This window comes from Delphinus delphis, chromosome 16 (genome assembly GCF_949987515.2).
Source record: "Delphinus delphis chromosome 16, mDelDel1.2, whole genome shotgun sequence".
NCBI lineage: Eukaryota > Metazoa > Chordata > Mammalia > Artiodactyla > Delphinidae > Delphinus > Delphinus delphis.
The window spans coordinates 62,669,941-62,800,489 of NC_082698.1; the positions used below are offsets into that span (position 1 = coordinate 62,669,941).

A 130,549-nucleotide genomic window follows, 5' to 3' on the forward strand; every position below is an offset into this window, starting at 1 on the left:
TGCTCATTAAACACGGAAGCCACAGGTCAGCTGTCTCTCGCAGCGCGGGCCGGCTCTGCCTGCAGCCCCGTTCAGACTGCAGGTTCCGTCCTACCCCGGGCCTCACCAGAAAGCCAGTCACACAGACATTTGAGGAAAAACTTGTCCCGGGAGGAGCCAGTTCTCTTCTCCCAGAAACACCGCCTCCTTTCTCCTACTTCCGGTATTTCCCCTCAGGCCATTTCAACTTCCTCTTTCTTGTTTGCTGAGCAAATTCACCTCAGCTGCAGCACCTACATTCTGTCTTAAATTCCCAAGTCCCCCTCTGCCCGGCTCAGAGAAAACAAAAGGCCTTCCACTAGCAAAATGCCATTTTCTGTTACAAACATGTGTTGACTGAAATGTGGTTTTTTTCCTTTTCTGTGGGGCATCAGAATCGCTCTGTGTGGGAAACAAGACGAGGAGGATACTTCTTGCTTCACTCACGAGGAGACACAGTCTCGGAGTGTGCGCCCAAAGTCACACAGCCCTTCAGGGTCCGCGCAGGAACTCGGACCCGGGGCTGGTTTCCACCTCCTGCTCAGCCTCCTCAAGCTTCCCTCCAAACCCTGGAGCAATGCTGGCTGCCTCTCTGCCCCAGCAAATTCCCTGAGATTTCACGAGGACTGCAGAGAAAGCAGGCTGGTCTGACTTCTGGAGGGTCAAGTAGGGGCTGGGGAAAAACACCATGAGTTTAGGCTGCTAAACAGTAGTTAGTTCTAGTGCATCATAAATGCCATAGGAACCTGCATTTAAAGTCAGCTGGGGGGGCTTCCCTGGTGGCGCAGTGGTTAAGAATCTGCCTGCCAGTGCAGGGGACGTGGGTTCGAGCCCTGGTCTGGGAAGACCCCACATGCCGTGGAGCAACTAAGCCCGTGTGCCACAACTACTGAGCCTGTGCTCTAGAGCCCATGAGCCACAACCACTGAAGCCCGTGTGCCCAGAGCCTGTGCTCCGCAACAAGAGAAGCCACCACGATGAGAAGCCCAAGTATCACAACGAAGAGTAGCTAGCTCCTGCTCGCCGCAACTAGAGAAAAGCCCGCGCGCAGCAACGAAGACCCAACGCAGCCAAAGATAAATTTAAAAAAAATTTTTTTAATAAATAAATAAAGTCAGCTGGGGTGGAGGGAGTTATGGAATTCTTCTAGTAAAGGATCTCATCTTCCTCTAATTTTATTCTCTTGTGAAGCCAAAACAACTGTCCCCAGAACATCCTCCAATTCAATACCGCTTATACTTTTTTTTTTTTTGGCTGCGCTGCATGGCTTGTGGGCTCTTAATTCCCCAACCAGGGATTGAACCGGGCCACAGCAGTGAAAGTGCAGAGTCCTAACCACTGGACCACCAGAGAATTCCCCTGCTTATACATTTTTTTTAACATGACCCACAACTGTAGTTTACGTTACAGCCCAATGTACACAGAAAACACAAAACTGAGCAAAAGTTGCATGAAACAAACTCACCCTTGCCGCAGGATGCGTTCTTGTATTTTCTATACTGTCCCTTTTAACACTAGTCATAACCCACTGTTTGAAATCACTAATTCAAACTCTTGACAAAATGCCTCCAGAGAAGCCCTACCAGGCCTGTTTTAGCAAACAGGTAAGTCGCACCTGGATTTATAACATTTGTTTGTACAGAGTGTACCCAGGTATTAAGCAAAAGCCAAACCATTATAAACTGGGCTCAAGTGAATCCTGAGATTGCCTTGATTGAGCAGTGATTGCACATCGCTTACCCCCTCCCCCTGCCTGCCACCCACTCTCTGCGTGACATAACCCGGAAGCCAGGAAGGAGTACCTGAGGCCATAACCCGGAAGCCAGGAAGGAGTACCTGAGGCCGCAGGGAGACCCTACATCTCCAAGGGCAAGAGCAGGTTTGGGGCTCCACCCTCCTGAGCTACAGCTGAAGGGCCAGAGGTGGGAGAAGGGGCACAGCCTCCTTTCGGCACCAGGTAGAAGGGACTTTCTGGTTCCCAGAGGTGACCTGCCCCCACCCCCGTGGAACCCTAACTCTTCTCAGGGAGGGGCTGCTTCTGCCTGCAGGCCGTGTGTGGTCCTGGGGGCCTGCGCCGCCCAGCTGACCACCACGGAGTGGGGGGCAGCACTGGTGGACTGATGGGTTCCAGGTGGCCAGCGAGCCTCCAGGGATGCCTAGAGTGGAGAGAGGCGAAGGAGTGACTGTTTGCCAGACCTTTCCTTCGCCAAAGGCCCAGGAGAGCATAAACTGCTGTGTCTTCCAGCGCTTACTGGCTTGGTCCCTGTTCTAAACATGTCAACAGCCTGGCCTCTATGGGGACCAAGGGGGAAAAAATATGAGGAAGGAAAGAAAAATCACACCTATTTAAAAGGACTCAGTAACATACGGGAGGAAGCCCTAGGTGAGCGCGTTTAAGTAGAAGTAGCAAGAAAGAGAGGACTTCAAATAAAGAAAAATTGGTTATGGGAAGATGCAGTTGGAGGACACACAAAAAAATTCCTGCTAACTAAAAAATATGACTTTCTTTTTTTGTTGTTTCTTTTGGCCGCGCTGCGCAGCTTGCGGGATCCTAGTTCCCGACCAGGGATTGAACCCGGGCCCTCGGCAGTGAGAGGGCACAGTCCTAACCACTGGACCGCCAGGGAATTCCCTAAAAAGTATGACTTTCCAATATAACAATTTAATAGAGACAGTCAGGGATGGGAATTGAGTCTGGAAGACAAAGGGAGAGAAGTACCTCACAATTCAGAGCAAAAAACACAAAGACGTGGAAATCAGAAGAAAAAGATAAGAGATGTGGAGGCCAGATCCAGGATGAAGAAATGTAGCAGAAGCCACTGGCTGACTAGCTGAACCCCGTGCCCAACCTCCTCCTCCCTCCTCTGACTCCACTATGGAGGCTGGACACTTACTACCAGCTTCCCTTGCTATATGACACTGTTCCAGCCCATGAGACATAAGCATCCAGAAACACTTTCGTCTTTTCTGATATAAAATGCATATGCAATTAGTGCCGCACTTTTTTCTCCTTTCTTCCTAACTTGACTGCAAACACAGTGCCTGGAGCTGCGGCAACCGTCCTGTGACCACAAGAGAGAGGCCAAGAGAATTGAGGAGATACCAGCCCAAACCCTGATGTTGTCAAACGACAGAACCCAAGCCAGCAGCTGCCTACCCAGTGCCTTGTGAAGTGAGGAAAATAAGCAACTATTTATTCAAGTCATTCTTTATTCAAATGTTCTGCTACTTATACCTGAAAACATTCTTACATAATATGAAAATAGAGAAATTATAGAAGAAAAGTTCCCGGTGAAGAAAAACTTGTGCTTTCAAACTGAAAGGACTCACTGAGTACCATATTTAAAACTGATACTCTTTTATACACAGGGTATAAATTGGCAAATTCCTGAATTCCATAGAGAAAAGAGAAAAAGCTACAATCTTCCAGCAGAGAGAATAGGTTCCTTAAAAGAGTATCAAGCAGGGCTTCCCTGGTGGCGCAGTGGTTGGGAGTCCGCCTGCCGATGCAGGGGACACGGGTTTGTGCCCCGGTCCGGGAAGATCCCACATGCCGCAGAGCGGCTGGGCCCGTGAGCCATGGCCACTGAGCCTGCACGTCCGGAGCCTGTGCTCCACAATGAGAGAGGCCGCAACAGTGAGAGGCCCGCGTACCGCAAAAAAAAAAAAGAGTATCAAGCAAACATTAGATTCTTCATTTTTAGCTCTTGAATCTAGACCACAGAAAAGCAACATCGGTAGATGATTGAGAGGAAATAACCATAATCTATGATCAGCTTTAAATATGGGGTATTTTCCATAGTCTCAAGGTCCCTCAGGAATTATTAGCTATGGCTTGGGCATTTCAAACAGAAAACAGGAAAACACTGGCTTTAAGAGTATTAAGAACAAACATCTTTATATCTACATCCACATTTAAAGAGAAAATGCTTTTCTTTATGCTTCAAACACTGTAAACAGATAAACTGCAAAAATAAAAACCTGGGGCAATATTCAAAATCATAAGATTAATAAAACTTGCCTCTCATGTTGTTGTGAGGATTGGTTCCATTAATGTTTCCACTCAGTGAGGAAGGAGGTGGCGATAGGGAGGGAAGGCACACATTTGCAAAAGCAATAACAACACAGAGTGGTTAAGTGTCGAGGGGAGGAGCAGTTGCTTAGATCTGTCTGTTCCAGGAAGGCTTCCAGGAGGCAGCAATGTTAAAGAGAGGCCTGCCAGGGACTTCCCTGGTGGCACAGTGGATAAGACTCTGTGCTCCCAATGCAGGGGGCCTGTTTCGATCCCTGGTCAGGGAACCAGATCCCACATGCATGCCGCTACTGAGAGTTCACATGCCACAACTAAGGAGCTGGTGAGCCACAACTAAGGAGCCCGCCTGCCACAACTAAGGACCCACGGGCTGCAACTAAGGAGCCAGCGAGCTGCAACTAAGGAGCCCGCCTGCCACAACTAAGACTCAGTGCAACCAAATAAATTTTAAAAAAAGAAAGAGAGACCTGCCAGATTAAGTGGAAGCTGCCCAAGTGAAAGTGTGTGGAAGAGGGTCTCGGAACAAGGGAAGAGTAGTTCCCAAACTTGTCTGCAAACTGGAACCACCTGGGGATTTCTAAAAAGCACTGATGGGGCTTCCCTGGTGGTGCAGTGGTTGAGAGTCCGCCTGCCGATGCAGGGGATACGGGTTCGTGCCCTGGTCCAGGAAGATCCCACATGCCGCGGAGCGGCTGGGCCCGTGAGCCATGGCTGCTGAGCCTGGGCGTCCAGAGCCTGTGCTCCACAACGGGAGAGGCCACAGCGGTGAGAGGCCCGCGTACCGCAAAAAAATAAAAAATAAATAAAATAAAAAGCACTGATGCCTGCCTCCCACCCCCATACCTCCTGCTTAATTGGTCTGAGGTGTGACGTGGCATCAGGCGTTTTCAAAGCTCCCCAGGTGATTCTAACGTGCAGCAAAGTTTGGGAACCACAAGACTTGAGGCAAGAGCCTATGGCTCTCAGTAGATTGAACAGGGAATTGGAGGGGGGAGGACAAACAGTGGGAATGGAGAGAAGTGGATGGGTTAAGATTTAGGATGTAGAATGGATGGGAGTAGGTGATAGTGGGGAGAGAGCGAGGGCAGAAGTTGCTGATGGTGATGCCCCGGTTTCAGGCTTGGGGATCTGGGTGGATGTGGTCAGTTTTCTGAGATGCAGAACACAGCAGGAGAAAGGAGTGTTGCGGGAGACGTGCTGATTAGAGATTATGCACACTTATTACAAGGAGGTTTGGCTCAATAAATCTTAACCCTGGCCATGGTTATCGTTATCATCCTCATCAATCATCATTTGAGACTGAGAGGCTGCTTGAAGCCCTTGTGCTCACAAGGATTAAAGCAATGATGTTGTCCTCAGTGTCGTCATCTGTGTATTACAGACACTCAGGCAGCAGTTGACACACGTGCAGGGGACGGACCCAGGACCTCGGCCCAGGTAGGAACGGGGGTGGAGGCCAAAGATCAGAGATGATCTCCCTTAGTCTCAGGCCAGGATCTCCAGTGATCCCCACGCTCAGTCCAACCTGAATGAGGGTGTCCTTTGGATGAGCTGCTGTTTCTGCAAAGTGCTCACGTCATGGAGGGAGCCCTGAGGAAACAGCACTGCATGGGGAATTTGGAGGCTGGAGCTCCAGACACAGCTCTGTTAGTACTGGCTGTCTGACGTGGAGTGAGTGCCTCACCTGGGCATCAGTGTCCTTATCAGGACTAGGTGCCCCGGAGGGCTAAGACTGTATCTGTGTTGATGACCACAACAGTGGCCAAGACTGACATTCTCTGCCCTCCAAGGAAGAGACAAGGGGCAGCTCCCGTGTCCTCCAGAAAAGCTTCCATGTGCCAGTGAGGAGTAGAGAGCAAGTATCCAGGGAGGCTTCCAGGAGGAGGCAGCATTCCATCCGGGCCCTAAAAGGATTCATACATAGTGTCTGTGGCAAGACACCCCACCCTTGGAACATTCAGTACAAATTTGTCATCTCAGAGAAGCCCTGTGGTAGGAGAAGAAAGTGTGTGGGCTCTGGAGTCAGACAGATCAGGCTTTGACTGTTGGCTCCCCCAACTGCATGACCTTGGGCAAGTTCTTTAACTCTTCTGAGCATATATTCCCATGTGTGAAATGGGGATATAATGAAATAACAACAGCAAACTCTTATTTAGCCCTATGTGCCAGGTACTGGCACAAAAACAGTCCCATGAGATAGGACAACTAGTCCCACTTGACAAATGAGGAAGATGAGGCATGAAGAGGTTATATAACTTGTTCAATCACCAGGCACATGGGCACGTGTGTGGTGCACAGCTACTGCTGTGACCACAGAGATGATAGTTGATGGACTGCACTGGAACAGGTGAGCTCATTGGCAGAGCTCAGTCTCCTGGGCAGGCCAGTGTCCAGAAGAGAATTTCAAGAGATAGAAAGTGACATTCTCCAGCAAGCATTAAGAGCAACGCATGATTTGTGACCACATCATGATACCCCATGGTCCCTGGGACTTCCTGAATATGGTACCACCTGGGTAAGGAAAAGGCAAGGGCTCTTAGAACTGGCTTCTTCCCACCAGCCCCAGTGAGTCCCACAGTGCCAAAACCCAGTTGCGTCCTGAAGAAGGAAGACACTTCCTCTCCCAACTTCCCATGTAGCTAAGGGTGGTCATGTGACCTTGTTCTGGCCAATAAGATATAAGGGACATCTACTGGGAGGGTCCTGGGAAAGATTTCCCTCCCTGACAAAAGAGAAAGCCCTGGAAGGGGAGTTCTTTTCCTTCCTGCTCCCTTCCTGGGATGGGAATGCAGTCACATAAGGACATGATATTTGGAGCTGTTGCAGCCATCTTGAAGCCATGAGGTAAAGGCCAAGAAAAATCAATATTCCCAAAGAGCTTTGAAACCATGAGCTGTTTAGCATGGAATCACTGACCTCCAGACTTCTGGTTATGTGAGAAAAATAAGCCCCCATTTGTTTAAGTCACTGTTGCTTATAGCAAAAAGTATTCCTAATATTACACCCAAGTTGTTTCACTGTATTCATTCACTTACTTAATCAGCAAATACCCTTGAGCATATACAATGTGCCCATCACAATGGAGGGAAGGGAAGATATGGCCATAATCAAGACAGACATGATTCCTGGCCTCATGAAGTTCTTAGCTTAGCAGAGAAAACCCACTCTGAACAGATGTGATGGGTCAGGGTGTTAACAAGAAGGAAAGCACAGAAATACTACTGGAGTATAGAACAAAGGCAGTTAACCTGAGTGAGCACCAAGGAAGTTCTTGAAGGATACTGTATTATGAAGGGTTAAGTGCTATAATAGAGCCCAACATGCAGTGCCTTAGATAAGAAAGAAGTTTGTTTTCTTTTCTTTTCCTTTTTCATGTAACAGCCCTGGGCTCTGCCAGCCAGAAGACAGGGCTGCCCTCTCTGGATTCAAGATGGCAGGTCCTGTTGTTGCCATTTTCCAGGCAGTGGGAAGAGGAGAGTGGAAGTGAAAGGCAACCAGCTCCCTCTTTAAAGATGAGACCTTCAGAATGACCATCCTTAAAAAGTCTACAAATGCTGGAGAGGGTATGAAGAAAAGGGAACCCTCCTACACTGTGGGAATGTAAGTTGGTGTGGCCACTATGGAAAACAGTATGCGGGTTTCTCAGAAAACTAAAAGTAGAATTACCATATGATGCAGCAATCCCACTCCTGGGCATATATCCAGACAAAACTATAATTCAAAAAGATACATGCACCCCTATGTTCATAGTAGCACTATTCACAATAGCCAAGACATGGAAACAAGCTAAATGTCCATCTACAGATGAATGTGGCTTCCCGGGTGGCGCAGTGGTTAAGAATCCGCCTGCCAAAGCAGGGGACACGGGTTTGAGCCCTGATCTGGGAAGGTCCCACATGCCGTGGAGCAATTAAGCCCCTAGGCCACAACTACTGACCCTGTGTTCTAGAGCCCACAAGCCACGACTACTGAATCCCGCACACCTAGAGACTGTGCTCCGCAGCAAGAGAAGCCACCACAATGAGAAGCCCGCGCACCACAACAAAGAGTAGCCCCCGCTCGCTGCAACTAGAGAAAGCCCGCTCACAGCAATGAAGACCCAACGCAGCCAAAAATAAATAAATAAATAAACAAATAAATTTTTAAAAACTAGCAAAAAAACGAAAAGAACCCCAGATGAATGGATAAAGAAGATGCGGTACATATATACAATGGAATACTGCTCAGCCATAAAGAAGAACGAAATAATGCCATTTGCAGCAACATGGATGCAACTAGAGATTATCTTACTAAGTGAAGTCAGAAAGAGAAAGACAAATACCATATGATGTCACTTATATGTGAAATCTAAAATATGACACAAATTAACCTATCTATGAAACAGAAACAGAATCAGGGACATACAGAATAGACTGGTGGTTGCCAAGGGGGAGAGGAGTGGGAAAGGGATGGATTGGGAGTTTTGAATTAGCAGATGCAAATTGGTATATATGGAATGGATAAACAACAAGGTTCCTACTGTATAGCACAGGGAACTATATTCAATATCCTGTGATAAACCATAATGTAAAAGAATATGAAAAAGAATGTATATATATATGTATAACTGAGTCACTTTGCTGTACAGCAGTAATTAACACAACATTGTAACTCAACTATACTTTTTTTTTTTTTTTTTTAGCGGTACGCGGACCTCTCACTGTTGTGGCCTCTCCCGTTGCGGAGCACAGGCTCCGGACGCGCAGGCTCAGTGGCCATGGCTCATGGGCCCAGCCGCTCCGCGGCATGTGGGATCTTCCCGGACCGGGGCACGAACCCGTGTCCCCTGCATCGGCAGGCGGACTCTCAACCACTGCGCCACCAGGGAAGCCCTCAACTATACTTTAATTTAAAATAAATTAAAAAAAAAAACGAGACCTCGAAGCTGTCCGTATACACATATAAATCGCTCCTGCCCACATCCTATGGGCCAGATCTTAATCATGTGACCACACCTGGGTTGGAAGGGAGGCTTGGAAAGGTAGTCCTTAGCTGGGCAGCCGGGTGACAGGTAACATCTGGGGAGGTTCTACTGCTAAAAGAAACAAGGGGAAAGTGGTCCTGAGGGAGAGTTAGCGGTCACACCTGGTAAAGGAATAGGGCTATTTTTCTCTTAACCCAGAGAGCAATGGGAAGTCATTGAAGGGTTTCAAGCAGGAAATGCATGGTAGATTTGTGTTTTTAAAAGATCATATGGTGGCAGAGGATGGAGTGGAGGGGGACAGATAATACAGGAGGTAGTGAGTTCTCTCTGCTATTCCAGGACCCGGCTCCCCAACTTGGCTGGGAACTTCATGAAGGTAGAGACATGACATTTTCTCCTAACTCTGGGCTGACCATCAGACCACCTGCCCAGCCGAGAGACCCGCTGCAGGGCCCAAGACTCAGCCCTTTCAGAAGCGCTGACCCTTTGTCACCCCCCATTTCCTTACCTCATCCCCCCTTTCCTCGCCACAGCACTTGCTGCCGCATTTGCCAGCACCTGGGGCAGACACCAAGTCCCCTCTGCCTGCAACACCCAGGCTGCCTCTGGGATGACCCCAGTCATGCAACCAGCAAGCGGGTGTTAGGGTGTCCCCTCCTAGGGCAAGCCGCACCCAGTTCCTCCTCTGCCTGCCATAAATGGGCAGATTTTGCAGAAGCCTGATGTTGAGAAACGAACCCGTTTTGTGTTAAGAGCTTCTGAGCTCTGTGTACACCAGGACTACAGCAGATGTAAACACTCGCGGCCTCTCTTCTCCAGCTAGATAAACTTCAGGCTTTCAGAGGGAGGCACTGCCCCAGCACACTCACAGTGTTTAAAAAAGGTGTCAGCTGCAGCCCATGCTCTTGGCAGACGGCAACTCTCCCTCTCCCAGCTGAAGTCCCAGACTCTGGGCCAGCGGGTGGAGGGCCCAGAGCCCATCTGCTAAAGGGGCCAGCCTGGGACCCTCTAGTCTGTGGACAAGGCGGAGGGGGGGGGGGCTATCTGTGAGAAATAAATCCTGGAATGCTGCGGAGACCCTAACATCCTCCAAAAGCTCTGCCCAACCTACATGGACATGTTCTTTTAGTTTAAGCTTTAGATTCTGTGAAAATAAGAATGCTACTCCCATCATCCCTGACAGGGTGATGTTTTCAACTTTATTCATTATTTGTTATTCATTTATTCATCTGGCATTTATTGAGCACCTACTGTGTGCCATGTACCAGGCTTTATACTGCCCTGCCCACTCAAAGTTCCCTAAAATCCCACCATTAGTGCCAGTGCCATCAGTATAAGGCTTTCAGATATATATATTAGATACAGATAGATGATATATGTTATATATATAATTTATCATCCCTCACCCCTGAGTCATATTTTAAATTTTATTCATCAACATTTTGATTCAATCAACATTTATAGTGCACCTGATATACTGACTACTCTCCTAGACACCAGACATAAATAAGACACAATCCAGGTCCTGAGGAGCTCCCTGCCTGTGTGACAGGGAAGTAACCGGGAGGGGGGTTTGATGGGCCTCAAGCGAGCAGAGGCAGACAGGCCAGTGCAGGACGAGGGAAGCCCTCAGGAAGCGGCCCCCCTCCAGGGCCAGAGGACCCAGGGCAAGCCTTCCCCTCTCAGGGGCTCCCCCTCTCTTCTCCAAATGAGGAACTAGATCAGGGCTCCTGAGTCTCTGAATTTCATAGACCAATGAAATATCATAAACCTAATTGAAGGAACCACACAGCTCACCAGAATGTTATTCCACTGAGTAAGAAATGTTAGAGAAAAAGAAAAACCAGGAACACAGCTACCATCTGCCGTCACCATTATTTCATGACAGGAAGGACACTTTAACCCAAAGAGCAAGAAGGGCATAGTCTCAGAATGAAGGCTGAGCCTTCCAACGGGATTCACTCCCCGGAATAAAAAGCTCAGTGCGTTGTCCTCACCCTCATTTTGCCCACAGCCCTGTGAACTTCGTGGTGACTGGATGACCCACAGCTGCATGTGGCCCGCCGAAGCCAGGACCAAGGGCCCAAGCCCAGCCAGAGACACCGTCAGGCGACTTCCAAAGGCATCTCTGGGACACTGCTGAGGGGCACCCAGGCCACAACGCTTCCCGGAGCCCCTTTTCCCTCCCTTCCCTCATCCCTGCAGCAGCTCCCACCTTCTTCTCCTCCAAACTCCCTGAAACACAGATCACTTCCGACTCTGGTCTTCAGGATGCTCGCTTCAAGACCACAATAGCACAAACCATGACGGTAACTCTAACAGGCCATTCTAGCTCAGAGTGAGTCAACCCGGGGCTGTCCAAGGCCGCTGTCTCACCATCACCGCTCAACTTCCCCTTCCGCCCACACCTGCTTCTTTCCCCTCCCTTCGCCAGGGGTTGATCCCATGCGCTCCTTAATAAACATCCTGCACTCTAAAGTCTGAACCAGAGTCATCTCCCAAGGGTACCCAACCTGCGCCATCACCTCAGCCCAGCCAGCCAGAACCCACGGGCGGCCTTCCCCTCCACTTCCCGGCGGAGGGAACTTCCCCCATACATGCTCGAGGAGCAAACTGGAGTCTTGACGCGTCCACAGGAGCTAAAGGAATTTAGAATGTTTTTCTGTTTTGACAAAGAGCAGCCTTCAAGGACATTGTTTAGCGATGAACTCAGCAGGCCAGCTCTGAGCGGCAAGGCTGATTGGTAAACCCTTTGTCCGGGGCGGGGCGGCCCCCACACTCGCCTTCCACGAGGCCACAAGCACATAGTTGGAAAGCCGCGCGAGCACATGATTTAAGGGGGAAATAAAACTCTTGGATTCCACAGCTCCAAAACATAATCCTCACATACACAGTGGAGGTGGCGGGACGCTGGGGGGAGGAAGAAAGGGTGCTATTTGGGGCTTCTCGGGCAGGTGACACAGTCTTGGGTGTCCCAGCCCTGCACTGGGCTTGCACCTGAAACTCAACAAATTCTGGCTGCCTGGAGTAGGAGGCAGAACCGCAAACAGAGAAGACTGCCCTGCGGTGACGTCCTTATTTCTATACATTCTACCTCCAAAACCCTGGTCAGTGGAGCATGAGACAAACAAGCCCCAAAGTTGAGTGGCTACCGCTGCTACCAAAAGGCATCAAAGGCAGAGGCCCTTCAGCAAAGGGCAGACATCCAAACAGAGGCTGGTGGCCCGATCCAGACAAGGAACAGGCCTCTGCCCCACGGCCTGGCCAGGGCTGGAGCCAGTTGTGTCTGAAGCTGACTCTGGGCGAGGCGAGGCCCGGGGCCCCACGGTACACATACCCACGGGAGGAGCAGGGGCCCCTGCAAGCAGCCCCTCCTCAAGGAACGGGGCTGGCTTCCCAGGAGACCAAGCACACACTTAGCCCAGCAGCCCAGCAGGGCCACCAATGCTGGTGACTGAGAAGCCCTCCTTGGCTTTAACGAGGGACACGCCCTGCCCTTCTGAGCCTGCCCGGCACGGGGCCCGTGCACAGGTGCACGAGTGTGTGTGTGCTTACACACGTCTGTCACACACACAATCACTCAGACACAGCATTGCAGCTTCAGGCACCACCCGACACACATGCACACAGTCAATGACCAAGAGTAGAGTCTGTGGGCAGCCCCTCGGGGTTTTCTGGAGCTCACAGAAGAGGCAGCGAGCCCTGCCCTTGTCCTTGCCCTTTGAGACAGTGGTTCTCAAAGTGAGGTCCCTGGACCAGCAGCACCAGAATCACCTGAGAACGTGTTAGAAATGCTTTGCGTCCTGCCTCGGCCAGCAGAGCCCTGAGCTGTCTGGGGGCCTCCCGCAGGGCTACAACTCCTTGACATGTTTTTTTTACCTGCCAGCTCCTGTGCTAAATAGACTTTACGTACGTTGTCTCATTAAAACTCACCAATATCTTGTGAGACGGGCACCGTACTGTTCCTATTGTTTTCAGATGGGAAAGTCGAAGCTGGGAAAGGTGAACAGACTTGCCTGGAGTCCTGGGGCTCCCAAGCCCGTGCCCCTAATCACATCCTAGATGCCGCTGAATGTAAACACCCTACCAAGGGCTGTGCCCCGCGTGCCTGGCCCCGCCGCTGCCACCTCCCATTTCCCCTGGGTCTCTCCCTGCCTCAGCAGCCAGTCCTAAATCTTCCCTCAAGATACAAGGCCGGGCCCTCCACGCAGGGGTGGGACGAAGGGCAGAAGGCAGCCCTACCTCGTGAGCAGAAAACACCTCCGCCAAGGCCCTCACCACCCAGCACGCCCCGCCCGGAGAGCAGCAGGGCGGCAACCACGGGCTGGCAGCCCTGCCTGCACCCCAACGCCTGGAGAGAGAGCCTGCTGTGCAGTTGACCTATGGAATCCAAAGACGGCTGCTGTGTGTGCGTCTGATCCAGAATGTTCCCTGAATTGCATTAGGAGGGACCTGGGTTTGAGTCCTGGCTTTATCACCAACTTACTGTGTGACCTGGGCTGGTCCCCTCTTGGAATCTGTTTTTCCATTTCTGCAGTGAAGGGGTTGACTGATGATCTATAAGGATGTTTCTTGCTCTGAAAGCATGTCTTGGATTCTAGATGTCCACACGACATTGGAGAAGTCTGGCCAGGACATGGAAGTGTAAAATGCCAACGGCTCTGGACCCGGCTCTCTGCTCAGCCTAACTCATCTCTGCTTGAGACTTGGGAGTGGCCCCCAGCTCCCCAGATGTGCCTGGCTTTGCACAGGAGTGCTTCCCTCGCTCCCCCATACTCATGCACCAAAAAGGATTTGTCTTCTACAGCATATCCGGCAGGGCACCAGGGCCTGGAAGGAGCCAAGGAGCTAGACTGTTGTCCCAGACCCAGAGGCAGCCATGGGAGCCTGTGCCATGGTGACTGACACCAACATCTCATCCGGCCTTGAGAGCAACACCATGGGCATCACAGCCTACTCCATGCCTGGCTGGCATCTGGCATTGTGGGCAGCAGCCTACCTGGCCCCGGTGCTGGTGGCTGTGATGGGCAAGGCTGCGGTTATCTGGATAATCCTGGCCCGTTGGAGGATGCGCACGGTCACCAACTACTTCACTGTCGACACGGCCCTGGCCGACCTCTGCACGGCCGCCTTCAGTGCCACCTTCAACTTCGTCTACGCCAGCCACAACATCTGGTACTTTGGCCGTGCCTTCTGCTACTTCCAGAACCTCTTCCCCATCACAGCCATGTTTGTCAGCATCTACTCCATGACCACCATCGCCGCCGACAGGCAAGAGGGGGCAGCTGCGGGGAGTCGGCTCGCTTTTCTGGGTTCACACAGGGCTGGTAACTTGCCCACAGTCACACAGCAAGTTAAGGGTAGAACCCAGTGAATTAGTTGCCTCCTAACCTGATCATGATCCTAAACTATGCATCTGGAAGACAGGGGACTGTGGAACCGAAGCAAATAAGGTTCAGGTTAGACACAAGGAAGAACTTTGCACTAGACGGCTGTTCAAGGCTACAGGGGAAGACCAACGGTGTTTTAGGGACCTTCTGAAGTGTTCTTCTCTGGAGTTGATCTTTGTTTTACTGAAAGGAAATTGCTTATATTGTCATCCTATTCCTAGATATATTATATGAGGGGAAATTTCAACACTGCACGCAGTTACTATATAATTAAGATGGGGCCAGTTACTTCCCTGATGCTGCTCTCTGGGGCTGCAGACTGTGACGTTCTGACGGGGATGGGGTGGGGGCAGGAGGGGTGGAGGAGTGATCAGTCGGCAGATCTGAAAGTCCCCTAAGACTTTCTTTTCATTCACTCAGGTATTTGGGGCACTGTTTCAGGCACTGGGGAATAAACACCAGTGGGAAAAGAGTCCCAGAATCATGGTCTCATGGAACTTCCATTTTAAAGGCTGGGTGGAGGGTGGGTAGTACGGACTGTAGAGGGCAGGGTGGGAGCCAGGAGACCAGGCAGGAGGACACTGAATAATAACCCAGGTGAGGAAGGATGGTGGCTCAGGTCAGGATGGTAATAATGGTGATTCGTCTATTCATTTCTTCATTCATTCTTATGTTCAATGCCTACTATGTACAGATACTGTTCTGGGCACTGGGGGAAGAAACAGACAAAGATGCCTGCCCTAGTGAGAATTTAAATAATAAACACAAGACTAAATAAATGATATGTTGTATTTTGAGGTCATGAGTGCTATGGAAAAATATCAGGAAGGGCATCCGAGGCACTAGGGTATGTGTGCTGGGGTAGGGCAGGTCGTAGTGTTAGATGGGCGTTAGGATCAGCTCTATTGTGAGAGTGGGATTTGAGCTGCGTCCTATCGTTCTGGCCTGGTCTCAGGGTTCAGATTAATCCCAGGGAGGGAGGCCCGGGGGTCACCTAGGACCAAAGCCGTCTCGGTGTATGTAGAGCAGTTCCTCCACGGCAGAAAGCTGGTGGGCAGCTGCTTTGGGCTTCGTGCAGGAGACCGTTGGGCTCTGTTAAGGTTTCTGAACAGAAGACAGGCTGTGTGGCTGGGGAACTCGGCAGGGCTGAGCTTCAGGACAAGGCCCCAGATGGACTGCCGGTGTGGCCACACCGCCCTCTTGTGGCCATCGAGAGCACATCCGCGCTCAGAGGGAGGCCATGTGGTGGAACGGGGTGGGGTGGGCTGGCGTGTAGGGTGCTAGTGTCCCACATGGCTGTGGGAGAGCACCAGCCCAGCTGGCTCTCTGCAGGTGGTCAGCCAGGGTGCAGGGAATGGGACTAGCAAATCTGGGCTGGTCTGACGGGAGGGCACCCACCACTCACACCGCCCTCTGCTCACAGGTACATGGCCATCGTCCACCCCTTCCAGCCACGGCTCTCGGTCCCCAGCACCAGAGCAGTAATTGCTGGCATCTGGCCGGTGGCCCCGGCCCTCGCCTTCCCCCACTGCTTCTACTGCCCATCACCATGGACCGGGGTACCACCAAGTGCGTGGTGGCCTGGCCCGAAGACAGCGGCGGCAAGATGCACCTTTTGTAAGGCCTGGGGGTGGGGGAGCATGGTGTGTGTGTGCACGCATGCATGCACATATGTGAACGTACACATGTGCAGTGTGTATGCGTGGGTGTGCACATGCGTCTGTGCGTGAACTGGGGATTATGTGAGTACAGTATCAACTAAAAGTAGCACTTACTATATGTCAGGTTTGGTCTAAGTACTTTACATATATGAACCCATTGGATCCTCCTAACAATATGGGTATGTATGTATTATTATTCCCATTTTTCAGATGAGGAAACTGAGGCACTAAAAAAAAACTAAGTAATGTGCCTAAGACCACACAGCTAGTAAGTGGTAAATCGAAGATTTAAATCCAGGCAGTCCTGCTTCAGAGCCCAATCTCCTCACCACTCTTACTTAAATAAGGGACATGTCAGGGTACCGAGACAGAAAGAAAGGGCAGGTGCCAGAGCCTGGGATGTTTTCAGGAGGAGCCTGGAGTGGACTTGACCTGAGGCAGGCACCGTGGGCTGGGGGATGGGGGAGAAAACAGAACTCAGGCGTGGTGCAGCTGCTGTGTGACACTGGGTAAGTCCTTTCCCTTTCTGGGAGTCAGTTTGCCCAGTTCTCACAGCGGGTGTGGCTTTGTCATCCCCAAGCACCGCGGGGGGGGGGGGGGCGGGGGTTGGTAGTAGAGGATAAAGAATTGGTTGAGGTTCTGGAGACAGTAGTTGGAGTCCTGCGCTGTCCCCTGCTGGCCGAGGACCCTTTGTAGTCACTTAACCTCTCTGACCCTTTGGCTCCTTCTCTCTTAAAGGGGATTAGTAAGAGAACCTTGCTCAGGGGTTGTTGCGAACACAGAAGAGAAAATGTACCTGACGCAACTTAGCACGGTGCCTGGCACAGAACCGGCGCCCAGGAGGTGGTAGTTTAAACGGGGAACAAACGAAAACAAACCTGGCAGATTTAGTCCAAGAAAAGCCCAGCTGCCCCAAGCCTGAGGATGTGCACGCTCTGAGCCCAGAGCCGCCAGAGCACAGCGACAGCTCAACTCCCTCTCCCGCCTCCTTTAACACTCCTCCCCCAACGCCCGCCCCTACCTGGTCTCCTCCCGTCCCGAGCACCAGACAGAAGAGCGCCACGCTGCGGCCTTCGGGGAAGGCGCCATTCCTCTGAGAAGGCTGTTCCTGGCAACTGCTGAGTTTCCCGGGAAACTGCTGCCCTGCGTCTCTGCCCTCGTTCCGTAGCCCACGCTCTCAGGATTCACGGCTCCAGGGGCGGAGTCTACGTAGGGACCCGCCCCCCTTCTTGGCTTTGGGAAGGGGCGGAGAGCAGAACATTTCCTGACTGGCCACTGCGGGGCGGTGTTTCTCCACCTTAACAGTGAGCTTTTCTCTCTGAGGTGCGGACCAGTAAGAATTTAGGGTACCAACCACCACCTTTCTGGGGATGGTGATTTCCGACTCTGCTCCAGGCAACAGGGGAAAACAGGAGGGCAGAGGTGGGCTAGGAAGGCTATACTTTGGTGCTACTTCGAATTCTGAGAGGATTTGGGGGAAAGCCTGGTTTCTCGTGTGTAAGAATATACTATTTGTTCTTGGGTTGGGGAGCTTCTGAGATTTAGACTGGGGGCTCCATCCGTACAGGCTCACATCCTGTGTGTGTAGGAATCTAGGAAAATGCACATGCGCTCCCCAAATCAAAATACAAAAAAGGCAGTCCAGGCTATGAGATTCTGGCAGGCCCTGGAAGATGGTTCCCAAAGCTCCTTGGCACTCCCTTTTGTGTGGGAACCTAGCCCAGAGTGAATTCCTATCCTGAACCGACCCACGAAAGAATGAGGCAACAGAAAGGCGTCGCTCATACTTGGGAAGGATGGTAGAGATTAACTCCTTGTTTTACAAATGGGGAAACAGACTGAGGGAGAGATCTGACTTGCCCAAGGTCATGCTTTAAATTAGAGGCTAGGCAAGAACCCAGTTCTTCCGACTCCACAGGGCTGACCCTCAGTGGAAGGCAAATCATTTGTGTGTTAAGTCCGTATAGAGCTGTTTCACAGGACACAGACTTCCTGTGCCCCTATGAGCCTCATTTTCCCGCTCTGGGTGCTGAGACAGGTGACCCCGCTGATCCTCAAGGTCTATCTATCTCAGACACTCTGCGACGTCACAATGAAGGTAAGGTACAAGGGCCTGGCACCTGGCTGCTGCTCTGCCCTCACCTGCTCCACAGTAGGACAGATGATGATCGGGGAGTCTAGGAGCCCCCAAACCTTTTGTAATTAGCATGCTTGCCAAAAGAGTAAGCAAGCCGAATTCTAAACTCGGGCTTTAGGGAAGACATTTGCTGGAGCCATCTACTCCCCTCCCTCCAGGTGTCAGTACCTCTTGAAAGGAACCCAGCAAGGCTGGCACACGGGGAGGAAAGGAGGGTCTTGGGTACACCTCTGTTCTCCTAGAAAAAGGTCACATGACAGGGCCAGGGGTCTTGGGTCCATTCACCGGATGCTCCTGCTTGGGCCTTGTCAGAGAGAGGCTACAGCATCGCTCAGAAACCAGAATGGGCAGCACGCATCTTTCCAAAAGGAAATGAGAAGGTCTCAACACAGCCCCGGGTGTCCTCCACGGGGACTGGATAAGCGCCATCAATGGTGCTCCGGGCCACTTGCTCACAGGTGGTGTGAAAGAGTATCTGCAGATGTGAGCCATGTTCCCAACCAAATGCGCACAGTCAGGAAGAGATGCTCCACTAGCACGTACAGTGTGGCCTGTCTCCACTGCCCCTTCCCTGCTAGGGATGTTGGTGCAGGATAGAACCATATCAACTCTAGGAAATCTACCTAGACAGACAGATGCAGATATAGAAGATACACATAATCTATCTAATACATATGTGCATATACATATACACATATATTACATGATTCTGGAAGAAATATTCCAAACCATTAACATTGGTGGGGGTGAGATACATAATTTTACTTCCTCCTTTGTGCTTAACGGCATTTTAAATTTTAAACAAATGTATTACTTGGTTAATTTTTTCGTTCCTATTTATTTCCTTGTTTGGTAACTTGTCTGTCACTTGGAAGGACTCAGAGCTAACACAGGTGTCCCTTTTGCAGCAGGGGAAACTCTCATTGGGCACATGTGCTAGCCAGTCTGCCCTTCTTTTTTTTTTTTACTTTTTTTTTTTTTTTCAAACCAAGCCCTTGGGAGGTGGCCCAGGGTAGCCCGCCAGGGACAGCTCAGGGGCGTCAGCAAGGTCCTGGGGATTGAGTGCTGGCGGATGCTGGAGTCGCCCCCAGGTCGCCCCGTGCCCAGTCCCTTGACTCTCCTTCCAGGTACCACCTCGAGGTGATCGCCCTCATTTACTTCCTGCCTCTCGTGGTGATGTTCGTCGCCTACAGTGTCATCGGTCTCACGCTCTGGAGACGCACTGTCCCAGGGTACGAGGTGCATGGCGCCAACTTGCGCCACCTGCAGGCCGAGAAGGTGAACTCCGGGAGCGGGGCCGGAAGTTTGGCCCCGCCTCGGGATCAGCCATTCCGGGCACGTCCCCTAGAGGGCGCCGCGGAGGATAGACTCCACCTGTAACTTGCCCTTGTCCCAAGTCCCTGGCCAGAACATTCACTCCTTCTTCCCGGGCGGGCGGACTTGCTTTGGTCTTTGGGCTGTGGCAGACACAGATTGCAGGGAGAGGGAGACCTCGGAACCCGTAGCAGGCATGGTCTCCTCTAAGGATGTGGTTAGGAACGAGAGCTCATCCACTCTCCAGGGAGGGGAGCTGCTCTGCTCTAAGGGGGATCCAAGACGCCTTTTAGAGGAGGTGGCCACCGAGCTGGGCTTTGAGGAGTGAGGACTTCAAAGGAAAGACAGCAGTGTGAACAGAGAGAGCAGCCTGAGCAAAAGCCCCGAGGTGGAAGGCCCAGGAGTGTCTGGGTAGCAGAAGCTCTACCGGCCTGAGCCTGTGGAGGTAGACAGGGCCTGCTTACTGAGGGCTTCTCAGGCTGGCATGAGACGTGCCTCGTGCTTCCCCTCGGGAAAACTGGGGCTTGGGGCTTCCAGGCTGAGGAGTGACCTGAGTCTCTCCTGGACCAGTTTGTGAAGACCATGGTGCTGGTGGTGGTGACATTTGCCATCTGCTGGCTGCCCTACCACCTCTACTTCATCCTGGGCGGCTTCCAGGAGGACATCTACTGCCACAAGTTCATCCAGCAGGTCTACCTGGCGCTCTTCTGGATGGCCATGAGCTCCACCATGTACAATCCCATCACTTATTGCTGCCTCAACCACAAGTGAGCCCTCACCCCAACCCCTCTCATCCTGGCCCCATCTGGACTCCCCTGCACAGCTCGAGCCTGTGCCTGTCCATCCCCGCCACCATGGGATTACCATCCTCCCAGGGAGCCCCCAGCACAGTCCTCCCTCGGGTCCAGGCCTAGCTCGCGCCCCACCTCCTCCCCAAAGCTTTGCCCCGTTGCCCAGGCCACAGCTCTCACGTTGGCCTGCCCCTGCTCTTTCTTCTGGGGGCTGCATCTGGGACAAGGAGAAGAACGGAGGGAGGAACAGAGAGATGGAGGGAGGGGAGAGAGGGAGAAGGACAGCAGAGAGGGCGGAAGGAAGGAGCCAGGTAAAGGAGGGAGGGACTGATGGTTTTAACAGCTTCCTACACTGAGGAAGAACTGAGGACTGTCCCTGGGCGAGGAGAACAGCGCCAACCGCAGCAGAACGAAGCACCCAACCTGAGGCCCGGGGCCAAGACTAGAGGGGGAGCAGGTTGCTCCCTGGAAGATCACAGAAGGGGCTTTCAGGGCAGCTAGGAAGTGACCTTGGCAGACACTGCCAGAAAGGAAGGAGCCAAGTTCTCACTTCCCCCCAACCCTTGTAGTTCTAGAGAAGTGTAGTCCCAGAGAGGGGCTGGCATTTGCTCAGGGGCACTTGCACAGGTGAGGAGGTGCTGGGCCAGGCAGGAGCCCCAGCCCAGGAGTCCTGCTTGCAGAGCAAGTCGTTCAGCCTCTCAGAAAGCCTTGACGGTGGAGCCAGGTAAGAGGAGATCAGAGGTGGACACTCAGTCCTGGCCTTAACGAGGCAATGATGTGGGTGAGGTTGGCCCTGGGCATCTTTTATCACCTCCCTGCCCACATGTCCACACCACTCATAATGCCGTAGGATCTTTGTTGCTCAGACATCCCACCCGGGGCAGGCCAGAAGGAAGTAAGAGACTGTACTTTTTTTTTTTTTTTTTTTTTGACTATTTAATGGCTGCCAGAACCCTCCATTTGTCTCCTGAGAGGCAAATATATAATGGGAGGGAGGTGTTATCCCCATTTTACAGATGAGGAAACTGAGCCTCCAAAAGGAAGACTCTCCTAAACTCATAAAGCAGGAATTCCATGTGTCTCCAAGGCCTGTAATCTCATCCCCGCATCACACATTTCTCTTGCATGCGGTTGTAGGAGTGCGAACTTGGAGACAGGGACTGTCACATCAGGGAGGGGGCTCCCAGCCTTCTGTGCCTGTGCACTGGTCACTCTCCCGCTACCCAAAGACACAGTCCCTGGGAGTCTGAACACCCCAGGGCTTTACAACTTCTGAATCATTCAGTATTTGATGACAATAGCTCTGAAGACTGGTGTTCCTGGCGGAATTTTCATTCTTCCGCAAAACGTTCACCAGTGGCTCTGTGTGCCCAGCACTGTTCCAGGCCCCTTGGGACACCCTGGGGAACAAAAACAGTGATCACTATCCTCGGGGAGCTGACCCTCTAGTGGGGAGGTGGAGGTAGACAATAAGCAAATGTAATGAGTAAATATACATTGTGTATTAGGTGATACATCCTATAGAAAAAAGAAAAAGTAGAGCTGGGTAAGAGAGGACAGGAGGCGCCGGGGGAAGTAATGGGCATCAGGGTTGTGATTTTACGGGATGGTCAGGGTAGGCTTTACTGAGGGGTCTTTTGAGCAGACTTGAGGACTGAGTGGGCCCTGTAGGTGTCTGGACAAGAATTCCAGGCAGAGGGAACAGCCAAAGCAAGGGCCCTGCGGTCAAGGTAAGGACCTGGGCTGGTTCTCTGACATGAGGAGCCCTGCAGTGTTCTGAGCGGGGGAAACACATGCTCTGATTCCCTTTGAAAAGAATCAGTCTTGCAGCTGTGTTGGAACTGGACCACAGAGGGGCAAGGTGGGGGAGGCAGGGAGATGGTTAGGCAGGTGCAATAAGCCAGGCGAGAGATGGTGGGTTTAGACATGTGACAAGTGGTCAGAGTCCGGAGATCGCTAAGGTAGAGCCAACAGAATTTGATGGGGAGGGAGTCAAGGATGACCCCAGGTGTCTGGCCTGAACTAGTGGAAGGACAGAGTGGTTGGTTGTCAGGAACTGAGACGAGGACGACTAGGGGGGTGTGGGGGGAAAAGGGTGGGGAGCTCGGGTTGGGACATGCTGAGTGTGGGCAGAGGCCATGAAGCTCCCATAATAAAGGCATTTATTGGGCTGCACCACGGAACCTTCAGAGCTACAGCGGGAGGAACCAAAATCGGGCCTGCTCTTCTGAAACTCGGAACCCTGCATCTCCGGGAACAGACCATATAGTTCTTTCCCTCCCTCCGCATCACACAGGGTCTCATCTGTTTCCGCCGGCTCTTTCTCACTTCTTCCAGTCACTCTTTGCTTCCTCTGATCTCCAATTTACAGGTGGACCCTCTTTGCTAGCTTGGGGAAAGTTGTCTATTTTTTAAGCAAATGTACTAAAACTTGGTAGTTCCATGTGTATATTTTCTTTCAAAGCATCCGTATTCTACCCAACATCGCCAAAGCCCCAAGTTTTTAAGACTCCTCTTTGCATACTCCCTTAGAAGTCAGTTAACAAGTCGAACAAGAAAATCTGTTGTCTTTATGACCGAACTTGGTTTATTTTTGTTTGTTTGTAATAACAAACGGTCTCATTCGGCTCACTTCAGTCCTTGGACTTAGCTCCAGATTACTTCTGGTTGTTTCCCAAAACCAAATCCACTAAAGAACGTGTCTCCCCAGAGACCCTGAGCTCTTAGGAGCGAGGCAGCGACTTTTCTCTGGAGGAGAGATCGGCTGCTGGAGGTGGGAGCAGCCACAGGACAGTTCCCATAACTGCCGCCCTCGCTCCGTTGCTCAAGATGACCCTCCATCCCCCAGGTTTCGCTCTGGATTCCGGCCTGCTTACCGTTGCTACCCACGGGTCACGCCAACTGAGGAGGACAAGACTGAGCTGACTCACACCTCATCCCTTTCCACAAGGGTCAACAGGTGTCACACTAAAGAGACTTTGTTCATGGCTGGGGATGTGGCCCCCTCTGGGGCTGCCAATGGGCAGGCTGGAAGTCTGCAAGCTGAAGGGTCTGCTGACCCCTGAACCCTTGTGCCTGGCTGCAGGGGGAGGCTTAGCACCCTGGAGAAGTAGCCAGAGAGACTCTCTACATCAGAGAGTTTGGCCCATGCCTCACCCTTCAGTACATCAATGGAAAAACAAGATGGGGCCAGGAACTCTGCAGTGGGTGCTGACTCTCCCAGCCGCCCCTCTGACAGTGCTTCAGGGCATCCAATAAGTCAAAGAAGACAGTGTGAGCTAACATTTATCTAATCCGGGAGTTGCAAGCTCGAATGCCTCCCTGGGGCATACAACATGAGTAAACCGAATCCAGTATAAAAGAAAAACTGTAGATATAATGATAAAAGGTAAGTGACTTCCTTCCGGTGTTGGGGCAAAGGAAGGGTGGGGACTGTGGCAAACTGGAGAGCACAGTAATGCAAAGGGGACGACAGCCGATCAGCTCTGGACAGATGCTGCCACGTGGCTGGGAGCCCAGTGTTGCCAGATCCTCCAAACCTTTCGAGAGAAGCCAGAAATCCAAACCTGTGAAACTTCCAGGTTTGTTCAATTGAGCTCCCGTTTTTATAAATGTTGCATAAACCAAACAAAACACACCCATCGGCAGCACCCAACCATGACACTGACCTATTCTTAGGCTAAAGACACATGGAAAGAAGCTTCTTGTTTTGCAAAGCCCCTAACCTGTGAGCCAATCCAGGGCTTCTCTGCCTTAGCATCTAAGAACCCAGATCCACCCTAGTGTAGACGGTGGTTAAAAGGAGCCTCAGGGGGCTTCCCTGGTGGCGCAGCGGTTGAGAATCTGCCTGCCAATGCAGGGGACACGGGTTCGAGCCCTGGTCTGGGAAGATCCCACATGCCGCGGAGCAACTAGGCCCGTGAGCTACAACTACTGAGCCTGCGTGTCTGGAGCCTGTGCTCCGCAACGAGAGGCCGCGACAGTGAGAGGCCCGCGCACCACGATGAAGAGTGGCCCCCGCTTGCCACAACTAGAGAAAGCCCTCGCACAGAAACGAAGACCCAACACAGCCAAAAAAATTAATTAATTAATTTTAAAAAAGGAGCCTCCGCTGGGTGGCCTCAGACAAGTCACAACGACCTTCAGCTCCTTTCCCTTTCAATGGCAAAACTACCTCACAGGGATGCTGTGAGGACGATGGGAGTGATGCCTATAAACTGGCAGGCCCAACACAGGTTAAGTGCTTCATAAACAGCAGCTGGGACTTTTATTACCACCAGGCAGCCGTTTGACCTGAATTCCGCAAGTCAGCAACACAGCCTTCACCCTTACTTCTGCTCAAGGAGGTGGCAGGCAGAGAACACCCACCGTCCCATCTCCCAGAAAGCTCCAGGCCCAGCCCAGTCCACACCTCACCCTGCTTGCTGACTCACCCTTCCCACCTCACGGCCCCTCCAGAAGCATCACGTAACACTGTAAGTGCACACCTGGACTTCAATGTTATCTGTGTTCTCCACAAGATCACTGTGTCATAGGCACCGGCAGTGACAAATAACGGGACTCTGGTCTCACCACACCAAGGGAGCATGCAGTCAGTCCTGGGAAAAGCCACCAGAGGTGTGGTCATGGCCTGGGAGACTCACATCGCACCTCAATCACACGGTACCAGAATGGGGACTGATGTGGGGTCCACAGACAGGCTGGGGGAGAACCCCAAACGGCAGCCACAGAGTGGAAGAGCACCTCAAGACTGCGGTGGGGCAGGGATGACAGGGTCAGACAAAGGCCCACAGAAGGGGTTCGTCTATGATGGGGGTTGGGGAGAGGACAGCAACCCTGCTACCCTGGGCTGCTGCAAGGCCTCATCTGCTCAGGGAAGGGGATCTCTTCATCCATCGTCCTGGAGTTGGCAGAGAGGGTCATGAGGGCAGGACCCACGCTAGCACAGCAGGAGGGAGGGCCAGTGTTGCCCTGTCCTCTCATGGGGCTTCCAACAGCCCCCGCAAGCCAAGCTGACTTTTCCTTTGTTCCAACTACAAGTGAGGAAGCCAGGCTATTGGAAGACGGGGGCCTTCCATCCCTTTACCTTCTGAGAGGTGTCGAGGCGGGGGCTGCAGGAGTCCCTCCCTGCGGTAGGCCCCCGGGGCTGGAGCAGGGAAGTGGAAGGGCAGGTGCTAGAAGAAGGGGATAGGCTACTTCTTGACCCTCTGCAGGGAGAGTACAGAAGTCCTCAAGCCAAAAGAAGGCTGCACGCTGAAGAACACAGCCTTCATTTCAAACTCTGCCCTGACCCAGAAGGCCACGAGACCCCCCAGGGTTTGGTTTCTGCCACATCCCCTGATGTCCTCCCCACTCCCCAACCATTAAGCGTCACTCGGGTCTTTGAATTGGTACAAAGTTTACTAGGTCATACAACATGGCTCACAAAAGCGATGGGAAATTCCAATGAGCGTACTGTTTCTTGATTGGTTCGTTTTACCCAAACGGAGACAAGACACTTTCCCGCAGGACTGCCCACCTCCCCTCCCCGAGACAGACAGGATGCAAGACTGTCACAATGTGGCTAGGACCAGTTCCACGGACACACAGTTCAGTGGCATTGACACGCCCTGATGGGACACCAGACAGCGATGGGTGCGGGGCCGGGAGGAAGCGGCAGCTGATGCACCCGTGGGAGGAGTCCCGGCAGTGTCTGCTGGTGAAAATACATTGCACACGGGGGACACATCCCCAAGGACGGGCTGCGGAGGCCCATAAGGCCTGTCAGATGGTGTGACTTTTCATTTTGAGCCAATAAATAACTGTTGGACTAATGCATAAGTTAGAAACGGACGCCACTAAACTTCACATGTGGGGAACGTACGACCAGGTTGAAGTCAAATCATGCAAAGTGGCAGGGCAGGTGAGGAGGGATCTGGAGGTCAGGGAGATTACCAACAGCACACACTCTATTTTGTACCCTACGTTACGCGCCATTACTTGGCTTCTGTTTTCCTCCCCGCGGTGGTGCTGGCGGGCTTTGGTGCCGGCGTCTCCCAGCACAGCTCGCTGGGCAGAACAGGGGGGCGCTGCTTGAAGAGAGAAGTGCTGGAAGGGCAGCAGGCTGGGGGGTCCAGGACTCTTAGCTGCTCGTTTCTTGCCGGAGCCGAACGCCCACTGCCGTGATGAGGGCGGCTCCCTTGCCGCTACCGTCTTCGGATAAGAGGAAGGACACGTTACACTTTGGTGACAGTTCCTTCACGGTTTGGTGCATGATTCTGGAGAAACTAAAAAGGACAAAAGTAGAGAAGGGTAGGTAGAGGAATATGAGGAGAGACGCCGGACCCACCTGAAGACGCTGAAGCACCCTAACAATGAGGAGGGAAGCGAGCTGGGAGGGGCTGCTTGGAAGCAGCTGCGGCTTATTGAGAACATCTGGGAGAAAGTGGGTTTACAGCCAGTCCTGTTACAATTTGCAGCAGGGAGGCCGGAGAATCCGAAACCAGCTGCTCTGTACACCTTCTGAGGGCTAAGGCATGAGTAACACACCCAGACGGCTCCCATCCTCAAAGCCTGAGGCTCCGACGGGACCGAAAACCAAGAAGGGGTGCTGGGACCTGGGTGTGGACCACTGAGGTGGGCCAAGCTGGTCCGGCACTGGGTCAGCTCAGCAGGCTGCATGGAAACGAACGTCACCCACCCCCAGCTGCAGTCCTCTGAGAGGACTCCACCCCCAACCCAGCACCTGAAGCTAAGAGAGGGAGCCCCCCCACCCCCATGAACTATAATCTGTAAATGAGAGGTGACTCTGGGTTCTTGCATTTTGTGCTGAAAATGCGATAGCGCCAGGCCGCGGATGCTCAGGGCAGTGGCGCCCCTAGAGGAAATACTGACTGCCCTTTGCTGAATTCCTCCTAGGTGTCCCACACTTTATACATGTGATGTCCGGCCTGCCGGTGGTCATTTTCCCATGAAGAGGAGACTGGGCAGAGATGAAGCCACTGAGCACAGCTCCTACACGGTGGTACCAAGATTAAAACCAAGCATGTCCACGTGCGGCTCCAAAGCCTAGCTCTAAACCACAGGGACAACGAGGACAGCTATGAAGGTGGAGAGACAGAGGTTGGGGTGGAGCCCAACAGATGCTTTCATCCCAAGCCACGGCCATGACGCAGGCAGGCAACGCCTACACTGAGTTGGGTGAGGTTGCTTTTAAGTGGAGTGAGCGGCCCAGTTTACTGGGGACGGTCCCAGTGTGATTATTAGTAGCACCCTCTTGATTGGCAAAAGTACCTCCATTTCGACAATAATATGGTCGCTCTATTCATAAGAGCCAAGCTTTGGGATGTGTGGTAGATCAAAGAGCAGATGGGCTCACTTCTCCTCCTCCAGCATATGGGGTGCTGGACACCCGACCAAAACGTCAGGGAGGTCACATCCCACCCGCCTCCCTGCTACAAAGCCCAGGGCCAAAACCGCTCCTGCCTTCCAAGGCTCTTGACAAACTGATTTAGCAGGTGGACAAGACAGTGGGCCCCTTCCCCTTTCCTTCACTCCCTCTTCCCGCTTACCAAACACAGCCTCCCGGCCAGGCTGATGGGTAAGTGGACACCCACCCTTACCTCCTTTCCTGCTCCCCACCTGGATGAGAGAGGCCCAGGAGGAGGGGAAAGCAGGAAATGCCAGGCCACAGGTGTGAGCTGGCCAAGTGAAGCTGCTTCTCCACCTCCCCAGGCATCCCAGGTAAATTTCAGAGCAGCTCATTTCCTCGTCCCAGACAAGCCCCACCCTGACCACACAGCCTGCAGGTTGGCTGTGTCCTGGTGAGGAATTTTCCTGGTGGGAATCACATCCTGATGTCCCATAGCCATAAAGGGGCCTTGCCTGCCCAGGAAGCTCTGCCCATCCCCACCGGAAGCCCCACTCACTGCGGATGAAGCTTGTAGAGCGTCCCGTCCACGCCCACAGTCACGTTGAGGTGGTCCAGCCCCCTGTTCTCACGGATCTTGTCCACCACGGCAGCCATGCCCGCGCCACACAGCTGTGCGGCCCTCTTGGACACTACCCCGCACACGGTCTTCACAAGGATGCTGTCGTCGCATGTGCTGTTCAGGCCAAGCTGCTGGAGGATGGCCCGGACCTGCAGCAGCGCTAATCGGTCACTGAGGGGGACAAAAGCCAGGAGGCTGGATGAAGCAGGACCCACGAGAGCAGCACAGAAGCCACCGACTCCAAAGGAGCCGGCCCCAAATCACTGCACTTATCCATGAAAAGGGTCGTGGGGTTTTCTCTCCCCTTGAAAATAACATTTACTTGTCTATGTTTTTTAATGATCCCCAAAGTATTACATGTTAAGTTGTAGAAAAACTAGCAAATCTAGAAAAATAAAAATTGGAAAATTAAAACCATCTACAATCCCAACACTGGGGAAAATACTATTAACGTTTAAATATATTTCCTTCCAATCTATTTTTCTTGGATATCATTAAACAATGTCTTTGTCCTGATATGTGAATAGGCTTGTTCTTTATTTATTTTAAAATTTTTGTTTTATATTGCAGTGTAGTTGATTAACAATGTTGCAGGCTTGTCCTTTATATATGGTTTTCTTTCTTGCTGTTTTTCATGCTTCATACATCTGAGCAAGTTCCCACCTCCTTATCTGAGACCAAGATTGGTAAAAGCTGCCATAGTAGTCTATTCTGGGGATGACCATAATTTATTTAGCCAGTCTAGAGAAATTTAAGTTGTTTGCAATTTTCTGCTAATATAAAGTAACACTCTGATGCTGTTCCTGTTGGTGCAAGTCAGATTTTCCCCTTAGGATACATTTCTCGGTCAAAGGGTTTTTGATACATATTGCCAAGTGCCTTTCTGAAAGTTATATCAATTTACTGTCTCTAACAGAGTATTTGGCCTTACTTGTCCCCAGTGGAAAGGGGCTTCCCTGGTGGCACAGTGGTTAAGAATCCGCCTGCCAATGCAGGCGACACGGGTTCGAGCCCTGGTCAGGGAAGATCCCACATGCCGCGGAGCAACTAAGCCCATGCGCCACAACAACTGAGCCTGCGCTCTAGAGCCCGCGAGCCACTACTGAGCCCACGTGCCACGACTACTGAAGCCCACACACCTAGAGCCCGTCCTCCGCAACAAGAGAAGCCACTGCAACGAGAAGCCCGCGCACCACAATGAGGAGTAGCCCCCGCTCGCCTCAACTAGAGAAAGCCCGTGCACAGCAACGAAGACCCAACACAGCCAAAAATAAAAATAAATAAAAGAAGTAAATTTTTCTTTTTTTTTGTATGTACGTGGGCCTCTCACTGCTGTGGCCTCTCCCGTTGCGGAGCACAGGCTCCAGATGCACAGGCTCAGCGGCCATGGCTCACGGGCCCAGCCGCTCCACGGCATGTGGGATCTTCCCAGACCGGGGCACGAACCTGTGTCCCCTGCATCAGCAGGCAGACTCTCAACCACTGCACCACCAGGGAAGCCCAATAAATTTTTTTAAAAATTAAAAACACTGGACAATTTGGTAAGAATGGCATCACACTGGTTTAATCTGTGCTCCTCTCTATTAGTGAGGATTACTGTTTTTGTTTTTGTTTACTGGCCATATGAACTACCTTATACCAAAACTCTTTGTTCTCCTGAGATATTTGTCTCCTCATTAAACTGAAAGAGTTGACAATGACTGATGATGAACACAACAGCAGTGGTAAGAACAGTCAGCCTTTTCTGAGGACTTACTATGTGACACGTGCTTTACATACATCACCTTATTCCTCCTCCTAACAGCCAACTGATCCATGTATGATTATTCCCATTTTAAAGATGCGGAAATTGAAGCTCGGAGAGATCGAGTAACTCACCCAAAGCTCACAGCCAATGGGGTAGAGCAGGTGTCAAGACCAGACCTGCCAAAGCTCTTGCCCACCATGCCATGCTCTGCATCTTGCATATATAATGCAAATGTTTTCCTTAGTTTTCTGTTTGTCTTTTAAGCTTGATGACTGATTTTGTTTTTATCTTATAGAATTATGCAGCTAAATTTGGCATTTTTTTATGATCTCTTCCTTTGCTATTACACTTGAAAGGACCTTCCCCAGCACTTCACACCCATCAGGATAGCTATTATTAAAAGAAAAACAAAAACAGAAGAGAATAAGTGTTGGCGAAGATGTGGAGAAGTCGGAGCCCTTGTATATACTGTTGGTGGGATGTTAAAATGGTACAGCCACTGTGGAAAACAGGATGGCAGTTCCTCCAAATAAATAAATAAGTAAAATAATTATGTGATTCAGCAATTCCACTTTTGGGTATACATCCCAAAGAATTGAAAGCAGGGACTCGATTGTGTATTTGTACACTCATGTTCACAACAGCATTATTCACAACAGACAACAGGTGGAAGCAACCCAAGTGTCCACGGATGGATGAATGGATAAACAAAATGTAGTGTATACATACAGAGAATTATTCAGCCTTAAAAAGCAAGGAAATTCTGACACATGCTACAACATGGATGCACCTTGGAGACATTATGCTAAGTGCAATAAGCCAGATGTGAAAGGACAAATGCTGTATGATTCCACTTACATGAAGTCACTAGAGGAGTCAAATTCATAGACACAGAAGGTAGAAAGGTGGTTGCCAGGGGCTGGGGGGAGGCAGGAAATGGGGAGTTAGTGTTTAACGGGGACAAAATTTCAGTTCGGGATGATGAAAAAGTTCTAGAGATGGATGGTGACGATGGCTGAACAACAATGTGAATGTACTTAATGCCACTGAACTGCCCACTTCCAAAATGGTAACGATGGTAAATTTAATGTTATATATTATCTACCACAATAAAAGAATGTTAACAAGAAATATTCACTGGGGCTTCCCTGGTAGCGAAGTGGTTGAGAGTCCGCCTGCCGATGCAGGGGACACGGGTTCATGCCCCGGTCCGGGAGGATCCTACATGCTGCAGGGCGGCTGGGTCCATGAGCCATGGCCGCTGGGCCTGCACGTCTGGAGCCTGTGCTCCGCAACGGGAGAGGCCACAGCAGTGAGAGGCCCACATACCGCCAAAAAAAAAAAAAAAGAAAAGAAATATTCACTGATATTTTCTTCTCATTCTTCTCTGGCTCCTATTTTCCACACTTGGCCCCTGGGTGAACTTAGAATGAGGAGAGAAAGCAGTGGGGAGCTTGGTTCCCTATCATGGTGACCCCCCCGCTGCAGCTGTGAAATGCCATCACTCCACGTGCCCAAGTCCTCCAGGGTCAGTGCCGCAGGGCCCCTGTCTGCAGCTAGCACTTCACCGCGTGGGTTCTGGTGGGCAGTGAGCTCTACCTGAAGGTTACAGACACAGGCCTCGGCGAAAGCGAGGGGCAGACCCGAGCCGAGCCAGTGTCAGTGCTGCTATCGTGACCATTCTAAAATGAAGGTGGCTTTTGCTGAGCACTTTTCCACCTCTTCTCACAGCTCACTGTGGGAGATGGCAAAGGCACAGATGAAATGTTCACTCTACATGAGAAAAACAGGAGGAAGACAGAAGCAGCTCGCTGGGGGGCACGGTGGGCGGTGAGCTATGCATCCTAGGCTGCCTTTCAGAGGAAAAGAGGGTGAGGCCAGACCAGGGGTGCTTAGCTCTTCTGGACTCAATGGTCCTTCAATACAAATATATGTGATGCACCTTTCCTATCCTGGAATGTAACCTACTTACACACAGGATGATTTCAAACAAATCAATATAATGCCCTAACATACAGGATGAATAAAAGGAAATGATTTATAGTAAAATTATGGAACTTCAAAATGCAACCGCTCAGGGCCTACTACTCCAGAGGAAGAACAAAACCCTCCCAAATGGCCAAAATGTCCCCTGTGTTGCCTACTGCCCCCATCACGGCCCCCTGGCCAGGTCCACCTCTAATAGGGAAGGCCCTGCCCACTCACCTCTCGATCTGAGAGAGATACTTGGTCTGAAAGATGCCCCGAGTCTTCAGCGGCTCAGAGATCTGCCCTCGGAAGAGGAATCCCCTCTTGGTGAAATCTATCAAGATGTTGCGGACGATTTCACCCAGGTACATACCGCTGATCATCTTCTCATACCTGGAACGAGAGGAGCGGACTGGGTGTCTATATGAAGCCTGCGGTCTCACAGTAACCCCGGGCGCCTTACTGTGCCTCATCGGCGTCACCGACCCGTGCACCCAGCCCTGTGCTCCCTGGCAGACGCAGAGCGTGAGACCGGGAAGGACTGAGGAATCCCCAACCCTCCTAGGATCAGACGCAAAAGTACCAGCACTCTGCCTCACTGCTGGACCATCCTCTTCCTCACCTGACTCCCTGCCTTTGCCTGGCGAAACCCCACTCCAGCTCTCAGCTCTCAACTTGCCCAGCACGGCTCCAAGAGGTCTGTCCTCCCCCTGCCTATCTCAGCTCCCATGCACCCTCCCTTCTTCACAGCACACACAGGTCCTCCGCCCCTTGGCACTCCTGCAGCGAAAGCCTCGAGGGGACAGAGAATGTGTGTCTTGCTCAGCTTTGAGTCCCAGGGCCCAGCACAGCTCAGCGTTGCTCTCAGTCAGGTGCTCAATCAATACCTGTAGAACCAGCAAATGGCTTAAAGGAACAAGACAACACAGGGAAAGTTCCCACTAGATTTTTGGAAGGTTTTGCCAAAACCCAGAGTGCTGGTCAAGTACCCACAGAGTGATAAAGCCACACAGGCTGGAGGACCCAGGTGGCCACCACACCCCTGAGGGTCACCTGTTCGTGGGGGCTTTTAATTCCTGTCCTCTCCATGCTCAGGAGCCTCAAGAAATGGCATGGGCTTTAAATGCTTCCATGCACACACCCCATCCCAGTGTCCCCAAGCTGGCACGACTCCACTGGAATGTGGATACTCCAGAAGACTTCGGGTGGTCCACAGGAAAAACACGAACTAGAACTCCTATCATCAGTTCCCATCTAGTCCTTTTCATTCCATCAAGGAGACATCTCCTTGGTGTTGATAAGTTTGATGCTGATATGGCTCTAACCACTTCCAACCTCTACTGAGCTCCCTTATAACAAAGGGGGTCTTCCTGTAGAGCTGTTGGTAGGCACAGTAGCTAGGATTGAAATAACGCTGTTCTACACTATATCCATTTTATGGTAATATTGGTTTTCCTCCCTCATTAAATGTAAGAATACAAGCTGATTTAAAGAAAAACATTAAGCATAGGTGGTATCTGGAAAAGACAAAAATCTTGAGGTCAGCTGCAGAATCACCTATGTTTGGGAGGTATTACCCCCAGCTCTTCATTCTGCTCCTGGGGGCACGGCTTAGACCACCTCGTCTTGGCTACGGCAGAGGATGGCCTGATCCCTGGGAGCTTGAGACAAGGGGTCATTTGTCTCTATGCTGGGAAGGGTGGACACTGCCATCTTGGGGAGGGCCCCTGACACCCGAGCTGCAAAGATCCAATCAGCCACTAGGTGGTGCAGGAGGTCTGCCGTGGGAAAAGGAGGAATTGGTGGGTGGCGGGCCTCTGCCTCACCAGTGATGGGGAGCCCCCCACTCCCACTGGCGACGTCCTAATTTCCCTTGCCCTTTAACAACTGCAGGTCAAATGTGTCCTGCTAAACAAGGCAAAAACCTGCTGACCAACAGATTTCTATTAGCCTGATGGGGAAGAAACAGAGAGCAATGAGAAGGCCAGAATGTTGCAGGATAAACACGGTCACTGAGAGGAGTGGTGTGGCCACTGCTACCCTGTCCCCAGAGGCACCTGCACAGAACATCAACCCTGGGCCATCTTGTACCATGTGCTGCCACCACCCTCCACCCCTAAGTTCTCTGCTCTCCTTGGGCCAAAAGCCAAGGTCAAGAGTGAACCTGAGGGACCACAGTCTCCAGGCTTTGTGCAAACCCCACTCCTAGAAACTTCTTCCGTTGTAACAGGCAGAATGCCCTCCCATCCCGTCTCCTCCACCAGGTGGGATTACCTTTGCTTCCCAGCGTTTAGAGAATATTCATCCACCAGTTTGTCATAGATCGTTCTGATGTCATCCAGACACCCGTTGTCCCCAAAGGCACCCCACTCCATGTTGATACACATTTGGCCCTCGTTTCCTGCTAGCGTCTCGACGTTTTTCATTTCTTCCATGTAGCAGGCATTGCTGCCCGTCCCTGGAATACATGAGGAGAGAATGAATGGCCACACCACCATGCTTAGTGGGTAGGGGGATTGCAGATAGACGTGGGGCCTGGGGCTCCACAGAGAGGGGCACACGTTTGAGATGAACAAAGTAATAGCTTCACTTTCCCAATGTCTTCCAGGAAAAATCTCAAAATATAAAGGCAAAATCAGAGTTAAAACTGCCCAGAGCATTTGATTAACTTACTTTATACTAAGACATCAACACCGAGAGCCTCGTGTGTTTACCTGTCCACGCAGGGCTCTGTTTATTTTAATACAAGATGGTCTTACAACAAAGGGATGTATTTTCAATGGTAGAAGTTCAGGCAGCATTCAGACTGGAAGGATATTTCTCTATTTCTCTTTCCTTCTCTCTGCACATATACACACACACACATATACTGCATTTATATGTATATACACACATACATATAAAATATTACATGGAGGGGTTGTCTACTATCCCACCATGCATGTCCACTTATCTTTTCTTATCAAACTTGGCCGTGGACTCTGCCTGAATGAACTCTCCTGTGTGTTCCAAAATGAGGCCCACAGTTAGTTCAGGGAAGGACAGTGTCCTGAGCATCTCAACGGTGCCCTTCTAAAGCAATGGCTCCTCACCATTTTGGTATCACAGATCTCTTTGAGATTCTGATGATTCTCCTGAGAAAAGGGATGTTTCCCTGAGTGCACCCCTACACTGTATACACACAAATAGACAAACGGCTTCCAGGGGACCAGGAGCCTCTGATCTCCATCCCTGACCTCCCCAGGGCAGGGCTAGTCAGACTGTGGCCCCCCAAGGACTAGGGCTGGACCACAAACTGTTTGCTGTTCTCGACTAGGAGTAGTTAGGTACAGATGCTGAGAGGAAGCGTTCTAAAACTTTCACAGCAGATTTAACAGCCAGACATCCAAACTTGTGGTCACTGGCCTCGTCTCAGTCAATGGACTGGAAATTTAAAAACCAGTCAACTAACCAAGGAGTCTCTCACACAGATACTTTAACATACACCTGAATCCCCTGAGGAGCTGTTAAGATGGATTTTCTGATTCAGGAGGTCTGGGGTGAGGCCTAAGACCTTGCATTTCTAACACACTCGCAGGTGGCCAGGGATTACACTTGCAGCCGCAAGGCCCTCGAGCACCGTGGACACACCCTGGGTGGGAGACAGAGGTCGATGGATTTTCAACATCCTTAAGGGACACAAGGACACCTCTACCAGCTAGACAAGTGGGCTCTGGCTGTTTTATGCCCTTTAAAGGAACTTAAGTAGAATTCACAGATGCTTCTGACTGTGTAACTGTAAGCAGATAGGGTAGGGGGTCTCCAGAGAAAGACAAACAGGCATGACTCTCTTGATATAAGAGGAGCCATTTTGGCCTAAACCATTTTGTGGTCTAAGCCTGGCCACAATGCTTGCTCTTGAACAGGTCTCAGTAATAATGATTTGAAGGGAACGAAAGGACCAACTGTTACCAGGCATGAGAAGTAACAATAGCAAAGATCATAAATCAGTTGTAAAGACTCCTAGCTCTGTTTCAGTGGTAAAGATTAGCCTGAAGCACTTTCTTGAGCTGTTTTGCAGAATTTAAACCCCCGCTGGGCACTCAACCACCAGATCAAGTGTAACCTAAGGGATGGTGATGTTGACCTTTCCTGACCCTCGTGACTTAAATCAACTGAAGCCTGGACTCTGTCAACCTCTGCCCCAATTCTATACTGAATTCTCCTCTGCCCAAGCCCCTTCATGAATATGCACGTACCCTTAGCTTAAAACTTCCCCAATTTTTCTGTTTGAGGAGACGCTGCTTTGGGAAAGATCCCCAGTGTTCTCTTGCTGCAAGTAATAAATCCTTCCTTCTGATCTTTGGTTTGGTTGTGTCCTTGGGCTCGACACCCACCAAGAAGCCAACCCAGTTTTCGGGTAACATAACTGGATTATTTTTGTTTTCTCGACTCCCTTTCACCCAAAGTGTAAAACTGAGGGAAGAGGAGCCCCAGAAGTGGAAGGGATGCAAAGAAAGCCAAAACGTGTAAATTATACTTCTTGCTCATGGGCGTTCTGAGCAGAGATCAACTGATGACAGAGGGAAAGAGTGACTTTGAAGGCAGCGGGAGAACCCCCTACCCCCACCCCCCACCTCCGGACCCCCGGCATTTGCGGGCCTGACCTCTGGCCAGGAAGGTGAGGTCAGGCCCAAGCAGAGAAAGTGCTGTGTCACTCTAGCTTTGCATTTCACACCTAAGCCCATTCATAAGCAGAAGGAAGGGAGGGGCCGGGTGGAGAAAGAAAGCTTTGCAAAAGAAAGGAAGAAACAAAGAGCCCCAAAGCCAGGCCCCAAACGACATTTACCTGGGGCTGCTCCCTAGCTTTTTAAAATTTCTACAGGAGCCAAAAGTGGTTTAACAAATGAAAAGGGCTTCCTGGCACCAGGAAGGCAGCCTGCTGGGGCCCTCGCCCAATCTCCCAGGTCCAAGCAGCAGGCTGCTTGCTGACTCTCTCCGCCCAGGGATGCTCTGCAGGTGTTAGCTAAGAAACCGGGCCTTTTCCCAGCATCCCTGACATTAGGAACAGCATCAGTTAGGCAAATGTTTTTCTTGGAGCCTAAAATCAAGATGCTTCTGGAATCTTGTGCTCTCAAGGCCCAGACCCCTACTGTGCTTGGATTATAAGGGAACAACCTGCAAAGCCAGATAATCCCTCTGCCTCTAACCGAGCAGGACCCTATGGGGCCTTCCCGGGACAGACCCCTCTCCCATATCCTCTACTTTAGCTCCTCTCTGAAGTACCTAGATAATAGTGTCTGATGCACATTCCCTAAGTTGTTTTACTGATGCTAAAACCCCCACCAAATGGAAGATATTAGCTACTTGATGACCTTGAGAACATAGCCCCAGGCCTGCTGGAGCCTAAGGACTGTTAATGTTAACCCGTGACACCGTCCTGTTACCTCACCATCAACCAATCAGAGAATTGTGCAGGAGCTGATCACAGACCCTGAGACGCCCCTCCCTCACCTGGCCTTTAAAAAGGCTGTGCTGGGGGCTTCCCTGGTGGCGCAGCGGTTGAGAATCTGCCTGCTAATTCGAGCCCTGGTCTGGGAGGATCCCACATGCCGCGCAGCGACTAAGCCCGTGCGCCACAACTACTGAGCCTGCGCGTCCGGAGCCTGTGCCTCGCGACAAGAGAGGCCGCGATAGTGAGAGGCCCGCGCACCGTGATGAAGAGTGGCCCCCGCTCAACGCAACTAGAGGAAGCCCTCGCACAGAAACGAAGACCCAGCACAGCCAAAATAAAAATAAATAAAAAGGCCGTGCTGAACTGTATGGAGGAGTTCGGGCTTCCTGAGCGTTGGCTGTCCTGGACTCCTTGTATGGCGCCTCACAATAAACGCTGCCCTTTCAGTCCTGTGCCTCTTTGTCTATCCCCGCTCCCCCCAGCAAAAAACCAAAAACATAACAAAACATAAAAAATGCTGCACTCTTCCTTCACCACAACCCAGTGTCAGTAGATTGGCTTTACTGTGCACAGGTGAGCAGACCCAGGTTTTGGCTCAGTAATATGCCTCCCACTTCAGCAGCTGGGATCATTGGTGCTAAAGGCTAAATGGCGCCCAGACTGCCCTCGGGCCCTTCTCCACAGTCAGGAGAAGAGGAGGCTTGCTTTCTTCCCAGCCACAGGCCCCGGCCCCGCAACACCTGCCCGGGTCCCTCCCTACAAGCCCTGCTGACGAGGCCAGCTCCAAGCACTCCCACCCTGTCCGCCGGGGGGGCCGGGGCCGTGTGAGCCACCTGGGGGCAGCACTCCTGGAGAGCTCCGTTCCTGCTGACAATCTGCTTACAGTCAACTGGAAGCCTCGTGGGCTGGGTGTTGGGAGGGGAAACCCCTGGACAGCCCTGCAGCCTCAGGCCATGATGAAACTCTGGAGGTGGGTTAAGGGGACAGTGCTGACAGATATACTGTCTCACACCGAGGGCTGAACTGTTGGCTCAGGGCCCCACAGAACAGGAAAACCCAGCCTACCCTGCCCCAGAAAAAGACCTTCCAGGACACCCACCTACGATGAGTCCAACCTCGCAGGTGGGCTCCTCATAAGCACAGGTCATCATGGTGCCCACCGTGTCATTGACCACAGCCACCACGTCCAAGTCAAATTCCTTTGGAAAGAAAGAGACACAGGTTTAGCTTTAGGGGAGGGACAGCGCTGCCCGGCTTGAGTTCTGCAGGGTCACTCTGCTGCACTGCAGTCAGAAAGCTGCTGGTGCGTCATCTGAAATAGTTTCCTTACCAGCCTGTGAAAGGTAATGAAATGCTTCTTCACTAAACATCTACTATTACTGATGTATCTGACGCTTGAGCTCTGAAGAAAGGAAGTATTCTACCCATTTCACAGATGGCCATGAGTCCTAGAGCGGCAGCCCAGTGGGCACTGCGGAATGGAGAAGAGACAAGGGACAGTGGCCAAGTAACTCTTTCTCTTGGCAGGTTAAAGTATTATAGCCTTTCAGAGGGCAAAATGGAAGTACCAAATCTATGTCTCAGAATCTGTTCTTCGGAGACAAGCATACAGGTGCACAAAGGCACATCCAAGGGTATCTGCGTGACTTATGCGAGCCAGAAGGAGAAACAACCCAAATCTAGATCAAAAGGGGCATGTAAGGCCTGGTTCGGGCAAACTCTGGAATTCTGCACAGCCAAGAAAGTGAATGAGGCTGGCCTCTAGGTAGTGACACGAAAGACTCCTATTTCATAGCAAGTGAAAAAAGCCAGCTGTAATATAGTATACACGGTATGACTCCCATTTTTTAAATGTGTGTACGTTGGTATATGCATGGAAAGTACCTTGGAAGAACAATGAGATTAAGAGTTGTGAAATGGGCAAAAAGAGGGCATCAGGTTTCTTTTCAAAGAAATATTAGCTGTCGTCTAGCACCCTCTTCCAGGAACAATCGATCCCTCTTCCAACCCATACATTTCAGCCTCCCTGACTGCTTGTGTATATTAATTAATCTGCTCTTCTGAACTGGAGACACTTGAACGGACCTTTTTTTTTTTTAACTTCTGATTCCCTCATTAATTAATGAGTTAAATAAAAACTTCGGAATTTTTCATTTTATATTTTGTCAGTCAATGTCCTCCAGCCAAAGACCACCAGAAACATACCCACAGTGGAAAAACCTGGACTTCCTGACTGGTTGGTTGCAACACAGGCAAACACATCCCATGGTGCGTGCCAGAAAGTACTAGAAAGCACAGTTATAGGATCTGAGCCTGTGCTGGTGGTTTTAGGGAGGGTTCTAAGAAGTGGGGTTTTGCTCAGGACTGGATGCTGGCAGGAAGCAGGGCCATCTCTGAGCACGTGCCAAGTTCTGCCATGATGACGCAGCGCTTCCTGCTCATTTGATTCCATCGCGGTCGCAAGGGGGCTGTGATGACGGCTGTGCTCTGCGGCAGTGCCCGGCTGTGCCCCCCTGCCAGGGGCTGCTTTTCCCTTTTTCAAGCTGGAGGAGAGCCATGATTTTACATTCCTTAAACTATCCTTTAATAACACAAAACTGTTCTGCTCTCTTTTATTGCCATCAGTTGGGGAAACCTTAATACCCTTGTCACAGGGTTCTGTATCGTATGAATTCTTTATATTTTTATTTTTGCGGTACGCGGGCCTCTCACTGTTGTGGCCTCTTCCGTTGCGGAGCACAGGCTCTGGACGCGCATGCTCAGCGGCCATGGCTCACGGGCCCAGCCGCTCTGCGGCATGTGGGATTCTCCCGGACCGGGGCACGAACCCGTGTCCCCTGCATCGGCAGGCAGACTCTCAACCACTGCGCCACCAGGGAAGCCCACGAAAGATTTTTAAAAACATCCTTTTAATAGTTACCTCTCTCCTTTTTACCGCATCCCTCAGTAAGGTCGCTACATCCTGCCCCACGCAATCAGTTGCCTTAAAACCTTTCGTCCAGGTGATCAAGATTCCCTGCAATAGGAAGGGTAGTGGGAGAGTCCTGTGTCATTAATCCTTCTAGGCAGAATACAAAATTCCACCCCCTCCTTCCGGAGTAAACACCTGCTAAGAATTTATAGTGAGACGATGCTGGAACATCTTAAGCATAAACCAATAAAATACAAAGAGTCCTCCGCAGGCCTGCCCCCTCTCACTGTCCTCACAGTGGTCTGGTCTGTAATCCCCACTTCACAGATGGAGAAACTGAGGCATAGAAAGTTAATGGTGCTGCCCGTGGTATAACCAACTAGCTCCTCTGAAGAACAGTCTGCCAAAAACATAAGTGGAGAAATGCAAATTTTTAGGAACACTGTTACTACCTAAAGTAAACTTTAGGTTTGATTGGAGTGTAGTGTATACACTTGCTGGGTGTGTCCTCACTATGATGACGGCATAAGTGAACGGCTTGTTAAAACCACCAGACCTTTTCAAAACTGCAAAACCAAGTTTACATGGATCCACCCGTTGAGATCTGAAGGAGTTATTAAGAGGGAAAAAGACCCGAGTCAGCACCGTGTCTGGATTAACTGGCTTCTAGAGGCAGGTGGCCCTGCCCGGCTTGCCAAGTGCTGCCAATCATGTGCCTCAAACCCTGGCCTAAGGTCCCGTGTGATGTGATGCCAACATCGGGGCCTGCTCCCTGGCCATACCTCTACCTGTGAAAACACAGAGAATGGGTCTCGCCTGCATGATTCTGCACAACCGCTCCCTTCCACACAGAACGTCCCCCCGGGCCTGCCAACACCCCTAAGCATGGTGCCGGTGTTGTTGGAGTAGGCTGAGATGCTCCACTAGACTGGCGGCTTCCTGAGGGCAGGAACTGTGTGGCCAGCTCGTGGTCCTCAGCAGGTGCTCAAGCCCTGACCTTGAGCCCTGGTTCATTCCATTTATTGAATAAACAGTTATTAAGCATCTTCTCTGATAGCACACTGTGCTAGGGCCTGTGGGGAACACAGGTCCTCGGCTCAAGGAGCATACAACGTCGCAGAAAAGAGAGACACCAAAGATCACTAAAAACTGTGTAAGAAGTGCTATAACCAGGCAACATGAGAGGAAACAGGGAACACTCACGAGGGTGAGATTCTTTTTGCCTGGAGGACCAGAAGGCTTCCCAGAAGAGGTGAATTCTTTAAATGATAAGATAAAAGAAGAGTAGAGTCTTAAGATGTGCTGGAGGGTGTGGCGTAAGACCTGGGTCAACCCACTGTGACAGCTAAACTGTCCCAGAATCGAGGGAGGACACAGAGGCTGGAGGAGGCTTCAAGAGCTGACCCACACTGGCCAAGGGACAGTCAGCACCGCCCGGTGTCTGATGCCTGGAAAAAGGAGACTCACCGCATCCAAGCTCGTCTGCTTGCAGGGAAACGAAAACGTGAAGCCCAGAGGCATTCTGGGGCCCTTGATGCCCATGTAGTCCAGGAAGTCAGAGATGCAAGAAACGATGTGGTCAAACAGCTTTAGGAGAAAGGAAGGGCTTACTCATGTATCCTCTAGTTTCACACCTTCAGTGCATACATACAAGTACACACACATACCCACCCGCCCCCGACACATGCAGAGCAAGCCCCCCTCCCTAGTATCTTCCCAGCCCCTGAGCATCCTAAGCCCAGCATGGCTGAATGTACCTGATGCTTTCGGGCCACACAGACACAACTGCACAGCAGCATGTATCACATGCAGGTTCTGGGGCCCGATGCCACCGGCCAGGTCTGTGACGCACATATGCCACGGCGGTATAAAAGCAAACCTGTCTCACCTCTTCCCCGGTGCCCTGCATGATTTCCGTGGGAATGGCGTAGATCTTGTTGTGCATTTCCACTGTTCTCTTTTTCCCACTACGAATTTTCACCAGCAAGACGCGGAAATTCGTTCCTCCAAGATCCAGGGCCAGGAAGTCACCGTGCTCTGTTGTGGTCAAGAACATAAAGAAGGTCAAGAAGAGTTAGTATTGCCTCCTGGCAGCCAGTAGCCCCAAGACGTCAGACTTTCAAGGGAGGAGGCCGCATATTAAATATAGGGGAGAAGCTGTTAAGTCTTCCCTCAGCACACAGCCCAGGCTCAGAGAGGGTGGGCACCAACTCATGACCACCGCAGCCTCTGAGCCACGCTAGAAGGACAAAAGGCCCCATAGATGAAGCACCTGTCACAGTAAACAAATAGATGTTACCAGGCTACTAAAAAGCTTGGCAACAATGACCTGATGTTAGGGAACCTCATATAAAAGTTAATAATATATGTCAATGTGTAGAGTGTTGCAAAAATGGCCACCGTCATTCCTCCCTGTACGCAGGCTTCTTTGCAAAGCGACTTTGCAGTTCTTCCCGTCAAAAGGTGGAATCTGGGCTTCCCTGGTGGCACAGTGGTTGAGAGTCCGCCTGCCGATGCAGGGGACACGGGTTCGTGCCCCGGTCCGGGAAGATCCCACATGCCGCGGAGCGGCTGGGCCCGTGAGCCATGGCCGCTGAGCCTGCGCGTCCGGAGCCTGTGCTCCGCAACGGGAGAGGCCACAACAGTGAGAGGCCCGTGTACCGCAAAAAAAAAAAAAAAAAAAAAAAAAAAAAGATGGAATCTATTTCCGCCTCCCCTTGGATCTGGCCTGGCCTTATAACTTGCTTTGGCCAACAGAGTGTGGCAGAAGCGGAGCTGAGCCAGCCCCAGCCTAGGCCTCCAAGAGGCTTTGAGGTCTCCCTCTCCCTCGTGGACCCTGCTGTTACCATGTGAACAAGCCCGGCGGCCCGCTGGAGGATGAGACACGTGGCCAGGCACTCCTACACCCCAGCTGACAGACAAATGCTGGACATGTAAGGGAGAGCCTCCCAGGGGCTGCAGATGCATGAATGAAAGTTCAGCCAAGCCTGGCCCAGATGAGCAACGATAAGTTGCTGACCCAGGGTCCCCTGAGCCACAATAAGTGGTTGCTGTTTAAAGCCACTAAGTTTCACGGTGGTTTATAATGCCAGAGTAAGTAGCTTACACAGAGGACATACTCATATCACAAACAGTCATCAGCATCCCCCCAGTGCTCAGCTCCAACAGGACCAGCAAGGTCAGCAGTACGGGGTTGGACGCTGAGCTCCAACCTACCCGGGTATAACAATGCCCAGGCCTCTTTGTGCCTCTCCACCAGGACCTAGGAAGGGGCAGTGAGTGTTTATCCTTCTTCTACTTTCCTGTGTTTATCAGAGGCCCTATAGCAATCTCAGTGCTTCGGGATCTGCCCAGCTCTGTTCTCTTAAGAACACTTTCTAATTCTGAACAGGGCTGTGGTTTTAGAGACAGCGCCTGCCTGGGAGGCTGGACCAGGGGAAATAGACTGCCTTGAGTCACACACACGGCAAGTCGGTGGTAAAAATGGAAGAGAGAGGTTTGAGTGAGTTTGTAGCTCTTGCCAAAATCATGCCACCCCAGTGCAGAGCATCCACTGGAGAAGCCAACCACCCTGCAGCCCCACCGTGACTCAGCCACTGGTATAAGACGCGGGAGGGGCGTGTCAGCCCCCAACAGAGGTCCTCACCTGTCCCGTCGGGAGTGCTCCGGACAAAGGAGGGCAGCATCTTGACGACGGCCTTGTCATGCGTCTGCTTGCCCAGCCCCAGTTCCATCTCGGCCCGCATCCTCCTTTTCACCTCCAGCAGCGTATCCTTGGTGAGACTGAAGTGGGCCAGGGTCTCCTCTATCTGCCGGTGCTGCTCAGCCAGGCGGTAGGCCACCGCGGTCACCATGGCAGCCCCCTTGCCGCTGCCACTCTCCGAGAGGAGGAAACGCACATCGCAGTCGGGCACCAAGCGCCTCAGGGTCTTGTGGAAACGCCGGGAATACCTGGGGTGTGGAGGCCACAATAGCCGACTGAGCCAGACTGTAGGGACCTCCAGGACCCCTTTCTTTCTTCTTGTACACCTTAATTCCATTTTCTACACTTGCTTTCCGCATTACTCCAGTCACACAACACATCCACTGTAGAAAAGTTACCAAATGCAGACAGGTAAAAAGGGGAAACTGAAATCACCCACAGTGACACATAAAAAGAGAGGGCTCTCATTGTTACATGAATATCGAGGGACTTCCCTGGTGGTCCAGTGGTTAGGACTCTGCACTTCCACTGCAGGGGACCACAGGTTTGATCCGTGGTGAGGGAACTAAGATCCCACACGCCATGAGGCCAAAACAAACAAAAAAAAGAATATCAAATACAGAAAATTCAGGGTCCAAAAAAATGTTGTCTACCATGACAAGGAGATAATACAGCACAGTGGTCAACAAAGAACCCAAAAGAGCCCAGTGTTTAAAAGTCAGACCAGGAGATAGGGTGAGTGTCCCCACTTCCGTACCAGGGGACCTTGTTCCGTTACTTAACCTTGGAGTCAATGTGGATGACAGCATCTGGCTGACAGTGATGTGGTGGGAACTCAGTGAGTTCATCACATCTTCGATGAATAACTGGTGCTGAGCAAGGGCTCAATCAAGCAAGAATCTCTCTTGTTTTCCATTTTCGCTTGGCCCTTTCCCTCAGCCCCCAAGACTAGGGATATTTTTTAGTGGTTAGAAGAGGACTTTAGGACAGGACTCAGTGAGACACAGAACTTTCTCCAGGTCTGAGGTCTGTTGTAAGTATGGAAGGCTGCCTGCCATGGGAAACTGGGAAACCGGAACCTCAAAATGTTAACAGCGGTCAACTCCAGGGGATGGGGTTAACAATGACTTCTATTCTCTTTGTAATTTTCTGAACTATCTGAAGTTTCTATACCAAAAATATTTTATTCCTGAAATAATCAGTATTTAATCAAAGTTATTTTTTAAAATGTGATGTTGCAGATGACAGAGTTCTAGAGATGACTGGTGTAATGGTCAAGGGATCGATCCAAGAAGAAGATATAACAAGTGTAAATATTTATGCACCCAACACAGGAGCACCTCAATACATAAGGCAAATAGTAGAGATGACTGGTGGTGATGCCTGCACGACAGTGTGAAGGTACTTAAATTTACTGAACTGTACACTCAAAAAATGGCTAAGATGATAAATTTTATATTATGCGTATTTTACCGCAAGTAGAAAATTATTTTAATGTGATGTAAATCCCTAAGCTGTCTTGTCCAAAAATTAGCCAAGAAATTAAAAAAAAAAAAAAAAAAAGATGGCTAATTGCATTATCAAGAATTTGACAAAAACTCTAAGAATATAAAGAAATAAAATTATGAACCTGGCAGATAATAGCAGCTAACTAGCTCAAACCCTATCCCCTCAGCAACACTGAACTATTTCAGTTTAAGTCAATCCTTATTTAACTGTTACTAGAACTGGGTACGAAGGCACAGTATCTGCAAGGCCACTTCACAGGCACATTATATATACAATGGGAGAAATACCTGAGATCCTGTACAAAAAAATCACGTCGCAGGCAGTTCTTGTTAAAATTCGGAACATGAAGACTTAGAATTCACCTTTAGCCTTTTTAATAGATTCAGGCCATGTCCTTAGTGGCCACAGAAGGCTTTTGACGCTAAGGCGTCCAATAGACAAGAAGGCAGCATCAATGGGGACCACTTAACAACTTAATCCCTCTCTGTCTCTCAGATGCAAAGCATCAACAAGTTACCCATTTTTAAAAAGTACTATCTGAGGGTTTGAAGGGGCTTTAGAAACTCATCGGAGCTTCTAAAATAGGAATGTGGGCACTACACCTATGACCCGAGCTACAGTGAGGATGAAGGTCCCTGATGAAATGCAGACAAGCAAGAGAATTCAAGATACAGACATATTCCACCCAGTGCTCCTGGCAGCTATAGAAATCTCTACCAAGACTTACGAAATGAGGAGAGATGACAGTGCAGTGCAGAAGCAACACCAGGGCTGAGGGCTGGATACTTCCCCAGGTGGGCAACTCTGACCTTTCTGCCCAGAGCTACGTATTATCTTGTCTGCCAGAAACCTTCACTGGGTGCAAAAGTCTGCCCTCTGGAGAAAGTCCTTAGCCCAGGCGGGTATTGAGTGCCAATTATAGCAAAGGGCAGACTCACTGTGGGTGCGTCTTGTAAAGAGACCCGTCGACACCAACCGTGGTCCGCAGCCTGGGTGTGCTCTTGTTATCTCGAAGACGATTCAGGATGGCGCCCAGCGTCGCAGCCACTAGGTTGGCAGAGCGGAACGAGACAATGGTGCACACGTGCTGGACCGAAATACAGTCGTCATCAGATGGCTCCACTCCCAGGCGGGTCAGGATTTCTCTGGCGTTGTGGAGGCCTTCCTTATTCCTGTGAGGTCAGAGGCCAATACTTGTGAGTTAAGGACCACAGCAGGCAGTGCAAAGCACTGAGGTTTGAAGGTCCTGGAGAGGTGAACTCACCGTTCACCATGTGTGTACGACATGGGATGAAGGCAGTCAAATGCCTGAGAAGAGCCTGAGAAAGGGTCTCCTCCATAAGAAGTCAGGAGGCAGTGAGAGGAAAAACTGTACTAGGCTGGGTTATGCCATGTCAGACAAACGGAGAGAAGTGAACAAGCCAGACCACCTGGGCCCTGAACAGGTGGAGAAATAGATGCTTCCACCCCAGGGCTCAGTGCCCAGGAGGCCTGGGGGAAATCTCCTGCTCTTTGGGTCTGTGAGTTGCCCCTGCATTCTTACACATTCTTCCTTGATGTCTTCCAGTCAAATTTTAATTCGCTGCATACATACATTCTTTGTATATCTTTTGCTGGATTCACTCCAGTGTATAGTTTTATTACTATTGTAGATGTGGTCTTTAAAAAAGAAAAGAAGATATATATATTCTTTATACACACACACACACATATTTTAAATATACCATATTAAGGTAAAATGTTAACAGTGGGGAAAACTGGGTGAGGGATATGTACTATCTTTGTAATTTTTCTGTAAGTCTAAAAATATTCTAAAATAAAAGATTTTAAAATATATACATATTTTAATTACTGTCAATATATAGAAATATAATTTTTGTATCTTATCTCCAGATATCTTCCTAACCTCTCCTGTTATTCTAATCACTTGTCTAGATATTTTTGGTGTTCCATACAAACAAATACGATCTGCAAATAATGACAGTTTTACTTCCTCTGTTTTTGATTCTTATGCCTTTAATCTCTTTTTCTTTCCTAAAAAAAATTTGGCTAAGGCTCCAGGACAATGTGGAATAGAAACAGGCGATACTGTCTTGCTCCTGATTTTAAAGAGAATGCTTCCAACATCTGCACTGGTAAGATGTTTTTTTTTGAGATAGACTTTACTACAATATAGATGCCTTCTTGAGCTAGTTCAAGTGGGTTTTGTTTCTTGGTAACCTAAGAGCCAACACCAGAAACAGGCCCAGAGGAAGGCAGGCATTTCCTGACTTTGTCAATGATTCTGAAGACAAACCATGAGCCTCTTTCTCCCTCCCCTCCCAACAGTTGACCAGGTGACTTGAGAACAGAGATGACTGGAAACTCAGTAGTGTGCCTCCCTATTGACTGTAGCTCTGTACCAATTGCTCCTAAAGGAGAGATCCTAGGACAAATGCCAGGACTCGGATGGGAAATAAGAGTAAGTTCAGATAAACCCCTCTCCACTTACATTATAGCCAGAGCTATGATGCCACTGGCTCTGAATTTCTAGGACCACAGCAGGGGCAGTGGGATGACCACCTCGTGTGGAAATGAAAGGGCATTTCTGGCACCAAGCTAGCCCTATCCTTAAACAGGTGGCCATGGGCTTCCCTGGTGGTACAGTGGTTGAGAATCCGCCTGCCGATGCAGGGAACACGGGTTCGTGCCCCAGTCCGGGAAGATCCCACATGCCGCGGAGCGGCTGGGCCCGTGAGCCATGGCCGCTGAGCCTGTGCATCCAGAGCCTGTGCTCCGCAACGGGAGAGGCCACAACAGTGAGAGGCCTGCGTACCGCAAAAAAAAGAAAAAAAACAGGTGGCCTTACACGGCTACGTGGAGTCTCCTGAACCAGGAATAGAATCTAGTGGCGCACGGAACTGGCCACAGGACAGGAGCCCTTCAGATGTGGAGCCGCCTGACTACACCAAACTGCCTGGCATCAAGTTCACCCAAGGCCTGCAAATAACAGTTGAGACAGAGAAGTCTGGGTTTCTTATGTTGAGGCCAAAAGGTAGCAGCCAGGGGGCTGGCTGGACTATCCTATCCTTCTATGTCTATCTGTCCTATCTCATCTGTTAACCAATGTTTCTCAAATTTGTGCCAGGGAACACCTGTGGCGGTGAACAAGTGAGAGAATGTGGGGGCCGAGACAGAGTGGGGAGGGAGGAGGCAGAGGGTGTTTCAGGCACAAGGGAAATTTGGGAAATGACCAGTTAACCAAGGTGAACTGGGTTTTCTTTAATATGCTAATGAATACTGTACTTCTCTAAGTATTTTCCAATCCTATTGGTTACAGAACCCTTTTTTCAGGGAACACCTAATGATCTTGAGGTCACTATGTTTCCCTGGAACATTGTCTGGAGAAGGTCCCGATATCCCAAGGGGGAATTAACCGAACCTGGGCTCAGTCAGCTCCTGTTCACCAACAGGATTCTAATCAGGTAAAGGTGTGTGTGTGTGTGTGTGTGTGTGTGTGTGTGTGTGTGTGTGTGTGTGTGTGTGTGTGTGTGTGTGTGTGTGTGCGCTAAGAGAGAGGGTAGACTGGCCCAGAAAGCCCTGACACTCTTGAGAAGTCGTTCTTCTCTGCCCCGCACCCCCAGAAAGCCTTGAGGGGAGGCACCTACTTTTCAATGGCTGACACGTCACTGGTGTTAAACTTCCCTCTGGTGAGCAGCTCCGGGGTGATCCGCCCTTCAAATAAAAGGCCCTCCTTGGCCATCTTGACCAGGATCAATCGGACCAGCTCGCCCATGTACATGCCACTGACCATCTTCTCAAACCTGCAGGAGAAAAGCGCCCAGACACTTGTCAGTCATTCTTACGTACCCACCAGTGGGGCAGCTCTTAAAGGGTGAGAGAGACACAAAAGGAGAGGAAGGCACGGCCCAACCCCTCACAAGCTCACATTCTCACTGGCAGGCAAGACCACGCACTTGTGTGATCAAACAGCGAGCACACAGCGGGGGAACAGGGGTCATCCAGACCCCACCCCCACCCCCAGGGTAGGAAACAGGAGGAGACCACCAAGGGGCAGGGGCCGGCAGGGAAGGCTGCCTGGAGGCGGGGAAACATAAGGATTTAGATTGGGGTTGACGAGAAGGCCCCCAGACAGAAATGAGCAGAATATGATCATCTCTTACAAAACTTTATGCCTTATTTTTTATTTTATTTTATTTTATTTTTATTTTTATATATATATATACATATATATATATGTGTATATATATATATATATATATATATATATATATATATATATATATATATATATATATATATTTTTTTTTTTGGCCATTCCACACGGCTTTCAGGATCTCAGTTCCCCGGCCAGGGATCGAACACGGGCCCCAGCAGTGTAAGCGCAGAGTTCTAACCACTGGACCACCAGGGAATTCCCAATGCTGTACTTTTTAAAGGGCTTTCATTTTCATCACCCTATCAGGGAGCTCTCCAATCCCTGTGGGAAGGTGGCCAGGAAGTATTCTCTCCATTTCCCAGCTCAGAAAGGGAAAATGTCTTCCCCAAGGGAAGATGACAGGGCTGAAATTCAGCCTTTCCCCATGGGACCTCTGTCGCTGGTCACCTCCCTGGCAGCCATGATCTTCTCCAGCCAAAAGGACCAGGAACGTGCTTTGGGGAACTCACTCCTTCCCCAGTGATGGGCCCCTACACTCCAGGAGAGGGCTCCAAGTAGCTTAAAACCAGTCAGCTCATCCTACTGCTCCGGCCACATTCAGCCACAGGCCAGTCCCAGTGGATCCGCTCTCCCGCCTCCCTTGGGAGGTGTGGTGGGAGGTGTGGGCTCTGTGGCTGCAACAGCATTTTGAGCCCAACACTGCAGGGGAGAGGCCGCCAGGGACTGGGGCTCGATGACATATCTGAGCCAGATCCAGGTCCCGAATCCTGGCTGACCAAGGGCAAGGAGGAAGCCCTGAGCAGGACAGATAAGAGGCAGGTCCACATCCGGGCAGCCAGCCTCTCCTCAGAGGGAGCCCAGCTGGCACGCCCGGAGCTGGCCGTGACACAGCAAAACGATCTGTGCCATTCAGAGCCAGGCCCAGGAGCCAGGGATGCTGCTGGGACCTGAGCACGCGGCCCTCCCTAGCCCCAAAACAAGGTGCAGAGAAACACTGGTTCTCATTGTTCTGCTCTGGACAGGACCAGACAGGACCTCCCCAGCCACAGCTGTGTTGAGGATCCCTGGCAGGAGAGCACCCTTCTGAGTCCTAGCTGCCCTGCCCAGTTGCTGCCCCAAACACCTGTGGGAACAGCCTGTGTGCAGCCTAATCTGGAGACTCAGAGCAGAAAGGAGCCAGACTGCCTGGGCTTAAGCCCAGCCCTGACACTTACTGTGTTACTTACCTCTCTGGGCCTCAGTTTCTTTACCTGTTTAATGGGCCTCGTGGCAGGGCCTACCCTTAAGGTTGTTGTATGGAGGAGAGGGATTGAAATAGGTAAAGTGCTACGGTGCCTGATAATGAGTGCTGTGACCCTGGCTCTGTGTTTCATACTTAACTAAGCACCTTATATGTAGGATTAACTTATTTCATCCTCATTACAACCCTATGAGGTAGACATTATCATTATCCCCATTCCACAGATAAGAAAGCTGAGGCATAGTAGGATGAATTGGGAGATTGGGATTGACACATATATACATTAATATGTATAAAACAGATAACTAATAAGAACCTGCTGTATAAAAAGATAAATACAATTCAAAAAAAAAGTATTCATAACATGTTTACAGAAAATTAAAAAAAAAGAAAACTGAGGGGGCTTCCCTGGTGGTGCAGTGGTTGAGAGTCCGCCTGCCGATGCAGGGGACACGGGTTTGTGCCCCGGTCCGGGAAGATCCCACATGCCGCAGAGCGGCTGGGCCCGTGAGCCACGGCCACTAAGCCTGCGCGTCCGGAGCCTGTGCTCCACAACGGGGAGGCCACAACGGCGAGAGGCCCGCGTACCGCAAAAAAAAAAGAAAACTGAGGCATAGAGAGGCCCATCGTCACAGGGCTGATAAGTGGCAAATCCACATTTTTAATCCAGTTAAATCCAGCCCCAGATTCTATGCTCTAATCACTGTGCTGTTCTGCCTATCTCATAGACAGTATCATTAATTGTTACCTGTATTACTATTGCGCTAGCAGCCACTAGCCCAACCCCTAGCCCAGTCTGTGCTTGTCCACCTCCAGCTCACTTCCTCTAGGTAGTCTGCCCCCCTGTTGGGCAAGTATGACAATAGGAAGGTTCTTCCCCCTTCAGATGAACAAAAATCAGCGTCCTTGCCTGATACCCCTCTACCCACTGCTTTTTGCTCTGCCATCTGGAGACACTCAGAATGATCTGCTCCCCTTTCTACACGATGGTCTCTTAGACACATAGATACTACCACCCCCTTTCCAGATAAAGGAAGCCCGAGGCCAGGAGCCTGTCCTTTCTCAGTCCCCAGAGTCCCTGTCAGAGCAGCAGAATGAGGAAACAGCACTTCTCATGAGCCTCCAGTGAAACCAAGCAAGTCGTGATCTGCTTCTCAGCAGTCAGGTGCCTACAACCACAGGCCGGTGGGCAGCACCACGGTGTTGCAACCTCACTGCCTGCTGGTGGGCACAGGCCTGGGGGAGACTGGGAAGGTGGGGGAGGACCATATTCAGACAGGAGAGCAAGGATTTGCATGCCGATCAGGAGTTCCCTTGGCAGCCAGGGTCTGCCCCGACAGGCAGCGCAGGGACAGAGAAGGAGGGTGAGGTCTGTGGCCACCTAATGAGGATTAGAGCTGCTGAGAGATTCCATGCAGCAGGCAGAGCCACAGTAAGTAAGCAGGTGTTTGGGGGATGACTTGAAAAGAAGTGGCGTTACTCCACCACCATTCAGGCCAAAGAATTTTCCAGACCAAACCTTCCTGCTGTTATGATCACTGCTACTGCTGTTTTGTGGGGTGGTGTCTCCTTTGTTTCGAAAGATGTGAGAAGGAATCACAGGGAAATGGGATTCAGAATTCCAGACAAAACAGAGAAAAAGAGCCAGAGGCCCAAGAAGACAGGAAGAGGAGACAGGGAATTTAAAACGAAAGAAGGTAGGGCTGACATCTACCATAGGAGATAGGTATGGGACCAAAACAACAAAGGCCCAGGATGGAGGGCGACAGGGAGGAAGGCCATGTCTGATCCCTTTTAGAGAGAGACCTTCTAGCTTGGGGGCTAGGGTGGGGTTCCTGAATACTCAGGGCCGTTCCCCCCGTGGTCCTAAAGCAGCAATCACCAATGAAGGTAGGAGCCACTGTGCCACTACCCCTCCTGTCAGCCATGTATGGTCAGTACTCAGTAAATGCAAACTTCAGTCAAAACAGATGAGGGGGTGCATAGTGGGCTAGAGCCCACCTGGGCGCAGAGCCTTTACAAAGAACTAACACACCTATGTTTTCAACCCCGGTTAAAAACTGGAATCACTTTTAGGCTCCTAAAGACAGGCCTCAGCCCAGGCCAAATGAATCAGAATTGGGAGGGAAGGTCTAGGGTGGGAGGATGCCTGGGCAACAGTATGCTTTTTAAAGGGCTCTATGTAATTCTTCTTTATTATTTTATTTTATTTTTATTTTTTTGGCCGCACCACGTGGCTTGTGGGATCTTAGTTCCACGACCAGGGATTGAACCTGGGGCCCCAGCAGTGAAAGCACAGAATCCTAACCACGGGACCACCAGGAAATTCCCGTTTTTAAAAAAAATTTTTTTTTTAATGTAATTCTAATGAAAAACATTCCTCTAGGGGACTTCCCTAGTGGTCCAGTGGTTAGGACTCCATGCTTCCACTGCAGGGGGGCATAGGTTCAATCCCTGGTCGGGGAACTAAGATCCTGCGTGCCATGTGGCATGGCCAAAAAAAAAAAAAAAAAGAAAAGAAAAACATTTCTCTAAAAGGTTAATAGAATGAAAGCTCCATTAAAACGCATTGTATGTGTGTTTTGGTTTTCGTTCCTTTCAGTCTATTTTGTCACTTCCACATCCACAGTGCCTAGAGCAGAACCTTGAGGATAGTATGCCCTTGGTAAATATTTTTTAAATTAATGTCAAAGGCAGAGAAACAGATGTTGATATAGATTATTTGTTTGGGGGTTACCTTCCTATTTGAGCAGTGGTGCCATTGATCAAGATGGCTCAGGATAAACTATTTATGTAACAATAACTTGGTAATAGTTTGTCAATGCTTACCAGATACCAGGTATTGCTAAATGCTTTACATTCCTTATATGATTTGATCCCCAAACATCCATATGATATAATTGTATTATTTCTATTCATTTTAAAGATAAATGAACTGAGGCTTAAAGGGGCTAATTAATACATCAGATGCCAAAACTAAATGTATGATAGAAACAGAATCTGAACTTAGAGACTTACATAGACTTAATTACATAGACCAGGACCTAAGATATACTTGGGTTACAAAATAAATAAAGAAAATTATCATAAGAAGTAGAAAGCCTAAATACATAAAGAAGCATGTACTGTAAGTTTTTAAAATGTTAAAAAATTAAAATAAAAAAATCTATTCCTGAAAAAAAAAAAAAGAAAGAAAAACATTCCTCTAGACCATCCTTGATGATTTTTGTTCATAAATGATGAGACGCCTCTTAGACATTCTGGAAGCTCACTATGAAGAACATGTACTTTCCAACAGGACAGAAAACCCCAAACTTAACCCAGATTAAACCTCAACAAAGAGCCTTGGGCCAGCTTTGCCCTATCCCCGTAGCCTAGTGCCTTAATTTCCCCATCAGTCAAATGAAGCAAACACCTTTCCCTTGGAAAACAAAAGGGCTTTGAAGAACTTGGCATTGCACAGAAGACATACGGAAGACCCCCAAAATCAGGCAGAAATCTAAGAGACCAGGTAAATTTACTTTGGCAAAACACTCTCTGGCCAATAGCCTAGTTCTAGGAATAGATGATACAACTCAAGCATCTGTCACCTCTTTGGAACTGTTCCTACCAAGACCTGACCTATGGTAATCAGTAAGCAGGGAAGCATATTGGAGATGGACTTTACCCCACCCTTCTTACTGTTTTATCCATTTACCTGTTTAGCCAGCCACCCATTTCCCAGTCACTCAGCCACATCTCTCATCCACCATCCATCTTCCACTCCCCCATCCATCCATCCACCCGTCCTTGCATCCATCCCCTATTCATACACCATTCCAAGAATGTTTATTGCAAGCCAACTGTGAGCCCAGTTCACAGTTCAGCCTGAGGATGTGGTTCAGCCCTTTAGAGAAATTTAGAACTACGTCAAAATGGAGGGCAGAGGGGCTTCTCTGTGGTGCAGTGGTTGAGAGTCCGCCTGCCGGTGCAGGGGACACGGGTTCGTGCCCCGGTCCGGGAAGATCCCACATGCCGCGGAGCGGCTGGGCCCGTGAGCCATGGCCGCTGAGCCTGCGCGTACGGAGCCTGTGCTCCACAACGGGAGAGGCCACAGCAGTGAGAGGCCCGCGTACCGCAAAAAAAAAAAAAAAAAAGGAGGGCAGAGAATCCAGGTTTCCACCCAAGCCATGTAGGATCCCTACACTGAGGCTAAGGAAACAGACAAGGGCCTGGGCCATATCTGCTCAGTTATCACAGGTAACTGCCCTACCTGCTCTGCTAAGAAGGGTGACTTCTGATTAAGTGATTGATAGTAACTACAGGTACGTAATTTCTTATCTGAAACCCCCGGGGTCATATGTGCTTGGGAACGTGGACATTTGAGGATTTTAGAGATGTAATATGTTACATATGCCACAGAGTACAGAGTAAACCCAGAGGGGCCTGAGGCAGTAGCATAATCAAGCATAGATCTCCACTGACATGTATAAGCAGGCACAGTAAATAGTTTCCTGTCAGCTGGGGTCAGGTTTTAGAATTGGAGGTTAGGTCAATAAATTGAGGGGCAAAACCTTTGGCTATCAGAGCTGGGGCTCTTTATTACCAAGGTGGTTGGTGCTTCAGCATGCAAAGCAGATATTCAACGCTGCGCCTAAGAACTCAGGATTCTCTCAGTGAGAGACCTCATTTATTCACTACCCCAACTCCCAGTGGAGGGGGGCTGGTCATTTATACAATTCCATTAACTCAGGTGGAAAGCCCAGTTGCCAGCCTGGGTAATAGGTAAAATAGGTTTCCAAATGACAAATCAACTCCCTGACAGCGTCTCTCTGACATGGGATAAGGGCTGTTAAGCCAACAGGGTCAATGAACATCTCCCAGAGGGCTGACAGCATCCAACTCCAGGACAAGGCTGCTGGGAGGTCGATCAAAGAGAGCTGGCAGCACGCTAGCATCACAGAGAAATATGAGTGTGCACTTCAGGAAACAAGTAGCTCAAAGGAAGCAATGCCCACACCAGCCTGAATAATATCTCTCATACTTCTGTAACCAGAGTTCCCCAAGGCCAAAACCCACTTGCCCAAGAAGTCCGATGTGATGTTCTTTATCAGCTCTGACCCATCTGCCTATACGTGACATGGAAGAAGGTCTCACCAAGGTCTGCACGACTCACACGGCTCTCACCGACTCCTCTGCATGACAGGTGTTTGCGTGTGTGACTTCCCTCCCCAACGAGACCTTAAGTCCTAGAAGGGAAGGTGCTACTTTGTATCCCTGGAGCCTAGCACAGAGCTGGCACATCCTAAGAGTTCAAGAAATGTGTGCTGAATGAACGGATGGCCTCTCCCACCCTGAACAGCAACCCTAGTGAGGACAGCATATGGAAACGCTTTTAAACCTTAGCTTTGTGCTAATGACTCTGTGCTTTTAATTTTCAAAATGTTTTACAAGGACACAATAACAGTGTAATTAAACAAAGAGAAAATCATTTAAAATATGCTCTTTGATCCCTGGTCGGGGAACTGAGACCCCACAACCCGCACCGTGTGGCCAAAAAAAATTAAAAAATAAAAATAAAATAAAATACGCTTTTAAAGCTGCAGACCTCACAGCTGTGTATCTCTCCAAAGAAGTGAGAGACAACACACACTTGATGGGCTTTTCCTTTTCTGATCACCTGGCTTCCTGCCCCTCTCACTTCCCACCCCAAATCTTCCGTTAAGTGTCCCCTAAGTCCTCTATATGACTAGTTAGAAAGGGTGGGACTCACAGCTGCTTCCCGGGGTTGAGTGAGCCCCGGTCAATCTCCCGGTCAAACTCGGTGCGGATGTCCTCCAGGGCCCCGTCGTCCCCGAAGGCCCCCCACTCGGTGTTGATGCACATCCTCCCTTCGTCGCCTTCCACCAGGTCGATGTGCCTCAGTTCCTCCATGTAGCACGCGTTGGTGCCCGTGCCTTGGAGAGAGAGACGAGATCAGAAGCTGTGACCTCACGAAGTCATGAGAGAGGAGGCGGTGCCGTCTGGAAACACCGGCTTCAGGAAGGGACGAGGACACGGTGGGCGTTACCAATGATGAGGCCGACTTCACACTGCTGGTCGTCGTAGCCACAGGTCATCATGGTCCCCACAGTGTCGTTCACCACAGCCACAACGTTGGCGTCATAGTCCTTGGGGGAGAAAAGGGGGTGTCACCGTCCACACACACGTGGAGCAGAGATCACAAGCTTCAACACAGCCTGGCGGGAGGGCTGTGTTGTCCTATTTTCACAGCCGCCACTGCCCCCGTGGGCGGTGCTGCTTTCATTACTGCTGGCACTCAAATTCACTGGATTAGAGCGCAGTGGTCACGCTGTGGAGACGGCAAGGCGCCCTTCATTATCTGGCTTAAGATTCTTTTCAGAATGGACTTTACTCACAGAGCCACAGCCCTGTGCAAACCACCCCACTGCATCCATGTTCCTTCTGCACTTGATGCAACGCCGGCAGGCTGCACTCGACCATGCCAGCTCCCTGCACAGCTACCCTCCTGTTGGAAGGAGGCCATGCCCTGCCCAAGGGCTTGGCTCTTTGGGGTAGCACCTCGGACAGCTCTGCTTTGAACCAGCCCTGACCTTCCAGACCGTGAACTCTCACCACTCACCTGCCTGGGGCTTCAAGGACTGCCCTCCCCCACACCATGTGATGGCTCAGGCCATGCACTACTGTCCCCTGAAAGAGCCTTGGTCACACAGCCTTCTCCCCACACTCCCCCACCTCCGGGTAGTCAAGGCAAGTGGCCAGTGAGAAGTTACCCCGTGCTTTTTGATGGCTTTCTCAAGCAGCTTCACCACATCCGTTCCCTCCACTCCACTCGCTTTAAATCTCTTTGTCCAGGTGATCAGGATGGCCTGCAAAGGAGAGCAGATGGGGTTGGAAGAGGGCTGGGAGGCCCCCGGAACCCCCAGGGCCCTTGGGGGTCTGCTCAAGGACAGTGACAGAAGCGGAGGCCCAGAGGGGACAAGAGGTTCACTCCAGATCACACTGGGTAACAGAGCCAGACTCTGTCCCATCTCCTGTTTATCCATCCACACAATGGATTTCTCTGGGGGCTGCCATGGGGAAAAAACCTGCAGCTCATCCTCAAATACAGCCAGTGGCTGGCCAGTGCCGTGGTGTCACATGGCACACAAATCTAACTGATGTCAACTGCACAGCCAGACTTCATTTAAAAAGAGAACAAGAGAAATGCCGTTATTACCTGATCACCTTTCTGCGCTTTCAAACCAGACCTTGGTTTCCACAGCCCCAAGGAACTTTTGTCAGAGGCAAATTGGGAAGAGAAACAAAATGCTAAGATAATTTTTGGCTACTGAACTTCTAAGAGCCACGTCCTGAGATTAAAGGATAACACTGACTATGTGTGATTCATGCCTCTTCCCCAAGTTTGGAACTTAACCGCCATTTGTAAGCGGTGACACTACAATTTATACAATATGATCCATCTCTGTGTGTATATTAATGGAGAAACATTAAGGACAGACATCCAATGGTTATTCACTTGGGAATGTAGAAGGGTAGGAATTTTTACCTTTTGCTTTACACCTTTATATTATTTCAATAGTTTTACATATTGCATCTGTATTTTTTTTTTTTTTTTTTTGCGGTACGCGGGCCTCTCACTGTTGTGGCCTCTCCCGTTGCGGAGCACAGGCTCCAGATGCACAGGCTCAGCGGCCATGGTTCACAGGCCCAGCTGCTCCGCGGCATGTGGGATCTTCCCGGACCGGGGCACGAACCCGTGTCCCCTGAATCGGCAGGTGGACTCTCAACCACTGCGCCACCAGGGAAGCCCTGTATTTTTTTTTTTAATCAAGGATACTAGAAAAGAAAAATAATTGTTCTACTTAACTTTTTCTCCGAATGGAGGAAGTCACTATAAATGCGGCAGGGTTGGGAGGGGCTGCAGTTCAGGCCCTATAGCCTCCGGGGGGACACAGCGATGGGAAGCTTGTCCACACTGGGCTGCCCCGCGCTCTGAAAGCCACACAGCCTGCAGGATGCACCGGGAAGGGCAAGCAGCAGCCTGCAGCCGAGCCAGGCATTCCAAAAGCCCCTGGATACTCTGTTTTCTTCCCTTCAACCCTCAGGCCCCCAAAAGCCTCAGAGAACATGGTATTGTGGAAAGAACGTGGGTTGGAAATCAGGAGATTTATCCTCTTCCCACCACTTCTGCCCATTTCCTTGTGGGCCGTTTCCCCAACTCCTCTGAGGCCCACTTTGCTCATCTGTGGAAAAAGGCAGCTGGTCTAGATTTGGACAACTTTGAAGGTCCCAGGCAGCCTTGAGGAGTGGGCAAAGGTCTCCAGATGGATAATTAGAGCCTGTGACCCACTGGCTTCCTGGCAGGCAGCATGCCCAGTTTAGGAAGCCCTCTCCGGATGGGAATCAAGGCTGGCAGGTGGGGGGCACACTTTTGACTCATTCTCTGCCAGGCACATCTGCCCTGCCCTGCGGGGCTCTTGTGCCCCTGAGGACGTTCCCTCTCCACTTCTGCAATGCCTCCTTCCCTGAAAGACTGCACCTCTGGGGGACAGGCCACGTCTGCGTGCAGCTCTTTCCCAGGGCCTAGCCCAGCCCACACAAGGATGGCACTCGGGCCACAGCCACTGATGAACAAGCAAACAGCCAGCATTGTCGCTTCCCAGGCCATCTCCCACCTCTCCTTGTGGGAGGAGGGGTGTCTCACCCTGTCTCTGCCCAGGGAGTGTGGCTATCAAGCCTCAGTTCTCAAAAGCAAGGGAAACTCGTACCAACAACAGGCCTTGTGAAAGGTCACTAAACCTACTTTGTTTTCCTTCACTTGCTTGAGTTTAAGAAATGGTCCCCTCGGGCTTCCCTGGTGGCGCAGTGGTTGAGAGTCCGCCTGCCGATGCAGGGGACGCGGGTTTGTGCCCCGGTCTGGGATGATCCCACATGCCACAGAGCGGCTGGGCCCATGAGCCATGGCCACTGAGCCTGTGCGTCCGGAGCCTGTGCTCCGCAACAGGAGAGGCCACAACAGTGAGAGGCCCGTGTACCGCAAAAAAAAAAAAAAAAAAAAAAAAAAGATGTCTCCAAAAATACATATATAATTAAAGCAATTAAAACATAAACATGATTATCATGACCTTACATTAATTTCTACAAATATTTCTAAAAAATACAAGATACACAAGCCATCCTGTAAGCAAAAGGGGAAAGTAGTCAAGGGAAAGGGTTCATTAGCATTTCCCCTATGGGGCTTCTGTGGAGCATTATAATCCTAGAATGTCTTACCTCGTCTATTTTGGATTGCCGACAAGGGAAAGAAAACGTGAATCCCACAGGTAATTTCTTGTCCTTGATTTTTTTTTTCTCCATGAAGTCTCCCAGGCACTCAGCGACATGACCAAAAAGCTGGAGGAAGCGCAAGAGAGCAGTCAGGAGGGAGGAAGGGGACTTAGCATTTCAGGAAAAATGTGAACAATTCTCTGCCCCACACAGAGAGGAGCACGGCTACCCCAGCTGCCCATACCCAAGGCACCCAGTGGCCCTGCATGAAAAGCCATGCTGGGAACTTCCACTGCAGGGGGCACAGGTTCAATCCCTGGTGGGGGAACTAAGGTCCTGCATGCCTCACAGCACGGCCAAAAAAAAAAGAAAAGCCATGCTGTATGTGACTGGCAAAGAAGAGTCCCTTGAAAAGAGCCTGCTTCATGGGCCACCACGGCTTAGGAAGCCTTTTAAAGGCTTCACACAGAACTGGCCTCTCGGTGGTCACTAAGATGTATTATCTGGGTACTGAGGAAATGTGAAAATAAGAGAAAATCAGCTCATCCTCCATAACACACAGGCCATGGATCACCAGCAGCCACCCAGGTGGAGGGGTCGTTTGGCCCCTTCTCTGTATCTCTATCTCCCTCACTCTGTCAATTCCAGAAGCTCCGCAGAATACACATATACTCCTAGCCTCTAGCCCACTTGCGTGATTTCAGAATCTTCAGGTTAACAAATTTTTATTTTTACTCAAGTATAATATGCATGCAAAAAGGTGCAGACATCCTAAGTACAGGGTTCACTGGATTCTCACAAGCTGCACCCACCTGTGTCACCAGCACCCAGATGGAGAAACACAATGTTATCAGCACCCAGACACCCACCTCGTGCAGCCACTGTTGCTGCCACCCAACCCAAGGGCAATCGGCAGCCACTCTGACTTCCACCGCCCTCGATTAGTTTTGCCTGGTTGTCTACTACGTATAAATGGGACAACAGGGTGCACTCGTTGGTGTCTGCCTTCTTTTCCTCTACACTATGTGTGTGTCATCCACGTTGTGTGTTTCTGTAGATTGCTGATTCTCACTGCTGCACAGTATTCTATGGTGTGACTATACCACAATTTATTTAGTGGATTGCAATTTAAATTTGCCAGCTCCACAACATGTGGCCGGGATATGTATACATATCTTAGACTCCACTAGAAAGAACCCAGAACACTGTTTCCCTAGCCTCTGCGTGAATACTGTCAATGACGGGACGCTCACCACCTCTAAGGCAACCTATTAGATCTCTCCAATACCTCCCCTCTTCTCTAAAATGTATCCAGAACTGAATATAATATTTTATATGTGTTCTCACCAAGAGGAAAGCTTAGTTGAACTAAGAATCTCCCTTTCCCTTCTCTCTATACCTCTATTAATGTAACCAAAGCATATATATGCTCTTTCAGCAACCATGCCACAGTCCAGGTAACCTCTCTGGTTTTTTTTCACATGGCTGTCGTCTAACACAGACCACTAGACCTCCCTTGTATATGGGATTGACACAGCTAATGGAGCTTCTTTTTTTTGCAGTACGCGGGCCTCTCACTGTTGTGGTCTCTCCCGTTGCGGAGCACAGGCTCCGGACGCGCAGGCTTAGCGGCCATGGCTCACGGGCCTAGCCACTCCACGGCATGTGGGATCTTCCCGGACCGGGGCACGAACCCGTGTCCCCTGAATCGGCAGGTGGACTCTCAACCACTGCGCCACCAGGGAAGCCCTAATGGAGCTTCTTGAAGCCCAGAGAAGGCAGTGATGGCAGAGCCAAACCGCACGGTCACAGGAAGCAACCCCAGCCCACGTTCCCAGACAAGGTCATCTGCCTGAAGGCTTTATTTGCAGGGTATCCTTTTTTCCCCCCATATTAAACTTATAGTTTTATTCAGGCTTGATTTTAACAAAAGTGTCAGGGAGAGAGCCCACAGTAAAGAGTGAAGCCCACGGCAGTACGCCTCTCCCAGATGCCAGAGGAGGGGGCAGGTCCCCTCCCCTCTCCTCTTCCCTCCGCATCTAAAGGGATTTGGGGAGAAACACAGGGGCGGGGGCTGGTCCCCAGTCTGTGTGGGTATGTTTCGGATAAAGGGCTATGGAGGAATAAGGGACCAGCCCAGGGAGGAGTGGGGGAAGGGCACAAGGACCACCTGCCAGAGTCCACAGCTTTCTGATTCCTACCTGAATTCAAAAACAAAACAAAACTAGACCACAGCAGCACCCACTCCTTCTCCCGGACCAGGGCTGTAGTTCAAAGGGAGAAGAGCAGGCCTCTTCACCGAGGCCATGGTTCACTCACTCCTGGCCAATCTGCCGGGGCTCCCTGACAGATTGAGGGGGTAGAGGAAACTAAAATAAAATGTCAGATAAATTGTATAGGAGGAGTCCAGCCAAGGGCCGGGCCAGAGCGGGGCCAGGCTGGGGGACGGGGGCCTCTGCAGCCTGGGGGATCACTGCCGCCCTCACAGCCACTGTGCAGGATCTCCTTGAGAGACCTATCCCCATCCTTCCCCAGGTGTCCTTGACCCAGCTCTAACAGTCTGACTTTCCTGCCAAGGTAAATGAAAAATTGTCAGTTTTGACTTGGGAGTCTCTGTCCCTGAGTCACTATTACTCAGGTCATGGCTACAGCGGCGACTGACTAAGGAGACACATGACCACCTTCCCCGGAGAAGCCCGGCTAAACTTCCTGCGACCTTCATTTCTGAGCGATATAAACCCATTACTAAGCCCATCAGCTCGCCCCACGTCATCTGCATTCAGAAGCTCCAGGCTCCCAGGCCCTCAAGAGAGCCCACTGGGCGGAAGGAAGGAAGGCAGGCTGCGGACAGGAAGAGGCAGGGAGAGCTCAGCCGCAGAAGTGGATTCACAGGGCTGGGGCGCTGGAAGCAGCCCCCCGCCCCCATTCAAGCCAAACACACCCACCCCTTAGTGCTCTGCTAAGAAAGAAATGTCCCCAACCCAGGGGCATTCCCCCAGGCTAACCCACGTCTGTGACCAGCCAGAAAGGGAAGTTACCCAGCCTCTCTTGGCACGCAAAATTTTAGTGTCTAAAAAACTTTTTTTTTCTTTCCTGACAACATGTATATTTATTTAATTTAAATAAATGTAAATTATTTATTTAGTATTCAAAATTCCCAAAACTAAATAAGTGATGTTTTAAGAAGGTTGCATTTATGCTTCTGAAATTATTAAAGCTTAAAATTGCACTGAAACTTTCAAGATACCTTGTGGGTCTGTGTGTGTGTGTGCGCGCGTGCGTGTGTGTGTGTGTGTGTGTGTGTGTGTGTGTGTGTGTGCTTGTGTGAGAAAGAGAGAAAGAAGGATAAAGCAAATAGTTTATTGGGAAATCTGGATAAAGGGTATAAAAAGCTCTTTGTGCTTATCGTAAAGCTTTTCGGTAAGTTTAAAATTATTTTGAATAAAAGGTTTAAAAATCTAGCAAAAATTCCTGTACATTACAGAAGACGAGATCACAACCCCAAGAATTCAGCACAATTCACAGTCTGTAAGTATGAGTTGCTTCATGGGCAAAATGGGGCCCTTGGTTTACTAGAATATTCGATAGGTCTATAAGAGATCTCAGAAAAATGGACCACCAATATTTATTGCTAATCTCACACCAAACTTCTAGACAACAGGTTACGGTTTCACCCCTATTTTTCAACTGCTAAGCTTCTCCCTCAATCACTTGGACCTTCCTCCTTACCCATAGCCCTCACATTTCCACACCATCAAACATTTTTAATAAAAATATAAATTAATTAATTAAAAACAAAGACAAAACCCAGTCTATGAGTGTCCCATGTTGCTAAAACTGTAACATCTGGAGCCAGACTGCCTGGGTTCAAATCCTAGCTCTATCGCTTATGTGCTGTGTGACCCAAGGGGCTGGTTACTTAACATCTAAGCCTCAACTTTCTCGTCTGTGAAATGGGAATAATAATACCTACCCCATAGGGTTGTTGTGATGATTAAATGAGTTAATACTAATGAAGTGCTTAGATCAGTGACATACATAACAAGCTCTATGTAAGTTTTTGCTATGACAATATAACATTATCGTTATCATCATCATTATCATCACCATCTTTTCTCTGCAGACTGCTTGAAAGGGGCAGAGGAAGAAACAGCAGGAAACAAAGTGATCCTGGGGCTGGGAAGATGGGGACAGAGGCTGGGAGAGTCAAGGTCCCAGGGGCAGCAATAAGAAGAAAGTCACAGGACTTCCCTGGCGGCCAAGTGGTTAGGACTCCACGCTTCCACTGCAGGGGGCATGGGTTCGATCTCTGGTTGGGGAACTAAGATCCCATGTGCCCCAACGCAGCCAGAAAAAAAAAAAAAGAAGAAGAAGAAAGTCACTGTGGAAGTGACACAGTAAGTGTGCACCTGAGGTGGGAGGCATCCCCTTAATTTATAAACCCTGCTCCTAAAAGGTTAGGCCAAAGCACACAGGAATGTCTGCAGCACAGGGTGTGAGTCCCAATGGTGAAGCAAGAGGCAGAGGTGGCTCGACCCAAAGACCATGGGGAACAGAGTGACAGGTCAGTACTTTTGGCAAATGGAGAGAGCAGGATGCCAACCAGAGGCTGCTGGCCACCTGCAAAAAGGAGCAACGCAGCAACCACTGGGCAGGACGAGGAGACCTACTTGCTGGCAGCCTTCATGCACACACTGGATGAATGAGCCAGTCTCTGAAGCCCAGTAATGGAGGGACAGGCAGGGGGACCTCCCGGCAGGTCCATCAGATGAGTGAGGCACTCTTTCAGCGGCTGACTGAAAAGTGGCCCATCTGTCCTAGGGACAGTGTCCCCTTCAGTGCTCACTGTGACATGGTCTGAAAAGCTCTGAACCCAACCCGTCAGCAGTAGGTTAAAGGCCAGGATTAGCCCTTTTCTCTAGTAGAAGGAAAAGGCAGAGAGCTTGCATCAGGTCCCACCCATGTTAATTTAGGAACAAAGTGGAGCCAAGAGAAGGCTCTGGGTCTCATCTCAAAGTCCAGCCCAGAACCAATAAGTTTTCTGGAGAACTTAGTCATGAACCTTGCCGTGAACACACCCTCCCTAAAGCAAATATTTGGCAAGCTCTGAATAAAACGTATCCTGACAACAGCCATGACTTGGGAGGCGAGCTTCAAATGGGAGTGGCCAGAACACCTGCAGGAGAAGGTGAGGAGTAGAACAGAACCCGGAAATGACTGAAAACCTGACTGGGGGCTGCCCACACCCTGATCACAGGGTCCTCAGTGAGCCTTCGGCCCATCACCCACCACGACCACATGGGGAAGCAGGGAGGGTGGACAGGCCCTTCTGAGCATGCCCACAGCCTCGACCAGCAAAGGAAGGCAGCGTCTCCATTGGCAGGGGTTACAAGTGTGAGAGGAAGGGACGGTGACTTTCCAGGCAAGGCCCTGCCCTCGGTGCTTTCTGGGCCAAGGACTCGTAGAAGACTATCAAATTGGGTAGCCAGGAGCCCTTTATAATAGCCCTGGGGCTGTGAGCTCAGATTCCTGCTGCCCCACTAGGTGACAGCCATAACCTATGAGGCCTGGGCCTTTGGTGAACTGGGTGAGGACAATGACTTGGAAGAAGGGTTTTCACCCAAGGGCTCTGCTACCCCTCTGCTGGGGAACCAACCCCTGGATCCTTAGGGAATGGATGCATTTATCTCCTCTTCGCACCCCTTACCTGAAAGTCCCAGCAGCACCCCTCCCATCCACCAGTTTACGCACATGGTGGGGTCTCTTCAGGCAGTCACGCTCTTCCACCCAGGAGTCCTCCACTCGTGCCTATGATGGACTCCCAGTGCTTTGGGGTCTGGCTCCTGGAGGTACCCTGGGGCCTGATGCTTGGGCCACAGGGGCTGATCGGAAGGGAGCAGGGACCCACCTGGCTTCCACTGCCGTGCATGATGCTCTCCGGGGTGTCGTAAACCTCGGACTCCATATGAACGGTCTGTTTTTGCTCATGATTCACTTGCACCAGCAGAATTCGAAAGGAAGACCCGCCAAGATCCAGGGCAATGAAATCTCCCTTTTCTGTTTAGGGAGAAACAGTATCACATCAGATTCAAGCGCTCCGGGAACGTCTCATGCTCTGCCCGCTTCTCAACAGGGTCCAGCCCCACCGCGCTGTGCTTTCGGCCAGAAGAGTCATTCAGACCCCATAGGACCACTGCCCCGCCTGGAAGAGTGGAAGAGAAACCCTCTCCCAGCCGGGCGTCCCTAGACAGACGGCTTCACACAGTCCTGCTCACTCCTGACTATAGGAGAATGGAAGTATGGACTTAAGTACCAAGCCCTACCCATCTTTCTCTAATTTCTTACCCTTTTTCACAAATGGCTATGTTATCCATAAAGACAAAAACAGCATTTCAAGTCAGAGAAAACCCTACATCTGACGTCCATTCCATGCCTTGGGTTCCTTCCCCATCAGCTCAGACACCAATTCCAGCTAGTCCAGAGCTCCACTGATTCCCCAGGGGATTTTGTTTTTTAATTGTGGTAAAATATACATCACATAAAATCTTCCACCGCAACCATTTCTAAGTGTAGAGTTCACTGACACTAAATACATTCACAACGTTGTACAACCATCACCACCATTCCCAAAATTTCTCATCATCCTAAACAGAACCTCTATAACCATTGAGCATTAGCTCCCCATTTCCCCTATCCCTAGTCCCAGGCAACCACGATTCTACTTTCTATCTCTATGAATTTGCCTATTCTAGATATTTCATGTAAGCAGAATCATACAGTATTTGTCCTTTTGTATCTGGCTTACTTCACCTTGCATAGTCTCAAAGATTCATCCATGTTACAGCCTGTATCAGTCGTTCACTCCTTTTTGAGGCTGGATGATACTCCGTTGTATGTGTATCCATTCATCTGTTGCTGGACACCTGTGTTGTTTCCACCCGGGGGATGTTTTTAACAGAAGTCCCTCTTGGTCAGATAGGAGTAAACTGGCTTGATGTGGTTATATTCCTCAAGACCAATGTGTGCGGTGATTGGGGTGGACCTCAGTGGGACAGAGAAAGATGACGGGACCGTATGCCAAGACCACGATACAGCACCAACGGAGGAGGCCATGATGGGCAAGATTCCAAACCATTAAGCCACTATCTAATATTCTTTACCCCAGTTACCCTCACACATTCTCCTCCAGAATCAATTAAAATCTATTAATTTTACTTCTGATGTTACATTCTCACTGTCTCACTATCTTTTCATTTTCTTGATGGTGACTTTTGAAGCATAAAAGGTTTTAATTTTGATGAAGTGCAACTTATCTACTTTTTTCTTCTGTTGTTAGTGCTTCTGGTGTTATATCTAAAAGCCCATTGCCAAATCCGAGGTCACAAAGATTCGCACCTATGTTTCCTTCTAAGAGTTTTATGGTTTTAGGTCATACATTTAGGTATTTGATCCATTTTGAGTTAATATTTGTATATGATATGAGGTAGAGGTCCAACTTCATTCTTCTGCATGTGGATATCCACTGTCAAATTCCAGCACCATTTGTTGAAAAGTCTACTCTTTCCCTCATTGGCACCCTTGTTTAAAATCAAGTGACTATAAAGTATGGGTATGTCTGGACTCCCCATTCTTTTTTCCCCAGTTTTATTGAGATGTAATTGACATAGTGAACTCTCAGTTTTGATCCACGGATCTATATGTCTGTCCTTATGGCAGTACCACATTGTCTTGACTACTACTGCTTTGAAAGTTTGAAACTGGGAAGTGAAAGTCCTCCAACTTTGTTCTTCTTTTTCAAGATTGTTTTGGCTATTCTGGGTCCCTTGAGCTCTTTAATTTTTTTCTTAAGTAGTGGTTGCCTCTTTTAAAAAAAAACAGCTTTTCTTTTATAAAGCTGACGCCATCTTTGTATTTGAGTCTACCAAGCTTTAAGCTCTGACACACTGCTCTATTTCTGGAACTTAGAATGGTTGTCTGGCATACGGTAAGAACACAACAAATACTTGAACTAATGAGGGTGGTAAAGGAATCAATGAATGAACCAAAGTCTTCTCACACTGAATTTCTTTTCTTACCCTCTCAAGCTCCGTGAGGGAAGAACCACAACTTAGGATTCTTTACATCTGCCCTTGGCACCCAGGATAGCTCAATAAATGCTTGGTAGCTGCTTGATCTCAAGGGTTGGTGGCCCATTCATTCATTCAAGGCAGCCTTGCTTGTTGTTCATAAAACAGGAAGCAGTTATACCGCTGGTTGGTTGGTTTTTTTTTTTAGTAATAGCTTTATTGAGAAATAATTCACCTATCACATTTTAAAGTGTACACTTTGGTGGGTTTTAGTATATTTACAGAGTTGCGCAACCATCAACACTATCTAATTATAGAAATTTTCCATCATCCCCCAAAAAAACTCCGTACCCATTTGCAGTCATTCCCCATTTCTTTCCAAACCCCCTCGTTCACCAACAACCACTAATCCATTGTCTGTCTCTAGAGATTTCCCTATTTTGGACATTTCATATCAATGGACTATAATATGTGGTCCCCTGTGGTTGGCTTCTTTCATCTGCCATGATGTTTTCAAGGCTCACCTATGTTGTAGCATGTATCAGTACCTCATTCCTTTTAATGACTGAGTTATATTCCACTGTATAGATATACCACATGATGCCAATGTTTTGGGGGGGTTTTTTTTGGCCGCACCATGTGTCATGCAGAACCTTAGTTCCCCGACCAGGGATCAAACCCGTGCCCCCTGCAGTGGAAATGTGGAGTCCTAACCACTGGACCGCCAGGAAATTCCCCATGATGATGTTGTTTTTAAATTGCTCCTATCGTGACTTCCCTGGTGGCGCAGTGGTTAAGAATCTGCCTGCCAAGGCAGGGGACACGGGTTCAAGCACTGGTCCAGGAAGATCCCACATGCCGCAGAGCAACTAAGCCCATGCGCCACAACTACTGAGCCTGCGCTCCAGAGCCCGCGAGCCACAACAACTGAAGCCTGCGCGCCTACAGCCTGTGCTCTGCAACAAGAGAAGCCACTGCAATGAGAAGCCCGCGCACCGCAACGAACAGCAGCCCCCGCTCGCTGCAGCTACAGAAAGCCTGCGAAGACCCAACTCAGCCAAAAATAAATAAATAAGTTAAAACAAACAAACAAACAAACAAAAAACTGCTTCTATGGTCCAAAGGAAAGAGACCAAGGGAGAATACTGGGAAGCAGCTGTCACAGCTTTGTGGGAAATTCTGACCCTGATGTTACAGGTTGCTCAAATCAGTTTAGGGTTTTCTTTGGGCTCCTATCAGAATCCTAACCCCTGTGGTCCTTACGCTACTACTCAGTTAAAAAAATGAATTTGGTATGAGCTGCTTCCTCTCAGGAGGAAGAATTACTAGAACACCAAAAGCACTTTATTTAACCATCATTCATTGAGCCTTTCTGTACTCCAGTCGCTAAGTACTTCATATGCCTCATTTTACTTTTAATCCTCTCCACCCTATGAAATAGGTACTACTATGATCCCCATTCTACAGATGAGCAAGTAAAGGCTGGGAGGGATTAGGTAACTTGCCAAAGCACACGGCCAGTAAGTGGCAGAGCCAGAATTTGAATCCAAAGCCCAAATTCATAACCGTTGGATAAAACTGCCTCCCGGACAGACCTCGGGGACAAGGATCCCCAAGGTCAGCATCAAAGTGATACTTCAGCACATCAGGAACAGCTACATCTCTCTTTGGGGGTCTCGTCAACATCCATGATTCCTCGCAGCTTCTGACTCTGTTCTTTTGCTTTGATCTTTAATGAAGATAACGAAAACTTCCCGTGAGCAACTATAAACCACCTGTGCATAGGGAAATACTAGGCACAAAAGCAAACACCGTGCTAGGATGAAAATATGGGTACTTTTTATTTTGTTAACATTTTAATTTAATTAATTTATTTACTGTTTTAATGGTTTTCAAAAAATAAAACCATTTATTTATTTCATGTTTTACACTGGCTTTCATCATAACTTAAAAACAATAGCTTGGGAAATTTTTCAGTTGCCAGCCCAGTCAAAGGTCTCATTTTCAGTTGAATGAAAGGCCTAAGTAAAAGCAGGTTCTTGTGCTCAAGTTCCAGGTGATGGTGGGGCATCTCCTGCTTATTGGTGTCAGTGTCAACACACAACGGGTAAGAGCTTTCAGCCCTTCATGCGGAAAGGGATCAGGTTTCAAGCAGCACCTTTGCAGGACCCAGGCCTGAAGTTTTCAAGCAAGGTAAGTGAAAATTGTCTCAGCTGCCTCTAGGTCGGGAAGGAACCTGGCCTTAGGGTGCATAGGGCTGGCCCACACTTCTGTGGCTCTGCAAGACCCCTGCCCCACCCTAGCTCTCCACTGCTCCTTTTTAAAAAAAAAAAAAACACAAACACAGGTCAGTAGGGTTCCAAGGAGTTAGGGTCAGAGAAGGAGATCAGAAAGGCGACCTTAAGATGTCACGACAATGCTAAATACTGCATACTCCACACATCTGCTAGTGGGAGTTGATGGGTTTGACGGGGGCCATTCCCTGAAGGCATTTTACAAGAGGTCACTGTTAAGCCCAGTGCAGCTCCTGATCTGTCCCTGAGCAGTGACCTTGATTCCAGGGTGTGTCTGTGATTGCTAAAAGAAATGGCAGTTGGCCTCTCTTCTGTAAATCACATTTGCACCTCAGGAAATGTGAGACAAATATTAACTTACCTTCTCGGTTTATGGATAAGGAAGCTCCAACCAAACCAGGTGAATGACTTGCTCACAGTCACGCCTGTGGCAAGCCCAGGGCCCTTCCCTTTTCTTAGTCACTCACGTACTTGCAAATACTGGGATGCTCCTAATTTTTTATGTATATATGTCTTATCTTCCTCAGTTGGATGATAAGCAATTTGAAGGCCAGGGCAATTTAACATGCTTACTTCCCTCCCCCAGTACTGAGTCCTGCAAATCTGTACGTGTTTGCTGCTAGTTTGATAAGAACTACCTGGGTTAAATGCATGGTCTGTTCAGTCCTATCCTCTGCCAGGCAAAGGACACCAAGGAACAACTTCTGGGAAGGGCAGCAAGATTTCCGGTAAGCTTTGTTTGCTGTCTAGCATCTCTTTAGATAACTACCCTCCAAAGAGTCCCCCACTTTGCCCATCATGATTGGTTCAGGATGGGCACGTGATCCACGTCAGCCAATCATTACCCTCTCCAAGACCACCTCTGGGACCTCTAGTTCTTAGGTGAGGTGTCAGCTAGGGCTGCCAGGGCTGTCTCTGCCACCATAAGGGAGAGGTGGCCTACAAAAGAAGCTGACACAAAGACTAAAAGGATAAGAGACAGATGAGTCCCTGTCAACAGAAGCCAACTTACAACTCCATCTCCCAGTTATGTGAACCTAGAATTCCCTTTCTTGCTTATGTAACTTTGAGTTAGATTTTTTTTTTTTTTTTTTTTGCGGTACGCGGGCCTCTCACTGCTGTGGCCTCTCCCGTTGCGGAGCACAGGTTCCGGACGCGCAGGCTCAGAGGCCATGGCTCATGGGCCCAGCGCTCCGCGGCATGTGGGATCTTCCCGGACCGGGGCACGAACCCGTGTCCCCTGCATCGGCAGGCGGACTCTCAACCACTGCGCCACCAGGGAAGCCTATTTTTTCCTTTAAATTCAAGTTCAGCTTCTTTTTGCAGCAGTTGGCTTCCCTCTAACTTCCTCTTCAAGTCTTTGGCCTCAACCTTCCTGCCGGCCGCTGCTGAGACTTCGTCCCACATTTCCCATCTCCACTGAAGCCAGAAGAACTGCTCTTCTAGAGAAGGCTCATTAAACAAAACATCTGAAGGGCCCCCGGCAACTCTCCACTTTCTAACGACAACCATTATTACCGGCAAATAATGGAAAACAAACACGGGGACAGATGTCTCTCTTGAGTCCAGACCTGCGCTGGAATACAGGGCAAACAAAAACTCTGCTTTCATGAAATGCCTGCCTTTGCTCTGCTCCGTGAATTAATTCTGTACATGAGACACAAAGCCTTCCCTCCTGTCTGCAATCCAGCTAGTTGATGAGAGTTTATACCTTCGTCAGAAACCCACCCAGAACGCTAGACATTCAGATTTCATGAATGGAGAGAATTTCTGAGACAATCCAACCACCTTCCCAGATAAGGAAACAGGCAGAGAAAGGTAAATGACCAGCCCAAATGCTGCGGAAAAAGGAAATATTTTCCTTCCTTTGGCTGGAAAGTAGTATATTTTAAGCCCCCAGAATTTAACTGTGACCACACTGCAAATCAAACATTTTTAACTTAACCTTTGAGCAAAGAGCCTGCCAGGAACCATGAAACAGAAACAAGGAAATGTTCAACTCAATTTATCCTCGAGAAGCTTACGATCTAATTGGTATTTATGGATACAATATCCTGAGTGATAAATGACAAGAGGAGAAAAAAGGGGAGGTTTCACAAGTGAGACAAAGTGTTGGCCAGGCCTTCTGAGGGAGGCTGGACGCAGCTAGGCACCTATCCCCGACTGGGCAGCTCTGAAGAGAGGTTTCTGTTTAGCCAAGTCATCGGAGTAAAAAGGCTTCAATATCTTTCTTCTTTATATATTATTCATACCTTTCCCACTCCAGAAAGGATATGCATCAGCTAAAAGCCACTTTAGGGTTTTTGGGGGTTTTTTTAAACCTAGTGTGTAGATTACTGGAGAGCAATTAAAGAAAAACCACTGCCCATAACAATCGTCAAAAGGGGAAAAAAATTCATAAAAATGGGCTGATAACATTTCGGAAAAATCAGTAGAGTTTCAAAACTCTGAGTCCAGTCATGAAGGTCACGGTCAGCGGGAAAGGAAAGGTTTGTTTCTCCCTCTGACTTGGAAGTCACATCACCACTTGACAGGCAGGGGCATCTGTCAACCTCAGTGAGTCCAAGTTATCCTTTGGTGGTTTGGGATTACCACTCATTCTGTCGCTGACTAATTATACAGTTGAAGCAGTAATTAACATTGAGAAAAGGGAACAGCACCACGGTTTACTATGAAGGAAACCCACATCCCGGCTGCTCCAGGGGACCTCCTGGTTGGAGGCACTTCCATTACAAAGGGGCAGGGGCTGCACTGGGGTCAGGGGCCCAAGGCCTTGGTATCAATGTCAATGTCTGTGTGGGGCTGTAGTGACCATTCCAAGGGGAGTGTGGGCCCCTGGGCACATGACCCGAGCCCACCCATGAACGTTAGCAACAGTCATAGGGAGAAGAAGTATAGGGTGTATTACTAGGGTTGCACAGTGGCCACCCCCAAAGATATGCAGAAGTCCTAACTCTGGGTGCCTGTAAATGTGGCCTTATTAGGAAATAGGGTCTTTGCAGATGTAATCAAGTTAAGAGGAGGTCATGAGTGTGGGTCCTAATCTGACTGGTATCCTTATAAGAGGAAAATGCCATGTGACAACAGAGGCAGAGACTGGAAACTACAAGCCAAGGAATGCCAAGGATCGACAGCCACCACCAGAAGCTAGCAAAAGGCAAGGAAAGATTTAACCCAGTGTCTCAGAAGGAGCATGGCCCTGCTGGCACCTTGATTTTGGACTTCTAGCTTCCAGAACTGTGAGATAATTCACTCTGATTTAAAGCTACCCAGTTCGTGGTACTTTGTTACAGCAGTGTTGGAAACTAACGCAGGGTAGAAGAAACAGTCACCAGGGAGGACAGAGGTGGGCAGGGTAGGGGAAGGCTGGGGGACCCAGGGCCTCATGCATAGGAGGGCAGGTCCTTGTGGTTCAGGGCTTTGGTTCCTCCTCCCCCCTCCTCCTTCTGTTCTCAGCACTGTTCTGGGCTCCCAAGAGGCCCTAAACATTTGGCCCCAACCACGCTGGAGATGAGAGGCTCAGAAGGAAGCATGGGGCCCAGGCTGCTGGCTCCAGTTCCGCAAACCCTAGGACAGTGTTTCCCAACGTGGGCATATTACCACATATGTTATCACATTTAAGACACCACTGATTGCAGACACATCATTATTTTGCGTAATACGAAAAGAGGAAAAAATACTGCCGATAATAATTTAAAGATGCAACTATTGTACAATGCATTGCTGATTTCAGAGGACTCAAACAACAAGGTGTCTCAAAATAGATGAAATATAGTAATAGATGTTGGGGGAAAAAATCAAACAGGTTTGGGGAAAAGGAAGGTAGCCGGGTTAAACAGGTTTCTCTCCTGCAGAACTGCTCAGGGCCTTTAATACGTTGGTGTCTGCTTTGAATCTCTAAGAGGGGGCTGCAGAATGTTGTCTTTCCCAAATGAGGATGAGTTTTGGGCCCTGTTTTAAAGAGTAACTAATGGGGACAAATGACTAGATTACTAGCCATTTGTGTACGTGGATCACACTTTGAGCCCCTCAACCCTGGAAATGGTGTGTGAAAGAGTGAAGGAGGGCACCCCCTGCTGACACACAGTCCTGGGAAGGGGAGCTGGCTTGCAAGCCACGTTCAGGAGGAAAAAGAAGGCATCTCTCATGGGATTTGCCGGCCCTGGGCCAGTCACACAGGATCAGGTGCTCCCCAGGCATAAGGCAGCCTTCTGAGCTCTCCAAGCAAAGCCAGAGCAGGGGCCCTGGGGGGCTGCCCATCCCACCTCGCCTCCCCCTTCCTCTTTTCTCAGCTGACAGCAGCTGACCACGCCTCTCCTACAGAACTCAGCTAATCCTGTAAAGGCACAAATGCTCCTGGATGTGAATGCCATTCGGGGCTGGGAAAAAGCAGGAGTGAATTAGAAAGCCGGAGGCATCAGAACAAAACCCAGGGGACACCACGGTCTGGTCACTCTGATGACTAGAATCTCTTCGGCAGTCATAAAAAAAACCTAAACTGCTGGTCACCAAGACCTCAAGGAAAACAAAAGGATAAAAGTGGAGTAGATTTTAAACAGTCAAGAAACATCAGAGATATAAGTACCAGTGTGTGTGCATGAAGTAAACCTCAACTGTGGCCACAGGGCAAACAGAGCACATGCCCTTCCTAGGCGTCCCAATCTTGTTCAGGACTTTAAAGGCCGGCTGCAGGCACAGCAGGGCCTTCCCACTGCAGCCAGTCCTCCAACAAGCCGTGCGCTCGCCCACCTTTCATAAACATCAGCTGCAACAGCTGCAGTTTTCCTGATGTCCATTTTGTCGGCTCCATATCAGATGCCCCAAATCGCAGCTTTAAACTAGTCCCCAGAGTAGGGAAGAAACACAACAGTGTTGTAAGGGCCATACTTTCAGGCTATGTACTCACAACCCCAAGAGAAACCTGACTTTCATGATCTCTCTCCCTCCCTCTCACAAAGCAGGCGAGCCCCCGCCTAGAGCACAGAACACGGCTCAGAGCAGGATTCCTGTGCGTGCGCTAAGCTGGGGCAGGCACAGCACCCACTCCTGGGTCAGCCAGACAGAACGACCTCCACTGAGCAGGCCAAGGCCAGGCTGTGCCCTCCCAGCCTCCACCTGGCCAAGAGCAGGGGCTGAGGCCAGTCCCTGGGGAGGGGGTACTGACAATCCTCAGGGAGCCCCCAGATCCCCACTGTGGGGCATGAGCCACACGATGCAGACCAACAGGATAATTTTTTTTTTCCAGTCCTACTCCTCTCACCATTTCTCTGCTTGAGGGGCTACCTTGACTTAGCATCTATGAAATTTGTACAAATGGGGACTTGAGTCTCCCCCCTGAGTCTGAGATGCACCTGGCCGCTAGGATCGCTACTTATCTGGGGTACTAAAAGGAGGCCTTGGTGCCCTGATGGAGAGATTCTCCTAACATGAAGGAGAATCATCTGTTCTGGAGCCATTCATGTTCTGAAGGCATAAGAGTAACTCACACAGCATCTGTAAGATCCATAGACACTACACTTTCTTACCATAAGTCACTAGACAGGCCGACAAAGGCAGGTCAGCATGGTCCAACCACAGTACCCCCTATAGCACATGGTAGGATCTCAATGGACATACATTGCATTGATGGATGGATGGATGGGAGAACAGATGGATGGAATGGTGAATGAATGAATAACTGGATGAATGAGTAAATGAATGAAAGATGAATGAATGAACAAACAAATGAATGTAAGTTGGAAGGGTGGCTTCACAGAGCTTTCAGCCCTCAGAGCCCAATCTCTGGGTGAGAGACTCACCTGAACCGTCAGGAATGGACCTTACAAATGTTGGCAACATCTTGACTGTGGCTGTCGGATTAAAATCCCGGGAGAGGCCATTCTTCATCTCCTTTTTGAAACGAGCCATGATATCTAACAGAGTTTCATCAGAGAGCCGCATGGCATAGAGATATTTGTCGATCTGGAAGAAGGATGAGAAGGAAAGAAAGTGAGGCCAAGGCTGAGGAAGGTCGTTTCAGCTCAAGTCTGGCTGGGGTAGGACGAGGCAGGCAGCGTGAGGTTCCCACCTGCCTAAGACAGTCCAGCTCCCGTGGGCACTGGAACACCCATGCTGGCTCATCATTCAAGTGCAATCAACCATGTCACTCAGAGCAGGCTTGCAAATGCTCTGAGCCCCGGTTCCCCCCTGTAAAATGAACCAGACACGTCCAAGGTCCCTTCCAATCCTTGACTATTACATGGAAGCTGCCCTTCAATCCCCAGGTACGTGCCAAAAGCACCTTAAGCCTCCACGTGACTCCTTCCCTCTGTGAGAGGTGGCTGGCTCATCCTCACGTGGATGACAGTGCCACAGAACAAGGGCTCCAGAGCCATCTACCTGGGGTTCAAATCCAAGCTCCATCACTTACCAGCTGTGTGAACTTCAGTTTCCTCAACTGAAAAACTGAGATGATAAATAGAACGTAACTCACAGATTGTCCCTGAGACAGCAGACAAGATCAAAGGAGACAGAGAAGCACTTAGAACACAGAAAGTGCTCAGTAAACATTAGCTATTAGCATTGTGAGGCAGTGGTGCTGGTGGGTTTCCTTGGGCACGACTTCTAGGTAGGTGGAAATGGTGGAGGAAGGGCTGGAGCCCTTCAGGACATAGGGCTGCAGGCCCAGAGCACGGAGACCTTAACCTCACTACCCCCAGCAGGTATGAGACAGCCCAAGTTCCCACGCCCGTGTGCCAGGGCCCATGTGCCCACACTTCCTGATCAGACCGCTCCTGACCCAACAGGACCAAACCAACCCGCTCCACTTCCTGGGCTCCCCACTCTCCTCAAGGATCCTGGGCTCCTAACCTCAGGCCCTGTGCTGTCATTTGTTGTTCTTCCTTCATAGTATCTTCCCGCTGACTCTATTTACTGGGCACCTACTACATGTCTGGCTCTTGGTTAGACATCTGTCCTCATGGTGCCTGATCCTGTGGAGTTCACTGAAGTCTCTCTGTCTCACCATTCATTCTTTCTGCCACTCCCTGCCTTAGGAAGCCCTGACAACCATGTGCCTGTATTCCTGACGCCTGATGCGTAATCAGTGTCATGGTTTTCAATCTTCAATTTCTCTCCCTTCCAACCCAACCTCTACACCACGGCCACATTGCACCTTCTTTTTTTTTTCTTTTTTCTTTCTTTATAAATTTATTTATTTATTTATGGCAGCATTGGGTCTTTGTTGCTGTGCGTGGGCTTTCTCTAGTTGTGGCGAGCGGGGGCTACTCTTCGTTGCGGTGCGCGGGCTTCTCACTGCGGTGGCTTCTCTTGTCGCGGAGCACGGGCTCTAGGCGCGCAGGTTTTAGTAGTTGTGGCTCGCGGGCTCAGTAGCTGTGGCTCGCAGGCTCAGTAGTTGTGGCTCTCGGGCTCTAGAGCGCAGGCCCAATGGTTGTGGCTCACGGGCTTAGTTGCTCCGTGGCATATGGGATCTTCCCGGACCAGGGCTCGAACCCATGTCCCCTGCATTGGCAGGCGGACTCTTAACCACTGCACCACCAGGGAAGTCCCCCACATTTCACCTTCTTAAACTGGGACCCTGGTCACTTCACTCCCCTGCTCAAAACCTTGCAAAGCCCCCCACATTGGAGGCGCCTACACTCTGCGGGTGTGGCTCCGGGCTCTCTGCACACCAGCCAAACCACCTCTACCATTCCTGGGAGGTGCCTGGCCCTCCTGTTGAAATGCCCTTCCTTCTCTTCCCAGCTACTCAAAGCTCACCTCCCCTTCAAGGTTCAAATCAAATGTCACCCCTCCTGCAGACGTCGAGACCCTCGGGGTGCAGATACCGCCTCCCTCAGCACCGATCTCTCTGCACGGTCCAGCCTGGATCATCACTTTCTATGCCTGTCACCTGGACAGTGTCTGCTCCATTCACCTTGACCTCCCCATGTCTCACAAGCAGCCTCACACACGGCAAGTTTCTGGCAGATGGACAGACAGATTTATGACCCAATGAGGATGAAAAGACCTTTGACGTGATTTGCTTCTGAGAATGGCTTCTCATGCTTACTTTTCAGGGTGGCTGGAAACGTCCGACTCAAGGACACAGAGTCATTTCTGCATATTTTGGTCCTGGGCAGCCTTCTCGCTCTGGACTCCATGCCTCGTGCTCCCCCAGGCCCTGCCTGTCTCCTGTCTCAGGGACAATCAGGGCACTGGCAGGAGTCCCCCAGTGTCCTCTGTGGCCAGAGACAACCCTGCCCCCACCCGCATCTCTTCTACCGCAACTACCTTTTCCTTTCCCCTTCGTGAGAAAGCCGTGTGGAGAAGGGCAATCAGAAACCGCCAGGAGCTGAAAGATAAATGGCCAGAACACAGCCCTAGAAGACATGCTCTGTTCTACCCCCAAGGCTGGCAGCGCTGATCCGCAGCCCTTGCTGTCACCACGCCCACGTGCTGGTCGGGAGAGGCAGTCACACGTGCACGAGCGGCCGCAGAAGCACACAGGGGCTACGAAGCACAGACTGGAGAAGGTTGCTGGCGGGGGTGATGTCAGAGAGTGCGTCCAGGCACAGACAAGAGCGTGTGTGAAGGCCAAAGGTGAGGGAGGGAGGGTGGTCTGTGGGATGACGGAGCACACAGTGCAAGAAGTGAAGCAGCTGGAAAGGCTGCCAGGAGCTAAGCCTGCAGGGTCTCGTGCACTGGGCGAGCAGGTTCAGACTCTAAACGTGACTCTGAGTATTCAACAGTGACACATGTTTCAGAAAGCTCAGCTGTGCGCTGGGGCGGGGACGGGTGAGCAGTACCAGCAGTCACGGCGCTGCTCTGGCATGTGGACGTGTTTCCACTACCACACTCCTCACCCTACAGCACGATTATCTGTCTACTGACATGCCTATCTCCTCCGATAACATGTGAGTTCCCCAGGAAAGGAAAGACGGAGGAGACCTGTGGAACTACCCAGTGGCCTGGCACAAAAGAGGAATTCAGTGAATGCCAGATGCTAGAATAATACTTTATAATTATATCAAGTGCTTTCACATCCAATATGTCATTTAACCTTCAATACGACCCTGTCAGGGGGACATTCTTTTTTTTCTTTTTTAAAATTTATTTATTTTTGGCTGCGTTGGGTCTTCGTTGCTGCACGCAGGCTTTCTCTAGTTGCGGCGCACGGGCTCTAGGCACACGGGCTTCAGTAGTTGTGGCGCACGGGCTTAGTTGCTCCGCGGCATGTGGGCTCGAACCCATGTCCCCTGCATTGGCAGGTGGATTCTTAACCACTGCGCCACCAGGGAAGTCCCAGGGGGACATTCTTAATCCCCATTCTACAGTTGTGAAAACTGAGGCTCCAAGAAGCTAAGTGATTAGTTCGAAGCACACAGCCAGGGAGTCAGTCCCATACCTGAGAGCCTAACACTCTCCCTACAACCGTCCCCATCCCTTGGAGAAGGCCAGTCCCCCTACCGTGTGGAGATCAGGCCCAAGCAAAGCTGCTGAGATTTTCCAGCTGGACAGGGAGAAACTTCTAGAAGAAGCAGGGCTCCACAGCCAGCCTGCCTCCTAACTCGAGGCACAGCTCAGCACAGGGACAGTGAGCCCAGAAGCCAGACGTTTTCAGGACAGCCAATCAGACCCGAATAGAGGCAAGAAGCTCAAACAAGAGAACAGGCTGGGGATATAGAAGACGACCTGGTCCCCCAGCGTAGAAGGAAGGAGGGTTTCCCCCGCTGGTTCAGGTTCATGAATCATCACGTGGTACAACTCTTCTCAGAAGAGATGTGGAAATTGGGGCCAGAAAGAGGGTATAGCTTAGGGCAGAGCTGGAACTGACTTTGAAGCCTCCTGGATCTCAGGTGCATGAGAAGAAGCCAAGGGGCACCCCTTCTGGTCCTCAGGAGCTCAGGAGGGGCCTCTGAACGGCACAGATCCTGGGGCTGGGCTGCAGGTACCCCCCAACGCTGCCCAGCCAGGCAGACACCTGGTGCAGGACTCAGCAGATCCACACCATATGGACTGTGGCCCTTTAAGCAGCCCAGGAAGCGCTGGAACAAGAGACGTTTGCAGAATACTCCCAGGGGCCCAAAGTGCCCAGCACCTCACTGAACAAGGGGCCTCTTTCCTCTCATTCAGACTAGCTCTGCCTCGCAGCTGGCCGGGCTGCCCCTGTCCACCTGGGAAAGAAGCTGGGAAAGGGTGGTAGGTGGAAGGGGGTAGAAAGGAAGGGTGTCCTCCTGCCCATTTGCTCCAGATCTCTGCAAGAACCCCAGTATAAGAGCTGCTTTTCTTATAGGAGGTTGGCCCGGAAGCCCAGGAAGGGAGAGATGGAGGAGGGATGCAGGGCCGGAGAAGGACAACTTCTGGCTTTGGGAGGTTTGGCCAAAGTCTGTGGTCCTTTCAGCATTTCTCTTTCCGTCCCCTCTCCATAGCAACTCCAGATCTTTTCCTCTCCCCTCTCTCTCCCTCCCTTTCACATTTCCACAATTCTTGCTCTTCTCTTAGGACACTGCCTCAAACTCTGCTGCTCTGGCCAAACGCTGGTGCCCAAAGAATCCCACCTGTGCCTCCAACCCCCAGCGCTACATTTTGGTGACAGGAGGGCACAGCACCTCTTCTGGTGGGCTTCAAGCTGCAAGCCTTTGGAATATCTCTCATAGGATGTCTGTCACAGACAGAGACAGAGGCTTCCAGGAGTCTGTGATAGGAACCTCCTGGGCTCCCTTTCACACATGGTGTCTGACACAAGTATTCAGGACTCGGTCAGACTGGGAAGGAAATGGGGGAGGTCCCAGGGTCCCAGACACCACATGGCGAGCTGGGTCCTACAGACTCTCGGCTCAGACTGACGACGCCCCTGTCCAGCCCCCAGGGCATCTTTCACCGCCACCGCCACCACCGCCACCGCCACCGCCGCCACCAACACCACCACCACCACCACCACCACCCACCACCAGGGGAAGAGCTCTTCTCCCGAGGGTGGGAGCCGAGGAGGCTGCACAGGGCAGGCACTGGTGCCCTACTACTGTGCAAATACCTGGGCTGTCCTTCCTGCAGACCAAGAGGGCCTGGAAGCTCTCATCGGCTCCAGAAGCAGGAACACAGCAGAGGCAGGAGGAGATGTCAGAAGAGAACACAACCTCACCAAGCCCCGCTGGCCCAGAGCTGTCCGGCCAGTGGAAGAGCCCAGCGACCCCGCACTGGTCTAAACTCAAACATTTCTGTGCCCGACCCCAGCCCCACCTCCTGGTCCCAACAGACACGTATGAAAAAAACAATTCAAGACTGTACATGCCCAAGTGGACAGGCTGGTCATGGCAGGAGGCTCCGTAACCACTGGTGACCCAGGCACTCTAACCTCCTGTGGGAGGGGGAACAGCCATGGAAAATTTTCACTCCCTCTCTCGTCCATTCTTCCGTGAGGATCAAGAACGAGGCAGAGCAACAGGTGTGACTGAAGCTGATCGGCACAGGCCTACGAAGTGAACGTTCCAAGTGAGACACTTGACTTGCAAAGGAAATTGGGGAGCTGGCAGCGAAGCGTTAAGAAGGACTCTTGCTTAAGGGTAGGTCAGAGATTTCAACATCAGATTCACTTCTTAAGGAGACTGACTCAGGAACGAATGGGTCCAGGGGGGTTAATATTATTTTAATAAGAGCTCACGTGTGCAGAGGGCTCTGCTATTTACACACACAATTTTCACACACATTATCCCACCTGGATGGCATACAAAGAGAAGCAATGAGCTCATGGATGCCGGGGGTCTGGCATGAAGTGGTGCCTAATGTGTTAGCTCCCCTTCTCCCGGCACAGAAACCCAGCAAAGTAGGCGGTAGTCGAGGAAACTGAGCCCCATGACTCACACAAAGTCACATGGTTTATCAGTGGCAGCTAGATCTACATTCCAGGTCTTCTAACCCCTCATGTGGGGCTTCTTCTTACAGATTTCTATCTTTTCTTACATGGTGGGAAGAACACAGGGCTATGGATGAAGACAACTGAGTTCAAATCTAGGACCTGCCATTTATTTGCTGTGTGACTTTGGACAAGTTACTTAACCTCTCTGAGTCCTGATTTCCTCACTTTTAAATGAGGATAATTATACTTTCACCTCAGAGAGCTATTCGGAGAATTTTAATTATGTACCAAGAATTCTTCCCACCCTTCCAACGAAATGACAGAAAGGGAATCCATCTCCCTCACTCCCTTGTCTAACTCATAATCACATATCCCTAATTCCTTTTACCTAAATACCTAGAGAAATGCATTGATTACCAAATATTACTGACCCATTTTGTAGAAAAGAAAACTAAAGGTAGGTGGTCATTTGCCTGAAACCATAGCAAATAAAAGATTCTCACAAAAGTCCTCTGAAACATTTGGATTGTTTTATTACTTAAAAAAAAAACTAACAGTACATTATAGTAACAATAAGTTATATACACTCATTATTAAAAAAATTCAAACAATACATAAATGCACAAAAGTAAAAAGTCTGAGTTCTTCCCTCCATCTCCCCAGAGAAATCCCTGCTAAAAGAGCTTTATGTTCTAGGACAGTTTTCCTACCTAAACAAACATTCATACATACAGGGCTTGGGTCTTTTTGTATTTCATTTTACAAAAAATGGAATCACATTATAAGCAGTTTCTCCCTTGAAACCTTAACTCCTCCTCTATTTCCTCGGGGAACTGCCTCTAAGACTCACACTACCAGCCATACTTAGATTTTCTCAGGACCCTACCTGGCTCAATGATGGGACATGGACTGGGTAGTACAAACACCTGCGCCAGACTCCAGCTTTGCCATCCTGCAGGCACCTCAGTCTTTCCATCTGTAATGTGGGTGTGTTCACCTGACTCTGACCTAGGAAGGCCTCTCTACTTTGCATAGCACTTTCACACGCTGGTCCTTAAACTATCCTGTCCAGAGAAGCAGGGCAGGTGCCATCACATTCAATGCCCTAAGGAAAAATTAGAGGCTAGAGAGGTTATTCGACTGGCCACGGTGACCGCTGGTCAGCAAGAAAACCGGAGTAGACACCAAGTTCCTGGTTCTGTGGTCCCTCCTCAGTACCTTTCTTGCTCAGGCCAGGGCGAACCCAGGCCCAGGGCTTCTGAGAGCAGCGAGACGTGGGAACATGGTGGCAGTAATGCCACAGCTCCATCCACTGCAGGAGCAGCATGGCTCCCTTGCCTTGCAGAAAGCACGCTGCTCCGGCCTGATTATTCTGGAAGCCTCATTCACCCTCCAGCAGCTACCAGGGATCTGAACTGCTCATTTCCCCTTTCACACAATCCTGGGAAGGAAGTTCAAAGGCCATAGCAAGCCCAAAGGTCCTGGCCTGATGGGACCCTCCGCCGTGGTGGGTCCCATCCCAAGCCCTCCTCCTGCAGGTCCAACCCTCTTCCTGCCTGCCCAGCCCCACCTCACTGCCAAGGGTGTCGGCCGCAAGGAACCTACATTTCTATCCTGCTTTTGGCAGCTGGTACCTGAGCAGAGAGGGCACTGGCCACAAGGAGAGACATTTTGGACCCTGTGGGTTCCCTACCAGGATCATCTGCTCCCGGCACCCTCCTGCCCTCTGCACCCCCGACGGTCCTTCCTCACAGATCCCCCTCTATTACTCGGCTGGCTTGGCCTGTAACTGCCTCTCTGCACTCCACTCCACACCCACCTCCTCCGAAGGGGGTACCATGATCCGCCCGCCCAGCACCAGCTGCCGCTCTCCTCGGCATCCCCTCGGCCCTCGTGCTACGTAGGAGCGATCTGCCCGCGCCGCAGCAACACGTGCATGGTGCACGCCTCCAACTAGACTGCGAGTGCCAGGGGTGCAGGGGCCACGCTTCCAACTTCCTTGTGTCCCCACCCCCTCAGGTGGCTTCTCAGCTGGGCTGAGTGGCTGCTCTCCTGGAGGGGCAGGAAGGCCTCTGGAGACGCTTGGCCAGGGAGGTCTTCTCGGAAGGGTCTGCTGGCTCAGATAAGGCCGGAGACTCCTGTTCCCTGAATGACCCAGCCCTTCTCCAGCACCAGCCCCTCACTTCAGCCTGAGGGCGACCTGCGTGGAGCCAACAGCCCCTCCCTGAGTGATGGAGAGTTCCAGGCGCTCTCAGACGCCTGCTTCGCCTCACAACATCTGCACCTCAAGGCCCAAGGGGACATATAAACGCTCTACAGATAATCAGGAGGCTCCGCTCTTCAAGGCTCCCAGAGACTGTGGAATATCTGAAAGAGGAAATGTGTTTGGGAAAATAAATCCCACGTTAGAGGCTTCTCAGTGAAAGCTGTGCGTGCGAACATCCCCAGCGCATCAGGGTCCCTTCGGCATGTTCACACACTATGAGGGGAGGGTTCCCTTCTCCAGTCCTTTTCCAAAATTCAGACACAGCTCTCGGTGCCTTATCTATCATTTAATGGACGCCTCTGAACTGTGAGTTCCATTTCAGTGAGCATGGACGCAGCACCTATGAAGCACCATGGACTGTTCACACATACAACACTTCTGTTTAATCAGAGCAAATCCGGAGGAAAACGGGATCCCCGTTCTTGATGAGGAAACTGAGGTTCTGGGAACTGTGATGTAACGGTCAGCAAGGATGGGTCCCCTGCTGGGCACTTCCGCCTGCCCTGATCCAAGCTGCACACTTGCAGGGTGGGCGCTATCAGCCCTGTTTTACATGGGAGGAACCGGGGCGTGAAGCCAAGCGAAAGGCCCGAGCATCCAGCACCCAGGGTGGCTCTGGCTTCAGACCCCAGCCCCGGTGCTCCCTCCCTACTTCCCCAGACTCCTCTTGCTAGGAGGACCACAGAAGGCCGTGGGGTCATGCCCAAGGTCCTCCTGGTGACCTTGGCTCAAGATAAGAGGCACTTTCCGCTGGTGAGAGACCAGGCCCTTGCCCAGACAAGAACAAAGCTGTCACACTGAACTAGCTAAAAATAAAGGAGGTACCCAGTCCCTCAAGGGGAACAGAACAGCCCTGGAATGTGGCGGGGCAAGAACAACAGGCTTCGTTCTGGGCCTCACGGTCAATGGCTTTGGCAGGGCCAGGCACCAGACTCACAGTTCCCAATGTGCCAGGTGCCTCCAGACGAGAGGGAAGAGAGGGTCCGAAGTACGGACAGCTCTGCTTTCACTATGAGACAACCAGACCCCAGAGCCATGGCTCGCAAATACTGCAGTGATGGGAGCAGACTGGGCTGGAAAGTGAAGGGCTTCAGGCCTCCTCCAGCTATACAGATTCCTTCTATAACCTTGGGCAAGTCACTTCCATCTCTGTGTTTTTCCATCAGTAAAAAAGCAACAATGAAAACTGCCCTCTCGTCTTCATATGGTGGGCATAGGAGCTCCATGACACCATGGATTCCTCAGAACACAGGCTTTTCAAAATCCCATGGTGGCAAAGCAGAATGGTACCCAGGATCCCTGCCCCGGCTCAGGGCTCTGTCCGCTTACCCTCTGTTATCCAGGAAGCTACACTCCCCCACCATGCCTCGGCAGGTGCCTACAGGTGTGTTCCAGGTGAACAACGATGATAATATCTGACATTTGTACAGTTCAGTACGCTTTCCAAGTGTTTCCATATCCATTCTCTGATTTGATAAATGGGCAGATAGTGAGGTAGGAATCATTTACCCCATCTGACAGATAAGGAAACTGAGCCCCAGAGAGCTTGATGTCCACCTAACAACACTGCTCAAGCTAGAGGGATCCTTGAAAGATAAAGGATTCCAGGCTCCTGGCTTTATAGATGAGGAAATTGAGGCCCAAGGACCGCAGGAACCCACTGCCTTAAATGCAGAGTGCCTCTGCCTGAACTTCTGAAGCATAAAATTTCCTGTCTAGCAGAGTGCTTCCAGTAGGAATACAATGCAAGCCACATATGTAATTTAACATTTTCTAGTAGCCAGATTTTTTAAAACAGGTGAAATTAATTTTAATAACATTTAACCCAATATATCCAACATATTATTCCCACATGTAATATTTTTTAAATGATCAACGAGCTATTTTATGTATCTTTGTCATACAGAGTCTTCAAAATCCTGTATTTTATGTTCAACAGCACATCTCAAACCAGACTTGCCACATTTCAGGTGCTCAAGAGCCAGGTGCTCAAGAGCTCAAGTAGCTGGTGGCTACTGTTGTGGACAGCACGGCTCTAGCACTCCAATCACATCCCCATCGTGGGAGCCTTGGGTGATGATTTCTGCTGGGAGCCCACTGCAATGCACTGCTTTAGAAGCCTGAAGCCCTGGACCGAAGTCCTGGATCTGCATGACAGTGACAGCTGCCTACTAGTGTCAGACAGACCTGTGTCTCCATCCCAGCCCTCTGTTCTCTGGCCACCAAAGATCAGATCACTTCCACTTCCTGAAGCTTGCCTGCCCCACATGTAAGATGCAGAAAGAAACACCTACACCCAAGCTTGCCAGAAGGACTTCACTAACTCAAGCATGTAAAAGTATTTTGAGAGTGGAAAAGAACTTTGCAAATGTGACTTGGTGTCTTTGTTACAAGGATGGCCTGCGGGTCTCCAACTCAACTCACCCCACCCACCCAGAGAGGGTCCCGGAAGGCACCAGGGGACATTAGAGAAATGAGATCAGACTGAATAACAAGGCTGAAGGCAAACCCCACGTGTCAATCAATCAAGGAAATCAGCTGCTTACAGTAGGGCCAGGCAGAAGCTGGGAGAGAAAGCTAGAATAATGCCTTATAGGAAGCATGGGGAGGTCTTTCAGGGAAATCACTGGCCTCCCCAAGTGTCCTCTTTTAATTGCAAACAGGATGGAGGGAAGGGGACAAATGAAAAGGGTACAGAAGAAAATTTGAAAACCAGAGAAAATCCCTAACATTCACTGTAAAAGACTTTATTGGGTCAATTTCCTGCCCAAGTGGAGGGAGCTGGTCAACACTGAGCAGCTTGGGGGTGGAGGGGTGGAGGGGTGGGGATGGCAGGCACAAACCAGTGTGCTGATGCTGGGGAGGATGGGGAGGATGAGGAGGATGGAGAGGATGGGGAGGAAGGGGAGGAAGGGGAGGAAGGGGAGGATGGGGAGGATGGGGAGGAAGAAGAGGAAGGGGAGGATGGGGAGGATGGGGAGGAAGGGGAGGATGGGGAGGATGGGGAGGATGGGGAAGAAGGGGAGGATGGGGAGGATGGGGAGGAAGGGGAGGATGGAGAGGAAGGAGAGGAAGGGGAGGATGGGGAGGAAGGGGAGGAAGGGGAGGAAGTGGAGGATGGGGAGGAAGGGGAGGATGGGGAATGGGAATCGGGGGAGTATGGAGGGTCTCATGCCCAGCTCTGCCCTGGCCCCGCCTCTTTCCTTCCTTGAATCTGTTTCCCTCAACAGCAAAATCAGAGTTGGATGTGTTATGGTGGAAAGAACATGGGTTTCTGAGTCAGGGGACCTGGTAGTGTTTCTGTCCCTATCACTCATGAGCTGTGTGGTCAGCAAGTCACTTCACTACGTGGGGACCTCAGTGTCCTCATTTCTAAATGGAGATGATGCCTTCCTCAGGTGGACAGAAGCAGGGGCTCTCCCAGCAATTCCACTCCTACACACATACCCAAGAGAAATGAAAACGTATGTCCACACAGGGAAAACCGTTCACATCAGCATTATCATAACAGCCGCAAAGTGGAAACAACCCAAATGTCCCTCAACTAACAAATGCATAAACAAAATGTGGTATAGAGAAACAACTCAATATTATTCAGTAATAAAAAGAACTGAAGTACTCAAACATGCTATAGTATGAATGAACCTTGAAAACATGCTAAGTGAAAGAAACCAGACACAAAGGTCACACATTATATAATTCCATTCATATGAAACGTCCAGAAGAAGCAAATCCATTAAAAGAAGAAAGTAGATATCAGGGTGGAGGGAGCAATGGGGAGTGACTGCTTAATGGGTATGGGGTTTCTTTTGGGGGTGATGAAAATGTTCTGGAAATAGATGGTGGTGACGTTTGTACAACCTTGTGAACATACTAGACACCACAGACTTGCACTCTTTAAAATGGTAAGTTGGGCTTCCCTGGTGGCGCAGTGGTTAAGAATCTGCCTGCCAATGCAGGGGACACGGGTTCGAGCCCTGGTCCGGGAAGATCCCACATGCCACAGAGCAACTAAGCCCGTGCGCCACAGCTACTGAGCCTGCGCTCTAGAGCCCGCTAGCCACAACTACTGAGCCTGCATGCCACAACTACTGAAGCCCACGCGCCTAGAGCCCGTGCTCCGCAATAAGAGAAGCCACCGCAATGAGAAGCCCACGCGCCAGAACGAAGAGTAGCCTCCACTCACCACAACTAGAAAAAGCCCGTGTGCAGCAACGAAGACCCAATGCAGCCAAAGATAAAATAAATGAATTTATTTTAAAAAAATTGTTTAAATGCTATGTTTTATGGTATGTGACTTATATCTCAATTAAAAAAAAAAAAAAAGCAGGGGCTCTGCCAGAAGACTTAATGCGTCTGAATGCTGGCTCTTCTGTTTATATCTGAGCCTCAGAGTCCTCATCCAAAAGTGGCAATCATAAGGGTACCCACCTCACGGGGGACCTGTGAGGATGTAATGCCTTTGGTGCAGCAAATGTGACAGGCATTATATATGTTGGCTTCGATTAGTATTGTTACTACTGATGATTAAATAAGACCCATTTTAAGAAAGAGAGGCCCCTAGTAGGCATTCAGTGCACCCTTCCCTCCAAGGCCCCCTCAAGGCCTCGGCGTCTGAGAGCCTGTAACCAAGCATGCAATCAGATGAACGTGATCTGACATTTTCTGCCTCCCCAGGGACCGCATTTGCAAAGGGCTGGGCTGCAGACCTCACACTGCAGTGTGCCTTGGTGGGGGGCGGGGGGCAGGTGGCGCACAGCCACCCTCTCCTTTTACGGAAGATAGTCTGAGAGAGGCTGCCGGCATGAGCTTTCTGTAATAGAGAAACGTTTAGGGGACAGATAAGCCAGCCCTGCCCCAGTCAGATCCACCCAGGAAGAGAGTGTGTACAGGCAAAAGCACACTTGTTTGTTTTAATTCCCAGAAAAGTTTAACGAATTCATGCTAGAGCACAAGGGGACACAGAGAGCCTTCACGAGCCTCTCTCTGTACGCCCTACCCCGCCACCACTTGGGCACTGTGCTAACAGCCAATGGGGTGGGCACTGCTCACAGTGAGCTGTCAACCTCACTCAGTAACACTGGGCAGCAAGGGCTCCCCTTCATAAGGTAAACTAGGAAATGGCTAATTTTAAGCCAAGCTCAAATGTTGTATGTGAGTGGAAATGGCTGGGAAGAAACAGTTTTTTTCAAAATTACCTATTAAAAAATTTTAAGGTTTTACTGTAACCAAGGGTTGGCTGTGGAACCATATGAACCTGTACAAACTTCTGACTGGACTGGGAGCTGACATGACCACGGAGGAAATTTGGCAAAATCTTAAAAGTGGGAAGATGCACTCACTCCTCCACTGAGCGATTTCAGCCCTAGAAACACAGCCTAGAGCAACTTACGTGTGTACAGAAGGATCATGGGGGCACTGTCTGTAATTTGAAAAATCAGAAACTCAAAGGCTTACCAAAAGAACAGATAAATTAGTTTGGTGTATTCACACAATGTAAGGGCATACGGCAGTTTAAACTGATGAAACAGAGGTATACAGATCAACATGGAAGAATGTCAAATATACAACGTTGAGCTTAAAAAAAAGCAAGTTGCAGAAGGATACAAACAGGATAACACCATTTACAAAAGGTTAAAGCCATATAAAGTAACACTACATACTGTTCATAGATACATGATATGTAATAAAAATATTAAAACATGCAGGAAATGATAAAACACCAAACTCAGGACAGAGGTCATCTCTGGGAGGAGAAATGAATGTGACTTGAAGACGGGCATAGAAGGGGTTTTAGTCGTGTCTGTAATGTAATTGTAATTGTGTCTGTTACCTCGCAAGCTGAGGAGTGGATACACAAGTGTTTGTTATGTTAATTTCAATATTTTTTACACACCCCGAATATTTCATAATAAAAAATTAACTCATATGTATTGATTTGTGGGGGAGAGAATTAAAATACAGGTTCTAAGTTAAATTGTTCAAATCAACAAAGATGGGTTTTTCTCCTAAAGGAAAGAAGTGGGGGGAGCAAGAATGGCCCTATGGATCCCATTCCAGATTTTCTAAGACCTTGAGAGTCATTCATCTCCTCTGGGCCTCCAGTCAGTCCCTGTTTCTAAATGGGGAATAAAATCTCTGCCTTCTGTCCACTGTACACAAGGCAGCAGGATGTCCAGGGGAGGAGCTGCGAGGGGGAGGGAGCTGCCCCGGGAGCTCAGGAATAATACTTCCTATCGTGACATCATCGCTCAGGTTTCTGAAAGATCAGATGAAAGCATACACACACACACGTGCACGTTAGTGTGTCTATGTGTATTGTTAGGTATAGACAGACATATATACATACACGCACACATATAGCTACACACACAATTGATAGCTGATATGGCACCCAGAAGGTGTCTTGGGATGCTCAGCGACAACAACCCATTAAAAAAAAGAGAAAGCAAGGGACTTCCCTGGTGGCGCAGTGGTTAAGAATCCGCCTGCCAGTAGCAGGGGATACAGGTTCAAGCCCTGGTACGGGAAGATCCCACATGCTGCGGAGCAACTAAGCCCGTGTACCACAACTACTGAGCCTGCACTCTAGAACCCGTGAGCCACAACTACTGAGCCCGTGTGCCATAACTACTGAAGCCCACGTGCCTAGAGCCTGTGCTCCGCAACAAGAGAAGCCACTGAAATGAGAAGGCCGTGCACCGCAACGAAGAGTAGCCCCCGCTCGCCGCAACTAAAGAAAGCCCGAGTGCAGCAGCGAAGACCTAATGCAGCCAAAAGTAAATAATATAAATAAAAATAAATTTATAATAAAAAAAAAAAGAAAGCAAAGCTACATTTTGGTAACTATCTATTCAACTCTCCCTTACGAAGTTTCTAAGTATAATATTTCCATTTGTACATTTAGAGCCTGATTTTTTTTCTTTTTTTTTTTTGGCCGTGCTGCACAGCTTGTGGGATCTTAGTTCCCCAACCAGGGATCGAACTCAGGCCCTCGGCAGTGAAAGTGCCAAGTCCTAACCACTGGACCACAAGGGAATTCCTTACAGCCTGGCTTTAAGCAACTCTTAGGCTAGTGATTTCCCACCCAAGATCTGACCACTGGCCCCTATAGCTCTCATAGCATTCTCTGTTTTGCACTTATCATAAGACAGCAAATAATTATTTATACTCCATGAGAATAGGGACTATTTCTACCAGGTTTATAGCTGTCACCCCATCCTAGCACAATACTCTGCACATAATAAAGGACTCAAACATTTTCTGAAGAAATGATTGAGTTCCCATGATCGGATTTGATTCTAAAGGGCCTCAAATCAATAAGCAGGTGCCTGCTGTCTAGCCATGACTGCTTCCTGGACACGGAGCTGTATGGATGCCTCTCTATCCAGCATCTCCTCCAGGGCCTCCTCAGGCATGTTCAGCGCTGACTCCAGTGGCTAATTCTATCAGGCAGGAACCCCTGACTGCAGACACACATGGAGACAAATCAGTCTTTTCTCCAGAAAACAGGAGGAATGTGGGAGGACAGCGCAGCACGGCCAGATGTGAAAGTCCTGCATACCCACCCACTTTCCCAGTTTATTCCCTCACGACAATCCCAAATTATCAAACCAAATGAAGTGCTGGGCATTTTCTTAGGGGGAGAACTCCAAGGAACATCCAAGGCAGAGGGGACAGGGATTATGAAATGAAGATTCCCCAGGGAGTGAGGCTCTTACTGGATGCTTGTATAACACCAGATCAAAAGGTGCATGAGATAGTTTTCATAATTTTCTAACTCTCATCTCTCTCACCCCCCGAGCAATACGGAAATGGGCATTTTTTAAATGCTTGCTTTTGCCGCTGGAATACATGGGCTCCAAGGAAAAAGAACTTGGTAGCCTTTTAACTGCTAAGCATACTCTCCTCTGCCTTCCTGAGCCAACCACTCGAGGACTCTGGGTTCAGCCATTGGACAAATCACACCTGTTGCTCACCTGCTTATGGGGATTCCTTAGGATCATGGGGATCCCTCCCAGAGAAAATCCACTGGCATTTGCTCACCATCTGTCAACCCTGAAGGAAAGGACCTCTAGTTTTTCTTTAGAGGCCCAGTTCTGACCTTGCTGGACCCAGCTTCCTTTCCTAAAGGAACAGAGCACTACGTGATCCTTTACCCTCCTTCGAGCTCTTAATGGCTAACCCAAGTGGAGGAAGCACGCAAGATGAGAGGCATGTAAAAGTTAAAAGTAAAAGTTACTTGGAGGTCAAAAGACCCAGGCTCTACAACTACTGAGCCTGCGCTCTAGAGCCCGCGAGCCACAGCTACTGAGCCCATGCACAACTACTGAAGCCTGCATGCCTAGAGCCCAAGCTCCGCAACAAGAGAAGCCACCACAGTGAGAAGCCCATCGACATAATCAGAGAAAGCCTGCGTGCAGCAACAAAGACCCAACACAGCCAAAAATAAATAAAATAAATAATTAAAAAAAAAAAAAAGACCCAGGCTCTAGCTGCAGAATTAACAGATGTCTGGTATTCTGATGAACGGAACCTTTCACAAGCACACATGTGCATCCTTTTCCTCCTAAAAGCACTAGAAGAGTAAAAGGGAAATCTATGTTTTATACTTAACTTCAGTCTAATGCCACAACACCCTTTTCACCGCACCACATCATCCAACACTATGCAGATGCAGTCTGGAAGATGGGACTCCAGGCTGCGAAGCCAGATGCTTGGCCTGTTTCAACCCAGGATATATTTATGAGGCTGAATTACTGATGTGTCTCATAGGCAACGGGGGGGAGAAATGATACCCCTTCACGATCACTTTTGTATCCTGAGCAATCCCACAAACCTTCCCTGGCACCATCCCCATCTTCCCTCTACACCCAGGCCAGAGGGCAAGTAGATGGATGAGGATTAGTGTGGGATGCCAGCGCTGTCTCCAGAGCTCCAGAGGCCACCTAGGGCTGGAGGGCTGAATCACCATGGCTGCCCACACTGGCAGGTGCGGCGGGGTGGGGGCTGTCTGCACTGGGTCCTCATCAGGTTGCAGGTAGGGCCCAGTTCCCGCAGGAGGAACAGGGCTTGGAGTCCTGCAAGTGGAGGACGTACCTTGGAGTCCCAGGGTAAGTGGTAGGTAGGAAAAGCTGGTCTCTAAAAAGTCCTGAGTCCCAGGAGAGCACATGGAGTCTCCCAGGATCTGCTCGAGTAGGGGCCGGGAAAACTGACTAGGCCATCAGAACAAGTGCCCACTATGTGCTCAGGAGGCCCAGGAAGCTTCCTGAGAACCACAATCACGGATGGCAGAGTCACACAGCCCATCACGAAGGCCGAGGTGACCCCCTGGCAGGAATCCACATACTCCCCCCATAGAAAGCAGCCTGAGAACTCCTCCATGAGGTGCAAGAAAGCCAGCCTGTGTTCAAGACTCTCCTTGACCAATAATATTATCTGGTGGAAGCTCTGGCCTCAAGACCCACCTCCAGCAAGGTTCTGACGCCAGAGGAGGGCGGGGAGGGAATTTCAGAATGCCAGTCTCAGAGGAGGGACTTGAGGATCAATCGATTCAGAAGTCACACAGTCAGATGCCTACAGGAGCCTGCTGGATAGAGTGTGAATCAGGCCACCACGAGAGTGGAGGGCTCTGGGGCCACACTAGATACTGCGTGCCTGATAAAATAGGCCCCACTGAGGGCAGTCCAAACCTCAACCCAGCATGGCCCCTGGCGGCCACACAGACGTTGGTGGCTGTGGATGCTGGAGGCTTACAAGGTCATTCGGGTCCCCACCTCAGTGATCCGCTATCTTGAGCTACAGAGGGCACCGTGTGCAGGGAGAGGGCAGTGAACTCATCTATGCCTTAAATCCCCCACTGTGAAATGGGAAGAACATCAAGGATACACAACACCACTGAAGAAAACTGGTGAAATGCACATGTTGAGGTGCAGAGCTCCCCAAGCTCAGTGGTCAGAAGGAGGCTCCAGGGTGCTCCACGGGAGTGAGCATGAGTCCCACGGTTTGACAACTCTATAGTCACTGCCACTTGTAGCCATGAGGGACCGTGGCAGATTCCCAGGCCTCTCTCCTAACTACCCAACTCTGGTCCCCACTCAGCGCAGGACCCAGGATCCAAGCAGCATCCCCAATGCCTTTGTCTCAGCACCTCCCCCTCAGCTGACTTCCAGGAGGAGCCTCAGTCAAGTTCCCAGTGGAGGGAGGCGGAGACCTGGGTCCCGCCCTGGCTCTCCCTCTAACTCCTCGGGTGACCTTGATGAGGTCACTGCCCTTAGCAGGCCCGTTTCCTGTTGTGCCAGAGGAGGGGGCTGTCTTGGGTGGTTAAGAAGAGCACTGAACATCCTGTGGCTGCAGACCTGTGGCTCCTGCCTCTCACCTGTAGGTACAGCTCCTTTGTTTGAACTCCAAAGTCAGGTTGACTTTGCTGTCCACCCCAGCTTATCCCAGCAATAATGTCACCCATTCTGGGTGTGGATGGGTCAGGAGATCTGTCAGGCGTGGCCATGATAAAATGGGCGTCTTTCCCTACAGCTTAGGCTGTTTCTCAAAAACTTGACGCCAAAGCGGGTATAAGGGAGAGATACACCTTTAACACCTGCCAGCAGACAGGATTTTATGTTAGACATAAGTTAAAGGCAGCAATACCTCAGGGTAGGGAAATGTGTCCTTGTGCAAGTACACACATGCCACAAGCATACATGTCAAGGCCTCCATCCGACTCAAAAGACCAGTCTCTTATTTGAGCTCCCTGGGCTGGCTGGAAATTACAGGTTAAGAGAGCAGAGTGGTCACGGAGAGGGATAAAAAAATTCCATTCAGACATGCCGCTCCAGACCTGAGGCCTATGAGCAAAGTTTCCGGTGGCCTCCACGCTTCTCCTTGTTCCAGGAAGCCGTGCCGGTCGCCCCGTCTTCAGATTAAGGAGCAGCCGCAACAACTGGGAGAGCCGGGGTGAAAGCTTTTCCGGGCACCCGACGCCCTCCACCGGGAACCCCAAATATGGGATGCATGGCCTCCAGCCAGCACCCCCGCCTGCTGCGCGCTCACCTCCCCAGCATCTCTGTGATCACTCCTCCGCCCATGGCGCTTGGACCGTACCAAACAGGCCCTGTGGACCAACCCACCAGTTGCCACACGGTCACCCTCCCTGCACGGCCCGGGGGCCCATTTGACATCCACATCCCGTTTCAAGGACACTGCAGCAGGCAGCCCAGTCTCGGGGGTCTCCCCCCCACCCCCCAACACACACACACACACACACACACACACACACACACACACACGCAGCATACGATCCCGGGAAGAATCAAAGGGCGAAGCCTTCCCCACCGCCCTGCGGTCCAACCAATGCTGGCCTGGGGGAGGCTGGGCGCGGGAGGATGGAGGCGGCTGCGGCGGCGAGCGGATACCGGAATGCAACGTCGCGGGCAGAGCGCCGGGCGGCGGCGCCGGCGGGGGCTCACCTTTTTGACTTGGTCATCCTTCAGTTCGGTGAAGTAATAAGCCAGGAGCTGCGCGGCGATCATGCTGGCGGTCGGGGACGCGGGGCGGCAGGCTTGGGGCGGGCGTCTGTCCTCCGCAGCCTGGGTGAGCAGTGGTCCCCGGGCTGCAGCTCCGCGGCTCCTCCTCCTCCTCCTCCGGCCGCTCCTCCCCCACGACCTGGGGCGCGGCGGCGGCTCGCGCGCTCCCAGTCTCCGCGCTCCCGTCCCCGCGAGGGTGACAGCCTCCAGCCGGCCCACCTCCTCGGCGCCCATTGGCTGCCGCGCGCCTCTGCAGCGCCGGGCGGTCGCGGCCGGGCCAGGGCCGGGGGAGCTCGGTGGCTGCTCCTCCCCGTGCCGGAAAGGGGGCGGGCGACGCCGCGAAATCCCCCACAGCCCGGCATCTCCCGGCACGTCCCCCACGTAGGGAGCCGGCGCAGGGACGGGAGGTTCTGTCGCGCGCGCACCGTCACGCGTGGCGGCGCCCTGCTCGGGCGGGGCGCAGGCGGGGAGGCTCGGGACGCAAGAGGAGGCATTGCCCAGCCCGGTTTGCTGCCGAACGGGGCAGCCTAGAGGCGGCGGTCCCCTTCCTTGGAAATTAGGGCTCGCCCCTGGGAGTTCCGTGGAAGGGGAGACGCCCGGAGGGGGGCTCGAAGAAGTGGGCGTGGAAAGCGAGCGGGGCCTGTGGCGGCGGAAGCGAGATCCCGGAGGCTTCGCGGTCCTCGCACCGGGTCACCACGCCAACCGCCTCTCGCGGGCCCAAGGGGCCGAGCGCCGAGCCCCACCTGGGCCCTCACCGACGGAGCATCATACCACTCTACCCCGCCCCACCCTGGCCCGCCCGTGCTGCGGCGCCTCCAGGCCTCATCCCCGGCTGGCGGATTTGTGTTGCTAAACCAAGAGCGACGCCCCACAGCGTCCGCCCCTGAGTCACCGGTTCTTTCGGCCGGCCCTCCCGAAGGGCGCACGCCCGCTGGGCGGGACTTGAGCTGCAGGCCCCGGCCTGTCCCCATCCCCCCCCTCCCCCGGCCCCCTGAGCACCCAGGCTCGCTGGAGGCTGAGGGACAGTTTGGGCGCCCATCCTAGGTGCCACCTTTCTCACTTCCCGGAGGAAGTTAGCCGGGCTGGGAGGAATCCCTAGAAAACCATTCGACTTTAAAGGGGGGAAGGGAAGTGAGGAATCAGAGGTGTTTATGCTGCTACTAGGACTGATGGCTACCATAGGATTCTTAGATTAATTGCTTCTGTGTGCCAAACACCACCAGGAGCTTTACTGCCTTACAAAAGGACATGGAATGAGCTCAAAATACAAAGAAGTGGTTGCTATTCCGATTCAACGGGTAAGCAAGTGGAGGCTCGCTGAGGCCATGTGTCTTGCTGTACAACCAGAAAGCTGTAGATCCAGGATTAGACTTTGGGTCTGTGTGTTTTCAAAACGAGTGCACCCCTGGGTTTTGCTGTCCTCCCAGTCGTATGTAGCCTCTGCCTAAATAGGCCATGATACTTAAACCAAGGCTGCACCACATGGTGCCCTGAGATGGCCAGTGTCCAACCCCATAACCTCTACCCCAGCCCTGGATCCTGGGGGCCCGTGGCCAGGCCTAAGAAAGGTACAGTGGAGTCAGGAGGGGGTGGTTTAGGTCCAGAACGGCCCTCAGGGGCATGGCTTTGACATCACCAATTGAAGAGGGTCTCAGTTGTGGCCCTTGAGGCCAGAGCCCTCAGTCCAGAGCACAGCCCCTGCCCCCTAGCTTTATGGCTGTGGCATCCAGGGTCACCTCTCTGAGCCTGCTTCCTCATCTATAACATGGAGATACTAATGCCCACCTACCTCCCTTGGTTGCTGTGAAATACTACAAATAAAATACCTGCTTATAATATACAATTAATAAATGGTAGGTATTATCATAAGATTGACTGGGAAGCTGATGAGGTTTACACTTCAGGGCTTCTTGCTTGCATTCCCCCAATTCTAGGCCCTCAGAGGCCCTATCAATTTTATATTTGTAATTTTGAATTATTTTCCAAAGAGGCTCCCCAACATTATTTCAAGCTTTAAAGCTTCACAAAACCTGGATCTGCCCCCTGGATAGTATCATTATAAACCAGGAACAGAGAGGTTTCCTGGCATCCATCAAACACTTATACCACCTGCATGGCCATAAAGCAAAATTGGGCACATGGGAACAATTTGGTTGTTCTCAAGTGCCGTTTGCGTCTTGCGAGTGTGATTCTGCCAGACTCAGCAGGATCGAGAACTGTGCTTTGTTAATTGCTCTGTCTCACACTCAGCCCACGGCCTGGCACTAGAAGGTGGAATGAGCCCAGCGCAGCGATCAGGAGCACACATACCCCTTAACACAGGCCCAGCCAGCATCATCACCAAGCCCCCCACTGCAACTGAGATGTCTTATCTGAACTGGAGCTAGGGAGAAGCTAACCCTTCCAACGGCCTGGCTACCCGGAGATGTTCTGTTTGCAGGCAGGGAGGCTGCCAGTGCTTTCTCTTCCCTGCCTTCCAGAGAGAACCTGCTTCTTAAGGTGACTCACTCCTCCACACCCCCTGAATGCAGCCATGTCCCAAGACCTATCAGTATTCCCTGAGAAATATCCCTAGGCCTGCCCCACCGCCTCCTCCCAACCCTCAGTCCTCAGCAGCCCACGCCAGAAATACTGCAAGACTTCCTGGTTCCTGGCTTCCCGCCATCCAAGTCATTCTGAGGTCCCAGCCACACTACTCCTGCTAAAAAGCAGCCTAATCACAGCGTAACCCTGCCCGAAACCCCTGCGTGGCTCCCTCCCTCCTGATGGAGTGGTCCAAACGTCTCTGCCTGGTGTCTGAGGCCCTCTGTAATCTGACTCCACTCTTCCCCGCTTATCTCTTCCTCCACTGTTGGCCACAGCAAAGCCACTTCCCACTCTTCTTGGCCCACTCCACGTCCATCCTGTTGGAGCCCCTGCCCATATCTCCTTGCTTGCTCGGCCCTCTCCACTCACCTCCACCTGACCGGTGTCCCTCTCGCCGAAGGCCCAGCTCTCCCACCCTCCCCATAAACTCTTCCCTGACCACGGCTACTCACTGCAGTCTCCCAGGCCTCAGCACCTCCACAGGGCAAACTCGGACTGTGCTCAGAGTCCATCTAGATCTAGACCAAGACTCTTCTTTACAGACTAAGAATGTGAGAAGCAGCAGGTGGGCCATCTTGCCCAGCCAGTGCTCTGTCCATCCTTCCCCACTACCTCACTGCAGCCTGGTTCTCAGATAAGTAACACTGAGTCATAACAGTCTGCCTGATATTTTTGACTGTCTTCTGGGGGGGGGTGGCCTTATCTGCCCCAATCAGACAGCTTCCTGAGGCCAGAGTCCATTCTGCACTGCTATGTCCCACACTGGGCTCAGAGCTGGGCCTGTCTCCCCTTTCTGTCATGCCAGTTATCATCCCTTGCACTTCTTTATTACTCTGCCTCTTTTCTTGCTGTCACGTATCTCTTGGACCCCAGCCAAGTCCCTTTGCTGATTACTCCACAGACCCTGAGGAAAAGCAGCAAAGACCTGGACCATGGGAAACCTAGTTCCACAGGTCTCGCCTCACCCTCGAGATGGCCCTCCCCTCTCCCAGAAGTCCCCTGGGTTTCTCTGTTCATTTACTGGGCTTCCTCCTGTATGAGTTGGGATGGCGGGTGGAGGGTCAGACAGTGCTGGGCTGCCAACCCACAAAACACCCCTGCTGGTAAGAGAATGAGGGCTGCAGCTAAGTCATAATGAAACAATTTGCATCAGACCCATGGCACTAGGAACTTTACACCAGAAATTCTCTGCAGCGGATGAAAGCTGTACCCCAGCATCTGGCAGCACACCTGAAACAGCAATGCTTGCATAATGTTGACAGTTTACAGAGTAGTTTCTCATTTATTGCCTCATTTCTCCTGATAACAGGCTGGTGACGTTAGAAGGGCAAATATCATTATCCCCACTTAATCAGTCGATGAGGGTTATGGAATTTAAAGAGCTTGTTTAAGGTCTCAAAGAGAAAGAGAAAGCAAAAAGAGAAAAGAGTAAGGCCAGTGCCCACACCAGGGCAGCATCTTGGACTCCTGACACAGTGGGGGGCCTGTTGTGCACAGCACATTCTGAAAAGAAGCACCAGGAAGGGACCCTGACCCAGTGTTCATATTAGTTAGATCCGTGGTGTTGGGAATTCCCTGGTGGTCCAGTGGTTAGGACTCAGTGCTTTCACTGCCGTGGGCCCGGGTTCAATCACTTAGGTCAGGGAACTAAGACCTCTCAAGCCGTGTGGTGCGGCCAAAAAAAAAGAATGAACTGGAGAGCTTTTACAAATGCTGATACCCAGGCCCCAGCCCCAGAGATGATGGCTGAATTGACCTGGGGTGCTGTCCAAACATCCTTTTTTTTTTTTTTTTTCCTCTCTACGCGGGCCTCTCACTGCTGTGGCCTCTCCCGTTGCGGAGCACAGGCTCCGGACGCACAGGCCCAGCAGCCATGGCTCACGGGCCCAGCCGCTCCGCGGCACGTGGGATCTTCCCAGACCAGGACACGAACCCGTGTCCCCTGCATCGGCAGGCGGACTCTCAACCACTGCGCCACCACGGAAGCCCCAAACATCATTTTGAAAGTTCCCCAGGTGAGTCCCAGGGACTACCAGGAATGAGAATGACTGATTTAGACCCTGACTTTCTACGGGGACGTCTGGAGGAAATGTCTGAAATGGATTTCAGCATGGAGACTTTCAGCAGTCTCTCATGGATGCTGCCGACCAGTGGTTCCTCCAGGGTCCTACAGATCTGGAGCACACTGGACGCAAGTCCATCGTGACTTTCTCATCAGCTTTGCACAGTTCTGCTTCCTGCGTGAGAAGGCTGTGAGGAGTGTCTGGGGTTGGAAAATCACCTCAGCCTGCCTCCTTTCCTCTCGCATTCGCCCGAAGTGCTGCCCTCCAACATCACAACAGAAGTTATAGATCGACAACCACCAGGCTAAAACATCTTATTTGGCCCACCGAATGTTTTATGAGCCAACACTTGAAAATGACATGTCAGTTTAAATTATTTATTTATTTTTGGCTGTGTTGGGTCTTCGTTTCTGTGCGAGGGCTTTCTCTAGCTGCGGCGAGCGGGGGCCACTCTTAATCGCGGTGCGCGGGCCTCTCACTGTAGCAGCCTCTCTTGTTGTGGAGCACAAGCTCCAGACGCACAGGCTCAGTAGTTGTGGCTCACGGGCCCAGCTGCTCCGCGGCACGTGGGATCTTCCCAGACCAGGGCTCAAACCCACGTCCCCTGCATTGGCAGGCAGATTCTCAACCACTGTGCCACCAGGGAAGCCCATGTCACTTTAAAATCCAGGTTTCTGGCGCCTAAAGTCTAGCCACACAGAGCCCATGTTATCACTGGCAATAAGCAGCTGGCACTGAGCACCACTGCCCCCTTCAGACAAGGTAGGTGTGCTGCAGCTTGCCCAGGCCCCACCCAGCCCACCTGTTCACTGGTACACACAGCTGACTGGCCCCTGTAGGCATTTCAACTTTCAACTAATAACTGGAATTTGTAGACCAAAGGCCTCAGGTATTAGGGCCGGGACTGAGAGGCCTTGCACCCTAAGCACCTCTCTTGCTTCACCCAAGTCCCAACCCTCTCAGGTTTCATTAAGGTCCCTGCTTGCCTGCCCCTTGCCCAACCCTGACCTATTTACCTGGCTCAGAAAGGGCCTGACCCCCTAGAGACAGCTTGCTCAGCTTCTGTCCCAAGAAGTCTTCTACTCCCCTTTAGGGGTGACAGTCCCTCAGGGAAGCCAAAGGAAAGCCCAGTCTGGTCCTGTCAATTCCTGGACATCCCATCCTCATTCCATTGCCTCGGAACCTGAGGCGCCTCCTGTGCATAAAGAATAATGGCCCGCAGGAAGAAGGGTTAACCAGACTGCTGAGTCCCGCCTGGCTTCAGCCCTGCTCCTTAACTGAGGCCAGCTCCTGCCCCAAAGGATGCCCATATCGTGTTGGAACAGAGCAATCTTAAATCACCCTGCTGGTTACCCCGAGTTTCCTGGGATAGTTCTCCCCAGTGCCCACACACAGCCAAGCTCACAGGTCCAACAGAAGGTCCTCCTCAATCCTACCCCTTAGAATTAGCTCCAAAATATGGAGGGAAATGCTCACATAGGAGAGTCCGTGTCAACCCTTAGGCAGGGTTCCCAGGCTATGGGATTGCACAGGCCAGCAAATTAAACATACACACAAAACCTAGGCACTGGCTTTTCATTTTGCTAAGAAAGGATTTTTTTTCATTGTAATTTCCATCTCCCACTACCATAATTTCCTAAAGGAAGAACTATTTTAACCCAGAGAAGTAAACATAAGGGCTGGTTTTCAAACAAAATACTTTGGTTTTATAATAATACTAGTGCTTAGGTAGGACTTACTACATACCAGGTATTGTTCTAAATTCTTTACTTACATTAACTTGCTTGACCCACAGAACAACCCGATGAGGTAAAAACTAATTTTATCCCCATTTTATAGACAAGAACACCGAGTCACAGGGAGATTAAGTGACTTCTCCAAGGTCACAGAGCTACTGATGGAACAGCTGGGATCTGAGCCCAGGCAGTCTGACTCAAGGCCACCCTGCTGCTCTAACAAGGTGAAATATTCATTTTACTATATTGTCCTTATTTCTTTTATTTAACCAGGGCCAGTGACGGCTCAGTCACAGATGGGTGCAAGCACCTGAGTTGGGGAGCTTCTCCCCTAGTGTACTGAGCCACTCTTGGTTAGATTTATAAAACATGGCACGTGGATCCTGGCTCTGCAGAACCCTAATGATAGGGACAGAGTAAAGGGACAAAGCAGGTAATTAAATAGTTAATCCCACTAGGGAATTGTAAGTAAAGAAAAAAATATGGGAGACCCCTGTAAGTTAAGGATCACTCAAGAAAGCAAGTTTTCTTAACCACAAAGCCAAGCAGGCTTGCTTAGCAACAAAACCATGCAACAGAAGCATGAGACATGCCCCCAAACAATAAAACAATAGTGGCATGAGACCCACATCCTGCCCAGTGAGCTCAGTAAGTTAATGACCCTAGGACATGCTCTCTGCACACATAAAAAACAATAATTTATGGAAAGGTGACATTTCAAAGGGAAAGACCCTCATTGTACTGAGACCTGAAGTAATTTTTCCATAGTGCCATGACAGTCCCAGCTTGACCACGTAGGGACAAGAAAACTCCCCCACCCAACTTGGAGGAGGAGCTGATGATGGAAGCATGACATCTACCAACGAATGAGGAAGAAGGGGATCTTCTCCCCATCCCCACTTTTCCTTTGATTATAAAACTATAGCCCAGGGACTTCCCTGGTGGTGCAGTGGTTAAGAATCTGCCTGCCAATACAGGGGACACAGGCTCAAGCCCTGGTCCAGGAAGATCCCACATGCCGCGGAGCAACGAAGCCCATGCACCACAACTTCTAAGCCTGCGCTCTAGAGCCCGCGAGTCACAACTACTGAGCCCGCATGCCACAACTACTGAAGCCCGTGCGCCTAGAGCCTGTGCTCTGCAACAAGAGAAGCCACCGCAATGAGAAGCCCGGGCACCGCAACGAAGAGTATCCCCCGCTCGCCGCAACTAGAGAAAGCCCGCGCACAGCAACAAAGACCCAAAGCAGCCATAAATAAATAAATTAATTAATTAATTAAAAAAAAACTGTAACCCAGTAAGTTCTCAGGGTGTGGCACCCTCTCGTCCACCTGCTTGTAAGCCTCACAAGCATCCTATTCTAATAAATCACCTCTTATCTATCACTTTGCCTCTCGCTGAGTTCTTTCTATGCTGAGACGTAAAGGACTGGAGCTCCTTGGAGCGCCCAGAATCGCCTCCAAGGGGTTTCACTCTTACAAAGGGCATTCTCAAACCAAGTGGTGAGGCTGATCCCGTGACAGAGGGGCCTATAAGGGAGGTGTGGAAGCAGCTGCCTCCCCCCCCCAATGCAGGGGCGGGGGGGGGGGGCATCTAGTTTGGTGGATCAGCTGAGCTGACTATTTCCTCCTCTCTCAGTCTTCTGCAGGTCCATCCCAACGTGCCCTACCCAAAGAATCACTTTTGTCAAGAGTTGCGGCCTCCACCTCTCTCCTGAGCTCCAGACCCATATTTCCAACTGCCTGTAAATATCAACTCCTAGATCCCATGGGCACCTGAAACTCAATTTGTCTCCCATCACAGTTATTTCTTCTTAAACTTCCTTTCTTCTCGATTCCACCCCTTGTCATTTATTCACTCAACAAATATTTCTGACGCACTTAAGGTGCCCTGCACTTCCTAGTTCACTAGAAATGCACAGGTGAGCAAAACAGAGTCTCTGCCCACATTCTGTGGAGAGAGACAGACAGTAAACAAATCACAAATTAAATGTACCTTATGTCAGGCGCTAGGAGGAAAAATAAATCAAAGTGTATGTGACACAGCTGCATCCTACAATTTCCATTTCCCCTGTGTCCTAACTAATAAATGCTCTAATGTTTAGGTGCCCTGGCCCCGCGCCCCAGAATAAAGGCTAGCCAGCCTGCAACTAGATGCGGCCAGGGGACCAAGTTTTGGCCAGAGAGTAAAGCTGAGTCCCCCTAAAACTGAGTTCCCCTGCCAAGTTTATGATTAACCTCTCTATCCAAAACTTTATTCCCTTTCTTGTCCTACCCCTGTTCCCCTCAGGATTGAGGAATATCAAAGAAAAGGTAGCGGGGGGGGGGGGCTTCCCTTGTGGTGCAGTGGTTAAGAATCCACCTGCCAATGCAGGGGACACATGTTCGAGCCCTGGTCCAGGAAGATCCCACATGCCGCGGAGCAACTACACCCGTGCGCCACAACTGCTGAGCCTGTTCTCTACAGCCCATGAGCCACAGCAGCTGAGCCCCCGTGCCACAACAAGAGAAACCACTGAAATGAGGAGCCCGGGCACCGCAACAAAGAGTAGCTCCCGCTGGCCGCAACTAGAGAAAGCCCTCGTGCAACAATGAAAACCCAACACAGCCAAAAATAAAAATAAATAAAAATAAAATTTAACGAAAAGTGGGGACTGAAACTGAGCAGGCCCCTGCAGGGTCTTCCCAGGTACCAGCCCCTCCATGCTCCCTCACCCCCTTCTTGTTTGGCCTTCCCTGATTTCCAAAGAGCAGTTAATAATTAGGACAATAGTCACAGGCTTCCTAGTTCCTCCTGAAGGGATACAGATAACATCTGAAGCATATCTTTGAGTGGTTCTGCAGAAATTAATACCCCCACTCAGTGGATGGTGGTGACTTGCTGACCACAAGCACGTAGACCCCTGACTGGTTGGAACCAGAAGGCTGATGAATAAGATTCCTGAAACATCCCCCTGTTACTTCACCACCAACCAATCAGAAGAATGTCTGCTAACTGATCACACACCCTGCAACCCTCACCCCTAGTGCTCCTTTTAAAAAACCCTTGCCTGAAAGTCTTTCAAGCACGAGCTGCCCCTTGGTGCCCTGCAGTAGATGCTGTACACGCTGTACTTCATTCACTGCCACCCGCTGTCAGTAGACTGGCTTTGCTGTGCATCAGGAGGGAGGACGTAACAAGAAGAAAGTGAGGTCTCATGGGAGCTTCCAAGAGCCATTCCTAAGATTGTGCAGCTTTCCCTCTGTCATCCCTCCTTCTTCCCTCTTGCTGGCTGAAGTACAGACAGACAGGCTGGAGATCCAGGAACCATCTTGGATTATGAGATAACTGTCACCGAGGTGCCCCATATCATCCCCACATTGACTACCTCCCAATTTTCAGAACTTGAGAGAGAAAATTTAAATTACAATAAAGAACAACAGAGAATGTATCACTTTAGATAGGATGGATAAGAGAGGCTTCTCTGAGGATGTGACATTTGAGCAGAGACCAGAATAAAATGAGGGAGTATGCCATGCCTGTGCTTCCTCTTCTCTCTTGGGAAAAGAGTGTTCCAGGCAGAACCGTCTCCCTGCCACCCAAGCTGAAAACCTGAATACCATCCGTGAGCCCCTTCCCCTCCCAAACCCCATCTAGTCTAATCTGATCTGTCACCAAACCCCACCAAGTCTACTTATACTTGTGTCTTGAGAACAAACACAACACAAATCAAACCTACAAACTCTCTTGAATCCATCTTCTCCTTCTGATTCGTTCTGCTACAACAGGACTGTAGTGGGTTGAAGAGCACCCCCCAAAAGATATGTCTTAACCCTCACAACCTGTGAATGTGACCTTATTTGGAAATAGAGTATTTGCATGCGTAATTAAGGATCTCCAGATCAGCCTGGATTACCGGTGGGCCCTAAATCCAACGACTGTCCTGATTAAGAGGCAGAAGAGAACACACAGGGAGGAGAAAAGAAATCGTCATTGAAGGCAGAGGCAGATGCCATGTGAAGATAAACCAAGGAACGCCTGGAGCCCCCAGATGTGGAAGAAGTGCCCTAGAGCCTGTGGTGGGAGCACAGCCCTGCTGACACCTTGATTTTGGTCTTCTGGCCTCCAGAACTGTGAGACAATACATTTCTGTTATTTTAAGCCACCCAGTTTGTGGTAATTTGTTCTTGTGGCCCTAGGAAACAAATACAATGCCTTTAGCACAGTATCTACTCTCTCTTAGCCCCAGGCTACAGAACTTGCCTGTTCAGAAACCCCTGTAGTAAAAATGTTTGGATCATGTATCTCAATATGTATATTAATTTACAACTATCAGTGCATACGACTGTACTAATTCGCTAGGTATATTATAAAACATACCTAAATGTCTATGTTCGACATGAAAATGGATGAGACAGATGGGAGTGTAAAGCGATACAACTACTTTGGAACTGTTTGGCTGTTTCTAATAAAGTACAATATACACCGACCCCATGATGCAGCAATTCCATTCCTGGGTACTTACCCAAGAAAAGTTGAGGCACGTGTCCCTACAAAGATTCGTACACGAATATTCAGAACACTTTATTAGTAACAGCCCAAACTAGAAGCAACCCAAATGTCCCTGAGCAAGCGAGTGGTTAAACAAATTGTAGTACATCCATACATCATACTTCTCAGCTACAAAAAAGGAATGCTTTTCTGGGGTAACAATTTTATTGAGTGTCATTCACTACCATACAATTCACCCATTTAAAGTATAAAATTCAATGACTTTTAATACAATTGCAGAGTTGTGAGATCCTTGCCACAATCAATTTGAGAATCTTTTCACCATCCCCAAAAGAAACCCATATCCGTTAGCTGTCACTTCCCACCCCAGCCCCCGCGCTCCCTGGCCCTGGGCAACCACCAATCTGCTTTCTGTCTCTACAGATTTGCCTATTCTGGACATTTCGTATAAATGGCGTCATACAGTCTCTGGTGACTGGCTTCTTTCATTTAGCACAGTGTTTTTAAGGGTCATTCATGTTGTAGCGCCTATCTGAACTTCAGTCTTTTTTACGTCTGAATAATATTCCGTTGTGTGGATATATCACAGCTGGTTTATCCACTCATCAGTTAATAGACAGTTGGTTGTTTCCACCTTGGGGATTCTTTTGGTATTGTATTAGTTGGGCTGCCCGAACAAAATACCACAGACTGGATGGCTTAAGCAACAGAAATTTACTTTTTCACAATTCTGGAGGCTAGAGGTCCAAGAGCATGGTGTTGGCAGGTCTGGTTTCTTCTGAGGCCTCCCTCCTTGACTTGCAGATGGCTGCCTTCCCGACACGGACTTCTCTCTGTGTGCACACATCCCTGACGTCTCTGTGTATTCAGATTTCCTCTTCATAGAAATACCAGTCAGAGTGGATTAGAGTCTACCCTAAAGACCTCATTTTAGTTTAATTACCTCTTTGAAGATCCTATCTCCAAATATGATCACATTCTGAGGCTAAGACTTCAACATATGAATTTGGGGGGGATGCAGTTCACTCCATAACAGGTGTTGTATTAAGAAAACACTGCCAAATCCAAGGTCACAAAGATTCATACCTATGTTTTCTTCTAAGAGTTTTATAATTTTAGCTATTGCATTTAGGTCTTTGATCCATTTTGAATTAATTTTTGCATATGGTATGAGGTAGGGGTTCAACTTCATTCTTTTGCATGTGGATATCTGATTGTCTCAGCACCATTTGTTGAAGAGACTATTCTTACTCCATTGAACTGTTTTGATATCCCTGTCAAAAATCAAATGACTGTGAAGTTGTAAGGGTTTATTTCTGGACGTTCAATTGTATTCCATTGATTTATGTGTCTGTCCTTATGCCAGTACCACACTGTCTTTATAAGCTTTGAAAATAGGGAATGTGAGTTCTTCAGCTTTCTTGGGTTTTTTGTTTTGTTTTGTATTTTTGCGGTACGCGGGCCTCTCACTGTTGTGGCCTCTCCTGTTGCGGAGCACAGGCTCCGGACGCGCAGGCTCAGTGGCCATGGCTCACGGGCCCAGCCACTCCGCAGCATGCGGGATCTTCCCAGACCGGGGCACGAACCCGTGTCCCCTGCATCAGCAGGCGGACTCTCAACCACTGCGCCACCAGGGAAGCCCCTGACCTTGCACTTTGGACCAGACAAGAGCGGGAAGAGACCTTTCCAGTCCCTCCCCCAGAGTCTCTCCCACAGTCGGCGTGCCACGCAGCGCCAAGGCTGGAGTGTGTAGTTCTGAGGCTTAGCATTTTGCTTCTAAGAAAAGGCTAAGAAGGGAGCCTAGTAACAAAGGTCCCTCAGGAAGCCCCTGCCCTGTGGCAGTGCGCTGGGCCCAGCGGGAGCAACTAGAGGTAAGCGCTCTTCCTCACCCCAGAATCTACTGCAGGGCTGCTCACTAAAACCATGATCAGAATTCCCAAAGAGAAGTGCCGTACAATATGTTTCTCTTACAGAAAACGTTCCAGAAGAAAACAGAAAGAACATTTAGGTTTCTTACCTTACTTTGAGCGAGCGGGGGCTGAATTGGACTTCCAGTTGCTGCACCCTTCAAGACAGGACAAGATAAGGTGTTATAAAGGCATGCAACTTGCATTCACAGCATATTGGTGCTTATAGTTAACCAACCACGCTCAGAAAGCAAAAGTAGTTACAAGTAACATTGAAATACCTAAGCAAATTCTACAATGACAAACGATTCTCTGGATGAAATGCAGCAGAGCTCAGAAATCTTCGATTCACAGATCTATTCACATCAGCGTTTATTAGGTACTTACAAATGTGCCAGGCACTGTGCTAGTGGCTCTGACCTCAGGGAATCCACAGTCCTCTAGAGAAGATGCATGTGCTCATCAATAATGAAAGCACAGCTGGCTGAACTGCTAGAGAGGCGTGTAGGGGAGCTATGGGAACACAGGGGTCTGTCTCTGCTGGACCTCTGGCCCCGCCCCACCGTGTCCCCCAAATTGCAGGGTGAGCTGCTTCCCAGATGAACATGGAGGGAATGTGGGCAACAAGCAGCGACCAGCTTGGTGAGTTAGCACCCCACCCTTCCATAACCTTTTTACAACTTGCCCTGCCTCACAGATTTGGAGAGCTGATGCCAATCAAGAGACAGGCCCATGTGGATTTCTACATGATGGCAGCTGAAGGGATAAGGAGGATATAGTAAATTATTTGCAGAAAACAGCCACAACAGTTCACCTCTCTGTATCTATGCTCTCATGTTGTCTCCTCCCACAGTGACTCTGGGATTGGCTGTGTGACTCGCTTTGGCCAGTAGCACAACAGCAACAGGATGAAAGCGGAGGCTTGAAAAATTGCTTGTGCTGGGGCTTGCCCTCTCTTGCTGTTCTTGGGACTCTTACAAAACCACTCTCAGTGGGTGAGAAGGAGTGGAAACCAGAGTGACAGAGCACAAGAGGAAATCCCACTTTACAAGGAAGGAGACTGAGGTTTCTAGAAGGTTGCGTAGCAGCTCACAGACATGCAACCAGTCCCTGTGAAAACCAGCGGTAAACTACGCATCCTCCCTGAAGGGCAGCCCCTATCTTTTCAGCACTTCTTGTCCTGCCTCGCGTAGAATAGGTGCTCAGTAAATGTTTGCTGTTCATGAACTGAAAAGCCATGCCCTCTTCTAAGCGGGCCCCAAATCAAAGAAGCCCCATAGAAATCACGATCCTAGGGAAGCTAGGAAAGCAAGAATCGGCATAAAATGACCAGGACAATCCAGGCAAATTTTCCACATGCCCAAGGCCCCAACAGTCTAGGCTTTATACTGATACCCCGCGAGAGCAAACTTCTTGCTGAAAGGGCTCTCGTGAAGCCTTGCAGATACTTACAGCCCTAGAATCGAGAGTAAGGCGACAGTGAAAAATACTGTCTGGGGCTTGGAATAGCCAGGGAGCCAAGGAGAAAGAAACTGAATGGACCATATAATTTCTAGCCCTTCCTTAGATTAAGAGTGGGAATTCAATATTCAAAGCACAACATTTCTAAGCTTGGAACAATTTGAAATATAACTGTCCTAAGGCAGTTATGGTCTGAGCGGCAGGCCTGGCCCTGAGCCTTGAGTTTGACGTGGAGATAGAAAGAGTACAGGCTTGGAGTCAGAGAGACCTGAGTTTATGTCCTGGATCTGCCACTGACCAGCTGTGCAAAATTAGGCAAGTAATATAACCTCTCTAAGCCTCAGTTTCCCCATCTGTAAAATGGGAATGATACCTACTTTATTGGGCCTTTGTGAAAATTAAAGGAGACCATGTAAAGTGAAGTCCTGGCACGGGGTACTGCTCCTGAAACGGCAGCAGCTGCAGAAAAGATCATGGATTTATACGGAGGCACAGGGCAACAACGCCAACTTACACCGGCCTGCTTGAGGGGTCAAACCAAGCTCCAACTCACAGGTTTTCAGCTTGTGTCTGAGACCCCAGAGCCCGTGTTCCTCTCTCTGGACCCCCAAGTACCATGAAGGACCAGCCCTAGACCCACAGATTGACCCTGAACTCCAAGTGCCAGTGCCCGAGCCTGCTGACTGCCACGTGGCGCCTCTGACACTGGCTGCTTTGTGCCACCTCTCCAAGGCTGTCCTGGCCTGCTTTAAAGGCTCGGTGGCATTCTGCCTGGGGCTGGCAAAGCCAAGCGGGGGCACAGGAAGGGGACAGTGGGGACCAGGAGATGTGGCAATGACATCCCAGACGAACCTCCTGGTGTGGAAGTGCTCCTCCTTCCCCAGAGCGGGCAAAACTTGTCTCGCCCTGGTTGTGGAGTAAAGGAGAAGAAGAGAAGGAAGAGGCATCGGAGGCCCGGGACCCACAGAGAGTCTCCCCACTATAACCAAACAGGTGCCTTGGATTCTTGAGACTGAGCTTCCACTTGGGGGTTAGAAATGGATTCGAGTCCTTCTCTCAATGCCCTGTAAGGTAGGAAGGATGTGTCTGGGTTACACTTTGCAAAGCCCTTCTCAGAGATGATGAAGGGGGCATTTTAAACCAGTCCTGCAGGACTGAGGGAAAGTCCCCCCACCCCACCCGACCCACTGTGTGCCCAAGCTTCTCACCTGGAGGCCAAAGCGGCTCCCTCCTGAGCTAGCACTTCCTCCCCACTTTCAGATGCTATTTGGGAACTAATTTGACATCCAAGCGCTGACCTGGGGAAAGTCTTCACAGAGCAAACAGGCTGGGCCACGGCAGTGATTGAGACACTGCTGTGAGAGAGTTCTGTCCCCAGGGCACTAGCCTTGCCTTTGTCCCTTGGGCTTAAACACCACTGTGCCTCTACTTCCCTAACTGAAAAAGGGAGCAATTGTAGTTCTTGCCCACAGGGGCATTCTGCAGCACAGGTTAATTTAAAATGAGCCAGCCACTCAGAACATAATTTGTCCAGTAAACGTTTTCCAGGGTGTGTTTCAACACGCAGAGGAGAAGCAAAGCTCTCTGTAAGAGGCAAGAATGGGCTTCAGCTTCTACGTGGCAACGTAGAATGCAGCCAAGGAAGGTTTCTCTTAGAAAAAGCCACACTCTTGTTTTCATCGCACATTTGTAACTTTGCAGCATGACTGTCTAAGAAGCAATTAAGCAGAGGGGTTACATGAATGATGCTCTGGGCTCCCCTTGGTCAGGACCTTTCTGGCCCCGGTGAAAATTAAACTGCAAAGAGAATTAGAGGCCGGATCTGAAGGGCTCCTGAATTGTTCCATAACAGGTCCCTGCAGTGCTCTTGGTCTGGGGCTTCCCTCCTATAAAATGGACCCTAATGTAACACCTGCCAGAGGGAGTGGGCTGAGCGGGCAGGGGTGCCTGTGACCATGTGAAGCTAGAGAAAAGCTAGAGGAGATCTTACCCATCCTCGCTGGCAGGCCTGCCCCATGGTGGGGAGGACACCTGCTGTGCCTAGGTCCTTTCTTCTCTTCCGCTCTCAGCAGCAGGGGCAGTGATGCCTGGAGAAAAGCAAAGCCCAAAGGAGGCAGTGTCAGGGGTGCACCAGCCTCGCTCCTGTTCCCCATCTGGGAGCTAAACACCAGATACTGAGGACCAGGGGCAGAGTGCAGGCCCCTACTTCCAAAAGGGTCTGTAATCCCAAGTAAACTGTCATAAGGTTTCTGGCAGGATATCATCCCAGAAGAAATTCCCGGGAACCTAGTCTGCAGGTGGTGCCTCATCCCAACTACAGCCTCCTCTGCTTACACAGAGGTCTGGAATTGGGTGCTGCTCTGGGGAGGAAATCACGTAGGAATGGAAATTAGCCAAGACAGCTTCCAAAGGCCAGCATTTCAGAGGTGTGATCATCATCACGGCGTCGCTCTTTTCCCCTAATTTAAACACGGTAGGGAGGATCTCTGGGTAAAAAAGTAATTTTCTGGGCTTCCCTGGTGGCGCAGTGGTTAAGAATCCACCTGCCAATGCAGGGCACAAGGGTTCGAGCCCTGGTCCGGGAAGATCCCACATGCCACGGAGCAACTAAGCCTGTGTGCCACAACTACTGAGCCTGCGCTCTAGAGCCCGCGAGCCACAACTGCTGAAGCCCGCACGCCTAGAGCCCGTGCTCCACAAGACAAGCCACCACAATGAGAAGCCCGCACACCGCAACGAAGAATAGCCCCAGTAGTCACAACTACAGAAAGCCTGCGCACAGCCACGAAGACCCAACACAGCCAAAAATAAAATAAATTAATTAAAAAAAAAAAGCAATGCACACTCATCACAAAAAAGCTAGAAAGCGGGCTTCCCTGGTGGCGCAGTGGTTGGGAGTCCGCCTGCCAATGCAGGGGACGCGGGTTCGTGCCCCCGTCCGGGAAGATCCCACATGCCGCGGAGTGGCTGGGCCCGTGAGCCATGGCCGCTGAGCCTGCGCGTCCGGAGCCTGTGCTCCGCAACGGGAGAGGCCACAACAGTGACAGGCCCGCGTACCGCAAAAAAAAAAAAAAAAAGCCAGAAAATACAGGCAAGTAGTTTAAAATTTTAAATCACCTTTATTCCTGTAGAGACAAGCTCTATTAACATTTTGGTACATATCCCTTCTTTATGTTTCCAGATGACTACATACCAATAACAACACAAAAATGGAACCATGCTATAATATACGTTTTTTTCTTCTTTTATTTTGGAAACAATACATTCACTCTAATATTCAAAAGGTGCAAAAAGCCATATGGTGAAAAGTCCTCCTTGAACCTTTGTTCCCAAGCCGCCCAGTTGCCCTCACTGGGCAAATAATGGTATAAGTTTCTGGTATATCTTTCCAGGAGTATTTTGTGCCTATACAAGCAAATCTTAATATATACTGTCCCCCTCTTGTGTGTGAGAGCATATTACACACACTGTCTACAATATACCTTTAAAAACTACTTTTTTCCAAGGAACAATATATTATGAAAATCTTTTCATGTCAAATTAATCAAGATCTCATCATTTTTTATTAGCTACACTGGGTAAAGATTTTATAGTTCATATACAGAAAGGCTAATTCAAGAATCCTTATTCAATAAATGTCAAAATAGCCTAACTGAAAATTCGTAGCCATTTTATTGTCACTACATATCATGAACAGCTTACAATATTATGTGATTTGCCTAACAATTAGTGTGCGGCAGCAAATCCAAAAGCCTCCCTACTATTTGAGGCTTTTTCAGTTCTCAGAGGGTAAGCCAAGAGTCCAAGCTCCTAAACATTGGCGTAAGCTGGGCATCCAGCCACTGAATCCCGATTCAAAGTTTGTGAATTCTGCCAGAATTGGTTTTGGCAGGATACCTGGCACCCCTGACACCCCAAAGTCTCCGTGGCCCAGCTCAGAGGCATCAACAAAATTTGTGAGGCTGCTTTGTTATTTGTTTACCGAAACAAAATTTGATTTAAAGTTCATACTTAATTCCTTCATCCCGAGAATTTCTGGATGAGAAAAGACACAGAACTTGGCTGTGGTACATCCTTCAGAGAACTGAGAAATATCAGTACTTTTCTGATATTTACTTGATAATCGCCACCCTCTCCCATCAGAGAATAAGTTCCCAGGGTGCGCAGACTTTGTGGGTCCCCAGTTCTAGGCACATAGTAGGTGTTGAACACAGCCTCGAGGTCATGCTGCTTGGTCCGGAGCCCTACTCAGCTACATAATAGCCTTGACTCTGGAAACGTTACTTAGCCTATCTGAACCTCAGTTTCCTCAACTGTAAAATGGGGATAATAACTGTAATAACAGAGCCACATAGGAATGAGGTGTGTGTACATAAACAGAGCACTTAGAATAGTGCTTGGCACCTAGCACGTATTCAAAATACGTTAGTTAACCATCATTCTTGTTGGTTGATTAGCAAATGTACTGAAATTCCAAACAGCTGTGAAAGCAAACGGGCTTTTACTGAGAACATAAGTGGCTTATAATTGGAGGCACAGCCTGTTCAGAGGTGGTTTAGAGCAGCGACTCCACAGGGAGAGCACAAGGCAATTTGTTGGGGTGAGGGAAGATACTATCAGAACTTTTATTTACAACTTTTTAAATCTCACTCTATAACTTTTTTAGGCTATTCTTTATAGTGTGTATATTCTTTTAGTGCATTACTAAATGTATATAATTTTTTAAAAATTGAGCTATAATTCACATACCAAAAGATTCACATTTCAAAGTATGTATATAATTCAGTGCTTTCAGTGTATTCGTAAGGTTGTGCAAACATCACCACTATCTAATTCCAGGACATTTTCATCAACCCCAAAAGAAACCCTGTAGGGAATTCCCTGGCGGTCCAGTGGTTAGGACTCGTCTCTTCCACTGCAGGGGGCGAGGGCTCGATCCTTGGTCAGGGAACTAAGATCCCACAAGCTGAGTGGCGTGGCCAAAAAAAAAGAGAGAAAGAAATCCTGTACCCATCAGCAGTCCCCAGCCCCTGGCAACCACTAATCTACTTTCTTCTCCATGGATTTGTCTATTTGGAACATTCCACATATATGGAATCATACATGTATATAATCTCAAAATAATTAAAACACATGCATTTGGGAACATGCCTACAAAAGTATTTTACTGATAGAGTGCATGACCAAAAAAGGTTTGGAGGGACCTGGCTGGGAGTGTAAAGCCTGCTTGGTTTTATCCCCAGCTCCACTATTAGTTTGCTCCACAGACACTGACAGGAGGTAACAGGCTCCCTCAACCCAGTGCCAATGAAATTCCAGTCGCTGGCACAGTCCAAAGTAGAACATGATCTAAGCATAACAAAGATTTTGCTTGGTAAATTATGATTTAACTTTGTTTTTATAAAAAGATGTTCTCCTCCTAATTATGCTAGATAGGCTAACAGTTAAAATAGCAATGCAGCCTGGGACCTGGGCTCAATCCTTGCTCTGCCACTTACTGAGCTTCTCTAAGTTTCCTTGTCTATAAAGCAGGGGTAACAATAGGTGAAAATTAGTAACCCTTTTCTACCTTTTTTTCTTTTTGGCCGCACGGCACACGGCTTGCAGGATCTCAATTCTCTCACCAGGGACTGAATCCTGGCCACAGCTGTGAAGGCCAGGAATCCTAACCACTAGACCACCAGGGAACTCTCCCTTGTGCATTAGAATGTGGCCTTAGGTTAGTGCTTTAGCTCTGTTCCCTTGCTTACCTGGTAAGGGTAGTATGTCAAATATATTTCTGAGCAACATCTCCTAGGGTTAAGATGACCCCTAGTTGGTAGACCGCTTCTGGGTTGGAAGAACTATAACTACTAGATGGAATGCCATAGCTTTGGGCTTCCTGAGAGAGGTGACTCTTGACTTGTCCCCTGCAGGGACTCTGGAAAATGTCCCTATGGAGCTGCTACAAGAGAATTTGGTTCCTGTGGAGCAGGAGGCTTTTAAGCAAGAGAGGAATCCTGCACCTGCCCAGTGAGATCCTGTCTCCTCCTGTCTGTGGACTGCTACACGGACTCTCTCAGAAAAGAGGCGCTCCGCCTTGCCCTGCCGGCAGGCTGTGGTTCCTGTCTTACAGCCTTGCACGCAGAATGGGGCCGAGTGTGGCCTGTGCCAGTCGTTGAATCTGGAGGTCTAGTAGAGTCTAGAACTCTCCTGATGGGCACTGCAGATGAAGTCATGCAGAGAGCCTGGCATACAGTAAGTACTTAATAAGCGACAACTATCAGTACTAAATAAATGGCCATTATTATTATTAATGTTTTGTTTTATCTGCACTTACCAACTCACAGTGGGCCAGAGATCATTCTAACCCCAAGAAGCCCGGGTCGGGATATCAAGCTGCCAGATATAGCCCCACAATGAAGCATGAGAAAACACCTCTCTGTAATTCTCAAAAGAGAATTTATACAAATGTCCATTCACCAAGTATTTATTTGTACTAGATATTAGGAGCACTGTAGTGGAAAAGACGGACATGGTCCCTGTCCTTGCAGAGCTTATAACAATTAAAGAGCAATTATAGTGCATTGTGGCAGGCGAAGAGTGGGGAACTATATTTTGAACGATATATATTTAGAAATCCAAGAAGACTTCTCAGAGTAAGGACACCAACCTCTGGCCCATGGCACAGAATCCTAGGTTGGATAAAGACCAGAGCCCTGGCACTCACCTTCTCCCCCCATCACTGTACACATGGTAGATTGTTGCAACCATGGATAGGTCTCTCTGTATCCGGGCCCTTGGGTAGTTCCCATCCACAAAGACCCGGGATTGGCAAATGACTTGCTTTGGCCGACTGGCCAATAGCAACTGTGCCACAGGAAAAAACTTGAAAAGTGCCTACACATGAGGGACTTACTCTCTCTTGATGCCCTTGGGAGCCCTGCCACTGCTGTCATGGGAAGAAGCCCCTGCTGGCCTACTGGATGATGAGAGGCTACAATGGGGCAGAAACAGTCATCCCAGGTGGGTATCTGAGGCCAGCCCCCAGCCAACCAGGGAGTTGACTGACATACAGGAGTGAGCCCGGCCAAGACCAGTCACATCTGCCTCAGATCTGCAGAACCACTGTGATACTGTGATTTACAATAAGAAATATATATTTGGTCTTCAACCCTGTTCCTGGCACATAGCTCCTAAAGCCCTTGTAATTTCCTAAGTGATAAAAAATTATGGGAGAATCTTTGGTTATAACATTTGGTCTTTTGTCCTCAAACAGCTCCAATTCCTGAAACAGCTCAAGTGATAAAGGGGAGCGTCCTGTTATTCATAACAAGCCTCTTTCAACTGCACCTGAGTTTATGTTAATGAGGATGGGGCTGGTTGCCAGGGGAACCAATTCTGTGGTTTGAGGATTGGAATTTCAGCCCCCTCCCCACCCCACCCTCACCCCACCTATGGGGAAAGGACAGGGGCTAGAGGACAAATTAATCAGCAACGGCCAGGGATTTAATTAAGCATGCCTATGTATTGAAGCCTCCTTGAACACCCGAAAGGATGGGGTTCAGAGAGCTTCCAGGCTGATGAATATATGGAGATGCTGGGAGGGAGGTGCACCCAGAGAGGGCATGGAAGCTCCATGCCCCTTCCCACATACCTTGCCCTATGAATCTTTCCCATTTGGCTGTTCCTGAGTTATATCCTTTTATAATAAACTGGTAGTCTAGTAAGTAAACTGTTTCCCTGAGTTCTGTGAGCTGCTCTAGCAATTTAATCAAACTTGAGGAGGGGGTTGTGGGAAACTCTGATCTACAGTCAACTGGTCAGAAACACAGGTGACAACCTGGATTTGTGACTGGCATTGAAGTGGAGGTGGGGAGACAGTCTTGTTGGACTGAGCCTTTAACCTGTGGGGTCGGTAGATGGTGTCAGAATTGAGTTAAATTAGAGGACATTCTATAATTCTGGTGTCACAGAATTGCTTGGTTTGGGAAAGAAACCCCATCCATTTGGTGACCAGAAGTGCTCAGTGTGAGTAAGGAAAAGGAGAGACACAGGTGAAATGTCTTCCTTTACAACCACCCAGCTGAGCTCAGCCCAAATTGCTGTAACACAGAATCATGAGCTTATTGTTTTAAGCCACAAAGTATGGGGGTGTTGTTGTTGTTTTTGTTTTTTTGTGGTACGCGGGCCTCTCACTGCCGTGGCCTCTCCCTTTGCGGAGCACAGGCTCTGGACGTGCAGGCTCAGCGGCCATGGCTCACGGGCCCAGCCGCTCCGCAGCATGTGGGATCTTCCCGGACCGGGGCACGAACCCGTGTCCCCTGCATCGGCAGGTGGACTGTCAACCACTGCGCCACCAGGGAAGCCCCATGGGGGTGGTTTTTTAACGCAGCAATAGGTGATTGAAACCTCCAAGAGCAGGCTATCATAGAAGAGTCCTAAGTTAAGAGTCAGAGAGCTGGCTCGCTCTAGTCCTGGGTCCACCACCTGTTACCTAAATGGTCTCAGGGAAAATGCTTCACCCCTCCAAGCTTCAGAGTGTCACCTGGTATCAACTGCTCTCCTGTCTACCTCAGTGGGTCATTGTGAAGATCACATAAAGCTACCTGGACCCCTCAAGGGAGCTACTAGCATGACCTGAATGGCAGCTGGCCATAAAGAAACTTTGTTGCCCAATAATCACTGATGATGCCATAAGAAGAAAGAGTTGCTTTTGCACTTATACATTTTCTCACTTGATCCTGGTAACACCGTTACAAGGGGGATCATATGATCCTAAGTTATAAATGAAGATGCTGACATTCAGAGGGGTGCTGTAACTTGCTCAAGGTCACACAGCAGGACATGGGAAAACAAGCACGGGCGCAGCTCTCACAGAGTCCAGAGCCCTCTTCCCACTCCACGGGCTGCCTCTCCTCCAGAGTCTATGTCGTGTCATCCACCCCTCCTCGCGCCTCAGCATCCTGAATGCTGGGGTGGGGAGAATCACACACTCCCCAGCTCCAGGCCCTCTACAAGGAGAGCCTGCAGGAGCTGAGCTGCCCACTAACATTCAAACCTGTTGTTCATCAACAAATTCCACACACACACTTTCTGATACCAGGGCAGCTTCCCAAGTCTAGTTCAAATGCTGCCCTGGATCACCAAAGCAACCTAACAGAGAATAAACTTACATATTTCCCATTGGTATTTCTTTCTTAAAGACCCCATGGGTCTGTCGTATGACAGAGATTATGCTCTCATCCTCTTCTTCGCTGGCTTCCTATCTGCTGTTACCCAGGAGACAGGAGTGAGGGGAAAAAGAAACCCTAGGGACTGGCCCAGGGCACTCAGTTTGAAGGTCATTCAAACTAGCGTTGCTTTTTGTCAAAAGACTGCTTGGCCCAGAGTTCATGTAGAAATTGGTGTCATTTCCACTGGCCCACCGCCGTGGTTCCTTCTGCATGCACACCCTCCTTCCTGCTGGGAGCCAGCATTCTTCTATCACTCAATTCCCCTGGGAGCCCATCGGCCCTCTCTCTGGGACTCACACAGATCTCCCTACAACTCCCTCCTCAGAATTTAAAGCATCTGTGTAAACTGAACATTGCCCTTCCCAAAAAAGCTGGCAAACATAACACAATTTCAAAACAGATGCTTCACAACATTATAAATCAACTCTACTTCAATTAAAAAAAAAAAGCTTCATGTCTTGTGTCATTTAACTGAATTTAGGGATCCTGATATCCCAGCATTTTAATAACAGAAAAATCCACTATTCATTTGCATCTACCAATGGCTGTTGGTTTCCAGCTATGCTTTCTTTGAATCGTTTTCGGCTCTGTATCAGAGAGCAGGAACCCCCTAATCAATTGACTTCCCATCTTTCCCTTAAGCAACTCACTTGGAGGTAATTGTAACTAGCATTTATTGAGGGCATATTATTTGTCAGGCACTGCTACAGATGAGTCAAGACATTAATTCACTAGAACACATCACAAGTAATATTATCCCATTTTACAGATGAGGAAACTGAGGCTCAAAGAGGTCAAGTAACTTCCCAATTTCACACAGCAGGTAAGTAGCAGAGCTGAGATTGGAGATCCAGCTGGCTCCAGCTCCTGCACTCTCCACCCCTGTACTATACTCTTCTTCAACAGCAGAGCATCAACTCAGACACTGAGGTTAATAAGAAGGGCAAATGGTACTCAGGGGAGAGAGGGCTTTTACAGTCTATTACGCTATGGTGAACACCACTACAGCATTTACCTTTAAAAAAAAAATCACACTGTAGTTAACATTATCCCAGTTACTTCAAACAGAAAGACCTAACTGAAGTGAGTTTGGGTCCAGCTAAAAATCACTGCGTAACCTGGCAAAGTGTTTGTCCCTCTCTGGGCCTCTTCAGTCAAGTAAGTGGGTTTAAACTCGAGGATCTACCCTTTGAGATCATGAGACTTGAGTATCTCTTTATTCATCCTGTTTTATAGAGAAAGACAGGAACGTACCTAATGCAAAGGTCAGGGAGGGTGTGGCTTGGGGAGGAGTGAGACCACCAGGGTTTGGCCGCTTACTCACTCGCCTTGGGATGACTTGAGACACCTCTACTGGCTCTTCACTTGGTCTCACTTTCAAGGACAACATATGCTGCCTTGCAACCCGAATGTAGATTCTTGGCACAAAGCAGGTGTGTGTGGGTGTTTGGCTCTTTTCTTCCTTGGGAACAATGCTCTTGGGTAACAGTTCTTTGGTTGGTTAGTTGGAGTCCTGAAAACAGAAAGGGACAAAAGATGCATTTGTCACAGTATCAAGGTCACCAAAGGACTGGAAGGGGTGAAGCCTGCTCCACCATCCTGTGGAAGCAAGGGTGTGGGCCTTGTTTCCAATGAAGGGGATGTTACTGCAGCCTCACGGTCAGGGGCTGGGGCCCTTGGTGTCCTTGACATTCAGAGGCTGCTTTATGGTTATAAAGTTCTTTGTCCCACTGGGCCCCAACAGAAGCTTTGGGTGGGGAGGACAAGAATGGTGACAATGGTGAAGAGGACGGTGAAGATGGTGATGACAACGGCAACCTGTGTGCACTGAGCCCTCACGCGTGCCAGGCACTGTGCTAAAGACTTCCTGTGTATTGACTCCAGAAGCTTCCCAACAATGTCAGGAAGTAGAAAACTATTTCCTTATGCCCAGGGAAGCTGAAACTTAGAGAGGTTGAGTCAGGTACTCATGGAAACGCAGCAGCAGCAGAGCCAGGTTTTGAACTTGGATCTCTCCCACCTTGGGGCTTTACTTTTTCATTTTACGGGTGCAGTAGCTGAGGCTTAGAGCTGGCAAGTAGCTCAGGATTAGTAAAACTAACTCAGGTTTTTATTTTTATTTAATTTTATTTATTTATTTAAGTAAAGCATTTATAGTCTAAAGTATGTAGAAGGAAAACACCCTGTAAATAACAGAATTAAGCACGAGAAACACATATGTGAATATGTTTAACCCAAATTCAATACTGTATTCATTAAACAAGTTCACAAAAATCGAACTGTAAGTTTTGAAACTTGTATAAGATTCATTCCATTCTTTCATTTTGTTTTAATGTTTTTTTGTGGTAAAAGTTACATAATATAAGACATACTATTTTAGTCCTATTTAACTGTACAGTTCAGTGGCACTAAGTACATTCACACTGTTGTGCAACTCTCACCATCATCCATCTCCCGAATTTTTCACCTTCCTAAACTGAAACTCTGTCCCCTTTAAACACTAACTCCCCATTCCCCCTACCCACCCCCAACCCCCCGGCCCCTAGCATCTACCAATGTACTTTCTGACTCTATGAACTTGACTATTCTAGGTACCTCGTATAAGTGGAATCAAACACCAACTCAGGTTTTTAAATCTGGGGAGATATTAAATGACCAGATTGGTGGAAAAAATAGAGAAGGTAAACCTCATATGTTGGTGCCAGACTGAGCTGGGGTAGACCTGAGCCAAAAGTCCTAGTGACTGTCCCAGGTCACCTCCTTCCTCCTCCCATCACTAGGAGCTTCTTTCAGGAAAAATACCCCTGTTCTTCCACGGTCCTGTGGGTGATCTACCACTGTCCCTCCACCTCTTTCCTACTGTTCTTAAATCCTGCCCTCATGGAGCTTACAGCCTCTGGAGGAGAGGGAGGTTAATTAAGAAGTCACAAGAGGGGGGCTTCCCTGGTGGCGCAGTGGTTAAGAATCCACTTGCCAATGCAGCAGACACAGGTTCAAGCCCTGGTCCAGGAAGATCCCACATGCCGTGGAGCAACTAAGCCCGTGTGCCACAGCTACTGAGCCTGCGCTCTAGAGCCCGCGAGCCACAACTACCCAAGGCCGCCTGCCTAGAGCCCATGCTCCGCCAACAAGAGAAGCCACCACAATGAGAAGCCCGCACACTGCAACTAAGAGTAGTCCCTGCTCGCCACAACTAGAGAAAGCTCGCGTGCAGCAACGAAGACCCAATGCAGCCAAAAATAAATAAATACATTAATTAATTTTTTTAAAAAGTCACAAGAGGGAATTCCCTGGTGGTCCAGTGGTTAGGACTCGGTGCTTTCACTGCTGAGAGCCCAGGTTCAATCCCCTGGTCGGGGAACTAAGATCCTACGAGCTGCAAAGCACAGCCAAAACATAAATAAATAAAATAAAATAAAAAGAAGTCACATGAATTATAGTTACAACCTGTGAACTGGGCGTGGTCACATCAGGAGGAAGTAAGGGGAGGCACAACACCTGATCCCGGAAGTGCATGGACAGCTTCCCAGGGGAAGTGACTTTGGGTCTGGGATGCATCAGCCTCTGTCAGAGTTTCCTTTGAGGCCCCTGAGCCAGGGAGAAGTGGGCCTTGATAAAAGAACAGGAGAGAAGAACGAAGGAGGAGGATGTGCCCTAACACTTACTAATCCATCCCTCCAGATTTGGGCCTTACTGAGAGTGGGCTGGCTTGGGTCTCTAGGGCAATGATTCTCAAAGTCTGCTCCCTGGACCAGTGGTAGGGGCATTACCTGGGAACTTGTTAAAAATGCACATTCTCAGGCCCTGCCACAGAACTATCGAATTGAAAACTTTGGGGATGGAGCCAACCATCGGTGTTTAACAAGTCCTCCTGGCCATTCTGCAACCTGCTGAAGTGGAGAGCCATGTTCCAGATGCCTACAGTCAAGTGGATTCACCCACTAAAAGTATGATAGGTCCTCATAGAGGAATTCATAGATGATGTTCTGAGAGTAGGCCTGGTAGGGGTCTGCAGCTGTAGAGAGAAATGGGACAAGTGGCTTGATGGGGTTGAGGATGGGGGATAAAATACCAACATTTTAGCAATTCAGAGATTCACTGCCCCGGGTATGAGACTCCAGGAGGTAAAAGCATAATCTTGGGGAACTGGGAAGAACCTGGCACCTCATGTCCTATTCCTATCTCCATGCAAGACAAGATCTGGGTAGGTGATATCTCACCCTTTAAAGTAGCCTTTTCCGTTGTTGGCTGGTCATGTCTGAGATGAAATCTGCCTCCTTCTGACTTTCATCAGCCTTAGTTCTGTGGATTCTTGCAAAAAAATCTTCTTTCCCATGACCTCCCAAGGATGATAATCATGCTTATCCAGAGTTCTTAGTGAAGACACAATCACTGACCGACCGAAATATTAGAGAAGACCCCGGACTTATGAATGCTTTTATTAAAGCAAGAGTGAACATGATAGAAACTACTTCAAGTACACGTGCCCTTCAGCTGGGCTGGTTGACATGAGGGTGGCCTTGCGGACCGGCCCACATTCTGGAGAATGTGCAACAAAGGTTACAGCGTCTGATTCCTCACTCTGGCCCAAGCCTCCCATGCTCCCTAACTCATTGACACCTCTAGCATGTGGTTTATTTCAGGTCGTGCATTCATGACTTGGCTGGTTAGGAAGACGTTTTGGGACTATACATTTAAACTATCAATGCTTATGTAACTATGTTACAGCCAGGATCTACTTCGTTTCTGGAAGAAACAGTCCTCAGAGCATGTTTCTTGTATCATTCTGAGGTTCCTCATCACATCCAACCAATTGTATGTTCATTCACCCATTCATCTCACCACTCTGCACATCCAATCCCAGTCCACCCTTCTCAGTCTACTTGCAGTTGGGCACTACACGATTTCTTCTCAAAATTGAGAAACCTAAGAAAACCCTAGGCAAGTTCTACTCCAAAGACTATGCTAACAAAAGGCCCAGAGAAAACAAATTGTGGCAGAGTGTGAAAGAGCAGATTAAATTCTCTTTTGAACTTGCACTCTCATGCTCTCCCAACATCCTTTGCAACACAAGGAAGAGGGCAGAGAGATGATTAGCCCAGGGAGAGCCAGACTGAAGCCCAGGAAGAAATACAACACAGGGACCTGCCGCTCAGCCTGGTCATCCCACCACCACTCAGCACCTCCCAGGCCTGGGAAGGCTCTCTGGACACCACCATCTGGAGATGATGTCAGTCCTTGAGTGATGATAAGAAATTTATCTTCAACCAAAATAAAACATCAAAAGAAACTTACTATGAAATGGGGCTCTGACACTTCTTGCATAAAGATGGTCTTTGGAGAATCACATCAGAGATAAAAGCTCCCTCTTCTGAGGCTGGAATCACAGATTCTCTATGCTCTTGACGATGTCGGACAAAAATGTGACCACATGCTCTTAAACCGGCTTTCCACTCAACGCCAGAGAGACAGCTCATTTGCCCACCACCTCGTAAAAACTGGAGCCAAATCTCTCATTTATACTGAAAAAAAAGACTCCATCCTACCACAACAGTCCATTGAATTCAAGCCTCTACACAGAGGAAGCAAAAGACTTCCTAATCTCAAGCAAAAAATGCCAGCTATGTGCTCCCACAGGGTTCCAGTCCCCTGGAGGCGCAGGGCACCAGGGCTATCACAAGAACCTCCCAGCTGATCCACATTCAATTCTCTTTTGTGCAAAACTCCAGACACTGTCTGACCATTCAGATCCAAGCTTCAATCCCAGGACAGTCCAGCCTGTGTTCCCCCCAGAAGCATTCGCTGTCCTCACCAGCTGACTCAGAAATCTAGGTAGACTAGAATCCGGGGCCCAGAGATTGACCAAGTAGCTCTAGCCCTCTTTGAGAGGAGAGACGGATTTCCAATTTCACCCAGTAAGTGCTGCCTTCTACGTACCAGGCACAAGAGGCAAAGGGCATGGGTGAATAGTGGAGAGTGGGGGGGGCAGAGTAGAACTATGAAACCCTCAAAGAGCTGACAGAACACAGATTAAGCGTACACATACCTGAAGAAAATGAGCCAAGCAGCCACCATGTGAGCAGTACCTGCTTTATGCCAAGTGCTTTAGGTGTCAGAGGAAATGCCGGGTGGTTCCAAGAAGATGGATTTGACCTGGGACATTGGCTAACCTGTCAGTTTCTCTGGGAAATGTCAATCTCCTTTCCTCTGCCCCCTCAGATTTATTTTTGTGCCCAGCCCTGTCCTCTGTCCCTCCACAGTTCACTATAAAACATACTACGTTGTTATTAGCACTGGGGTACCTGGTGATTATTATTTTATTTAGGCTTGTAAAGAGCTATAAAAAAAAGACATAAATTGTAATTGTTATCCACGATGTATTGTTAAGCCAGAAAAGCTAGATACAGAGTAATGTGTAGAGTAGAATCCCATTTTTATTGCCACTGCAACAAACAAAACAACCATATCCGTGTGTATCAACTGTACCATGTGAAATGTCTATTTTTATAGGTGAAAAATAGCGAAGATTAGAGAAGAGTTATTTAAAATTTGCTCCTGCCTCTCCCTGCATATAACCTAAGACAATTGCTTCCTGCTCCTTCACTACGGGCAGGAATATCTCAGACTCCAGTACAGGGGTCCATGGAGTAAGGTCAGCATATAAACCCTGCTTGGGTAAAGAGCTGGCAAAGCAGGTGAGGCTTAACTAGCCTCGGGCATTTCCAATTCTAATACCTTGTCCTTTCGAGAGTTAAAGCAAAGATTGTTAGACTTGCTGAAAGAATCTGACAAATCCATATTTTAAGAGGAAATTTAAATATATTTCTCTTTGTTGTTAGGTCAAGCAAACAAAAAAAATCAACAAAGATATAGAAGATTTGAACTACATAATTAACAAGTTTAATAAATATATATAACTCTTTATCAGAAAATATATATTCTTTTTAAGCACACATAAAATATATACAAAGCAATCCTTAATAGATTTCTGAATATAACATAAACCAGGGGTTAGCAAACTATGGCCTGCAGGCCAAATCCAGCCTGCCACCTGGTTTTGTAAATAAAGTTTTATTAGAACACAACCAGTCATTCACATATTGTCCATGGCTACTTCTGTGCTACAATGGCACAGACTATATGGCCCACAAAGCCTAAAATATTTATTATCTCACCCTTTATAGAAAAAGTTTGCCAACCCCTGATACAGGCCATATTCTGTGATCAACACACAATTAAGTTAGAAGTTAATAACAAAATGATAAATTTTAAAACTTCATAGTTTTGGAAATTATGAAAGTACAAACTTAAAATCTCTTTTAAATAACTAATAAGTGAAATAAGAAATCATAACAGGAATTTAAAATATTTAGAATCAGTGGTTAGGATGTAGAAGGTAACAGCAGACCATTGTATTCACTGTAACAATTACAAAACAAATGGATAAACTAACAAAATCATATCTCTTTTTAGAGACACTGGAAAGCTATGGATAGAAAGAAGTCTAGTGGAACTAAATTCCAGAGCAGAAAGAACTCTTCCAAGGTGAGTGGAGATGAGTGACTGCTTTTGTCTCTGAGGGCATTTGCTGAGTCTGGGCATGGGCTGATAGAGATGCGACTTGTCAGAGCAGAGGCCAACCTTCACAGGTTATGTGCACCTGTCACAAAACATGCACAGCTAGTTTTCCCCACCTGCCAGTGTTCCTTCACAGAATATTTACTATGTGCTGGGCAGTAGAGGAGACTGTGGGCTAGAGTGGAAATTCAGAGAAAGATTTTTCTGAAATGTTATAAATTTGGGAAAGAGAAGTCTTGCCTGGAGGAGACTTGCAGGTGCCATCTTTGCACTCTCCTTCTGCCTAGCCCCAGATTTATTTATTTCCTTCCTTCCTTCCTTCATCTTTTGTCCGTGCCGCGTTGCATGTGGGATCTTAGTTCCCCGACCAGGGATCAAACCCGCACCCCCTTCATTGGAAGTGCAGAGTCTTAACCACTGGACCGCCAGGAAAGTCCCTAGCCCCAGGTTTCTGGTGTCTCCTTGAAAGGAGCTTGTGTGCACGTCTGGTATCCTGGCTTTTGTGGCTGTGGCCCAGAGGAGACATCCCTTGACAGCTCGGCTCTGGTGGCCAGCAGCGCTTGTGTTCACAGGTCAACGGGACAACAGCAAACAAAGGAGCAGTTCTTAACTAGCTATCCCCCCTACCCCAGGGCTCAGTGCAGAGGGAGCACATAGAAATGCCCATCTCCCAGTCTTCCCCTGAAAGAGGTAGAGTTGCATACTTTAAAAACTGCTGCCTGGGGGTCTGGCTTCCAATCAGCCTACATCTACGTGCTGACTAAGATCCTCCCCTTTGAGTCACAGACAGGTCATAGCACACCCTCAACTGCTGGGGGCCACTAAGAACAAAGAAGGCTGCCTGGACAATCAGAAAGGCTTGAGAGACAACCGAGAACTAAGGCAGGGTTGAAGGATAAAGTTCATCTCCTACAGGAAGCCACTCTTCCGAGATTGGGTGAGGTGGCTGTTTTATCTAATGCACAGAAACCAACACAGGAAGTCAAAGAAAATGAAGAAACAGAGGAATATGTTCCGAATGAAAGAACAAGATAAAACTCCAGAAAAAGATCTTAATGAAATGGAGATAAGTTATTTACCTGATAAAGAGTTCTAATAATGGTCCTAAAGATGGTCATCAAGGTCAGGAGAACAATGCACAAACAAAGTGAGAATTTCAACAAGGAGAAAGAAAATATAAGAAAGTACCAAACAGAAATCACAGAGCTGAATACAATAACTGAACTGAAACATTCAATAGCAGAGTTCTACATCAGACTAGATGAAGCAAAGAAAGGATTAGCAAACTCAAAGTTAGGGGGGTGGAATTCACCCAATCAGAGGAACAAAAAGAAAAAAGAAAGAAAAAGAATGATTTAACAGACATATACAGAATATTCCATCCAAAAGCAGCAGTATACATATTCTTCTCAAGCACATAAGGAACATTCTCCAGAATAGATCATATATTAGGCCACAAAACAAGTCTTAACAAGCTTAAGAAGACTGAAATCATATCAAGCATCTCGTCCATCCACAGTGGTATGAAACTAGAAATCAATTACAAGAAGAAAACTGGAAAATTCACAAATATGTGGAGATTAAACAACATGCTACCAAGCAACCAATGGGTCAAAGAAAAAATCAAAAGACAAATCAAAAAATATCTTGAGACAAATGAAAATGGAAATTCAATATACCAAAACTTATGGGGGAACTTCCCTGGTGGCGCAGTGGTTAAGAATCTGCCTGCCAATGCAGGGGACACGGGTTCGAGCCCTGGTCCGGGAAGACCCCACATGCTGCGGAGCAACTAAGCCCCTGTGCCACAACTACTGAGCCTGTACTCTAGAGCCTGCAAGCCACAACTACTGAGCCCACGTGCCACAACTACTGAAGCCCATGCACCTAGAGCCTGTGCTCTGCAACGAGAAGCCACTGCAATGACAAGCCCGTACACCACAACGAAGAGTAGCCCCTGCTCATTGCAACTAGAGAAAGCCCGCGCTCAGCAATGAAGACACAATGCAGCCAAAATTAATGAATTAATTTTTAAAAAATCCAAAACTTATGGGATGCAGTAAAAGCAGTTTTAAGGGGGAAGTTCATAGCAAGAAACGCCTACATTAAGATACAAGAAAGACCTCAAATAAACAACCTAACCTTACATCTCAAGGAACTAGAAAAAGAAAATCAAATTAAGCCTGAAGTTTATAGAAGGAAGGAAATAACAAAGATCAGAGCAGAAATAAATGAAACTAAAAAGACAATAGAAAAGATCAATGAAACTAAGAGCTGTGTGGGTTTTTTTTTTAAGATAAACAAAATAAACAAACCTTTAGCTAGACTCACCAAGAAAAAAAGAGAGAACTCAAGTAAATAAAATCAGGAATGAGAGAGATGTTTTAACTAATACCACAGAAATACAAAGGATCATAAGATTCTACTATGAAAAATTATATGCCAACAAACTGGACAACCTAGAAGTAACAGATAAATTCCTAGAAACATAAAACTACCAGGACTAAATCATAAAGAAATATAGAATTTGAACAGACCAATAAACCCACATATATATGGTCAATTAATTTATAACAAAGGAGCCAAGAGTATACAGTGGGAAAAGGACAATCTCTTGAACAAATGCTGCTGAGAAAACTGGACAGCCATGTGCCAAAGAATGAAACTGGACCACTGTCTTACACTATACACAAAAAATTCAAAATGGATTAAAGACTTGAATGTAAGTTCTAAAACTATAAAAGTCCTAGAAGAAACCAGGGTATAATTTCCTTGACATTGGTCTTGGCAATGATTTTTTGGATTTGACATCAAAAGCAAAGGCAACAAAAAGCAAAGATAAACAAGTGGGACTACATCAAACTAAAAAGCTCTGTATAGTAAAGGAAAAACCATCAACAAAATGAAAAAGCAACCTATAGGATGGAGAAAGTATTTGTAAATCATGTATTGATAAGGGGTTAATATCCAAATATATAAAGAACACATACTATTCAATAGAAAAAAAATTTTTTTTAAATGGGCCGAAGATCTGAATAGACATTTTTCCAAAGAAGATATACAACAACAAATCAACAACAGATACATGAAAAGATGTTCAACAACACTAATCAGGGAAATGCAAATTAAAACTACAAAACCATCTCACACCCATTAGAACGGTTATTATTAAAAAACAAAACAAAACAAAAAACCCAAGAAATAACAAGTGTTGGAAGGGATATGGAGAAAAGGGAACCTTTGTGCATTGTTGATGGGAATGTAAATCGGTTCAGCTACTAGGGAAAAGAGTATGGAGATTCCTCAAAAA

The 130,549-nt window shown here is 49.4% G+C and overlaps 2 protein-coding genes across 2 annotated transcripts; one reads left to right on the plus strand and one right to left on the minus strand.

Moving 5' to 3' along the window:
• The first annotated feature begins 13,893 nt into the window (after window positions 1-13,893).
• On the plus strand, window positions 13,894-23,484 carry TACR2 (tachykinin receptor 2). Its single transcript, XM_060034877.1, is given in 6 exon segments — window positions 13,894-14,285; window positions 15,828-15,940; window positions 15,943-16,021; window positions 19,330-19,480; window positions 20,087-20,283; window positions 23,156-23,484. Coding segments are annotated over 6 exon segments (1,149 nt in total). The 3' UTR covers window positions 23,373-23,484.
• Window positions 23,485-25,661: 2,177 nt separating this feature from the next.
• Window positions 25,662-96,364, minus strand: HK1 (hexokinase 1). The gene is made up of 18 exons (XM_060034879.1): window positions 96,146-96,364; window positions 76,377-76,539; window positions 66,127-66,275; window positions 60,225-60,344; window positions 57,722-57,817; window positions 56,998-57,097; window positions 56,701-56,884; window positions 49,197-49,352; window positions 46,488-46,721; window positions 43,984-44,288; window positions 42,226-42,374; window positions 41,805-41,924; window positions 40,347-40,442; window positions 38,526-38,625; window positions 34,267-34,450; window positions 32,230-32,385; window positions 28,215-28,448; window positions 25,662-26,573 (listed from the first exon to the last, which is right to left on the minus strand). The coding sequence occupies exons 1-18, from the start codon at window positions 96,206-96,208 to the stop codon at window positions 26,429-26,431; spliced, it is 2,754 nt and encodes a 917-aa protein (XP_059890862.1). The 5' UTR covers window positions 96,209-96,364; the 3' UTR covers window positions 25,662-26,428.
• Between the last annotated feature and the right edge of the window lie 34,185 nt (window positions 96,365-130,549).

Bases quoted from the DNA above. Each gene is read 5' to 3' on its own strand.
- HK1 (XM_060034879.1), bottom strand. From the start codon at position 96,208: ATGATCGCCGCGCAGCTCCTGGCTTATTACTTCACCGAACTGAAGGAT. The intron at 57,818-60,224 runs GTAAGACATTCT...TCTCCTTTGCAG, and splicing joins GGCAATCCAAAATAGACGAG to GCCATCCTGATCACCTGGAC. The intron at 28,449-32,229 runs GTGAGTGGGCAG...TGTCCCCCTCAG, and splicing joins TATCTCTCTCAGATCGAGAG to TGACCGATTAGCGCTGCTGC.